At 49.3% G+C, this 113,343-nt stretch overlaps 8 protein-coding genes and 1 long non-coding RNA gene across 13 annotated transcripts; 3 read left to right on the forward strand and 6 right to left on the reverse strand.

Moving 5' to 3' along the window:
- The first annotated feature begins 4,503 nt into the window (after positions 1 to 4,503).
- EMILIN1 (elastin microfibril interfacer 1) lies at positions 4,504 to 12,024 on the forward strand. Its single transcript, XM_045978934.1, has 8 exons — positions 4,504 to 5,188; positions 6,107 to 6,232; positions 6,687 to 6,907; positions 7,963 to 9,879; positions 10,235 to 10,351; positions 10,570 to 10,587; positions 10,748 to 10,885; positions 11,276 to 12,024. Exons 1-8 carry the CDS (start codon positions 5,019 to 5,021, stop codon positions 11,611 to 11,613), a joined length of 3,045 nt encoding a protein of 1,014 aa, XP_045834890.1. The 5' UTR covers positions 4,504 to 5,018; the 3' UTR covers positions 11,614 to 12,024.
- A 358-nt stretch (positions 12,025 to 12,382) lies between these two features.
- On the forward strand, positions 12,383 to 23,894 carry KHK (ketohexokinase). 3 transcript variants are annotated; one of them, XM_045979425.1, is made up of 8 exons: positions 12,383 to 12,913; positions 16,358 to 16,474; positions 18,509 to 18,643; positions 20,694 to 20,766; positions 21,329 to 21,475; positions 23,120 to 23,208; positions 23,356 to 23,513; positions 23,594 to 23,894. In XM_045979425.1, the coding sequence occupies exons 1-8, from the start codon at positions 12,822 to 12,824 to the stop codon at positions 23,677 to 23,679; spliced, it is 897 nt and encodes a 298-aa protein (XP_045835381.1). In that variant the 5' UTR covers positions 12,383 to 12,821; the 3' UTR covers positions 23,680 to 23,894. The 3 variants fall into 3 exon arrangements, with proteins under 3 accessions (XP_045835381.1, XP_045835382.1, XP_045835380.1); XM_045979424.1 differs by lacking the exon at positions 18,509 to 18,643 and adding an exon at positions 18,833 to 18,967 and having other exon boundaries at positions 12,410 to 12,913; XM_045979426.1 differs by lacking the exon at positions 18,509 to 18,643 and having other exon boundaries at positions 12,391 to 12,913.
- Positions 23,895 to 25,280: 1,386 nt separating this feature from the next.
- Positions 25,281 to 41,856, reverse strand: CGREF1 (cell growth regulator with EF-hand domain 1). 2 transcript variants are annotated; one of them, XM_045979628.1, is made up of 8 exons: positions 41,704 to 41,840; positions 40,685 to 40,863; positions 38,270 to 38,380; positions 27,714 to 27,810; positions 26,543 to 26,608; positions 26,400 to 26,470; positions 26,140 to 26,264; positions 25,281 to 25,918 (listed from the first exon to the last, which is right to left on the reverse strand). In XM_045979628.1, exons 4-8 carry the CDS (start codon positions 27,791 to 27,793, stop codon positions 25,475 to 25,477), a joined length of 786 nt encoding a protein of 261 aa, XP_045835584.1. In that variant the 5' UTR covers positions 27,794 to 27,810; positions 38,270 to 38,380; positions 40,685 to 40,863; positions 41,704 to 41,840; the 3' UTR covers positions 25,281 to 25,474. The 2 variants fall into 2 exon arrangements, with proteins under 2 accessions (XP_045835584.1, XP_045835582.1); XM_045979626.1 differs by lacking the exon at positions 40,685 to 40,863 and having other exon boundaries at positions 41,704 to 41,856.
- Positions 37,215 to 51,863, forward strand: ABHD1 (abhydrolase domain containing 1). The gene is given in 15 exon segments (XM_045979022.1): positions 37,215 to 37,261; positions 38,314 to 38,470; positions 41,480 to 41,962; positions 45,620 to 45,925; positions 46,224 to 46,314; positions 49,344 to 49,518; positions 50,082 to 50,255; positions 50,442 to 50,487; positions 50,645 to 50,757; positions 50,884 to 51,002; positions 51,005 to 51,050; positions 51,211 to 51,259; positions 51,368 to 51,533; positions 51,650 to 51,741; positions 51,744 to 51,863. Coding segments are annotated over 15 exon segments (2,184 nt in total).
- Positions 51,864 to 51,882: 19 nt separating this feature from the next.
- Positions 51,883 to 56,015, reverse strand: PREB (prolactin regulatory element binding). Of its 2 annotated transcripts, XM_045979988.1 has the most exons (9): positions 55,656 to 56,015; positions 54,862 to 55,054; positions 54,237 to 54,457; positions 53,973 to 54,053; positions 53,749 to 53,873; positions 53,378 to 53,551; positions 53,162 to 53,234; positions 52,809 to 52,968; positions 51,883 to 52,584 (listed from the first exon to the last, which is right to left on the reverse strand). In XM_045979988.1, the coding sequence occupies exons 1-9, from the start codon at positions 55,788 to 55,790 to the stop codon at positions 52,490 to 52,492; spliced, it is 1,257 nt and encodes a 418-aa protein (XP_045835944.1). In that variant the 5' UTR covers positions 55,791 to 56,015; the 3' UTR covers positions 51,883 to 52,489. The 2 variants fall into 2 exon arrangements, with proteins under 2 accessions (XP_045835944.1, XP_045835945.1); XM_045979989.1 differs by lacking the exon at positions 52,809 to 52,968 and having other exon boundaries at positions 52,531 to 52,584.
- Positions 56,016 to 58,853: 2,838 nt separating this feature from the next.
- On the reverse strand, positions 58,854 to 60,969 carry PRR30 (proline rich 30). The gene is made up of 2 exons (XM_045979634.1): positions 60,789 to 60,969; positions 58,854 to 60,532 (listed from the first exon to the last, which is right to left on the reverse strand). The coding sequence occupies exon 2, from the start codon at positions 60,214 to 60,216 to the stop codon at positions 59,011 to 59,013; it is 1,206 nt and encodes a 401-aa protein (XP_045835590.1). The 5' UTR covers positions 60,217 to 60,532; positions 60,789 to 60,969; the 3' UTR covers positions 58,854 to 59,010.
- Positions 60,970 to 72,111: 11,142 nt separating this feature from the next.
- Positions 72,112 to 74,547, reverse strand: LOC123925836. Its single transcript, XM_045979391.1, has 3 exons — positions 74,542 to 74,547; positions 74,234 to 74,329; positions 72,112 to 73,708 (listed from the first exon to the last, which is right to left on the reverse strand). The coding sequence occupies exons 2-3, from the start codon at positions 74,311 to 74,313 to the stop codon at positions 72,541 to 72,543; spliced, it is 1,248 nt and encodes a 415-aa protein (XP_045835347.1). The 5' UTR covers positions 74,314 to 74,329; positions 74,542 to 74,547; the 3' UTR covers positions 72,112 to 72,540.
- Positions 74,548 to 74,549: 2 nt separating this feature from the next.
- LOC123925837 lies at positions 74,550 to 86,066 on the reverse strand. The gene is made up of 3 exons (XR_006815092.1): positions 86,030 to 86,066; positions 75,256 to 75,298; positions 74,550 to 74,596 (listed from the first exon to the last, which is right to left on the reverse strand). It is a non-coding gene; the product is annotated as an uncharacterized LOC123925837 (long non-coding RNA).
- Positions 86,067 to 89,576: 3,510 nt separating this feature from the next.
- LOC123925634 (glucokinase regulatory protein-like) lies at positions 89,577 to 109,230 on the reverse strand. The gene is made up of 10 exons (XM_045979024.1): positions 109,109 to 109,230; positions 106,662 to 106,767; positions 105,359 to 105,477; positions 104,604 to 104,702; positions 104,087 to 104,232; positions 103,806 to 103,903; positions 103,622 to 103,705; positions 92,452 to 92,601; positions 90,266 to 90,400; positions 89,577 to 89,928 (listed from the first exon to the last, which is right to left on the reverse strand). The coding sequence occupies exons 1-10, from the start codon at positions 109,228 to 109,230 to the stop codon at positions 89,815 to 89,817; spliced, it is 1,173 nt and encodes a 390-aa protein (XP_045834980.1). The 3' UTR covers positions 89,577 to 89,814.
- Between the last annotated feature and the right edge of the window lie 4,113 nt (positions 109,231 to 113,343).

Below are 113,343 nucleotides of genomic sequence, written 5' to 3' on the forward strand. Positions count from 1 at the left end.
CTATGGGACTGGAACAGCTGGGGCAGGGGACCGTCTTACTGCCTGTGTGCACCATGAGCCAGGGGTGCACTAGCGCAGAGTTGGCTTCCCTGGCCTGGGACCATCAGTTCTTCCTCCGTGCTCCAGCCCAGTGACCCCTAAGCTCAGTCTCTGCCTTTAGCAGTCTGTAATTCCCCTGGCCTCCCCCATGTAACCCCCGAGCCTCCAGCCAGTATTTCCCAGAAGTTTCCTATTTAAAATCCCAAACCCATGTTCCCTCCACATAATAGTGAAACCCCAGGCGTGTACTTCCTCCTACGTCCCTCAGAGAGTGGTCTGTTCCCAGCTCTGCTCTGGGAGAATGAGGGTCTAGGTCTTAAAGGATTACACACATTATGCTTTGTGGCTCCTGGAAATTTGAAGCAGATCCAAGTCCAACCAGACACTTAGATCTACTGTTAAGACAGAACTAGACCCTGGAAAGTCAACTTATTAGACTGCAAATGGCATGAGGAAAGGCCTTGGAAGTGCTTCAGATTTCCAAGGCTGTCCTGAAACAACTGACCGTAGACTTTCAGAGCTGAAGGGGGCCTTCAAGAACATTTTACAAGAAGGAAACTGAGGCCCAGGATTCTACAAATGGTTTGAAACTGTGACCTTGATCCACTTTCCTCTATTCCACACTCTATATCCCACTATGGGACTCAATGGGTTGGTTATCCTAGGGTCAGGGACAGGAGGAAAAGGACTTGTTTTAGAACCATCCAGAAATATCCTTCACCTCCCAGAACACGCTGTGCCTAGGTCAGCGACTCTTTATCAGCCTTGGATAGGTCATTTGGCCTACTGCCTGGAGGAACTGAAATTAAAAATGGTCCCCAGGACTAAACTAGACTCAGCTAAGAATTAACAAAGCTTGAAAAGAGCTTGGGTGGAAAATTATGTGTGGGAAGTGAGACCGGCGAAGACTCACCCTTGGGGGAATTGGAGGAGGGAGAGAATGTGGGGGAGGGGCACATGTGGAGCTTAATCTCTGCAATTAGTACGACATTTTCAAGGAGAAGACATGAGTTTAGGATTAGGCTGGGGAGTGAAAAATCAACAAGACCCAGGAAAGGGGTCTTTCAGAGGGCGACTCTGAAAATATTAAACCTGTGGGAAGGGTTGGAAGGAAAAGGAAAATTCACAGTTGAGCAGGAGTGGACTTTGCTCCGGAGTCCCCACAAGCTTGAATTCCCATCTACATCTACGTTTGCATAAACCAAGGCTGGATTCCCATTGCTCTCCGTTTTTTCCTCCCAATATTCAGTCCTCTGACAGAAGGCGTTAGACATGAAATGCTCCTTGCCGTCGGCACCCCCGGCTCTCCCAGCCTCCACGGGTGAGCTTGTTGCTCAGCCACTGCTGGCTGACTGAAGGTGTCAGTTGCCCCGTAGAGCCAAGATTTCCCACTGGGACTAGACCCTTGAAAATCCCTTATCTTGGAAAGGTTATAAAATACATCTTGTCCTAGTGCCCCTAAGGAATTGGCCATTTTTTTTAAAGATTTTATTTATTTATTTGACAGAGAGAGATCACAAGTGGGCAGAGAGGCAGGCAGAGAGAGAGGAGGAAGCAGGCTCCCCGTGGAGCAGAGAGCCCGATGTGGGGCTCGATGCGGGGCTCGATGTGGGGCTCGATCCCAGGACCCTGAGATCATGTCCTGAGCTGAAGGCAGAGGCTTAACCCACTGAGCCACCCAGGCACCTCAAACTTGGCCATTTTTGATCTCAGGAATTCTCTTGCCAGTTGCTTTGGAAACCTGTAGCTGCTCGCCAATACCGCCACCGCCACCGCCGGTGCATTTTCTCTAACCTTCGTCTCCAGTTGGGGCCTGCTTGCCCAACACCTCAGGCCTCCCCAGTGAACCCAGAGCCGCTGATTTATTTGAGGTATCACAAACATTCATGTTAGCCCCTAGGTCTTGGCTCCTAATTACAGGCCTGAATGAAATGTAACCTACAACAGTGGTATTTCAAAGCCAACATTTTTGGCTCGACCCACTTAAAATACAACAGATTTTTAAACTGAAGGGAGGCACCCATTTAAACTTCAGGAATGAGTGACAACCAGGCAGTGACAAGATGGCTGGGATGACCTTTCAGGTTGTCAGAGGCCCCCTGAAGGGAGAGAGGGGGGCAAGAACTGAGAAAGAAAACTCAACAGCAGCAGCGAAGGCAACCTGAAGCAGGTCGGCTTCCTCTCGGTATCAGGGCCAGGGCCAGGGCCTAGAGCCAATGCAGAGACCGGGGACAACACTGCAACCTTCCACTGACCACAGCTCTCGAATCAGGATCTCCTGGGTCTGTTTCTTTCAAGCCTCCCTGTGTGCCAATCCCTCCACTCCTAAGGGGCAGCCACAAATTACCATTTCCGTGGATTCCAGCATTCACTTTCACCATCCTTTCTTTTTGCCAACATGTCTCCCAGTCACCAAGATCACATACAGGACCATCGGACCTCAGAGACAGCTCACACAGAGTCACACTGAAGATTCGGTGGCCTCCTTTCTCGTGGCTTCCAACTATTGCCCTGCAGATGGTTCCCAGAAGCAAGATCCACATCTCTGACCGTCTCCTGGACACTTACTGTCATCCAACTACGTTATTCTCATCTTAAAACTCTGTATGTCCAGACTAAGGTCACCTTTTTTCCAAAGCTGCTCATCGTCTCAACTTCCCCATCCTGGCTCAAAACCCAGAATCCTCTGTGATGTCTCCCTTCCTCTGGCCCCTCATTCCCCAGGCAGTCCCCAAGCAACCACAGCCTTCTGTTTCCAGGCTGCATCCCTCTGCCGCTGTAGGATGGCGAAGGCACCTTAGACAGTAGCCGGCAGACCTGTGGAGTGGAGTCATGGCCTTGGTTCCCAGGGATAACACTTCTCAAAGGAGGAGCTGAAACCAGCGTCCTTGTGCCCAAAACCCTGCCCATTGCTCTTGCCTGCCATGTTTTCTTTCTGAAGGCCTGTCAGGCTCCTACTCAAACACTTGTAATCCAAGCTCTTAACCAGTCATCTGGGCCTCTCCCCAATTTTTCCACAACTGACTTCTCTGACTTTCTGTCCCACTTCTTCCTGACACAAATAAGAGGTCTTACTAAGCATTTACCATGTACCAGGCACTGTTCTAAATGCTTTACCTGTATTAACTCTATCCTCAAAAACTTAGGAAGGAGGGCGCTGTTAGGATTCCTGTGTTGAGGAACGAGGAAACTGAGGCGGGCCTCATTCCCCCAGCCTGCAGTCTCTCCCCTCCCCCATCTCTGGGCTTCACTTTTTTACCCCAGCACTGCTCAGCCTCTTTCTTTCTTCCAGCGGCTCTGCTCTGACTCCCCCGGAGTAACCAGCTGTCTTTCCCCTCCCCCTATGCAGCTTGGCACGATGTCTGTCCTGCTTTGTGTTGCTTGTTTTGGTGCCTGTGTCCCATCCCCATGGTCCCAGGTGCTCCTTCCGGAGTGTTCCCCATGCCTTTGCTCCCTGGGGGCGTCCGCACAGCACGCTCACCTCCCTTCTGTCTGGTACTTCTGCTTGGAGCCTGTAAGCAATCACCCCACAGCACAGGGACTCTTGGGCCTGAGCACGGAGCTGAGGCCAGATGGTGACGGGGAGCGCGGGGGCAGCTGACGGATTCAGACTGCTCTGAAGAGGAGCTTTCGGGTCCGGCTGATGGTTGAGTGTGACTGAGTCCCTTGCCTGCTACAAAGGGTCTCAGGCTTGCCTCCAGGCTGGGGAAGGACTTCCTCTGGGCTCCATGGATATAGGCACCCCCAGTCGGCCTCTCTCCTTCCCCTCCCCCACTTAGGCTTGACCTTCACCGAGACAAGCCTGAGATCCATATTCATTTGATTTTTTGAGAATGAGTCTTCCTCCTCCCGCCTATGTCCTCTCCATGCCTGACAGAAGGTTGCATCCTCATTTCCAGATTCCTTTCTTCCTCTTCTAGCTTCTCTGAGTTTCCTGCTTGCCTCCGTGGAGACCCCTTCCTCCTCCTCCCTGGCCCAGTAGCCCTCTCTCCTCTTGTCCCCAGTTGCCGACCTAGATGTGTAGATTCTGATCAGGGGCCTGCTCCTGGCTTGCCTGGACAGGTTACCTTTCAGCTCTGGGCCTCGTTGTTCACATCTGTAAAAGGACGCAGCTGGACTAGACGATGAGTGGTGTCCCGCTGAGCCTTCCAAGTCCATTCTCCCTTTCACAGTCCTCCCCTCCTCCTCTCAGTTTTCTCTCTCAGGGGAGGCTTGCCCTAGCCCCAGGGGAGCTGTGGCTCCTGTTCTCTGTCTAAGCGACCAGCCCTGGGCCTCCTCCCCAGGCCTGGCCCAGGCTCCACTCCATGTGGCCCGTCTGAGAGGCTGGCCCCAAGCCTGGCGGCAACTCCACATTTCTCTGTTTTTCCTTTTTTTTCCCCCTCTCTTTCCCGGAGTTAACAAGAAGCAGATGTGGCGCACGATGGTTGGAGAGGTGGGGGGGGGGGGGGAGGAGGGGGGAGGCTGGACCGCCAGCCAGACAGGGGGGAAGGGAGTGAGCAAGAGAGGGAGGCGGGAGGCCAGGGCCCGCCCCACAGCCACTCTTGCGCCTCTGAACAGCCACAGGGGCAAAGCCCTGTCACCTCCAGGATCCGGTCACTGGGGAAAACAGATAGGGAGACCAGAGGAGGGCCAGCTAGGGCGAGGGGGTGGAGGCCCAGGAAGCAGCATCTGAGAGGGGCAGGGACCAGGCACAGGAGGCCAGGAGGCACAGAGAACACACTCCCCTCAGAAGTGGAGAAGAGGAGAGCGGAAGGAACCGAGGGAGGGACGGACAGGAGCCTGAGGAGGAAAGAGGAGGGGGAGAGGGGTCAGGCCAGGCGGTCAAGAAGGAGGTGTGTGGCTGGGGGCTGCCACAGGAAGCTGGGGACAGGACCCGGCCAGCGCTGTCCCGCGGAGCAGCGGCATCCCCTGCTCCAGACAGAGGCGCCAGCGGTCGGGCCGGGATGTGCCTCTGAGGGCCACCGCGGAGCCCCCCCACCATGGCCCCCAGCACCCTCTGGAACTGCTACCTCTGCTGCCTGCTGACCACAGTCGTGGGGGCCGCCAGCTACTCCCCTCGCGGTTACAGCCTCTACACAGGGGGCGGAGGGGCCCTCAGCCCTGGGGATCCCCAGGCCCAGAGCGCCCCCCGGCCTGCCAGCCGCCACAGGTAAGAGTCTGGGTCCCAGCCCCAGGCTGGACGCGTATGGGAGGATGGGTCAGAAAGTGGGTGTCCCGGCCCCCGCCTTGGCTAATGCGGGGAAGAGGGGGAGAGGAAGCCCAGCCATCAGGCAGCTCTGCTCAAGCCCACCTTCCCGCAGAGCATTTCTAGGGCCCCCTACATAGAGAGTTCCCCCTCTCACCTCAGGGGCCTGCAGTTAGGTGCCCAGGGAAACCACCATGAGCGGCCTGGGCCAGGCCTCCCTTCACGCTGCCAGCTCTGTACCAGCCTGCTATCCTCCAACAGACCTTTATCCCTTCCTCGGGCTCCATGGGCCCATCCAGTCGATCTGTGACTCTTTTGGACACCGCTCCCGCTCTGTTCCTTTGGGCTCTCCAGCCAGACCCAGATCAAAGGCCAGCTTGAATGGTGCAGAGAGTGTAGAACACAAGCCCCAAGGGGGGCAGGGCTCATCAATGGCTTATTCTTTACTTAACCCTGAGCTGGACCCTTGCCTGCCCTGTCCTCTCCCCTGAGGGGTGGGTGGAAGCCAGCATCCAGGGGATCACCAGAGGGACCCAGCCAGCTGGCTCTGACAGGCCACTCCGAGCTAGGGATTGACACAGAAAGGGACGTGAATGAATGTGTAAATTCAGAGGCTCCCCACGACCCCCAGCCATAGAGGATCAACTTCGTGTAGCTGTGGTTTTCCATTCTGTGCCTCCTCTCGCTGTCTTGAAAAGTCTTCATCAACTCCTACTGCTCAGGAAAGCGTGGGGGCAGCTGCCGCTGCCAAAGTCCTGGCTCCCCCTGGACCCCAGGGGCCCTTGGTCTTTTGACCCTCCCTCAGCCCCTCTGGTAGCCCCTGGGTCCTCCTCTGGGGCTCGTGTCTCTGGCCCTTGGGCCCAGGTGGGGTTGTGCCTACAGGAACTGGTGTGCCTATGTGGTGACCCGGACAGTGAGCTGTGTCCTTGAGGATGGAGTGGAGACCTTCGTCAAGCCGGACTACCAGCCCTGTGGCTGGGGCCAGCCCCAGTGTCCCCGCAGCATCATGTGAGCTCCAGCGCTGGGGGCTGGGTACTTGGTGGGCGCTCGGCTAGGGCAGAAGGAGGGCAGCCGGCTCGGGGAATTTGTACAAAGCAGGTAGCCAGAGGCAGGACTGGGGGCTTCAGTCAGAGCCATTTTGAGAAGACCCAGAGGCAACAGTTTGGGGCGGATAGAGAGGAAAAAGTCACCCGGACCACCCTGCTGGGCCCCGGACGCCTCTCTGGGCTGAGTCAGGCTCAAGATGAGGAGTTTGAGGTTCCAGCATAGGACAGGGGGAGGACGAGCAGGATTTGGCCATGCGCCAGCAAGCTGACAGCTGTCAACTGAGGGCAGCCACATGCTGGACAGTAAGGGGGACTAGGCCTGAGGGACTAGCAGCAGCTGCCCATCTCTGAGGACAGGACCCAGGGTCACTGACAGTACAGGGAGGAGTAACCAGGCCTCCCTCTGCCTCTCCCAGGTACCGCAGCTTCCTCCGCCCTCGCTACCGAGTGGCCTACAAGACGGTGACGGATATGGAGTGGAGATGCTGCCAGGGGTATGGGGGTGACGACTGCGCTGAGGGTCCCGCCCCAGCACTGGGTCCTGCACTCGCCACGCCCCGGCCCCGGCTGCGGCCCGCCCGCCCCAACCTCTCTGGCTCTAGCGCAGGAAGCCACCTGAGTGGACTCGGTGGGGAAGGTGAGGATGGGAGCCCCTGGGGAGAGAAGTGGGGGCTGGTGCTGGCTGGAAAATGTGGGGCCAGGCTGCGGAGGGCAACGGAGTAAGTGAGATCCCGGAGATTCTCTGCCTGCGTGTGCACTGTGTGTGTAGCACGCGCGTGCGTGTGTGTGTGTATGTTAGTCACAGAAACTGAGGATGGGAGAGATCAAGAGAAAAAGAAGGCAGAGAAAGAGAACGTACTCACGCACACCCACATGTGGCCTAGTTGGGAATGGCAGTGGGAGGAAAGGGGAATTCCTTCGCGAAGCTTGGGCACCCAGGGGATAGACCGTTCAGACTACAAGTCCTAGAATGCACTGCACCCGACTACAGGTCCCAGGCCCCTCGGTGGCCTCTGGAGACTGCAGGTCCCAGAATGCAGCAGTCCTCCAGCCTTCCCGCATGTGCGTGCCATGCACTGCGGATGTACTGTGCTCGCCTTCCTGCCCGGGAGATAGTCATGCTGTAAGGATGGAAACAGGAACTGCTGGCTGGCGGTCCCACCTTCCAGCCGGAGCCCCCCGCAGGCTTCCCGTGGAACCTCGTCTGTCCCTGTGCTGTTGTGGAGAGATGTTGCTCAGAATAGCATCGTGGTGGGGCCCACAGTGCCTCCCCGCGCTCCCATTTCACAGACGAGGAAGCAATGTCTCAGACACCCTCTGAACTGTAGACTTGGTGGTCAGATGGGTGAGCTGGGTTTGAAACTTGGCTCTGCCACTTATTAAACTTGTAATCCATGGCCCTGCTCCGTCCTCTCTTTCTCACGGTATACAAAGTGGGAGAAGGTACGGTGTCTGTCCAGTGGAGTCTGTTGGAAGGGGGCAAAGCCACGGTGCCATTTTGGCCCACAGGCATTCAGTAAATGGAGTTTCCTTCCTCTTTTTCTTGCCCAGAGTACCCAGCCAAATCAGCGAGGCCCTCTCGCTGGAGCTGGGGAAACCAGGGTCCAGGAGGTTAGAGGCTCTGAGCTCTGAGGCCCGGCCCCCCTGCCTGATGCCTGGCCCCCCTGCCTGATGCCATCCCCTCTCTGCCAGGTCCTGGGGACTCAGAGAAGGTGCAGCAGCTGGAGGAGCAGGTGCAGAGCCTGACCAAGGAGCTGCAGGGCCTTCGAGGCGTCTTACAGGGACTGAGCGGGCGCCTGGCAGAAGACGTCCAGAGGGCCGTGGAGACGGCCTTTAACGGGAGGCAGCAGCCTGCAGATGCGGCGGCCCGCCCTGGCGTGCACGAGACCCTCAGTGAGATCCAGCAGCATCTGCAGCTCCTGGACAACCGCGTCTCCACCCACGACCAGGAGCTCGGCCATCTCAACAACCATCACGCCGGAGGAAGCGGCGGCAGGGCCCTGGAGCCCACCCCGGCCCCTCCTGGCCACAGCGAGGAGCCGCTGCGGGAACTGGAGCGACGGCTGCAGGAGTCCTGCTCCGTGTGCCTGGCGGGGCTTGATGGCTTCCGTCGGCAGCAGCAGGAGGACAGGGAGCGGCTGCGGGCCCTGGAGAAGCTACTGGCCTCCGTGGAAGAGCGGCAGCGGCAGCTCCCCGGGCACGGGATCCGCAGGCCCCTTCAGGAGTGCTGCCCTCCCGAGCTGGGCCGGCGGCTGGCGGAGCTGGAGCGGAGGCTGGATGTAGTGGCCGGCTCGGTGACCGTGCTGAGTGGGCGGCGAGGCGCCGAGCTGGGAGGAGCGGCCGGGCAGGGGGGCCACCCCCCAGGCTACACCAGCTTAGCATCCCGCCTCTCTCGCCTGGAGGACCAATTCAACTCCACTTTGGGTCCCTCAGAGGACCAGGAGGCGGGCTGGCCTGGGCGTCCTGGGGGCCTGAGCCACTGGCTGCCTGCCGCCCGGGGCCGACTGGAAAAGCTGGAGGGACAGTTGGCCAACGTGAGCGGGGTGCTGGGTGGGCGCTTGGATCTGCTGGAAGAGCAGGTGGCAGGGGCCGTGCAAGCGTGCGGACAGCTCTGCCCCGGGGCCCCTGGGGAGCAGGACTCCCAGGTCAGCGAGATCCTCAGCGCCTTGGAGCGCAGGGTGCTAGACAGCGAGGGGCAGCTGCGTCTGGTGGGCTCTGACCTGCACAAGGTGGGAGCAGCCGGGGAGGCCCAACAGGCTGCCCTGGAGGAACTGCAAGGGGTGGTGAGCCAACTCCAGGGGCGTGTGGATGCGCAGGATGAGACAATCGCGGACTTGGCGCTGCAGCTGAATCTGACGGCCACACGGCTGGGCCAACTGGAGGGACTGCTGCAGGCCCGCGGGGATGAGGGCTGTGGGGCCTGCGGCGGCGTCCAAGAGGAGCTGGGCCGCCTTCGGGATGGTGTGGAACGCTGCTCATGTCCCCTGTTGCCCCCACGGGGCCCTGGGGCTGGCCCAGGTGTTGGGGGACCTAGCCGAGGGCCTCTGGATGGCTTCAGTGTGTTTGGCGGGAGCTCAGGCTCAGCACTGCAGGCCCTGCAAGGAGAGCTCTCCGAGGTCATTCTCACCTTCAGCTCTCTCAACGACTCACTGCATGAGCTCCAGACCACCGTGGAGGGCCAGGGTGCTGATCTGGCTGACCTAGGAGCCACCAAGGACCGCATCATCTCAGAGATTAACAGGCTGCAGCAGGAGGCCACGGAACATGCTACGGAGAGTGAGGAGCGCTTCCGAGGCCTGGAAGAGGGACAGGCACAGGCTGGCCAGTGCCCCAGCCTAGAGGGGCGATTGGGCCGCCTTGAGGGAGTCTGTGAGCGGTTGGACACGGTGGCCGGGGGACTGCAGGGCCTGCGTGAGGGCCTTTCCAGACACGTGGCTGGGCTCTGGGCTGGGCTACGGGAAACCAACAGCACCAGCCAGACACAGGCAGCCTTGCTAGAGAAGCTGCTGGGGGGACAGGCGAGCCTGGGCAGGCGGCTTGGAGCCCTTAACAGCTCGGTGCTGCTTGTGGAGGACCAGCTTCACCAGCTCAGTCTGAAGGACCTCACTGGTGAGAGGGTAAAAGGAAGCATGCAGTGGGAGGTGGGGGGGGGAGCCCCTTTTAAGTCCTTTCTCCTTCCTTCCTCCACAACAGCTCCTCTTAACCTTATATACTTTCTCCCTGCTCTGCCCAGCATAATTACAGACCAACCACTGTCCTGGGGGTTGGTTTGTCCACAAGAGATAAGCTCCCCACTCTCCCCTGGCAGCTCAGACAGGCCGGTGGGTTGGGGCACAGCTCTGCCCGCCAGGTAGCCAGCATGAGCGGCGGGGGGCCTCACCAACCTGCCCATGGAGTCATGACTTTCCTTGTCCTTTGGAAACTCCTTTTATAGCTTTCCTTCAATTTAATTTTGTTGCCATAGGGCCTGCGGGTGAGGCAGGGCCCCCTGGGCCTCCTGGGATACAGGGACCCCCAGGCCCTGCTGGACCACCAGGACCTCCAGGCAAGGATGGACAAATGGGGCCCATCGGGCCACCAGGTATGTGAGCTTGAGATCCCTACCACAGCTCGGGCTCCCCACACGTCTAGCAGCCTAGGCTTGACATTCATTCCATTCTGAACTTGACAGAGAAAGGAGGAAAGGGGCTGTGGCGTCTGCGTGACACCTACCACAGCGAGAGAGACTCAGCAGATGTTTGCTGAGGGACTTAGTGAGAGCTCCCCCACTTCTCACTGCTCCCTCTCCTCTTCCCACAGGTCCCCGGGGAGAGCAGGGTAAGTTCCTCTCATCTGGTGCTGGAGGGAGGGGAACAGACCTGGGGGTTGGAGGATGCAAGGCCTCAGGCGCCCATGGAGGGAGAGACCCAGGAGGGGAAGGGGGCCAGGAGGCTCCGCACTGAGCATCCACTCTGACCCCGACCTTACCCCTACCCAGGAGTGGAGGGGGCACCGGCAGCCCCTGTCCCCCGGGTGGCCTTTTCAGCTGCCCTGAGTTTGCCACGGTCTGAACCAGGCACAGTGCCCTTCGACAGAGTCCTGCTCAACGATGGGGGTTACTACGATCCAGAGACTGGTAAGCCTGGAGGCAGGCTGGCTGGGCAATGGGGCAGGCCCGGGAGGCGGTGCAGTGGTATGTTCTCATCCTTGCCTCCTTGGGCAAGGGGGATATTTTCATGCTCTGGTTTGGGGAGACCCCTATTTACTTCATTTATTCATTCTCACCACAGCTTGGTTGAAGGGTCGGGGGAAGGAGCGCTTATTTGGGGGGGGGGGGCGGGGGATAGGGCTGCTGTAATGAACAAAACACCAAATTCCCTGGCCTGGTGGAACTTACATTCTAGTGCAAGTCACATGACAAGACCCAGCAGGTGTCTCCGTGGTCCAGGAGTTCTGGGTGGGCTCCCCAACACCTCCTTGGCCCCTGCCACCTGTCTCCCCTCCTGACTGCCATCCTTGTCCCCAGGCGTGTTCACAGCACCTCTGGCCGGCCGCTACTTGCTGAGTGCGGTACTGACAGGGCACCGGCACGAGAAAGTGGAGGCTGTGCTGTCTCGCTCCAACTTGGGCGTGGCCCGCATAGACTCTGGTGGCTATGAGCCCGAGGGCCTGGAGAATAAGCCAGTAGCCGAGAGCCAACCCAGCCCTGGCGCCCTGGGCGTCTTCAGCCTCATCCTGCCTCTGCAGGCTGGAGACACAGTCTGCATCGACCTGGTCATGGGGCAGCTGGCGCACTCAGAGGAGCCGCTCACCATCTTCAGCGGAGCCCTGCTCTACGGGGACCTGGAGCTAGAACACGTGTAGACAGAGGGCTGAAGTGTCTACGCGGGCCAAAGAGCCAGCGGGGGTGACGAGGCTCCCCGGGCTCTCCGCCCGGGATGGGGCTCTGTTCTGGCCCTCCAGCCCAAGGCGAGCCGCCGTCCCGGCACCCTCTGTGGCACAGGCGCCCAGAGCACTCCTCTCCATGGCCTGAGCGCGCCGGGTCGGGGACTCGGGGGTCCTCTCGTCCAGACTTTTGTCAGCTCACCGTCGGCTGCAGGGTCCAGACTGCGGAGGAGGCAATCAATCCTCGCACCCTCGCAGCTCCTCCAGCTGGTCTCTGGGCCGATGCAGGGCTCTCCCGAAGGGCTCCGGCCCCACCGCCATACTAAACTATTCAGGAATAAAGACACTTGGTTTTTCTAAAAAACAAAACAAAACAAAACAAACTGTCTGCTCCAGTATGTGTTCAAGGGTAGAGAGAAGTACAAAAGCGACGGGGTGAGGGGGGAGCCCTGGGTTCCCTGCCCTGGTCGCCCCATCTCCCGGCTCCGCGAGCACTTGCTGTGCACCCGCCCGCGCAGACAGGCGCAGTGCGCGACCCTCCTCCGCCGAATGCCGGTTCCGCCGGCGTCCGCCAGGGGGCCCTCAGAGCCGACTCCCGTCACGTGACCTCCGCCCCTCACCTAGCAACCCCAGCGGCTCCGCGACGGAGGCGGGGCCTCGAGCTGGGATTGGCTAGGCCTCGGGGGCGGGGCGCAGACGGCGCGAGCGAGGCTGAAGCTGAAAGGGTCGGGCCGCGGCTGCGAGGCCCGGCTCAGGTCTGTGGGTCCAGGACCTGGAGCGCGAGCCACCCGTGCAGGAGAGGGAGGGGCAGGGGGTGCCTTAGTACTGCCCTTTTTTTTTTTTTTCATTCAAAAGATGGCCTAGCCTGTCTGACAAGTGAGGAAACTGAGGCCGAGAAGTGGGAGGCGTTGCCATCTGCTGGGCCACGCCACCTGCTAAGGAGAAGCCGGGGACCAAGACCTCGGGGTCTGCGCTCCCAGGCCTGCTTGAATCCGTGGCCTTGAGGAGCAAGGGCCCTGCTCCATTCCCTGCAGGAGGCTGCAGGAGGCTCCCTGGGGGAGGAGCTCGGAACGCAGAGGAGGAGCCAAGTCAGCCCCAGGAGCAGGGACACAATCCTCTGGGATAAGAGGCAGAGCCCGGGAGGAACCCCGTCAGCCAGGCGGGCAGAAAGCTCCGGGAGCAGCCTCATGGAAGACAAGCAAATCCTGTGCGTGGGGCTGGTGGTGCTGGACGTCATCAATGTAGTGGACAAGTACCCGGAGGAGGACACGGACAGCAGGTAGGGGCGCCCGGGCCCCTCGGAGACCCCTGGGGCCGCTGCAGCCCCGCGTTTGAGCCCTGCAGCCAAGACCCCAACCCCAGGTCTGCGGGGCCGAGGCCAGCCTCGGGAGCTGGTATCCCGTGCCCTCCGCCTCAGAGGACCTGGGGAAAGAATTGAGGCCGTTATAGTAAGACCTAGGCTTTGGATAGCACTGTGCTGGCCAGTTCCCGTCTCAGGAATCATTATCCGCGTTTAGAAGCTCCTTTGAGTTGACGTGATTTATCCAAGGGCATGTAACTAATAAGGGGCAGGACCAGCTTCTTTCTTTTTAATCAAAAGACCAACGCACTTGTCTCTCACAAGCGGTCACTTCTAATTTATCTACTACCTATATCTCATCTGTTTCTTTCTTTTTTTTTTAAGATTTTTATTTATTTACTTGACAGAGATCACAAGTAGGCAGAGAGGCAGGCAGAGAGAGAGAGAGAGAGAGAGGAGGAAGCAGGCTCCCCGCTGAGCAGAGAGCCCGATGCGGGGCTGGATCCCAGGACCCTGAGATCATGACCTGAGCTGAAGGCAGAAGCTTTAACCCACTGAGCCACCCAGGCGCCCTTCACCTGGTTCTTAAATAAATTTTGAGGTAGCTTACAATGAGTATGCGCAGATAGAGTGCAAGGACACCTCAGACCGTGGTGCTGAACTTCACTCTAGCTTCAGGGCTTGCTGGCACTAGAGGCAAATTTAGAACTTCTGTGGGTTATGGATAGAGCTGGTTCATGCGCCATGACCAACGTTTCCCTGGTGCTAAATTCCAAGGGTTTACCAGAAGTCGTTTTTACAAAATCAATGAACAACATCCTTTTGGGTTGTCTGGTAGAAGTTGAAGAGTCACTCGTTGGCCCTTATATTTACTCTTGATAAGAACCTCACCATTACACTGTAATCCCAGAAGGGCATTTCTCTGGGGCGGAATCCGGGTCTTTCTCTTGGTGCTGTCTAGTGCTTAGAATCCCGACAATTGCTGCTTGGCTCTCAGTTTTCTCCACCGAGAACTGGATAAAAGGCTAGTTCAAGGCTGAACTCAGGACACTGTAGCACTCGTAGCCATGAATATCCAGTTCTCCCTCTTCTGAGGAGAGAGACCCGGGTAGTCTGCAAGCTCTGGGTCCACCCAGCACGGTCCCATACTTTCCTTACAGCAGCCCATGGGAAATGTGTAAGTACACTCAAATCGTCTTCTTACAGATGAGGAAGCAGCTACCTCTGTGGAGAAATTAAATAATTATTGTAAGTCCACATAGTTAATGAGTGGCAGAGCAGTAATTACAATTTATAGGAATCTAGTGCTCCAGCCGTCTGTCAGCTCCTGAGCTCCCTCTCCCCTTGCTGCTGCCCATCTCATGGAATTGACCCTTTGCTTTGGGCTGCTCTGTTTGCCAGAGGTTAGAGCCCTTGCCAGGGGGGCAGGAACAGTGGGGGAGGGGTACAGGGGTAGGCTGCTTTGCAGATCTAGGTAGGCCAAGCCAGCCGGCCGCAGGATGCAGGCACAGTGAGGAGTTCGGCCTCCTCTCAAGAGAACGGTGTGGGTTCCAGGGCCACAGGTCCTCCCAAGGACTGTTGGGCCCTGGGAAGACCCAGCGTGGAGTGCCACTTTCAACGACTGCTGCAGTCCCCTTCCCTTTGAGCTCACTTACCTGGAGAGGCTAGGATAAGGAGATCCTGCTAGCTCCCACCAGGATGGGCTCATTCTGAAGGCAGCCACTGGGGCATCTCTAAAGAGACCTCCCACCGTATTCTCCATGCCCCCTGCTCTCAGGGTGTACCTCCCCCTCCCCCAGACCCATGGCTCTGCTCCTCTGCAGAATGGTGTGGTTGTCCTTAGGGCACCTCTCTCTCTCTCTCCCTCTCTCTCTCTCTCTCTCTCATGCCCAGCCCACCTGGCCCACCTCCTGGACTCCTGTACTTCCCAGAAGAGCAAGCCCAGGTGAACCAGTCCTGCCCAGGCATTTCAGCCCCACCTGTCCCAGGGTCCTGGGTTCCCCAGGATCTGGGGACTCTCTGGAGCCACCACCTGGAACTCAGCCAGACCCCCGAGTTATGGCCCTTCCTCCCAGAGTCCAGGCTGAGAAGAGCTTTCCAGAAAGTGTCTTCATGCTCAGCAGGGCATTTCTGCACAGGAAGTTGGGTATCAGTGCGACGCGGAAGGCTTTCCACAAAGTAAAATTGCAGCCCCTTTCTCCGAAACCTCATCCAAGCTGGGGGCTAACGACGTTCCATTCACAACTACACGACACAGTGCGTGGCTGTGGTTGTGGAGTCAGGCCACCGGGTTCGGATGGCCGCTCTGTCACTGACTATGGATGTGATCCCGAGTCAGTCACGTCCCACGAAGCTCCCCTGTTCTAATCTGCGTGAAAATTTCCCTAAAGCTCCTAGCTCGTGAAATGTTTGTCCCTTTACAAATTAGTATCCTTCCCAGTGAGGTCACAGACCCCTTTTCCCAAGACCGAAGGGAGCTTCAGGATTAAGTCTTTATGTCAGGATACCTTAGCCTAAAAATTCTGCTTTGTGCATTTCTCTTGATTAGTGGTTCTATGGGAACTGGCCACAGGTATTCTCTTTGGAAGAACAGAACTGGCAGCCGGGCGCTGTTGACCCCACAGGATTGTGGGCGCGCAGGGAGGCGCCATGATAGAGCTTTGATGTGCCAGAGTCGTAGTTGTATTGTTGGTAACCTCAACGTCCTGCGGGTGCAGCCTCCCAGCAGTGTCAGCGTACATCTTGAGTTAGATTTTCAGTCAAGACAGAAACACTAAAGGAGAAAAGGCAACCATGTGATGGGATGGCGTGTTAACAAACCTTACTGTGGTGATCATTTTGCAAGATCCCCGTTGCACATCACGCTGTGTGTCTTAAATTTACAGAATGTTATATCCCGACTGCAGTTCAATAAAGCCGAAAGAAAGGAGAAACCAAAAAAATGGAGAAAAACTGGTCTTCGTCCAATAATCTCTTTAACTTTTGACATTCTTACATAAGCCAGCTTCCCCCTTCCCTCCCCGCCCCCCACTTAAATCATCTCAACGTCCACTTTTGCTCCTGGTCTTACTTATTTTAACCTGAGTTTTTGAAGCGGGCGCCCCTGAGACGGGAGCAGGGAGCCGACCTGACAGCTGTGAGAGGAGGCACATGGAGCTCTCCAGCAGTTGGGAGCTGAAGGTGCGGCAGCTCTGTGCCTCTGGGAGAGGCCGGTCATCGAAAGGGAGAACGGGGTCACCCTAGTGGAGCCCTCCTTTGTGATGGACCTGAGTGCATGAAAATGAGAAGGCTGCGCGAGATGCTTTCTGAGGGAGAGCTCCCAGCTCACGCATGACATGGGCCCTACCCAGGGCGCTGTGGCCGGCCTTGTTTCACCCGGCCGCAGCCTACGGGAGCTGCAGGGACCCTCTGCGTGTTTTGCAGGTGCTTGTCCCAAAGATGGCAGCGCGGAGGGAATGCATCCAATTCCTGCACTGTCCTGTCCCTGCTCGGAGCCCCCTGTGCCTTCATGGGCTCGCTGGCCCCAGGCCACGTTGCCGAGTGAGTGGAGGAGGGAGCAGGAAGGCCTGCCTGCAGGGTGGGGGGCAAAGAAGGGAGTCTTGTCCCCGGGGAAAGGGGGTTTGGGGGGGAGGGCAGGCTGTAAGAAATGGGGCGTGGGGTAACTCTGGATCCAGAGTGGGAGGGGCAGAGTAGAGTACCAGCATCCTAGACCGGCGTGGCTTATCTGCGGCACAGGTGTTAATGCTCTCTGTTAAAGCTGTTTCCACAGCGTGTTGCCTCCGCCCCTCTCCAGAGCCTGCTCAGCTTCCCATCTCTTCCTTCCTTGCTTCCAACAGACTCTGCGCTGGATATGACTTTGCCCTTCTCCATCCCCCGTGGTCCTGGCTATGCTTGCGGCAGAAGGCAGTCAGGGATGTGCCGTACCCATCCTCCCCTGGGGATGTCCAGCCTCCGTGGTCCTAGGGTTCAGGCCCACGGTTCTTTTCCCCGTTGAGGGGGCAGGGCGAGTGCTCATGTCCTTGTTGTTCACTGAAGCCACAAGAGCACCCTGCCCGAGGACACCCTGAAGCCATGTGCTAACAGTGGGCCCAGACCCAGGCCTCGGCTCACTAGCTGTGAGGCCCCCACACTTTCTCTGTGTTGGCTGCTGCCAGGACCCAAGAGCCCTTTGACCCCTGGCACTGCCAGTTCAGCAAATGCTTATCAGGAGGTGAGGCCCACACTTTGCCCACTGTGGGCACTAGGGCAGGCTGCCAGCTTGCTGGCCTGTGAAGCTCAGCCCTTTGAACCCTGGTTTCAGGGGGGCTGCTGCCCAAGCCTAGCCCCCTGAGCTGCAGCCAGATTCCCTATTTTGGTGAACGGGCACGAAAGAGATCAGGGGACAGGGACCTTTCCTGTGAGGTGGGACAGAGGGATCTGGAGCCAAGGGCTGGTCACTTGTTAACTTTCTTCAGTGGCTGTCTTCCTTCCCAGCAAGAGGCAAGACCATTGCTCTCGCTCAGGGTAGTGGACTCCCCTTTATGGAACAATAATGCTGGGAGGTGGGCCACTCCGGATTCTCAAACATTTAACGAGCCCCTACCATGTGCCAGGCACTGTGTGTGCAAAAAGGCATTTGGCAAACCAAACTGTAGTTGGTGCGCTTTGGGGAAGTTCCTATTTAAAGGATCCTTGAGGGGTGAGACGAGGAGTGACGCCCCGAGCTGGTCCCAATTTGGTCTGTATCGTCCAGCTTCGGTGTTGCCGAAGTGGGGTCTGGCCATAGTGAGAACGGTCAGGATGGTGGCTGGACTAGTGGTCCCAGGATACTGTGTCCAGAGAGGGCCAGGAAACGTGGGTCTGGCCCCCTTGTTCTGTGGGTGCAGTCTCCCCGAAGGGCCACCTCCTGCTCCCTCTGATCGGAGGAGATCCCGGGGTGAGAGTCCCGGACCAGGGGCTCCACTATGCGGAGCATTAGGCCCTGGGAGCCAGCTCTCTGCCTGGAGGGCTCACCGCGCAGCGGGAGGAGAGGGCTGTGGATGGGCTCCCCAAGGCAGCACCGCTTCCTGGCTGGGCATCACGGAAGCGGGCGTGGAGTCACAGCACGGCGGGGGCCTTCGGAGAAGAGAACGGAGAGGATGAGTGTGTAGAGGGCAGCTGGGGGGCAAAGTACCACCTTGGTAATTATTAATTCTGCCTAGGCTTTGCATGAATCTGGCCACGATGCCGTCGCCTGCTTTGTTCAAACAGGGCGTACATGCTCTAGGCCCCAGATCTACCCCATCCAGTTCCATGGACTTCAGCACATCCTTTCTGGCTTGAGTCAGACCAAAGGGACAGGTGCGGGGTTGGAGTTTACTTCAATCAGGCTCTAAAAGAACGTCCCTAGGTGTTTTTCTCACTGAGTTCCAGGCTATGCGCCCCTGCCTTTCCTGTCCCCTTGCACAGCCTGGGGCGGCATGGTGGTTTCCAGTTCCCTCCTGGCCTCCTCCGCTTGCCTCCAGGGTCCCCAGTGGCCCTGCCACCGACCCTCCAGTCCCCAAACCTTTGTCGAGCCGCACCTCCCCCCCACCCCGGGTTGCTCCATCCCGGCAGTTTTGTCCTGGATGACCTCCGCCGCTATTCCGTGGACCTCCGCTACACAGTCTCTCAGACCACGGGCTCTGTCCCCATCTCCACGGTCATCATCAGCGAGGCCACTGGTAGCCGCACCATCCTGCATGCCTACAGGTTTGTATGCCGGTCTGCGCCTTGCCAGCTGCCGCTGTCGCCGTCACTAACTCTCAGAACAGGACCTTCTTCTCTCAGAGGCCCACGTGCTCCGGCACCCCCCTCCCCATCCCTGCAGGAGGTCCAGGCCACTTATAGGCTCTAATCGGTGTCTCCTTGCCCTTCCCCTGACTCGGGCTCCACCCCAAGCTTCCTGGTGGCTGACTTCAGGCAGCGGGGCGTGGATGTGTCCCAGGTGGCCTGGCAGAGCAGAGGGGAAACCCCGTGCTCTTGCTGCATCGTCAACAACTCCAATGGCTCCCGCACCATTGTGCTCTACGACACGTAAGGCCCCCTGGCCTCGCCCCGGCACAGCCCACCAATCAGTTCCCTCACTTGCCACCGGGGCATCCCGGCAAGCTGCCTCTCTGTACCAGAAATTGTCCCCGTGCCAACCTGTTCAGTGATTTCTCAATTGTTTTCAATTAGGGGAGAAGTGAGGTGGGGAGAGATGTGCTTTGCCCCCAATGACTTGGCCTTGGCCAACACCAAGGATGGGCAGGCAAGCCTGTGCAAAACATGATTCATGATGTGATTCCTCCGTAATTGGTCAATCAGCAGCCCGGGAGTGGGTGTGGGGGAAATTGTTCTGAGGAGAGAGGGAAGGATGGGAGATGGGATTCCACCCATCTTAAGCCCTGATGGGGACCCACTGGAATTTCCGGGGTTCAGCCCCCAGAGTTGCCAGCCTGCAGCATGGCACCAGGGAGATGGGTTTGGGTGTTCAGAAGAGAGCCCACCACAAAGTTCCCTGCATAAGGAAGCCAGGCCAAAAGCCACACACAATTCACAGCCATCGCTGAAACAGAGGGAAGGGCATCATTGGGTCGGCAGACCAGGGCCATCAGATGCCATGTTAACTAGGGGGGAGGGATCCCCTTTAAAGTCCCAAGCTACCAGGGAGAGGCCCTGTGGACCCAGACCCTTCTCATCTGTCCCGGATTCTCTCCTGAAGAATCCCACACGTTTAGTTTCCTAAGAACCTAGTGTGTGCCAGATACTATGTTAGGGCTCAGAGGGTCCACACCCAGCAGTCCTGGGGTTCAGGGTGTCCCTACATGCCTAACATGACCCCTGGAGCTGGGGGAAAGGGGGCAACTATGCTAGAACAAGCTTTATGGCCAGTGGCCTCTGGGCTCCCTGTGTCCCAGTGAATAAGTGAGTGGGCATATGTTTTGGCAATGCCCTTCTCCTTGGCAGTCTCAGTCATCTGCCCATTAAGCAACGATCTGCAGCTTTGGTCAAGGACACCACATGGGTATTCACAGAAGAGGAGAGGAGCTCAGAGGAGAAACATTTGTTGCCCACTGGCCTCGGTGCAGGGATATCCACACACATTACCTCCAACTGCAGCAGGCTGGAGGGTTTGGACCACTTACCAATGGGCAAGCAGCCTCCAAAAGGCCCAGGTACACACCTAGTTAATTAGATGGATTCAGCCGCAGAATGTAGAGGGGAGGACATAGGTTGGGGTAGGTCTCTGGTCAAGACTGACCCTTCCCGGGGCTCCAAACCTAAGTTAGCCAAACATAGACTCGTCCTCAAGCGCCAGCCTTGACCTCAGGGTTGCAACATGGAGCTGCCAAACCTAGAACCCTGGTGCTGCCACTGCTGGGAGCTGGACTGTGCCGCTGGCAAGGGGGAATTCTGGGAATTGTAGTTCCTGGTGCTCTTAGAGTATTCTGGGAGATGTGGTCTCCAAAGCTCGCTCGACTGAATCTTGACCCATGCTGCATTTGCGTTCACAACTTAGTTAATACCCAAAGGGCACCCTGGCAAACTGCCTCCAGCCCCCCGTCTGGATGGAGCTGAGTAGGGCAAGGAGTGGTCAGGAGGTTAGCCTAGAAAGGGCCTGTCCTGGAGTTGAGCCTCAGAAGACTTTGTGGGAGATCCGGCTTCCGGCCATGCTGCAGGCGGCACGAGGCATGGGGGCCCCTGCGGCCAGTTAGAGATCCTGGCCTTGGCCGACCTCACCATGTTTTTTCTCTCTCCTTCTTGTCCTGTGACTTAGGAACCTGCCAGATGTGTCCGCTACAGACTTTGAAAAGGTTGACCTGACCCGGTTCAAGTGGATCCACATTGAGGCAAGTCCTGCCCTACCTGTGTTTTTGAGGGACTCAGCCCGCCAGTCCTTCACGGATTCTACCTTCTTCTTAGTTTTTTTTGACCCATGAAGTCCCCTCAAGATCAATGACTCCGAGCCCCCTCATCCTCTCTCCATCTTGCTCTATGTTTTAAGGCCTAGAAAGCACCGTACTCGGGTTCATGCAGCAGAATGTAGGCACCAGAAGCAGGAAGCTGGCTCCAGGCCAAGATCTGTGCTTTCTGCCTTAGGGGCTGCCCACCTCTTCCACACTGGGAGAAATCCCGAGTTCGAGTCCTAGCCTTGTCATTTAATTCACCATGCGTCCTTAGGAAGGTCTTTTATTCCTTTATCTCCTCCTCAGTGAAATCAGGGGACTGGTCAATAAGGTCTCCAAGGTCAATGACTGTTCTAGAATTTTGAAACTTAGGATGCAGCACCTGCCCAGCTTCCCGGCGCCCCATATCCAGCCTGACCCAGAGTCCCAGCAGGCAGGGAGGGAGAACCCAGAGGCCTGGCCCTGCCTTGCTTGTCCTGAGCCAACCCGCCCCGCCCTGCCCCAGGGCCGGAACGCATCAGAGCAGGTGAAGATGCTGAGGCGGATAGAACAGCACAACGCCTCGCAGCCTCTGGGCCAGAAGATCCGCGTGTCTGTGGAGGTGGAGAAGCCCCGGGAGGAGCTGTTCCAACTGTTTGGCTATGGAGATGTGGTGAGTGGCCCACGCAGCTTCCCCTTGCCACATCCAGCTCATTTGGGTGGTTTTTTATATTTTTTTAAGATTAAAAAAAAATGTGAGAGTGAGAGAGAGCACAGAGGGAGAGAGAGAAGCCAACTCCCCGCTGAGCAGCGAGTCTGGCCTAGGGCTCAACCCCAAGACCCTGGGATCAAGACCTGAGCTGAGGGGCGCCTGGGTGGCTCAGTGGGTTAAAGCCTCTGCCTTCAGCTTAGGTCATGATCCCAGGGTCCTGGGATCGAGCCTCACATCGGGCTCTCTGCTCTGCAGGGAGCCTGCTTCCTCCTCTCTCTCTGCCTGCCTCTCTGCCTAGTTGTGATTTCTCTCTGTCAAATAAATAAAATATTAAAAAAAAAAAAAAAGACCTGAGCTGAAGGCAGACGCTCAACCACCTGAGCCGCCCAGGCGCCTCTCATTTAGGTCTTAAAGGAACCAGCCATTCCTTTGGTTACTGGGAATGTCTACCACACCTGGAATGGCTTGGTGTCATTGGCAGGTGGAGGTCAAAGAGGAAGGTCCCCAGCTTTGGACTCCCTTGCAGGCCTCAGTGGTGGCCAGGGAGCAAAATTTCTGCATCCCAGTGGGTGCGTAGGCGTGAGAGTGGCCGGAGGGCTACTAGCTAGCCACGGAGCACCCCGCATGGGAGCGTCTCCTCTCCGGGCCTCCTCAGCCCTTTCCTCTGTCAAATGAGGGACTAGGACAGTTCTCCGGGGTGTCCTCTGACTCTGGGGTGGGTGGCAGGCTGTGGGAGCCACTCAGGGTTGAGGGAGGATGGGAAGGGGAATTGCATAAGGTAAATTTGAGTAATGCCGGGATGCAAGTGAATTCTGCAGGACCATCCTCGCATCATTGCCCAAGCTGGTTGGGCCTCCCCGGTGGCTTGGATGCCTGAGCCATACCCCAGGTTTTTAGCTGAGTGGGAGGCTGAAGTATCTTTCAGCAAAACTCTCTCTGGCGAGTCTAACGTGTAGCTGGTGTGGAGGGAGCTCTAGCCCCTGCCCCTTTATTTTAGACCGGGAGGGAATCGTTTTTGTTTGTTTGTTCGTTTCTGAAGATTTATTTATTTATTTGACAGACAGACAGAGACAGAGAGGCAGGCAGAGAAAGGGGGAAGCAGGCTCCCTGCTGAGCAGAGAGCCCGATGCAGGGCTCTATCCCAGAACCCTGAGACCATGACCCGAGACCACGACCCGAGCCGAAGGCAGAGGCTTAACCCACTGAGCCACCCAGGCGCCCCCAGGGGAATAGTTTTATCAGGAAAACAAAACAAAACAAAACAAACCGCTCCTGAGAGCCGGAGGTGTAACTCGGCAGTGCTGGATTTCACCGCAAGATGGCGCTCAAGTCTCGCTCTGGGTTTCCAGCTGCAGGGAAATTCGTAGGTCTTAGACCAAATGAACCCCAGGGGCTTTTGTGCCCGGTTACAGGGCTGTGTTCCAGTACATCTTGAGTGAGTATGAACACGCATTCCTGTGGGCCAGGGAGCTGCTACGTTGGGGATTTAGGCGACCGTATTGGAGGAGCGGCATATAATACGGGGGCAACGCTGGGCCACTGGTGGTGAGTGACTGAGCCGGGCTAGGGTAGAGTGACCATCAGCCTCTCGTCCACTGCCTGCAGGTGTTTGTCAGCAAAGATGTGGCCAAGCACCTGGGGTTCCGGTCAGCGGGGGAGGCCCTGAGGGGCTTGTACGGGCGTGTGAGGAAAGGGTGAGTAGGGGGAAGCCAGGAAGGGGCCCTAGGTGTGCAGAGTGAGGGAGTCTGGACCGGGGCCAGGGGCGGCACTGCCCTGAGGAGGGACTCGAGGCTGGGCCCCAGGGCGGGGCTGCCCACCCAGCTGAGTGGAGGGTCTTGCAGGGCGGTGCTTGTCTGCGCCTGGGCTGAGGAGGGCGCCGATGCCCTGGGCCCCGATGGACAGCTGCTGCACTCGGACGCCTTCCCTCCACCCCGGGTGGTGGATACTCTGGGGGCCGGAGACACCTTCAACGCCTCGGTCATTTTCAGCCTGTCCCAGGGTGAGTCCGCTGCAGGAGGCCCCGGGTGAGGCCCGCCCCTGCGGGAAGGACCAGGCTGAGCCAGCTCTCTGTCCCTCCAGGGCACAGTATGCAGGAGGCGCTGAGGTTCGGCTGCCAGGTGGCTGGCAAGAAGTGCGGCCTGCAGGGCTTTGACGGCATCGTGTGACCGCCCTGGGGCGGGGGGCCTTGGCTCAGAGCACCCCCTCCCTGGAGGCTGGCGCCTTCTCAGCCACCACAGCCTTCTTCCCTGTTCCCTGCAGCCCAGCGTCTGCGCTGCCCGCGCCCTGGGCAGATGCAGGCTGGGGGTTCTCCACCTGTGCCCTGGTGTCTCCTCTGAGCTGCAGAGCAAATAAACCTCCCGCCCCAGGGCCGGCTTCCTTCGGCCAGTCTGTCTGTCCTTGATGTCCAAACTGCTCAGCTAGGGATGCCAGACGCTTTGATGCTATAGCCCTTCACCCTCTTTTTCTCTGTCCTCCAATGAACCTCCCTGTGGAGGCCCAGAGCGGGGTGGCCTGCACCGGAGCACCGGGAAGCACTCCCGACTTGCCACCAGACACACCCTCGGTGGAGACCCAGCCGGTTCTGGGGAAGAGGAGCTACCGGGGATGGGTAGAGACCCTGGGCCTTCCTGGCTGGGGAGGACACTTATCTCCTTGTACCCGGGGAACCTTCCAAATTAACAAGCCATGAGAAAATCATCTCTGGGGGCGCCTGGGTGGCTCAGTGGTTTAAAGCCTCTGCCTTCCGCTCAGGTCATGATCTCAGGGTGCTGGGATCGAGCCCCGCATCAGGCTCTCTGTTCAGCGGTGAGCCTGCTTCCTCCTCTCTCCCTCTCTGCCTGCCTCTCTGCCTACTACTTGTGATCTCTGTCTGTCAAATAAATAAATAAATAAATAAATCTTTAAAAAAAAAAAAAAAGAAAAGAAAATCTCCTCTGGACCCGTGGGCTGTCACAAGACCACAGTCTGATGGCTCTGGGACTGTCACACGGCTGAGCCAACCTGACAGGTCAGTGGGCAGGGAGCCTGCTCTGTGGTTTGGTGGCGGCTTCATGGTCCAAAAATATCTCCGTTGTGACTGTCCTGGAGCCTGAAGCCCCACCCTTGGGGCCACCTTGTCCTTAAGGACCCTTAAGGTGTCCACGTCCACAGATGTGCCCCTAGGACCCAGGCCAGGCCTGAGGGCATATTGGGAATGAGCCAAGTTTCGTAAGGGAGCTGGGGCAGGGTGAGGCCCCAGACTGTGCTAAATACCATGGGCTTTGCAGTCTGACACACCTGAATTCAAATCTGCCACTTAATTGATGCTGTCTCCTTGGGTACGTTACTGACTCAGTCTTCCTCAATTTTCCTCATCTGCCAAATGGAGCTACTTCTGCCTGGTTATAGAATTATTGTGAGGATACAGTCAATGTAGAAAATGCCCAGCATGATGCCTGGTGTGTGCTGGGCTCTCAGTAACTGGCAGATCCTGTTGATACTCTGGGGAGGGCTCCTACAGGGTGGTGGGGGCACCAGCGTGGGGCTGCAGAAGGGTCCCGGTGTCTGAACCACAGAGGAAGGGGAAGAGGAGCCTTTGGGCCCCCGGGGAGAGGTGGTGCCCTCTTCCCTGGCTTGTCTGGAGCTGGCTGGACCCTCCTGCTGTGTCTCAGCACTCTCTGGGACCACTGGGGAAGCCGAAGCCCCTTCCAGAGGTCTGTCCAGTCCCCAACCCCTTGTGTCCCTGAGGCCAGGCCAGCCAGGCCAGGAAGTAGATGGCCCAAGCAGATGAGTTCATCAGTTCTTTATTGGTTGTCTGGGCCCCAAAGCTGTCCCCCTCAACTTCGGGTCTCCCTGAGCTGCCCCTCTGGGGGCCAGGAAGTGGACAGATTGGGGGTCCTGGTCCCAGCTACATGCCCCACTCTTCGGGGCTCAAGTTCTGGTACTGAGACTTCTGCGGGTGCAGGTCTCTATCGTCAAGGTTCATATCTCATCATTCTCCAGTTGAATAACATGAACTTCAAACTCATTTGGGGTGTTCTTAGACTCCAGTGTTTGCCCTGGAAGTTCCTCTGCGTCCTTTCCAGTGTCCCTGGCCTCTGCCTGTCCTGTAGCCTCTGCTGCAGGGCCTGGGGCTTCTCTTTCAGTCTCTGCCTGTCCCCCAGCCTCCTGCACAGGCTCTGAGGTCTCCCTTCCGGCCTCTACCTGTCCCCCATCTTCTCTGGGACCCAGGGCTCCCTGCAGCTCCTGTCCTGGCAGGCTGTTCGCTAATGGGGACTGCCTCCCAGTGTCTTGTGGCTCCGGGGGCTCTTCGGGCTGTGTGTGCCTTGGGGCCTCTGCTGGGAAGTTGATGAGCTCTGCCGGGGACATGAGCCCATCCCCGTTCAGGTCCTGGGTCTCGAGCACCTTGTCCACTACCAGGATCACCTGTGGAAGCACACAGTTGCCGTACAGGCTACAGTGAACAGACATGTTCCCAGGAGCCCTGACCCTCCCCACACCTCCCCACCTCCCTGCCAGGCAGGCTCAGAGCACTTCTTTCCTAGTGGATTCCCCAAAACAGTCATGATGAAAAAGACTGAAGCTCCAAGCAGCTGAGTCTCCTTCGTGGGAGAAGCCCTCCCCCTCCACCAGCCAGCAGGGCTTACAGGGTTGGCGATGGGAAAATCAGCAGCTCCAGGTGCCAGAGCTGAGGTCAACATGGACAACAGCTCCAGGCCATCCAGCTGTCCACTCTGGTCGTAGTCGTGGAGGGCAAAGAGGTAGAGGAGAACTAAGGAGGAGAAGCCGGATCAGAAGAGGCATCAGGAACAGGTGGAGGAGGCAGGGGTGACCGACGGCCCAGGGTCAGTCTTGGGTGTGCTGCCCCGGAGCCCCTGCCCACTGGCCCCAGTGCCCAGCCCCTCACCCTGCTCCCGGCTCATGTGTTCGGGCTCCGTTTCCATCCTCTCCAGTCCCTGCAGGTAGTTCTGCAGAAGCCTGCCAGAAAAGGGGAAAGTCAGCCCCAGAGGCCAGTGTGCAGACCCCCACCCCCCGACCCAGGCCACTCACCGAAGCTGCTCCTGGCCTGGCTGGAAGGGGTTGGACAGGGGCTGCTGTTGCACCTCAGGGTCCGGCCTGGAGGAGAGAGAGAAGGGCCAGGCTTGCAAAGAGCCTCCCTGAGGATCCGGCCTACCAGCCGCCCACCCTCAAGCTCCTGGCAGAATTCTCTCCCCAGACCCAAAGGGCGTTGTTCTCTCAAATTCCACAAAAACCTTGTGGGGCCGAGGCCCTTCTGGTCTCAGAAGCAGAACCTCACTCCCTCGGACTATTTTTACAGATTCCTAACTTAGACGTTAAGGGAAAACCCAAATAAAGTGTCTGGTTAGAGGCCAGATGAGGACACACCTAGTAGATACAAGTTGGAAACCCAAGAAAACAGTGAGTGGGTGTCTGGATAGCGGGGATCGTGGTCACCCTTCAGCTCTGGGGCTGGGGCCAAGGGGCAGGCCTGTGACTTGGCCCGGAGGCACTGCCCTGGTTTCCACAGACCGGATCTGCTCCACGACACATGCTGAGGGCATGCATGATGGTTCTGGAGTTTCCATCTGCTCAGGCTCTTTCTCAGTCCTTAAAGCCCAAGGTTTGCTCCAGTTCTGGACGGGGCTGCCTGGTTGACCCGAATCAGTCCAGACCTGCGAGGCTAGATTGCAGGAGCCGCTGCGGCAGCTTCTGTCCCTGCTGCCAGCCTTGCTGCTCTGTCTCTGTCCCTCCCCCCGCACCCCACATACCCAGTGTGGTCTTCACACCGGAGCCTTGAGGCAGATGAGCACACAAAGCAGAAGAGATCTGCTAATGATCTCGAAGGCTCTGGTATCCTCACAGAAGGTCTGGAGAAGAGGAGCATAGCCCCTTCCCGGGCCACAGCTGCTTCCCCAAGCCTCATACCCTGTCAGAACTGAAGCCCCAGATCCCAGACAACCCACAGCTTCTTCCCCAAGCCTCACACCCCGTCAGAACTGAGGCCCGGGATCCCAGAGAAACTGATCCCAGCAAAGATGTCCCGTTGCCCGCTCTCCTACAGGCAGAGGCAGAGGTGGCAGAGGTCAGGGGAAGGTGGGGGATACAGAGCTCCAGGAGCATACACCCCAGGCTCCTGCCTCCCAGAGGGGCCCACCGCACCCTCAGACTCTCCAGACTCCCTGTATCCCAGCCTATGGCCCTGCCCTCTGGAGCCCATTACCTCACGGTTCCGTCCTTGGGAGCAGCCTGACTCAGGGGCAGCAGCAGCACTAACATTCTCGTTGCCAAAAGTAACAACATCCTTGCAGGAACTGGAACTAGGAACAGCGTTAGAGAGTCAAGGGGAAGGGATGTCTGCCACAGAGGGGACAGGAGGGTTAGACAGGAGCTCCTTCTCTCCTTCTCTCCCTGCCTCCACCTGCAGCAGGTGACAGGACTCCTTCCTGCTCAGGGAGGAGGCCCACACAGACATCAGCCATCCCCTGTGGAATCTGCCGGAAACAAATCTTACTCCAGACCCAGTGTGTAAAGCACGGAAAGCAGATCCACTGTGGCAGAAGCAGCTCTGGAGGCAGGAGTCCCTCCCCACGCCCATCCCCCACTCTGAGGTGCCCTGCCCATCCCCCAACCCCATCCTCCCACCCACCCCTCAGCCAGAGGTGCTCAGAGAAGTACAATTCAAGTACATCTACTCCAGTCCAGTTCCTCACTTTGCAGATGGAAACTAGATCAGAGACATTAAGAAAAAGGCCAGATCATAAATGCAGAGGGTCACAAAAAGACCAAGACTTATGCAGAGGCAGATTATTAGCCTGTATTTATTAAAACTCACCCAAGAACAAATAAGTAAAGGCTCAGACTCCTTGAAAGAGATCTAAACTCAGGTAAGGGTTGAAACAAACCAGAGTCAAGCCAACAGTGGCCCCAAGACCTATCCTTTTCTCTTAGGAAATCCCAATAGAAAAGAAAAAACAAAAGCTTCCCCTTAGACCTTCACTGTGCAGGCCCACTGGCAACACAAGCTCTTGGTTATATGAAAAGAGTCAAAGAAAGGATCAGTCAGAAGCACAGAGCATGAAGCTTACTGACTAGTCCCAGGTAGGTGTATGGATCCTGCCGATTCCCAAGGAAGCACACACCTGCCATAGCTGAGGAAGACCTCTCTAGGAAGACAAATCCTCAGGTGGAGAGGATCAGGAACCACTGTCAGGGTCCCTGATATTCTGGCTGGCATGGAATTCTCCTGGAGAAAGTCTGTCGGTTTCATCCGATTCTCAAAGAGCTCCTAGCTCTAACAAGGTGCAGTAGCACAGCGAGGCTGGATTCCAGTGCCTCAGAAAGGTGGGGAAGGGCAGGGACATGGCCTTGCCCATGGGAAGACGCATGTGGGAGGCTGCCTGTAGCTATGCAGAGCACAGAAGAAACAACCAAACATGGAAGTCTACAAGAAGGTGAAGCTACCAAGAGGCACAGAAACTGTCTTTAGTTTTCTCTGCATTTACGTAGACCCAATAGATATCATGAGTCTATATAGTTGATCAGTGTCCATAATCCACAGTGGCCAAATGGGTGCTGAAACCACAGTTCCCCTAAAGGTGTCCATGAACATTGGTTGCAAAACAGATCCTTGAGCTCCAGTTGTCGCACCCAAGAGAGAAAACAAGTCTTGGGCCCATCAGGCATGGCACTGAGATCTCCATATCATCAGCTGGGGGCCCTCAGGGTTAGGGTTAGGGTTAGGTTAATCCTAACCCTAGCTTTAGATTTTCTTTTTTTTTTTTTTTAATATTTTATTTATTTATTTGACACAGAGAGAGAGAGATCACAAGTAGAGCAGCAGACAGAGAGAGAGGGGGAAGCAGGCTCCCTGTGGAGCAGAGAGCCTGATGCGGGACTCGATCCCAGGACGCTGAGACCATGACCTGAGCCGAAGGCAGCGGCTTAACCCACTGAGCCACCCAGGCGCCCCTAGCTTTAGATTTTCTAAAATAAAAATTGCCATGGGCACCTGGCATGGGCTTAGTTGGTTAGGCCTCTGCCTTTGGCTCAGTTCATGATCTGGGAGTCCTGGTATCGAGTCCCATAACAGGCTTCCCCTGCTCTGCAGGGAGCCTGCAGGTTAGGTTAGGATTAGACTAGGGTTAGGGTAACCCTAACCCTAACTGCCGTAGACACATTTCAGTGAAAGGGTCATCTAGAAAAATATCCAACCCTCCATGTCTGGGAGTATGATAGGAACTGCCCCAATGAAAGTCATTCCAAAGCTGGCTAAAAATAGAAAGTATCTTTACAAATGCATTGAGTTGGCAAGAAAGTAAGAAATTCTGAGTACAGTGAAACAGAAAGCACAGGGCAATGGTAATCCTGGGGGGATGAGCTTGAAGTAGGCTTTGGCTGTCCAACCAAACCCTGGTCAATTTGCACTATCAGTTGGAGTGGCTGGTGCAATAGAGGAGCCCAGAGATAAAGGTTGGACCCACCCAGTGGGAGGAGACTAATAGGAGATTCCCTACCTAGAGCTGGGATTCAAACAGCCCTACTCAATCCATACTTCTTTGTGGACAAAAAGCAAATGTGCCACAAAGAAGGGAAGGCAGCATGAATCTTGTCTGTCTTGACCTTGGTGCTGGGTAGAAGGGATAAAGTCTTCCCTGAGAATTTGTAACAAGCCTGCTCTAATGTGGGTCCAAGGCTTGAACTAAGCTACCACTGTGCTTCAAAAGCCAAAGCACATTGCTTGCATTTTAAGTGGTACCTGGTTGAGAGTACCTCCAGTCAACTAGTAAAGGAAAATACACATCTTGTGTATTTTTGTGTATCTTGTGTATATATTGTGAATTCCAATTCAGGCCCCAAAGAAATTCCATTGGTAAAGGGTCATGGAGCATGACCTCACAGCCAGAAAGTCATAAACATACAGGGAAATAAGACACTGTGAGTGAGAGCCAGCTAACCAATAGAGGGTGAAACCAGATTTGCAAAAGAAGGACACTGGAATTATCATACCAAGAACATGAAGTATATTTAATATGTTTCAAGAAATTAAAGAGAAGCTTGAAACTATGGGAAAAGAGTATGAGCATAAAAATGACCAAGAAGGGGCGCCTGGGTGGCTCAGTGGATTAAGCCGCTGCCTTCGGCTCAGGTCATGATCTCAGGGTCCTGGGATCGAGCTCTACATTACGCTCTCTGCCCCGCAGGGAGCCTGCTTCCTCCTCTCTCTCTGCCTGCCTCTCTGCCTACTTGTGATCTCTCTGTTAAATAAATAAAATCTTTAAAAAAAAAATGACCAAGAAGATTTGAAGAAGAGCCAAATATAACTTCCACAAATATAATAAAAAGATTAATTTTAAAATGCAATGAGTAAGTTAGACAATGTGAGAATTATTGGACAAATTATCCAGGAAGTAGCTCATTGAGCCAAAGAAAGAAAATATAAAACACAGGTTAAGTGGCATGGAAAGTGAAGGAGAAATGGGATCGAAGCAGTGTTCTAAGATGTAACAGCTGAGATTTCCCCCAATCTATTGCAAAACACTAATACTCGAATCCAGGAAACCCAACAATCCAAGGAAAGCTAAATAAATAGGATACACACCCAGAGCTATTCTGAAACTATATGATACCAAGAAAAAGAGGTCTTAAAGGCAGTCAGAAGGAAAAGACAAATCCCCAAGAGGACGATTAGACTGATAGTTGATTTCTCAACAGCAACAGTGATACCAGATTACAGTAGTACAGTATTTTAACACATTGAGAAGGGGGAGTGTGGGGGGCGCAGGGGAGAACTGTCATTCTAGAATTCTTGTCTCAGCAAAATTATCTTCCTAGAATGAGGTGAAAAAAAAACCAGTTTTAATAACAACAAATTAGAGAATTTGCCACCAACATTCCTCCATTAAAGGAAATTCTAAGGGATTTATTGCAGGAAAAAGGAAAATGATCCCAGAAGGGTTTGAAATGCAAGGAAAAATGGTGAGCAGAAAAAAAATCAGAAAGTATTTGGGAAAAAAGAAACAAACGTAGACTGATAATTACATTAATATAGGGAGCAAAAAAAGGTGAACTAAACTACAATATTGGACAACATTAAGATGTAAGGTAAGGGGGCGCCTGAGTGGCTCAGTGGGTTAAAGCCTCTGCCTTTGGCTTAGGTCTTGGTCCCAGGGTCCTGGGATCAAGTCCCACATTGGGCTCTCTGCTCCGCGGAGAGCCGGCTTCCTCCTCTCTCTCTGCCTGCCTCTCTGCCTACTTGTGATCTCTCTCTATATATATCAAATAAATAAATTTTTAAAAAAAGATGTAAGGTGAGGATGGTTGTTTGGGAAGAGAGTAGACATATTGAGCAACTTTGTTAAATATGCATGGAAAGGTCTTAAGGAGAACCACTAAAAAACCAGAAATGGAAGAAATGGAATGTATGACCTCAAACCAGCAGAGAATGAAATGAATGGAATTTCTAATTTTTTATTAAAGCAGGGTTATTTTTTTAAGATTTTATTTATTTATTTGACAGAGAGACGATAAAGAGAGGGAATACAAGCAGGGGGAGTTGGAGAGGGAGAAGCAGGCTTCCTGTTGAGCAGGGAGCCCAATGTAAGGCTCCGTCCCAGGACCTCAGGATCATGACCTGAGCCGAAGGCAGATGCTTAATGACTGAGCCACCCAGGTGCCCCATGAATGGAATTTTTTTAAAAAAATCATTTCAAAGGAAGACAGTAAAAGAGAATAGAGAAACTTAAAAAAAGGAAAAAGTAAGGCAAAAAAAGTATAAAATAAGATGGTAAAAATATATCTAAGTTTATCAGTGGTCATAACTATAAATTCTTTAAATTCATCAGTTAAGAAATAGAAATTACCAGGGTTCCTGGGTGGCTCAGGGGGTTAAGCCTCTGCCTTCGGCTCAGATCATGATCTCAGGGTCCTGGGATTGAGCCCCGCATCAGGCTTTCTGCTCAGATGGAGCCTGCTTCCCCCCCCCGCCCCCCCGCCTGCCTCTCTGCCTATTTGTGATCTCTGTCTGTCAAATAAATAAATAAAATCTTAAAAAAAAAGAAAAGAAATAGGGGCGCCTAGGTGACTCAGTGGGTTAAAGCCTCTGCCTTCGGCTCAGGTCATGATCCCAGGGTCCTGGGATTGAGCCCCGCATCGGGCTCTCTGCTTGGCAGGGAGCCTGCTTCCTCCTCTCTCTCTGCCTGCCTCTCTGCCTGCTTGTGATTTCTGTCTGTCAAATAAATAAATAAAATATTAATGAAAAAAGAAATAGAAATTACCAAAATGCATACAAAACAAGATCCAGTTATATGTAATTTTCAGGAGATGAACCTAAAAAGTAGAGACACAGGTTGAAAGCAAAAGGATGGGAGGATATATAAAACAATAAAAAAGCAATAATAGACAAAAGAAAGCTAGTGCAGCTTTATTGACATTAGACTAGACTTTAAGATGAAAGGCATTATCATAGATAAAAGAATGTCATTACAAAATTCATAAAAATTTAATTCCCTGGGAAGATATCATAGTTCTGAACTTGTATATATCTAATCACATAGCCTCAAAACATCTAAAATAAAAACTGCCATGGGCGCCTGAGTGGCTCAATTTGTTAGGTCACTGCCTTCGGCTCAGGTCGTGATCCTGGAGTCCTGGGATGGAGCCCCATAAGAGGCTTTCCCTGCTCTGCAGAAGCCTGCTTCTGCCTCTCCCTCTGCTTCTTCCCCCGCTTGTGCTCTCTCTGTCAAATAAATAAAAAAAATATTTTAAAAAAACTGCTATAACACTACACACCTATTAGAATGGCCAAAATCCAGGACACTGACAATACCAAACACTGGACAGGATAGGAAGCAGCAAGAACTCTCATTGCTGGTAGGAATGCAAAATGGCGCGGCCACTTTGGAAGACACTTAGGCAGTTTTGTATGACATTAAACGCATTCTTACCATACAACCCAGCAAATTCAGCAATTGCACTCCTTCATGTTTATTGAAAGGAGCTAAAAAATCATGTCCACACAAAAACTTACACATAGATATTTACAGCAGCTTTATGCATAATTGCCAAAACTGGAAAGCAACCAAGATGTCCTTCAATAGTGGATGGAGAAATAAACTGTGGTAGGGTGCCTGGGGGGCTCAGTCATTAAGCGTCTGCCTTTGGCTCAGGTCATGGTCCCAGGGTCCTGGGATCGAGCCCCACACTGGGCTCCCTGCTCAGCGGGAAGTCTGCTTCTCCCTCTCCCAGTCCCCCTGTTTGTGTTCCCTCTCTTGCTGTCTCTCTCTGTCAAATAAATAAATAAAATCTTAAGAAAGAGAGAGAGGAAAGAAGGAAGGAAGGAAGGAAGGAAGGAAGGAAGGAAGGAAATGTGGTATACCCACACAATGAAATATTAGTTAGTGCTAAAAAGAAATGAGCTATGTGGGTGCTGGGTGGCTCAGTCAGTTAAAGCGCCTGCCTTCGGCTCAGGTTACGATCTCCAGGTCCTGGGATCGAGCCCCACATCAGGCTTCCTGATCAGCGGGGAGTCTGCTTCTCCCTCTACCTCTGCCCCTCCTGCCTACTCATGCTCTCTCTCTCTCAAATAAATAGACTCTTTAAAAAACAAAACAAAACATGAGCTATCAAGCAATGAAAAGCCCTAAAGGAATTTAAATCAATATTACTAAGTGAAAGAAGCCAATCTGAAAAGGCTATGCACTGTATGGTTTCGACGGTAAGACATTCTGGAAAAGGCAAAACTGTGGAGACAGTCAAAATATCAGTGGTTGCTATGGGTTGGGGTGGAAGGATGAAGAGGTGGAGCACAGAAGATTTTAGGGTAGTGAAACTACTCTCTATGATACTACAATGACAAGACATGTCATTATACAATTGTCCAAACCTACAGAATGTTCTAGAATGAACCCTGACGTAAACTATGGACTTTGAGTGATGATGTGTCAGTGTGGTTTCCTCCAGTTGTCCGAATGCACAGTCTGGCCTGGGATGTTGATCGTGGGGGACCAGTGCATGTAGGGGGGAGCACAGAGGTATACAGGAAATCTCTGTACCTCCCTCTCAACTTTGCTGTGAACCTAAAACTGCTCTAAAAAAATAAAATCTTAAAAAAAAAAAACGACCTAGCAGAACTACAAGGAGAAAAGTCTAATCTGCCATCGTGGTGGGAGAATTTAATAGACATCATCCAATATTTGAGAGATTAACCAGACTAAAAATGAGTAAGAATGTAGAAGGTTGAATAAAAAACTTAATATGCCTGAGCTAATGAACAAATGAGAGACCAATCCCCTAGCAAGTACATATTCTTCTCAATACATGTGGAATATTTATAAAAACTGACAATAGGCCAGAGCACATGGCTCAGTGAATGACAAAGAATCTGTCTCGCACTATATTATATGACTAACATAGAAACCAACAACGAAAGTGATGCAAAAAATCTCACATACATGGAAATTTAAAAGGCATACTTACATGTGGATCAGAGAAGAAAATCATAATGGAAACTGTTAAATACTTAGAGTTGGATAATACTGGGAAAATATGCCTGAAAACAAGATAGGTAGCCAGAGCAGATCAGAGGGAAAGTGGATTGACTTAAAAGCATCTAATAGAAGAAAGAGCTAAAAGTTCGTGAGTTAAGCTTCCAATTCAATAAGCTAGTAAAACAGAATAAACTTAAAGAAATGAGGAGCACCTGGGTGGCTCAGTTAAAGCCTCTGCCTTCAGCTCAGGTCATGATCCCAGAGTCCTGGGATCGAGCTCTGAATCGGGCTCTCTGCTTGACAGGAGCCTGCTTCCACCTCTCTCTCTGCCTGCTTCTCTGCCTACTTGTGATCTCTCTGTCACATAAATAAATAAAATCTTTAAAAAAATAAAGAAATGAAAAAACAAAAGATGGTAGAGATTAGGAATACGACAGAGAAGAGCGAGAAAAGCCAGGCACTGGTGTTTCTTTAAAAGGACTAATAGGGGCGCCTGGGTGGCTCAGTGGGTTAAAGCCTCTGCCTTCAGCTCAGGTCATGATCCCAGGGTCCTGGGATCGAGCCCCATATCGGGCTCTCTGCTCAGCGGGGAGCCTGCTTCTCCCTTTCTCTCTCTCTCTGCCTGCCTCTTTGCCTGCTTGTGATCTCAGTCTGTCAAATAAATAAATAAAATCTTTAAAAAAAAATAAAATAAAAGGACTAATAAAATAGACAAACCTCTGACACAGTAAGAACAAGGAGAAACGGCACAAAGAAAGAACATTGGCAATGAACATGAGGACATAACTACAGAAATAGCAGAAACTTGAAAACCTAGAGGTCAGAGCTAATTTCCTAGAAAAGCTTGATAGCAAAACTGATGGAGGAAGAAATAGCAAATTTTAATAGTCCTATAACCATTAAAGAAATTGAATCAGGGGCGCCTGGGTGGCTCAGTGGGTTAAAGCCTCTGCCTTCGGCTCAGGTCATGGTCTCAGGGTCCTGGGATCGAGCCCCGCATCGGGTTCTCTGCTCAGCAGGGAGCCTGCTTCCTCCTCTCTCTCTGCCTGCCTCTCTGACTACTTGTGATCTGTCTGTCAAATATATAAATAAAAATCTTTAAAAAAAAAAAAAAAGAAATTGAATCAGTGAGGATGAGCCTCTGTTGTTTGAGGGACTACAAACCTGAAACTTTCTAGAGAGCAACCTGGAAATGTGTGGTGATTGCCATGAAACTGACCCAGTGATACCATCCTGAGGATTACAGAGGGAGGAACTCAAATGGAAAAAGAATTATAAAGATATTTATAACCATGCCATTCATATTAGTGAAAGAAACATAATCAGCCTGAATGGCTAACATTTAGGCAATGGCTAAGCAAAGCATATCAAAGGACGGAGCAATTAAAAATGATAAATATTGGGCGCCTGGGTGGCTCAGTGAGTTAAGCCTCTGCCTTCGGCTCAGGTCATGACCTCAGGGTCCTGGGATCGAGTCCCACATCGGGCTCTCTGCTCAGCGGGGAGCCTGCTTCCCCACCCCACCACCTGCCTCTCTGCCTACTTGTGATCTTTCTGTCAAATAAATAAATAAAATCTTTTTAAAAAATGATAAATATTGCAGAGCGCCTGGGTGTCTCAGTAGGTTGTGCACCTAACTCTTGGTTTCAGTTCAGGCCATGGTCTCAGGACCTGGGATTGGGGGGAGGGCCTGCCCCACCCCCCTGAGCTCTGAGCTCTGTGGGGAGTCTGCTTCTCTCTCTCTCACATAAATAACTTTTTTAAAAATGATATTGAAAACCTGTAAGTTTTATAGGAAAAAATAGATGTGAATATATCAAAGGCTTAAACTTCTGTATCATGAAAGACACCGTAAGTCAGGTACAACAGGACAAGTGAGAGAGGCCCAGGGGAGTGTAAGTAGGGTTCAAAACTACCTCGATTCTTGGGAGGGGGAGCTCACCGCAGCCTGCCTCAAGGAGGTGAAAAACAGAAATCTCAAGAGAGAGCCCATGGGGACTGAAAGGAGATGCAAGACTGAGACGCCTGAGCCTGAGCCAGGAGGATCAGCGAGAAGGTCCTGCCCACGGGGTCCCCGAGCATTCTGGAAGCAGTGGCTGTAGGAGGGTACAGGTCAGTGGGGCAGAGGGCCTTGGTTCTTTACGTGCAGAGTGCTGCTGGGTTTCTTGGGAGGCGGGGCAGTGGGGGCTGGGCTCAGCTGAGGGTTCCGGTATCTAAGATAGAAAAAGAGGCACGTAATGGCTGAGAAGGCCAGCTGGCCAGAAGCAGCCAGAAGGAGATGCTGGCAAGTAGAGACCCTGGGACTAGATACCGCAGAAGACCTCGTGGGTCGCAACAGATGTCAAAGACCTTTGTGGCCGAAGACCAAGAGGGTGAGCATCCCCAGGGAAGGCAAATAGAAATATAAGTTTGTAGAACGAAGATAAAGTTTATTTACTGCTTTACTATTTATTAAGCACCCACTGTGTGTGAGGCACTATCTTACAAGTGAGATGATAAAGTAGAATTACTTCTCCTTTTTTTCTTAAAGCTTGCAAATATATAAGAAAAGATACAGATGTTAGACAGTGATTGAGGGAAAGACAGGGAAACAGAGTTACTGAGGAAGAGGTCGCACAGCCTAGAGAGGAAGGGTATGGGCCCGAACCTCAGGCGGCCTGAACCCCAGGCCTGGCTCTGGAACCGCGAGGCTTGTGTGTTTTAGGCTGTTCATCTACAACGTGAGGCAGACGAGAGCACGCCTCACAGGGCGCGGAAAGGGTTCAGTGACACCTGATTGTACACATCCTCCACATTTTGCACAGTGCCTGCTTGTACACAAACACCTGTTTCCCTCCAGAAGTTTCCCTGGCTGGCTCTGCAGGGGCTTCACACACACGCTCCTGGTCTCCCCACCTGGATGCCCTCAGATTGTTTCCTGCACCCCCGCCCCATCTGTTTACTGCCAGGACCTGGGCCTACAGGAGGATTTGGAGTAATTTAAATCCCTCAGAGCTGTCAAAACCTATTATCCGGGCTTCTCGGGCACTAGCAGTTGCCTTTTAAGAGAGGACCGTCTGGTGGGAGCAATTCAGGCATAAAGGAGAAGCACCCCTCAGATTCCACTAATCTACTCCCTCCTTAGGCCAAATGTTCTGGTTTGCAAAACAGGGCTACAAATTCTTTGACCCGCCTTCCCACAAAGGACCAAGTCTAATTTGCCTTTCCTTGTATACAATCTGAACTTAGCCACTCAGTTCAAACGAACAGCTGAAATAAAGGTGTGGGTCATAAAAGGTGCCATAGCTCTTACCTGGTTCTGCTTCGCTCTCCCTCTGTCTCCTCACACGCACATAGGCCCCTGTGGAGCCCTGAGCCGCCACGGAAGAAGTCTGGTGTCCCCGAAGCTGCCACGCTGGAAAGACTGTGTGGGGAAACCGCCGACGGAGGCCTGAGGAGGGGCAGCCAATCTGGCCTTCGGCTGCTCTCGTCTCCCCAGCCCGAGACCACCCAGGTGAGAGGGCAAACCTTCAGGTGATTCCAACTCCCAGCTTTCAAGGTGCCCCAGTCCACCGGAATGAGCAGACATATGTTGGTTTCCACAGCCAGGCCCAGACTGCACGCTCATGAGCAAGGTCAACGTTATGGCTTCCCGCCACTAAGTTGTAGGGTGTTTGTTAAGTTGTCTTAGTAATCAGGACTGTGTGTGACCTGGGCAGCGGTCACACGGGGCCCACCTCTCAGAGGGGCCCTTGGCTTTAACGTAATGCTCTGCTGACTCCATATTGAAATTATTATTTTTAAAATAAGTACGCTCCACCCACACTGTGGGGCTTGAACTTATGACCTTGATATCCAAAATCACCAGCCAGGTGCCTACCATCCTGAAATTCTTACTCTTGTTTTTGCCCTGGGCCCTGAAAGTACGTACCTGGTCCTGAACCCTGCCCACATGAATTACTATTATCCCCCTCCTCTTAGTCCTATGCATCTATTTCATGTATGTAACCACGCAGGGGACGCCTGGGTGGCTCAGTGGGTTAAGCCTCTGCCTTCAGCCCAGGTCACGATCTCAGGATCCTAGGATGGAGCCCCAAATTGGGCTCTCTGCTCAGCAGGGAGCCTGAGAACCCCCCCTACCACTCTCTGCCTGCCTCTCTGCCTACTTGTGATCTCTCTCTCTGTCAAATAAAAAAAAATCTTAAAAAAAAAAAAAGATTTTTTTGTGTAGTGGACCGAGGACAGAACTTTGGGACCAGCCCCCACCACAGGCTGTCCCTGCGACCTTGGGTAAATTAATTATCCTCACTGAACTTCAGTTACCTTATCTGCACAATGAGATAATAACAGTACTCACCTCTCCCGGTTACAATGGGTAGTGAGTGCGTAACGAATTACTTGCACAAATTAATGTAGTAGCCTCTCTTTTGTCCTTGTCTCAGGTATCTTCTCCATTTAAGGAACCCTCCAGGGGTGCCTGGGTAGCTCAGTGAGTTAAGCATCTGACTCTTGATTTTGGCTCAGGGTGGTGAGACCAAGCCCCATGTCCCGAGCAAGGAGCCTGGTTGAGATTCTCTTTTTCCCTCTTCCTCTGATCTTCCCCCTGTTCACGCTCTCTCTCTCTCTCTCTCAAATAAATACATAAATCTAAAAAAAAGGGGGGGCACATGGGTGGCTCAGTGGGTTAAAGCCTCTGCTTTTGGCTCAGGTCATGATCTCAGGGTCCTGGGATCGAGCCCCTCATCGGGCTCTCTGCTCAGCGGGGAGCCTGTTTCCCCTCTCTCTCTCCCTGCCTCTCTGCCTACTTGTGATCTCTCTCTGTCACATAAATAAATAAAATCTTAAAAAAAAAGAACCCTCCATATCCACATCACATTAATCTTCCTTAGCTAGAACGCCACTGCTCCAAAATCTTCAAAGTCTCCCTATTTCTGTTACAGTCCACAGTCCTCACCTCTTGGCATTCAAGGCCTTCTGCAATCAGCTGTCAGGTCAGCATTTTATATTCATCTTCCAGTGCTCCATTACACCAACACTCGGCTTCAAACAGAAGGGCTACTGGAGCCCCCCACCCTCCCCCCAACACACAAGTGCTTCTCGATTTCACTTTGCAGTGCTTTTGCCCAAGCTCTTCCACCCTCTACCTGGAACGCCCTGGGCCCTCCTGACAACCCAGGCATTCTGGTTATAGCTCATGTCACAAGCTTAAATAGCTGTATGGCCCACCTCTATTGTTTAAAGGAAGTCAAGCTAAGTCACCTCAAGTAACATGTCATGAGGTTGGTGTAATGTGATTTGTTCATGCTGAAGACATTTCTCAGCACTTTTTTAAAAAGATTTTTATTTATTTATTTGACAGAGCTCACAAGTAGGCAGAGAGGCAGGGAGAGAGGGGAAACAGGCTCCCCGCTGAGTAGAGAGCCCGATGAGGGGCTCCATCCCAGGACCCTGAGATCATGACCTGAGCCGAAGGCAGAGGCTTTAACCCACTGAGTCACCCAGGCACCCCATTTCTCAGCATTTACAAAAGCTTCTGTAAGCAACAGAAAAAACGCATTCTTGAACCACCACCCGTCAAAGGTGTTCCTAATCATTCCCTACAACTATAGAGCAAATAAATGTGATTTACCCTCATGACCACCTGAAAGTCACAGCTCTTAGTTAACGGTTGGGATGTAGCTCCGTAGTTATTCATGTCCTTCACACACACGCACGTGCACACACTCACATTCACAATGACTCTCAGGCTTCACATTTCTTCAGGCCTTTGCACCAGCACAGGTGAGGAGAGCCCAGCCTTGGCGTCAGACCTGAGATCAAATCCTGCCTCTGGGTCCTGACAGAGTGATCCAGGCGAGTGTCTTAACCTCTCTGAGCCTGGGATAACGGTACCTGCCTTGTAACAGCCTGGGGAAGAAGCAATGGGATAATGCAGGGTAAATGACCGGCACCTGTATTTCCAGAGAATCTAGATTGTGGCAGGAGCCTTTGATCTTGGGTAGCTTCCATCCAGGGCAAAACTTTCTTCCACAGCATCCCTGTCAATGGCCATCAGCCCTCGCTTGACTTCCAGGTCAGGAGTCCAGCCCCTCATAGGGCATCCTTTCCGTTTCTGGCTGAGTCTAACTGTCCGAAAGTTATTTTGAACTGAATCCTAACACTTGACTTGTCCCTCTGGTGCCCCTCTCCCTCCCAGGGCACGCCCCCCGCCAAAAGAACACAGAGCGGTTCTACAGTCAAAAAGGTCCCACACCTGAGAGCCGGTCTTCACCTTGCCACTTCCAGATGGGCGCTAACCTGGGGCCCCTCTCCAGCCCCCCCCCCACTTTTCTTCATCTGCCAAGTGACGATGAAACTCCTACCAGCCGCCCCCCCCCCCCCCCGGATGTCAGAGCGACAAAGGAGACACCGGAGGGAACCGCGGGTGGGGAACTGTGGAACCCCATCATCACACCTAGGGAGCTCCGGATTCGCTTTCCAGTGAATCTTCCTCTACCTGCTCTCCGGACCTCCTCCCGGGAAGTGCGCCGAGGCGGGAGCCGCCGCTCCAACCCCGTCCGCGCCGCAGGGGGGACGCAGAAGGGCTGCGCCTGCAGCCTGGGGACCCAGAGGCTGGGAGGGCGCCCCAGCCCCGCGGTCCCGCCCCGCGACCCGCGCGTCCCCCGCCGGCTTTGGTAGCGGCGGCGGCGGCCCCCAGCCGGCCCAGCCCGGTGTCCCGCAGCCCGGGGGCGCGGAGCGCAGACCCACCTGCGGCGAGCGCGGCGAGGGCTGGGCTCCGGCTTCGCGGCGGCTCGAGGCTGTGCGGCCGCCGCTCCTCGGCTCCCCGCCGGGCCCTCCCCCGGGCCGCTCCACGTGGCCGCTCCACGTCGCCCTCCGGCCGGCCGCCGCCCTGGCCCGGGCAGAGTCCGCAGCGCCCGCGGCGGGGGGCAGGGCCGCCGCCCTCCGCAGCCCCCCGCGAGCCCCGCCGGGCTTCCTCCCCGCGGTCCCCACGCGTGTGCGAGCGAGCGTGCGTGTGTGCGTGTGTTTTTGTGTGTGTGTGTGCGCGCGCGTGTGTCTGTGTCTCCGTGATCTGAGAGACAGAGACGGACATTTACAGACCCACAGACGAAGAGGCAGATGGTGAGGCTGGTGTTCATGAGAAGCAGGTCTAACTGTGCGGGTGCCCCCGTGCCCCTGCCTGCTGGCCCCCAGATGTGCAGGCCAAGACAAAGCGTGGCTGTTAGTGCGACCGTGACTCTTGGCTGTGGCCTTGTGTATGAGGCGCCTGTGACAGTAGGCCTATGGGACACTGTATCCAGAGAGACAAGATGGCCCTGAGAGGGTATGGCCAGTGTGTGAAGGACTGGTGTGTGACAGGAGGGGATATTCCTAGGACACGGGTCAGGGTATCTGGTGGAACCCTTCCTGAGTTGTCTGTGATGCTCAAGTGACAGCTGTGACTGCTGGTTTCCAGAGGAGGTGTCCTCGTGTGGCTGTGACCCTGTGCATCACTGAGAAGTGCTTCCATGTGAAACTCGATTGGGGAGGGGCTGGGAAAAGGATCATCTTAAGGGCGTTGGTGGCAGTCATGTGCCAGGACAGAGTGTATGTAGCTTTGCGGTCAAAATGGTGTCACCTACTTTTGTCACAGTGACCAGTTCCACCACACTTCAGACTACATCCTCACCCACTGGCCCAAGGTCTTAGTTCTTTAAAAGAATCACTTCTTTTCTCTCCAGAATCTTCCACTTCTCCCTCTCCATCAGCTCCTTCCCATCAGCATCTATCACCACAGACCCTCATCAAGGTCACCCTGTCCTCCTTCCTGTGGTGAACACTGCTGGACACTACCTCCTGGAATGATGGTATCCGCTGGCTTCAGCAACACCATTCTTTCTCTCGGCATTTTCTTCGTTTTCTTTCTGTGCCCGAGTTCCTCTGGGCGGTCTCTTCACTCCCCATCTGCTCACGTGCTCATCTGTTCATGTAGCTTCCATCACTATCTGTTATGGGTGGAACAGAGTCCCTCAAAAAGTCCTATGTTGTCGGGGTGCCTGGGTGGCTCAGTGGGTTAAAGCCTCTGTCTTCAGTTCAGGTCATGATCCCAGGGTCCCAGGGTCCTGGGATCGAGTCCCACATCAGGCTCTCTGCTCAGCAGGGAGCCTGCTTCCCAACCCCCCTGCCTACCTCTCTGCATACTTGTGATCTCTCTGTCAAATAAGTAAAATCTTAAAAAAAAAAAAAAAGTCCTATGTTATCATCCTCACCCCCAATACCTCAGAATGTGACTTCATGTGGAAATAATTAGTGAAAATGAGGTCATGTTGGCTCACGCTACTCCAATATAACTGGGGTCCATAGACACACACAGGGAGACCAGCATGTGAAGACACAGGCAGAGACTGGAATGAAGCTTCTACACGCCAAGGAAGGCCAGAGATGGCCAGCAAACACAGGAAGCTAGAGAAGATGCATGGAACAGAGCCTTCCTCCCAGCACTCAGAAGGAACCAATCTTTCTGAACCTTGGACTTCTAGTCTCCAGAACTGTAAGACAATAAACTTCTGTTGTCTAAGACAGCCAGTGTATAGTACTTTGTTATGGCAACTCTGCAAACTAATGTATCATTTAAATGCTGATCCCTATCGAATCTCAATTCCAATCTCCAAGCCCCAGACCACTTTGGGAATTGAACATCCTCTAATTTGTGCCTAGATTTTAATTTATAAAGGTGACTGAGTGAGGACACGGAGAGGTCAATGCCACCGAAACATTTAATGTTACAGTTGCCCTAGAAACTAGGGGCACAGCTCACCACACAGGACGGCAGGGAGAGGCACCAGTGTAGAGGGCAGAAAGGAGCAAGGAGGAAGGCCTAGGCCACAGCCTTTGCTAAATGGGAAAGGCAAGGCAAGGCAGACAGTTTAGGATTGCCTAGTTGGAGTCATTCAGGCAGGCTTTGGGACATAGGAACTATTCCTAGTTATCAGATACCTGACCCTGGGTTGATTTTGGACAGGGGAAATATTAGTTTATTGAGTGAGAATTAGATTAAAGAAGCAGGTCAGAGTATGGGCTCTGGATTGCAGGTGAGATGCCAATTTTGACTGTCTGGCCCTGGGATTCACGGATGCCAAGTAGACAAATACAGAATCTAAGAAAACACAATTAGAACATCTACCAGCACACTAACCTCTATGTGTCTAGTCAGAACGAATCCTCTTCCTCCTCAAACCTCCTTCCTCTTGCCCAGTTCCCCTGTTGCAGGGACTGGCATGGCATTGCACCCCTGGGTCATGTGGTCAGAAACCCGGGAGTCCTTCATGATTTCTCCTTCTCCCCCAGCCTCCAGTCTACCACCAGGTCCTACCAATTCTCTTCCTGTCTTAAAGATCTTCACTCCTCTTAGGAGCTTCCTCAAGGCTACGCAGCCACCGGCCATTCCAAAGTTCTCTTAACAGCCTAACTGGCCTGTTTCCTTTCTCAGCCTCCTCTAATCCATTCTCCAAACTGCCTGAAGGAATTCTGCTAAAACACAGCTCTAGTCATGTCTCCCACCCCTTAGTAAAACTCTTTGATGGCTTTCCTCCACCCTTAGTTTAAACTCTAACGTCCTTTGTGTAGCTGCTCACATTCTGATTGTTGACCATCTCATATGCCCCAGACGCACCAGACTTCTTTTGGTTCCTTTAAGAAGTCTCTCACATCCGAGCTTTTGCTTATGCTGGAACTGTTCTCTCCCCAGCTCTCCTTTGCCTGGGAAACTCCTACTCGGTTTTTTTTTTTTTTTTTTTTAAGATTTTATTTATTTGACAGAGATCACAAGTAGGCAGAGAGTCAGGCAGAGAGAGAGAGGAAGGGAAGCAGGCTCCCGCTGAGCAGAGAGTCTGACATGGGGCTCGATCCCAGGACTCTGGGATTATGACCTGAGCCGAAAGCAGTGGCTTTAACCCACTGAGCCACCCAGGTGCCCCCTCCTACTCGTTTTTTGGTTTCGCTTTAAATGTATCATCATTTAACATCTGGGTACACTTTCTCTGACCCAGGGAGTTGGGCCCCTCCTCAGTGCTCTCACGGCAGCTCCACTTCCCATAGCAGCCCCGTGCCCGATGGCAGGGGTTCAACCCCCACTATACCTTTGAATCTTCCAGAGAACAAGTTACATCAACACCGAGGCTTCTCTCCAGACCAACTACATAGCAGGGGGCGATGCCTGGGCCCTGGCAGTTTTTAAAACTCCCAGATGAATCTCATCTTCAGTCAAGGTTGAGAACCACTGCTCTGTTAGATGACATACTTGTTTCCACATTCCAGTAATGACAGGGAACCGTATCCGGGGTTTCCCAAGTGCCTGGTACAAAGTGGGTGGTGAGTATATATCCATTGCCCTTCCTTGATGGGGATTAGATGAGACAGCGCAGAGTGACACGGTGTGACTGTAACCTGTGTGTGTGTGTGACTCTGTGTAGAACGCCATGCACTCAATAGCTGAGACCTAGGTGACAGCGGGGGTGTCACAGCGTGAATGGCTGTGTCCAGTATGGGAAGGCCACTGTGAACGGCCAAACGTATGCGACGGCAGTGTTGTCACAAGGTGAGAGGCCATGCCCTGAGTGTGAAGGTCACAGGATGTCACCGCAGGAGTGGCCGTGTCCTGGGTGCCAGTGACTGGGGGTCTGGGCAGGCTCGGGAGCAGGCGCAGGAGGAATCTCTCACCAAGATGGCGGCTGTGGGGAGGCCGCGGGTGCTCGCAAGGGGCGGCACCGCTGGTGACCGCGAGGCGGAAGCAGGAGGCGTCCAGGCGTGCTCCCCCCCGGGCGACGGGGCGGGGAGGCCACTTGCAGGTGACTCGGCTCAGCTCGGCGTCCCGCCAGGTCCCGGCGCCGGCCCTCACCACGCCTGCCGCGGGGTCCAGAGGCGGGGGCCGGGCTCCGGACCCCCGCACCGCCGGGTCGCGGAGGCCGACCCTGCCGTAGCCGGGCCACGGCGTGTAACGGGCGGGGCCGGGTGCTGGACCCCCCCGTCAGGGACTTGGGGATCGGAGCCCAGCACCCAAGAGCTGAGCTCCTCCCCAGGGCCCGCAGAATGGCACCTGGGCAGAGCCCTTCTCCCTGCTTTTAGGTCTTGGCGCCACCCTCTGCCTGGGCTGCTACTGGAGATCCGTGCCCCAGATGGGTGCGGGCCCAGACTCTGGCCAACGGGTTTAGGATCCTCGGCCTAAGGGGCAGCTTCCTGCCAGAGACTAGAGCTCTTTGTGGGAGGTGGCACGATCGGGCCTCCCCCAACAGGTGAAATTTGATGCCTCCACGCCACCAGCAGCCCTGCCACACGCTGCAGCAGCGCCCTGCTTTGCTGCGATCATGGATCATCTAACGGAGAGTGGGTTGGTTCCTTGCCCGCCTAGATTCTCTGCATTCCTTATGCTCCCTGTACCAGTTGGGCCTTGCAGGCAGCGGAGGGGTGCTGCTCCCTGAGGATGTGGGCGAACATTTGGGGAAGGGCGGGGTAGAACGCATCTTGAAGTGTCAGGGAGATGCTCTCCTCTTCTAAAAAGCCAGTCTAGGGCGCCTGGGTGGCTCAGTGGGTTAAAGCCTCTGCCTTCAGCTCAGGTCATGATCCCAGAGTCCTGGGATCGAGCCCCGCATCGGGCTCTCTGCTCCGTAGGGAGCCTGCTTCCTCCTCTCTCTCTGCCTGCCTCTCTGCCTAGTTGTGATTTCTCTCTGTCAAATAAATAAAATATTAAAAAAAAAAAAAAGCCAGTCTATGGACGCCTGGGTGGCTCAGTGACTTAAGCCTCTGCCTTCGGCTGGGGTCATGATCTCAGGGTCTTGGGATCAAGCCCCGCATCAGGCTATCTGCTCAGCAGGGAGCCTGCTTCCTCCTCTCTCTCTCTGCCTGCCTCTCTGTCTACTTGTGATCTGTCTGTCAAATAAATAAATAAAATCTTTAAAAATAAATAAATAAATAATAAAAAGAGTGTCTAGTTCAGTTTCTCACTAGCCTCACCGAATAAAGGAACTGGAGGCCTATATGCTCTGCCTGATTCCCACCGCCGCACCAGCTTAGTAAGGCCTTGCTTCTCCTATAGGCTGGTGGAGGTTCCCCACCTGGCTCAGGACTAATGGATAACCCTGTCGTTCATTCTGCCCTGTTTTAACTTCTAGGCTCTCCATGTATACACGGTGCAATGGGAAATTCTGAAGAGATTTTTCTCACTGAAATTTAGATAAGATACAAAATTTACATATCCAGAAAAATCTAAATCTTTTTAATCTTCATTAAACTGTTCTAGGTAAAAAACAAAACAACAACAAAAAAAAACTGTTCTAGGTAATTGAGTCTAATATAAAACCCACTGATTCAAGCCCTTAAAAAAGATATACAGGGAATTTAAATGTTACCTAGCTTTTCAGAGCTTTTTACATTTGCATGTATTGTCTGCCTTAATTAAAGAACCAAACCCCAGTACCCTATCTATCTTACCTTCTATGCTTAATTTCAAAAGTCAGTCATTTCAGGGATGCCTGGGTGGCTCAGTGGGTTAAAGCCTCTGCCTTTGGCTCAGGTCATGATAGTAGGGTCCTGGTATTGAGTCCCGCATTGGTTTCTCTGCTCAGCAGGGCCTGCTCCCCACCAACCCCCGCCTGCATTTCTGCCTACTTGTGATCTCTGTCTGTCAAACAAATAAATAAATCTTAAAAAAAAGTCATTTCAGACCAGAACTCTCCTTAACTAACCATTTTCCTGTTTGGAACCAGCCACAGAGAAGTCAGAGACCTCTGCCTCTTTATATTCCAGATCCTTGACTTCCATATACTAGTTAAAGAGCAAGAAAAGTGCATTCTGGAAGTCCTAAGGAATATGGATTGTCCAGCATGGTAATGGACTAGTATCGATTCATCCACAGAGACCAATGGCATCTTACTAATTAATTCTCAAGAATGAGTCAAGAAACACTCCAGTAGAGCTAAGATTAAATTTATCTGTGACCTAATTTGTCCTCCACTGCTGAGCTGTTTGATCAAGGATTCCATAAATTGATAACTCAGAATCCTGGCAATGAGGAGGTAATAGAGCACAGTGACTAAGAGCATGAGCTCTAAAGTCAGACCTGGGTCGAATCCCAGCTCTGCCACCAGCTGTCTCTGGCAAGCTAACTTACTCAACATTCAACCCTCTTCCCAGGGGGGGTTCACAGGATTATGCCAAAGAACTGTTGTGAAAATCACAGGATATAATCATGTAAAGTGCCTAGCACAATGCTTGAAACATACGCACTCAACAATTTTTACTTACTGGTATTGGTGGTAATACTATAATTGCGAGTTCCATCCACTTTGTCTCTTGCTTGCTGTGTGACTTTGGGCAAACGACTTCATCGGACATAGTTTCCTCATTTATAAATATCCTAGCCCATGAGGTTGGGCTTAGCCTAGTACCTGCACATAACCCACAACAAATCACAAGCACCATTATTCCAGGGCTTCAAGAGCAGCGTAAAAGTCACATCTTGAGATGGCCTCTCCAGTTCATAATTTTACCTAGCCTTTTTTGAGTACTGCTCCTGCAAAGACCTACTAGAAATCTGATCATAGGGTTCCTTAGGGCTCACAACAGAAATGCAATTTCTATTTCTTGAGCCTGAGGCCTTTCGACTTTCTATAGCATACCTTTCTCGTAAGCCTTCTACGTGGCTAGGCCCTCTCACTCACTTGATTTGTGTCCAGAAGAACCAGCAGAGGCGGTGAAAAGTCAGGGTCAACTCCCCACTGATCTATCCCTGTCATACTACCTCTGTTACCTTTGCTTTGGCTGGCTTGAAAGAAGAGGAAAAATCTGTCCCTCCTTGGGAGTATGTTCTAACAGCAGGCCCCATGAGTAAGACAATGAGGCGCTGTGGTCAAAGTCTTTGAGCGTGAGCACATGCCGTAGGGAGCGTATGTGGCAGTGCGGTGCAAAGCCAGGAAACGGAATGGCCAGAGCTGGTTTTCGGAAGATGCCAGTGTGGATAATTCAACTGCAGGGCAAAAGTCACAGACTGAATGGTGCTGTACTTCAGCCTCTGACCAGGATGCTAACCCAACCCAACCCAACTTTCCAAAGGAGTCAGCTGGGCCATGTATCTTACCTGTTCTCTCCAAGATAGGGCTGGGCCACACACAGGCTGAGTGGGAGAGTTAGCACTTGGTCAGCCGCCGCGGCTCCTAGCCCTGGCAAGGAGTCAGTTCAGAGTCAGGCCGGGGGGACTAGGGTCCTTGTGTGCTCTCTCTGGACTATATTCACAGTAATGACTTGGCCATTCCGGGCCAAGGTGTGCTCGATTTCTCATTGCCACAGGCCGGCCTCTGGAGAGGGGTCACGCTGGTGTTGGACACCTCACTGGCCTTACAAACCAGCTGGGGGGTGAGGCCGACTGTTTTGGTTTCAGGGGCCTCAGCTGGTGACTGGGTCCTGGTTTCTGGCCTTCCTGGAGCAACACTGTCCAGTCACTCTGAGACTTTCTACGCTACGGTGTTTTGAGAGGCGGCTACAAACCATCTTCCAAGTCCTACTGCAATCCCGGCCTCCAGTCCCTTACTGGAGGTAAGAAGGGACAGAGGGGGTAAACGAGAGGCTGCAACTACAGGGGAATCCCCTGCCTTCTTGAACCTGAAGGTAATCTTTGCCCCATCTACCCCGGTGTGTGGGGATAACAATCAGAGAGGTTATATGGAAGGGCTATTTAATTGCTCAACCATGAGGTAATATTTAATATTATATGTCCCATTACAGCTTCTTTTTTTTTTTTTTTTTAAGATTTTACTTGAGAGAGAAAGCATTATGAAAAGAGACAGAGAGAATACGAGCAGGGTGGCGGGGCAGAGGGAGCAGCAGACTCCCCGCTGAGCAGGGACCCTGACATCGGGCTTGATCCCAGGACTCTGGGATCATGACCTGAGCCAAAGGCAGAGGCTTAACTGACTGAGCCACCCGGGCACCCCACACTTTGTTAGGATCCTAATGTCTTGCATAACGTATGCCCCGAAATGATGCTAATGGGAAGGTTTGGGAGTTGTTTGTTGGGGAAGAAAGGTAAACCTTCCCAAGTATATGGAGATCCTAGATCCTAATAGTTTCTTTGTGTGCCCTTTTCTTCAAAACCACAGTGAAGTCCTCCAAACCCCAGATAGAGGCCAATTCCTGCTAGACTGGGCTGGCCTGCGCGGCAGCAGTCACTCTACTACCCAGCCCATTGCGTTATTACTTCCCGGCATCACGGGCAGTAGCCAGGACTCCTGTATCTCCCAACTGGCTAGCCAAGCTCTGAGGGATGGTTACAGGTAAGGATGGGTCAAGTCCAGAGGAAGTGGGTGGTGGCTGAGAACTTGTCATAGGGAAGGCAGTAAAGACCGTGACACCTCTGGGGAGAAGGCACTATATTTTATGAAGGGCACCTTCTGACTGGGGTCTGAAGACCCCAGTCAGAAGGGGAGGCTCTGGCTGAGATGTACCTGTGTGTGCCACAGAGCTGTTGTATTTAGTAACCGGGGCTGCCGTGGGGAAGAACTGCTGGTGAGAACCCGCCTCACTCATGGTAGCCCTTCTCCCTACTACCTTAAGACATCCTTGGCCCTGGGGTTCTACCTACCTTCCTCCTCCCATGTCCCTGCCATCCTTCGGCCTTCTGGCCAGGGTCTCCCTCCCTACCCAATGATCTGGCTTGCCTCAGACCCACAGGGCCTTTTCTGCCAGCAACACTGAAGGTCTGGAGATAGTCGTGAATCACATAAAGCACCGCTACTCCCAAGCTCCGCTGCTGGCCGTGGGCAGCTCTCTTGGAGGGTAAAGGTTGTCTGGACTTGCCCCAAAGTCCCAGTCTTCGTTTCCTCCTCTGTGTCCTCTTCCCCTCTCCTGTGTCCCCGCTCACTAATGCCAGCCCTTCTTTCGGGCCCCTCGTCCTTCCTTCAGGATATCAGTGCTGAACCACCTAGCCCAAACAGGGCAGGCTTCAGGGCTGGGGGCGGCACTGACTCTGTCTGCAGGCCGGGATTCCTCTGAGACCACCCACCCCCTAGAGACCCCACTCAACTCTTCAGTCAGCACCTCACTGCTGAGCTCTGCCACACTGTGAACCGGTAGGGTCTTGGGAAGTGGGAGGAGGCAGGAGACAGGGTGGGGTGGCGGACAGACCAGGTTCTCCCCGCGCTCAGGTCAGTTCTCTGTCTGGGTTTGCTCACTCATGAGACAGACAGGGTCAGATTCAGCAGAGGCAAACCTCTATGAACTCTCTTGCAGAAACAGAAAGGTGATGGAAAAGGCGGTGAATGCAGACTTCGTGCTACAGGTACAGTCTTTCAACCAGCACCCCCCGCCCAAAGTTGTCGGTATCTTCTTATTCCCTAGCCTCATCCTAGCCTATCCCACCCCCCACCCCGCCCCCTACCACAGGCAGGCCTGCACAATCCACCAGTTTGATGAGCACTACACCACTGTGGCCTTGGGCTATCAAGACTGTGTTACCTACGACCGAGCAGCTAGCCCAAGAACCAAGGTAGATGCCATCCAGACCCCTGTGCCCTGCCTCAATGCAGCGGACGACCCCTTCTCCACCATCTGTGGTGAGCACCCTGAATCTGGATGCTTTAGAGGCCCTAGGGCAAAATGGGCCATGAGGTCCAAGTGGAAAGAGCCTGGACTCTCAGGGAAGGCCTGGGTTCCTGACCTCCTCTCCAAGCCCTTCCCGTACAGGCTGCCCGACGCGCTCCCCACGTCGCACTGGTCTTCACGGCCTGGGGCGGCCACATCGGCTTCCTGGAAGGGCTGTTACTGCACTGCAGCACTGCTACAGGACCCGCCTCTTGCATCAGCTCGCCAGAGCCGTCTTCCAGCGCCCAGCGGACCTGCTCAACCTCGGGGACCCCTCACCTTCCAACAGAGGCAAGAGCTGACAGGAGTACCACCAGGGTCTTAACTCTGTCTTCGCTTATTTATTAAATACCAGCTTTTCCTGAAAAATGGGTAGAGGTTCGTTTTCCCTTTCCTCAAGGTTAGGGTAGACCATCCAGGGACTTACTGTATATTTAGCCGAGCTGGCTTGGAGCTACCAGTTGGACCCAGAGACGACAGCTTGGGTCTTCCTTCCGCCCCTTCCTTCCCTCACTACAAGTCCCAGGCCAGTGCTTGGCCCAGCAAACACCAGGGGCTCACATGAAGAGCCGCTGATGGACAGCAGTACCTCCGGGGTCTTGGGCATCCTCACATGTTTCTGGAGAGAGGACAAGCTCAACTCTGGAGCCTCTGTTAGGCAGACAAAAGGATGCAGGTGGCATGGCCTGGGCTGCAGATACCACTGTCCTGGACGGCCTCACGGATGGAGAAGGAAGGGCTCCCAGGACTCAGAGTCACCCAGGGCCGCAGCCAAGCTTTCGCTGGGCGGGACAGGCAGTGCGCATCAGTGTCCTGAGAAGCAACCCCCAACCGTGGATGCAGCTGGGGTGAGCAACGGGGTCCAGACCTCCACTCTGGTGTAGAAGATGGCAGTGTCCAGGCCCCCGACTCCCCAGGAGCAGGAGGGCTAAAGAAAACCTGGAAAGACAGTCTGGAGCAGCACGATGGTCATAACGATAAGCCCGACACACAGCAGGAGCAGCAGCCACACAGGAACACTCCCTGCACGAGGGAAAGGAAAGAAGTCAGAAGGCAAAGGGACTTCACAGTCCTAAGAACAGAAGCGTTCAAGAAGGGGGCAGATGGCTACAAACAATGCCCACAGCAGAACGGGCTGCTTGTTTGGGGGCAAGTTTCTGCTACAGTTTCTGCTACAGCTACAAGTTTTGGGGCGAGTTTCCGCTACAGCTAGAGGCAGGGTGGAACCGCCCACCCCAAGGACTCACTCCGCGATGGAAGCAGATGCAGCTGGCAACGACTATCCACAGCCACAGAGAACAGGGCAGTTTCATGGAACCCAAGCAGCTCTGGGCCACGACCCTTCTCAGGCAGAAAGGCCACATCCGTCACGACAATGCCATGAGCCTCCCTCACATAGTAGAGGCGCTGGAGACAAAAGAACTAGTGAGGGAAGGCCCAGGTGGAGATACTCCTTCTGGAAAACATGCTGCCTGTCCCCAGATGGCCTTCCCTCTTATGGGCTGGGCCAGACTCCTTCCCGCACCCTTAGACCGAAGCAGGCCTAGATGCTCCCCTGCCCCCCGCCCCGCTGAAGAGCACTCCGGGCTCTACACCTTACCTGGAGAGAGAAAGCTATGTAGATGGCAACAGAGCCAGTGACTGTGCCCAGACCTAGGAAGGTGCCCGATTCACTGCAACAAACCATCAAGTGGTCACTGCTCTGGAGGCCTGTGCAGCAACACTCACTAACAGTGGTCTTCAGAGCCTCAGACCCGACCCCCTCCCGAGCTCGCCCACACATCCCGCAACCAGTCAAGCCACCACCGCCTCACACCTGACACTAAGGCAAGAGATGACTTCATGGCCACAGGGCTTGGTCCGAAGGGGCAGGAAGGTGGAGCCATCCCAGGCTGTGAGGTAGCACGGTGGGGGCTGGCGCAGACGCTTGTGGGGTATCTGCACCGTGAAGAGTCGCAGCCTGGTGGGTTGGTCTGGAACCTGCCCAAACCTGGGGGGCCAGGCGAGAGGCCGTTCAGCTCCTGGGGCCTGCTCAGCCCTTCTCAGAGGTCTGTGCCCTCCTCTACCCTGGTCAGGCCTGGGGTAAAGCCCACCAAGACGGCAATCCTCCCCTGCTTCCCCCCAGTCTTTTCCCACTCCCCCACATCTAGGCTGTGCCTCTTTTAGCTACCCTCTGGGGTCTCACACCTGCAGGCCTGGTAGCGGTAAGGCGTGTTAGAAAAGGTGGGTCCGTTCTCTTGCCAGTGCAGCTGTGTCACCAGCTGATCCTTCTGCCACACGGAGGCCTTAAGGTCCCAGCCCACAGTTACCAACTAGTCAGGAATCAAGATTCCAAGGATGGACAGTTAGGGGATCCACTTACTGGACAAGCAGCATAATCACCTACTTTCTCCACCCTCTCACTTCCTCACCTTGCCATCAGGCCCCAGAGCCAGGTCCTCAATCTCTCCTTCGTGGGCTCTGAACTCCAGAACTTTCTCTAGGCTGGGTACCTGCGGCCAAACCACCAGCATGGTTACCCCCAAGTACCTGACCAGCCGCCATGATCCCCACCCATCTACTTTTCTGCCACCCAGTGCAGGCTTCACTCACAAGTTTCCCAGAACCCATGTTTGGTTTCTCACAATTCTGGCCTTGTTGGTATAGACACGGATCCTCTAAGCCCAAAACCACACCTTCCAGATACGAACGTAGCCATCTGTCCCTCCAGTGGCAAGCAGGGTGTTATCGTGGTTGAAGCATACAACTTTCTGAAACGGATCAGGGCTGAAGTCTGTCTGCACCGCTTGCAAATTCTCTACAGTGAGTTCTATCCCCTCCTGGTGGGTTTCAGCTCCAGACTTCTTCTCTACTGGAGCTGCCCCCTTCCTCTGTCGAGGCCCCTGCTCCTTGGAACCTGCAACACAAAGAGCCTGCCAGATTCCGGGCTTCTATAGTAAGTAGTACTGGTCTCCTCCCTAGTAGTGAACATCTGGCTTCTTGCCGGCTACCATAACCCACACTTCCAGCCCCACTTTTTTTTAGAAGCCAACATAAGTGATCTTTTTTTTTTTTAAAGGTTTTATTTATTTATTTGACAGAGAGAGATCACGAGTAGGCAGAGAGGCAGGCAGAGAGAGAGGGGCAAGCAGGCTCCCCACCGAGCAGAGAGACCGATATGGGGCTCAATCCCAGGACTCTGAGATCATGATCTGAGCCAAAGGCAGAGGCCTAACCCACTGAGCCACCCAGGCGCCCCCCCAACATAAGCGACCTTACTCATTTAACCCTTTCCCCAAAGCTAAAGAGGGAGCTTCTCACCTGCCTTCTCTGTCTTGGTTTTGCCCTTCTGCTGATGGGTCTGGAAGCGCAGGAGCTGACAGTGGGCATCCTGCCCTGCGGCAAGGATGTTACCAGCCAGCGCCAAGTTCATGGTAGCCCGTGTCTCTGTGTCATGCGAGTGTAGCAAAGAGGCACCCAGGCGCCCATTAATCTGCTCTAGCTGTAGAAAATGCTGTAGAAGAGAGAACCAAGATGAGCAAGATTTAGGGGGACCCAGGGAACACCTCAAGGGCAAACTTACATCCTATAGTCTAAAGCCCTACCTTTTTGGTTATTGCACTTTCTACTTTAAAAGGTTTTTTCCCAGCCTGCCTGCTTCTCTCCCTTTCTTTGTTTCTTTCAAACAACAGAAATCTGTACAGCAAGCAGGGTTGGGATTAATACCTCCAGTTTACAAAATAGTAGGGTGACTCTCAGAGGAGTGAAGAAACCTAGCCTAAAGGCCAAACGCAGCACTCCTGCCGCTGCTGGAGAGCAGTGGGAAAAGTCCTGTGGCCTCCCCAGAAAGACCACGATAAGACCCCCGGAGCTGCCCTTGAGGTCAAGCTGAAGCTTAAGTTCCTGCCTAAAGGGCACTGTGTATTGGTTTTACTCTACCTTGGGAGTTCCTGGTCAGTAAGTTCTTAGCTGAAACTCGCGCCCGGGCGCCGGAAAAGCCCAGCTTCCCACCGGGGGGAGAGGAAAGGTCTGAAGCCTGAGGTGCGGCCCTCCCCCAGACCCCCTACCCCCATCACCCCTGGCGTGACCCTGCCCCAGTGGCCCTGAGCTCTCACCACGCCATTCTTTATGCCCGTCTTGGCAGCGCCTCCTCCGCCTGCAGCGATAAGGAGCCCCGTGCTGGGGTCGACCTGAAGCGCATACAACGGGAACGGGGCCCGGTACAGCTCTGGCGCCCGACGCCGGCCCATCCTGCTCCCGGCGCGCTTCACTGTAAGTACCGCAGCACCCGGGACATGCCGCGCCCGCTTTCGACCCTTGTCTCGGCCGCTATTTAACTAGGTCCCGTGGCCGTCAGGAGACTTCCCGACTCCTCTCTCACACCCTCCGAGCTGCCAAAACTCTAACCCACAGATTCGCCAAAACGACACTCAAGGATCCGGACCTCAGCCCCACCCCCGTCCTAACCCGGTCCGGTTGTCGCGCAGCGCGCACGCGCACCTAGCTCGCGGCTCTCCTTGCGCAGGCGCAAGACCGCCAATACGCGTCAGCATTAGCCGGCCGGTGACCCGACACCCGCCCCAAGATTCCGTCCCCCTTGTGACGTCAGCCTCCACCATGTTTGTGGAGGTTGGGAAGACAGTCTCGGCGTCCAGGGTCTTGGTTGGTGTTTCCGGAGGAGGGGAGCTAATAAAAGCTAAGAAATGTTGGGATCCCTGGATGGCTCAGTGGTTAAGCATGTACCTTTGGTTCAGGTCATGATCTCGGGGTCGTAGGATCCAGCCCCGGGAAGCCTTCTTCTCCCTCTTCCCTGGCTTGTGCTTCCTCTCTTGCTGTCTCTATGTTAGATAGATAAATAAAATCTTTTAAAATAATTAAATAAATGAAGATTTTATTTAAAAAAAAATCTTTGGTTAGGCCTGTCCCCATTTCACGAGTGATACACAAGCCCAGCCCAGCCCTTTTATCACAGAGTGGAAGTGATTTGTTCCAGGTCACACACCTTGGAAAGTCAACATTTGGGAACACGAACGTGTCTTTGCCTTTTGATGAAGGCAGCGTGGACTTTAAAATAAAACTGGCTTTAAATCCTCAATCCACCACTTTCTGGTTTGAAGAAACTGCTATTTCACGGTTGAGAATTGGCCATTCTTGCAGCCCTGCACACTAGTCCTGCATTCAAGGGTTTGGAAGGGGCTGCACCCAGCTGACACCCTCAGACGGAGGCAACTTAGTTCCCAGGCAGGGCAGGTCTCTTTTCTGCCTGGCATTTCCATCTTTCTGAGGGGGCCCCTTGGGTTTCGGATCTTCAACATTAGATCCTTAATGTTTCTCTGCAAGTGAACCCTAGGAATGTCCGTCCCTTCAAGGAGACACCACCTGCTGCTCCCCTGGCTGCCTAAGTAAACAACCTTGTTAACCTAAGGCGCACCCAGAGGAAGGAGCCCAGTGGCTTCATCTTTGGGAATGCCATTATCTGTCCCACCAAATTAAATTAAATGTGTGAAGGGCCTCCCAGAGCCCTCTGCACATGTCAGGTGCTCAGGCCTTATGGATCCCATGCCCTCCTCAGATACATGGCACCTACTCTCCTAGCCACCCTGTTTCCTTTGACTGTCCCTCTCTCTTTGCTTAATTGTGGTCCCCAATAGGTTCAGCTACCCCCTGTGTCTGCTCAGCAGAACACTGAGGTGGTGGCAGGATTTTTCCTTTAGTGCCCACAGTTCTTGGTCACACCGTGTCTTCGAAGAATGAAGAGGTAGGCCAGACGAAGAGTGGTGGGCAGCAAAGCAAAGTTTATTGACTGATATTATAGAGATCCCGAAGAGGGAGGGGACCCGAGAGGGTTGCTGATTTGGCGGTTAAATCTAGGGGTTTTTGTGGGTGCGTTGGTGTGGGCTCTTTTAATCTAACACTCCATACGCCTGTCACACAATCAAGTTTTTTCCACACGCTCATCTACCTATCAGGTAACTGTTCGCGTGGGAAAGGGTGGAAGGCTCCTTCCAGGGTGGTGTTTCATCGTAGCCTCAGGGATCAAGAAGCGATGCGGCCGCTGCCTTAAGGCACGCTGTCCAGGAACAGGCTATTGGATCGAGCTCTTAGCTTAGATATCCCACTGGCTGTTGAGCTCTCCCCCCACCCCCCACTATAGGTCTGGGTTATGACACTCAAGGCCATTCCTTTACTTTCTGTCACATACAAGTTTTAAATCCTCCCAGTGGGAAGACTTAAAGCTGGGCCACTGAGTAAAGCCTAGAATAACAGGATGGGGTCTTTTTCCTTTTAAGGGTAGTTTTCTCTTAGGAGGACGGACAGGGAGTGAGGGAGCGCTTACCCTGCCTGCCTTTCTTCTAACTATCCTCCATCAATGTGGGAAACAAAGGCGAAAGAAAAATTATATTTCTTTAGAATTTAGCCCTTTGACAACTCCTTGAGACAGGCGGTGACCTTCCTCTAGACACTCAACTGCCTCAATGTTAATACTTAGCTAGAGGCAAAAGGCAACATTAGCTTAACATTATGTCAACCTCTAGAATCCTGTAAGTCTCCTTCAACATATAAAAATTCCTTTGGCAACGTCTTTCATCTCTACCCCCAAGATACATGTTAGCAATCACCCCCCAAGCATTTGGCCCACTGATATACATCTGAAGGGTCTCATGACTAACGTTTTATTATACAGTAAGAAACGACCTTTTCCCAACAATAGCTAGCCCCTTCGAGGTCCTGGAAACCTTGCTTCCAAAATTCCTTAGAGACTCACACTTTATCTAACCTCCTCCCAACTTGAAAGTATATATAACCAGCCACTCCTCACAACTCTAGTGCAGCTTTTTCTGCCCTTGGGTCCTGCCCCCCCCTTTAAAGATTTTATTTATCTGACAGAATGGGAACACAAGTAGGGGTGTGGGAGAGGGAGAAGCAGGCTTCCCGCCGAGCAGGGAGCCTGATGCGGGCGGGACTGGATCCCAGGACCCTGGGATAATGACCTGAGCCCAAGGCAGCCGCCTAACTGACTGAGCCGCCCAGGCAGCCCTCTGTCCCCATGCTTTAATGAAACCACCTTCTGGGGCGCTCTCTCTGTTAAATATTTTTTAAAAAATCACTTCTTTAAAAAAACAAACACCTTTTTGCGCCAAAGACGACTCAAATTCTTTCTTGACTGTTCTCTCCAAACCCCGACATTTCCTCATCAGACACTAACACACGTTTGCAGGGTCAGGCTTTTATTGACACGCTAGAGGCTGAATGGGGTCTAAGATGCCCTTCATCCTCTTCAGCCAGGAGAGAGCAGACTCCATAAAGGGCTCCCAGGGTTCAAGGTTGGAGAACACACCTGACCTCCTGCCAGCCAGCCCTTCAGGGTATCTCGGGGACCCCCCAACATCTGGGGCCTGGTGGGGACAGCGGGGTTCAGAGGAGATACTCCAGAGCGCCTCCTCGGCTCTGGAACTAGGCTGGTGACTTTCAGAGAATGGGTTCTGGAGAGACTGGCCTCTTGGGCGCAGAGGAAGGCCTGGGTTTCGGGCAGACGGTGGCCTGTTTGGGTGCCTGACGTAGAGGCCCCGAAAAGCACGTAGAGTTTGGTGACTGAAGGCCTGAAGATCTGAGGCTGGCGGTCTGGGAGGGTGTGCCCCGGGCTGGACCTGCCTGCGCCTGAGCCACCGGTGCTTGAGGGGCCGGAGCCGGGGACGCCTGGGTTTGATGTCCATGGGCCTGAGCAGCCTTGCCCTGAGGCCCTGCTGCCTTTGGCCTTCTTTCGGGCAACAGGTGCAGGGCCCTGGCCTCGCCCTGAGTCAGGCGGAGGGCAAAACCAATGCCTAGGCGGAGTGGTCCGGATTCCTGGCCTTGCGCACAGGGCTGTAGCTGGAGGAAGGCAAGGAGCCGGGGGCCAGTCCTGTACCTGGGGATGGGGCATGAGGGGCTGCGGGGCTTGAGGCACACCAGGCATATGGGATAGTGTACGACAGGGGCCTGGCCACTTCTGCCCAGCCACATACGCTGCAAAAGCAGTATCTCCAGGTCGCGAGCAATGCGGCGGCGCCCCAGACGGGCCACCAGGACCTCGGCCAGGGCTCCTGCATCCCTGAACTCCGCAGGGTCCTTTTCGCTTGGCACACATTCCCCCACCAGCCCAGGGGACCTGGTGTCCCCGTACTGATCACAGGGCCACGTCTGCCTGTTTGAGCGGACCCCGCCAGAAGGTAGGCTGGGGGACGGGGAAGTGACAGGGGAGCCAGGGCTGCCTCCTGGGGGTGAGGGAGACTGACAATGAGTGTGGGGGAGAGAGGCGCTCTGGGGCTGAGAGGGAGAGGAGGAATGGATGTGAGCCTGGGACTGGGATAGCCTCTGGTGGGAGGCAGAAGAAGAGGGTCGGGGGGAGGGAGAGGGGTGACTCTGATGGAAGAAGCTAAGGGAACCTGGGACAGAGGAAGACCAAGGGTGTAGGATAAAGTCAGAATTTGCGTAAGAAGAGTAGAAACGGAAACCAGGATTGTGGGACTGTGGGGTCCCCTGGGAGCAAGAGGAGGAGGAGAGAGGGGGCCTTAGCTGGGGAGGCAGAGGCTGCGGGTGGCTGGGTGGGGAGTCCACAAGTTGCGAGGGGCCCAGCGGGGGGCGCGCAGGGGCCTCTGAGTTCCCTAGCAGCACCTGGTCCTTATTTTGAGGCACCATTGCCTTGAGTTCAGAAGGGATGGTGGGGGGGTGCCTCAAGACCAGAGAGGAGAGACCTGGCAGAGTCAGGGCCGGTGTCTCTGAGGCCAGAGCTGGCTGAGAAGTCAGGGCCTTCTGTGTGCAAGTGTGGCTCCAGCCCGGTGTTGGTGCAGCTGAGTGTGCGGGCCGGAGCTTGGGTCTGAACTTGGCCTCTCACTTTGCAGTCAGCCATCGGTGAGGGATATGGAGGGATGCAGAGCCAGAGCTGCCTCTTGTTCGCTGAGGATCTGCAGCAGTCATCTGGGTGGGCCAGGGAAGAAGACACAGCCCATCGGACCTGTAGAGAAAGAAACAGAATCGAAGATATTGGGAGAATCGGTCCACTTCTGGCTCTGAAGAAAATGATTTACCAAGACTCTAAATCCGCGTCACCTTTGGGGTCAGAAGAGCTGGCAAAATGCTCCGGGGAAGGTGAGAGATGAGGAGGAAAAGGATGGGGGTGGGGAGGTAGAATGGAGTTGGAGGAGCGGGCTCGAGGATGGCGGCGGAGACAGGACTAGAAATTGGGGTGTTCTGGTGCTACGAGCTCTTACCAGCGAGGGTTCCTCTGAGCTGGGTTTCACAAAGCACTTCAGCAATGAGGAACCTGGGAGAGAAGAAGCGTCACCAAATGGTGGATACACGCCCTCTGTCCACAGCATGTCATCCTAAACTCACTCTGACCCGGGTTTCTGTCTGAACCTTGCCCTCGCTGGTCCTGCAGCCAGGAGCAGGTCTTCCGTCACCGATTTTTGCTCCCCTAACTCTGAGTCAGCGATTCTGCCGGCATCCTCATTTCCTGCCCCTCCGGTTTCCCTGACTCCTTGTCACCCCTGATGCTGATGTCCTCTGGCCCTGCCGGGCCCTCAGCACGCCCAGCAGGAGAAGCAGAAGCAGCAGGAGCAACAGTGCGCCTGGCGGCTGAAAACTTCTGGGAGACTGAACTTTGTCTAAGGGACGGCGTTGCCGCCCCCCTTGGGCGTTATGAGCCCCATTCCCTGGGGGCAGCTCTCCCTGGCACCTAGTGCCGATGTCATAAAGGTCAGGTGCTGACATAATGCGCTCTCCGCCTCAAGGCTCTAGAACCTTCTTTCAGAGATCATCCGAAGGCTGGCCCTTGACAAAACTAAAGCAGACCTAATTCCTTGGGGCACTCAGTCTCCCCGTCAGGGCCTAATCTTCCCCTCCTCCCTGCCCCTATATTTCACAGTTCCCACCGCCTCCTACATCGGGGGTTCCCGCCAACCATACGGCCTCTCTCAGCTGGCCTTTCTCTTCAAGGTCCTCTTTCCTTTCGCTTTCTGAGCAGTGGCTCACGTTCTATACCATTTCCACCCTTGGGCTGCACTTCTAGGTTTTAATATTTTATTTATTTGATAGAGAGAGATATCACAAGTAGGCAGAGAGGCAGGCAGAGAGACAGGGAAGAAGCAGGCTCCCCGCTGAACAGAGAGCCCGATGCGGGGCTTGATCCCAGGACCCTGAGATCATGACCTGAGCTGAAGGCAGAGGCTTTAACCCACTGAGCCACCCAGGCGCCCTGCACTTCTAGGTTTTAATAACTATTTTCTCAACAGCTTTAGGGAGTAAAATTCACATACCATACCGTACCATCCACCCATTTAAAGTGTAAATTCACTGCTTTCCAGTTTACTCACAGGTTAAGTGCAACTATTATATCTAAGCATGTTCTTCTTTATGATGGCGTCTATAGACAGATAAATGATATAGCTATATCCTATTGGTGTCTTTCCAAAAACGTGTCCATTTCATTTAAGTTGTCTATTCTTAGTGACATACGGTTGTGTTTATTTATGTATAGTGATCGATAAATAGATAGAGATTGATTACAAGAAATTGGATCCTGGGGCACCTGGGTGGCTCAGTGGGTTAAGCCTCAGCCTTTGCCTCAGGTTATGATCTCAGGGTCCTGGGATTGAGCCCTGCATCAGGCTCTCTGCTCAGCCGGGAGCCTCCTCCCTCCTCCTCTGCCTGCCTCTCTGCCTACTTCTGATCTCTCTCTCTGTCAAATAAATAAATAAAATCCTTAAACAAATTTTTTAAAAAATTAAAAAACAAACAAAAAAAGAAATTGGATCCTGTGTGTATGGGGCTGCCAAGTCCGAAGGTCTGCAGTTAGCACGCTAGATACCTGGAGAGCTAAGGGCATCGTTCCGGCCCAAGTCCAAAGGCCCGAGAACCAGGAGAGTCGATGGTGTCAGTTCCAGTGCAAATCTGAGTCCAAAGGCAAGAGAAAACTGGTGCCCCAGCTTGAAGATAATCAGGCAGCGAGAGTGAAGTCTCCCTTACTCTGCCTTTTTGGTTCTATTCAGGCCTTCCATGACTGGATGAGGCTTGCCCACGTTAGGGAGGCAAGTTGCTTCACTCAGTTTACCAATTCAGATATTAATCTCCTCCAGAAACACCCTCACAGACACACCCAAAATAATGTTTAACTAAATATATGACCCCCCCATGGCCCAGTCAAGTTAACTTAAAATTAGCCATCACAATATGTGACTGAAAGATGAGATGCCTTTCCAAGGAGCTATGATTCCTATATTAAAGGAGGCGGTGCCCATTATCGACATTTCTGTCGGGGCGCCTGGGTGGCTCAGTCAGTTAAGTGTCTGCCTTCAGCTCAGGTCGTGATCTCAGGGTCCTGGGACTGAGCCCCACATCGGGCTCTCTGCTCAATGGGAGTCTGCTTGTCCCTCTGCCTCTCCTCCCGGTACCCCCTTGTGCTCTCTCTCTCTCAAATAAATGAATTCTTAAAAATACATATTTCTAATTGTCTTTTGTTTTTCTTCAGGTGCCCTGGAGGTTTTTTCACTCCAGGGCAAGTCGTAATAAACTTAGGAATGAGTAAGAGTCATGGTTTGTATAAAGTGAGAGAAGGGCACTTATGAAAATGTAGGTGGTGGGAAAGGAAAACCAGGCAAAATCTCGGGCACATCAGCTTTAGGGAGGAGGAAATAGGTAAGTTGAGATAAAGCCATAGGGACTGATGGGTTTCCTGGGACATGAGACTTTTAGTACTAAAACCAATACAGAGGATGCCTGGGTGGCTCAGTGGGCTAAAACCTCTGCCTTCAGCTCAGGTCATGATCTCAGGGTCCTGGGATTGAGCCTTCAGCTCAGGTCATGATCTCATGGTCCTGGGATCCAACCCTGCATCGGACTCTCTGCTCATCAAGGAGCCTGCTTCCTCCTCTCTCTCTCTTCCTGCCTCTCTGCCTACTTGTGATCTCCATCTGTTAAATAAATAAATAAATATTTTTTAAAAAATTAATTAAAAAATTAAAAAAAAAAAAAACCCAAGGCAGTTCTGGATAAACTGGGACAGTTGGTCACTCTAGAACTTGGGTCCTCTTAGAAAATACTCATGTTCCCCTAGGGGTATGAGGACCCCAACTGGAAGATTGCTGTTCAAACAAAAATTTCTATAATAACTTCAATTTACACTACCAATCTCTCCCTTAGTTTGTGTTAATTACTCTATGCTTAGTAAAATTTTAGGGACCAGGTGAGTAGAGGTTCTCTAGGCCCTTGGCGTCCAAGTTGGAAATGTGCGATCCTAATGAACTTGTTTCAGTTGGCCAGTTGTTTCCCGTTACAGATATTATCTACCACACTCTTCCCACGTCCACTTCTCCAATCCTAGGCGAGAGCACTCTGTTTTCTTTCCTTCAAATGCTATACAGCATGCTCTTTCCAGAAATCTGCACGTGTTTCTTAAGAGGGTAGATGAATGAATGGGTAAATTGAAAATTACCCCGGAAAATCTGACCTTGGCACTTTTTTCTTTTCTTTTCTATTTGAGTTGTACCTATGATACAGTCGGAAGGGACTGTTTGCGGAAGTACCTTGAGCATTCATGGAGAAATCATCCTTATAAGAGAGGTGTCAGATACCTGCAGATTGGTAAGTATTTAAAAAGGGGGAAAGAGAGCACCTGGGTGACTCAGTCAATAAGCGTCTGCCTTAGGCTCAGGTCATGGTCCCAGCTCTGCAGGATCCAGCCCGCATGGGTCTCTCTGCTCAGCGGGAAGCCTGCTTCTCCCTCTCCCACTCCCCCTGATTGTGTTCCCTCTCTCGCTGTCTCTCTCTTTCTCTGTGTCAAATAAGTAAAATCTTTAAAAACAAACAAACAAACAAAACAAAACAAAACAAAAAACAAAGGAGGGAAGGAAAAACAAATTCTAGGATCTCCAATCAGTTTCCAGTTGCTTGCTAGGACAATTTTCAACTGGATTATTTAACAGAATGCAAGTGAGCTCTTAGAAAGGAAACTGATGATCACAAGGGCCAGAGTTGGTCCAAGGAAAGTAAATTGTAAAGTACTTGGTTCAAGTAAATTCAAGGCCATCTGGAAGGGGCATGTCAGCTATGTCACTGGGGAAAACAATTACATCGGACTTTTACTTTCCAGGGTGACCAATGTACTCCTGACCATGCCAACTAAAACACAACAGCCTAAACTAAGTGCTAGGATGCGAATTTTTAAAAAGTAGCTCACCCAAACAGGAAATAATTTACATATTCTCTCTCTATAGTCTAGGTATTCGGGAAGACAAACATGTGATCAGAATCCCCATCATTGATTTACCTTGAGAAACCAGAGTCGCAGGGACTGGCTTACTGCTTTCAATATCATCAGTATTCCCAAATCATGGAGCTAGACCTGCCGGGGAGTCGGGACGCTGTTTGATGCTTGGTCTCAGAAGAAGGGGAGTTGAGTGAATTAATGAATTAATTGCCTAATGGAACCAAGCTAAGAAAGTTAGCTTTTCTATCTTTTCTATACAGTGCAGGGGTGAGTATGACTGGATTTGCTTCTATGACCCTTCTTTTCTTACTCTTCCAAAATGGACTGACACATTCTTGCAAACCAGCTACTAAGGAGACTTGCTAGATAGGCACTGAAATCTATATGCCTATGCTCAGACTCGCTGTGCGCTGCCTTTGCAGTTCCTCAATGCAGTGTGCCTTATCTCCAAGTGCTTGTAGGGACCTAAATAGAGTCCTTAAGTACTTACTTACCACATGGATTTTCCCACATCACTTTTATTTCCTACTTTGTAAATGACTTTTATACCTTGGGAATTGTAATAATCCCTATGTATTTTTTTTAAGTTTATTTAATCGGGGCGCCTGGAGGGCTCAGTCGGTTGAGCGTCAGACTCCTAATCTTGGCTCTGGTTCTCATCTCAGGGTCGTGGGATCCAGCTCCACACTGAGCATGGAGTCTGTTGGAGATTATCTCTCTCTCTCTCCCTCTCCTTCTGCCCTTCCTCTGCTCTCTCTCTCTAATAAATAAATAAAATTTTAAAAATAAAAAATAAAAATTTATTTATTTAAGTAATCTCTACACCCCACATGGGGCTCGAACTCACATCCCCGAGATTAAGAGCTGCATGCTCTTCTGACTGTGCCAGCCAGGTGCCCCTCCCTGTGGATTTTGATTTCATCAAGTCTTTGACTAAGTATGGTGGTGGAAAAATGTGAGTCAACCATTTGAACCTCTAGTGCTTTTTGTCTTTTATCTCTTAGTGTTCTTTGAAGTATACAAATAATACACAATAAATTCCACTGTACAAATCCAAACAGAGGCGCTTTGGTGGCTATAGGTTAAGTGTCTGCCTTCAGCTTGGGTCATGATCCCGGGGTCCTGGAACCAAGCTCTGCCTCAGTCTCCCTGCTCAGCTGGGGTCGGGCTTGTTCCTCTCCCTCTGCCCTTGTTCCTCACTCGTGCTCTCTCTTGCTCTCTCGCATGTGCTCTCTCCCTCGCAAATAAATAAAACCTTTATTTAAAAATCCAAACAAGGGGCGCCTGGGTGGCTCAGTGGGTTGAAGCCTCTGCCTTCGGCTCGGGTCATGATCTCAGGGTCCTGGGATGGAGCCCCGCATCAGGCTCTCTGCTCTGCAGGGAGCCTGCTTCCCCCCCTCTCTCTGCCTGCCTCTCTGCCTACTTGTGATCTCTGTCTGTCAAATAAATAAATAAATATTTTTTAAAGATAAAAATCCAGACAATATAGAAGTATAGAGGTAAAATTTTAAAATTAGCCTTGACAGTCTTCCTATTTTTACTCTTTCCTGTTTGTCCTGTATTTTGCATATATCCAGTATCTTGAGTTTATTGACCATCATTCAGTATTTTGGCTTAGGTATCTCTATGTGATCTATCAGTTACTAAAAGGGGTGTGTAAAGATCGACTCTAATTGGTTCATCTGTTCCTGCATTTCTGTGTGTTGTCACTTGATATATTTTTGAGGCTGTGTTACTAGATGCAATAATATGCTTATGATGATTGTCTTCTTGTTCCATTGTTCCTCTTATGTTTAGTAAAACCCAATGAACTGTAAGTTCAACCAATCCAGCCAAGCGCTCTTCTCAAGAAGTTGGAAGAATGAACACTGGGGGAGAAGTGAAGAATGAGAAGGAAGAATATAAAAATGAGGTTAAAAATAAATGAAATCGACACTTAAAAAAATACTAAAGAGTCACACTCATCCGGATGCAACCACAAAGCAGAGACTAGAAAATAACAAGTGTTGGCAAGGATGTGGAGAAACTGGAACCCCTGTGCACTGCTGGCGGGAATGTACAACGGTAGAGCCACTATGGGAAACAGTGCAGCAGTTCCTCGAAAAATTACAAATAGAATTATCACGAGACGCAGCAATTCCACTTCCGGGTAGGTCCCCAAAAGAACCGAAAGCAGGGTTTTGAAGAGATACCTGTATCCCTGTGTTCACAGCAGCATTATTCACAGTAGCTAAAAGGTAGGAACAACCAAAATGTCCATTGACCAATGAAGGGACAAACAAAATGTGTATATATTTACAATGGAGTATTATTCAGCCTTAAAAAGGAGGGAAATTCTGACACAGGCTGCAACATGGATGAACCTTGTGGCTGCACTAAGTGAATAAACCAGTCCCGAGGTACCTGGGTGGACTCAATGGGTTAAAGCCTCTGCCTTCAGCTCAGGTCATGATCCCAGAGTCCTGGGATTGAGCCCCACATCGGGCTATCTGCTCAGTGGGGAGCCTGCCTCCCCTTCTCTGTCTGCCTGCGTCTCTGCTTACTTGTGTCCTCTGTCTGTCAAATAAATAAATAAAATGTATTTAAAAAAGAGAAATAAACCAGTCCCAAAGGACAAATACTGTAAGAGTCTACTCATATGAGGTGCTTAGAATAGTCAAATTCATAGAGGCAGACAGTTGAACAGTGGTTGCCAGGTGCAGGGGTTGGTTAGGGAGAATTGGAAGTTATTGTTTAATGAGTAAAGATTTTCAATTTGGGGGCACCTCGGTGCCTCAGTTAGTTAAGCATCTGCCTTTGGCTCAGGTCATGATCCCGGGGTCTTGGGATCAAGCCCCACGTCAGGCTCCCTGCTCAGCGGGGAGTCTACTTCTCTCTCTGCCTCTCCCCTGACCCTCGCTCATGCTCTCTCTTTCTCTTACTTTCTCTCTCTAATTTAAATAACTAAATCTAAAAAAAATTTCAGTTTTGCGGGATGACAAATGTTCTGTGAATGGATGACAGTCATGTATGCACAACAGTGTGAAGGTACTTAATACCACTGAACTGTATACTTGAAATGCTTAAAATGGCACACATGTCACAATTTCTCATAAATAATTTTTTTTAAATATAGAGAGTATTGAAAAAAAGACAGTCTGGTCCTTGAAAAGATAGATAAGCTAAGCATAGGTCTGGGAACACTTATTAAGAACAAAAAGAGAAGGGTGCCTGGGTGGCTCAGTGGGTTAAGCCTCTGCCTTTAGCTCAGGTCATGATCTCAGGGTCATGATCGCAGGGTCCTGGGATGGAGCCCGGCATCGGGCTCTCTGCTCAGCGGGGAGCCTTCTTTCCCTTCTCTCTCTCTCTGCCTACTTGTGATCTCTGTCAAATAAATAAATAAAATATTTTTTAAAAAAAAGAACAGAAAGAGAATTGGGTGCAAATAAAATACAGAACAAAAATTTTAAAAAGAAAGTATCTAGAGATATAATGGAGAATTAAAAATGAAAAATGAGGGATCCCATAGCAGTAGTGAAACTTCTAGGGCGCTTCTGTACCACTAGAGGGACTAGGAGAGGTGTGAGTGAAGAAGGCTGCTCTCGCTCCCTCCCACTGGCCTCACTGCCTGGCAGAAGGATCTTGAGCTTGCCAAGCACTTCTTTTTCAAAAGGACTCCAATCGGTATCCAAGAGGTCATTGTTCCAAGTGTAAATTATAGCTCCTGGGAGATGGGGCTCAGGTTTTGAGGGGAAGGTGATCCTCCTGTACAGCCACTCCTCTCTATACCTTCCTGAGAGCCAGTCCCACCCAAACAAGACTGTGCCTGGGCTCCTGCACAGCCTGCGATAGAGGGGGCTGATGGCACTGTGCTGAAACAAGTCCCAGGAAGAGGAGAACCTGTCATCAGCACTAGAGGCCAAGGGAGAACCCATGAGGCCCAACTTTCATGAATTAGGCTAGATCCCCGGACTGTGCCTGTGTTCAACCCGAGAACTAGAGGTCCCAGACCAACTTCAAAAACCAATACATGGGAGCGCCTGGGTGGCTCAGTGGATTGAGGCCTCTGCCTTCGGCTCGGGTCACGATCTCAGGGTCCTGGGATCGAGCCCCATATTGGGCTCTCTGCTCAACAGGGAGCCTGCTTCCCCCTTTCTCTCTGCCTGCCTCTCTGCCTACTTGTGCTCTCTCTCTCTGTCAAATAAATAAAAATTTAAAAAAATACATGGTAGAGAAGCTGGGCCTTCACCCATGTGCTGCCCGCGTGCTCCATGAAGCCCACTCAGACCAGTGTGCCAGGACCCGCCCTGCTGTGTCCATGGCCCGGCCGCTGGAGATGAAGCATGCAGCAGCGACAAAGTTCTAAGTCACAGAGCCGCCCACACACCTGCATCTAGGTAGTGCCGTGCCGCAGAGATAGCCCCGCATGGCATGGACCTGAGCCGTGCCCTGGAGACGAGCTTTGCCATGCAGAAACCCATTGCCCTGAAGATCAGCTTGAAGATGACAGAGTGCTAGAAATGGCCTCTGCACCTTCTGGTCTGGGAAGCGTCTGCCCACCTTGTACACCAGTCTCACTCTCTCCTGGTTCACCACTTGGGGCTTTGTGGACACTGTTTTTCACTGTGTACGTTTTCCTTCATAGATCACATCCCTGCTGTGGACGCAACACCGATGTGATAGCCTGAGAGTCCCCAGTTCATCTGACCATGACCTTGCGGTCCGTCTGAGGACTGAGCTCCCTGAGTGTGTCCTAGTCACCTAACTCTGAAAAGGCTCTTGCTAAAAGAAGATGTCTTTCCACATGGCTGTGAGTGTGGCTTTAATACTTTCTTCCTTCCTACGCTGTGTCCTACCAAGGCTCAGAAAAGTTGGAGTCAGATCTCCCTCTTTCTCTGATAGGTAAGTGCCTCCGGAAGGAAAGTGATGATGCCCGTTTACCATCTGGCAAGGGTTTCCTTGGATTCCCCTAGAAGTCTGACTTTGGCTCTGACCTGATTGAGTTTCAGATGGAAGCTTCTGGGAGAGGTCTGCCTTAGCAACAACTTAATGAACTCTGAGAAAGAATATTGAACTGAAAGCCTGGGAATACCCACCATTCATTCCATGGGCCACCCTTCATCTCACAGATGGTCAGAATGCAAGAAACTCTGGACTGCCCAATGAGCTCCCTAGAGTTTTCTTGGGTAACTCTTTGAACTTGGTCTGAGGATCTTGGGATGGGAGCCCCAGCTGACTTTTAACTCATCACTGAAATTTTGGCATCTAATACCATCAGGGTAGCTATATACACATATATGGGAGGACAAAAGACAGTCCTGTTATGTCTGAAAAACACCTTTTTGCTCTATCCTTCAAAATGCCATTCTTCTGTCCTAAGGTCCTGATGGGCAGTTCTCTCAAGATTAGAATGATGTCGGCCCCCAAATGGACTGTGTTTCCCATAAACATGTTTGTTCTTCTTCTCCTCCTTCTCCTTCTTCCCTGCATCGTCTTTTGAGAGAGAGAGAGAGAGAGAACACGTGAGCAGGGGTGGGGATTGGGCAGGGAGAGAGGGAGAAGAAGAATCTTAACTGGTTCCATGCTCAGCAGGAAGCCCAGCTTGGGGTTAAATCTCATGACTCTGAAATCATGACCTGAGCCAAAATCGAGAGTTGGACACTAGGGATGCCTGGGTGGCTCAGTGGGTTAAAGCCTCTGCCTTCGGCGCAGGTCATGATCCCAAGGTCCTGGGATTGAGCCCCTCATCTGGCTTTCTGCTCAGCGGGGAGCCTGCTTCCCCCGCTCTCTCTCTGCCTCTCCCTCTGCCTACTTGTGATCTCTGTCTGTCAAATAAATAGATAAAATCTTAAAAAAAAAAAGAGTCAGAACTCAACTGACTGAGCCACCCAGGTGCCCCCAAATCAGTCTTCATCTTGCCAGTCCAGCCACAGAACTGCTGGCCTGTTAGAGTTACTGGAACTTTGGGCTTTTACCAGAGATCCAAGGCCATACCCCTTTTGTGGGCCAAGTTTTGTTCCTGGGCAAACTGCCTGGCCATTCTCAGAGTTCTACACTCTTTTTCTCAAGGCTGAGAAATGCCTAGGTGTTTGACAGAAAATTTCTGCAGGATAGGACTTCTGCTTTTTCTCATTTCTTTGGAGATACATTACTTTTTTAAAAAAGATTTTATTTATTTATCTGACAGACAGAGATCACAATTGTGTGGAGAGGCAGGCAGAGAGAGAGGAGGAAACAGGCTCCCCGCTGAGCAGAGACCCTGATGCGATGCGGGGCTCGATCCCAGGACCCTGAAATCATGACCTGAGCCAAAGGCAGAAGCTTAACCCACTGAGCCACCCAGGCATCCCTGGAAAATATTCCTTTTTTTTTAAAGACTTTTTTTTAAAGATCATATTTATTTATTTATTTATTTGTCAGAGAGAAAGAGAGAGCACAAGCAGGCAGAGTGGCCCAGAGAGGCAGAGAGAGAAGCAGGCTCCCCGCTGAGCAAGGAGCCCAATGTGGGACTGATCCTAGGACCCTAGGATCATGTCCTGAGCCGAAGGCAGCAGCTTAACTGACTGAGCCACCCAGGCATCCCTGGAAACATATTTCTAAGATCATTTTCTATACTAAAGTATTGGAATTCCTGAATGAAATTGCTAAATTCATGGAAAATATAAAATTCTAAGTATTGATAAGAAGAAACAAGGCATTACAATACATCAATAGGAAGCCAAAGAAATTGAAGGGAAAGTTAACATTTCTTCCCCTCTTCACCAAAGGAAAACTAGGCCTGGTGGTTTTATAATTAAGTCTCACCAGACTTCAAAGAAGGGTTGATTTCTATCTTATGTAAAAGGTTCTTTCAGAAAGTAGAAGAGTGAGAGCTCCCTAGCTCATTTTATGAGGTTAGTGTAACCTTGATCCCAAAACCAAATAATGACAATTAAAGGGAAGAAAATTAGAGGGCGCCTGGGTGGCTCAGTGGGTTAAGCCTCTGCCTTTGGCTCAGGTCATGATTTCAGGTCCTCTCTGCTCAGCAGGCAGCCTGCTTCCCCTCTCTCTCTGCCTGCTCCTCTGCCTTGTGATCTCTTTCTCTGTGTCAAATAAATAAATAAAATTTTTTTAAAAGAGAAGAAAATTAGAATTCATTTCACTTATGAGATGGTTATAAAATCCTAAACAACATATTAACTATATGAATCAGAGTGTATTTTATTTTATTTTTTTTAAAGATTTTATTTATTTACTTGAAAGACACAGATCACAAGTAGGGAGAGAGGCAGGCAGAGAGAGAGGAGGAAACAGGCTCCCGACGTGGGGCTCGATCCCAGGACTCTGGGATTATGACCTGAGCTGAAGGCATAGGCTTTAACTCACTGAGCCACCCAGGTGCCCTGCCAACCCCATTTTTTAATGCAACTCCTTTAAAATGCAGTTGAAGTTCTGGGGCCAATTCTGTAGGGCTCACAGTTCGGATCGGCTGTTCATATTTTACCATCCGTGGGACCGAACCTGGAGTTATGTCTCTAGATTTTACATTTTGCAATCCTGGGGATAACTTCATAGAATCCACAGTCTTAAGTTGTGGCATTGGCTTCACCCCCAGATATTCTGCACCTGGAAGTAGAGATGTAGTGGTCATTACTGCAGATTCTGTGACTTGATGCAGTGGCTTTGGGCTCATTTCCTTAGATGCTGTTCTTTGACCCAGTGATCTTGGGACTGCCCCTAAATGTTCCATTATTTGACGCTGTGACTGTTTTGACTCAGTCAGATTTCTGATTATGGGGTCAGAAGCCAACCCCATAGTTTTCATCATTTGATGGCTTTGCCTTGGACTCATCTCTGAAGATTCTAAGATTTGATGCCTTGGGGTCAAACTTGGAGATTCCATGACCTGATGAGGTAGCCCTGGGGTTAATGCTGTAGTTTTTGTGCCGTGAACATATGCTCGTGACCCTCTGCTCTATATTAAGTTCTAGGACATGTTTTGGCTCCTTCTGCAGTCCAGTGGTTTTCTCTGGAATTAGGTCAGCTCCTGAACTTTTGGGAAGTGGAGTGCCCAATGATGTAACTAAGGGCCTGGATTTAAGGATTTGCGGGCCATCCCCAAGTTGTGACTGCTTCCCTGGGATAAGTGACTGTGAAATTTTTGTTTCTGTTCTATTTAATCCAGATTCCACTCCAATATTCACATGGAGCTGAAATGATGGACAGTTTGGGAATTTATTGTAGAGACTTTGTTCAGTGCTTTGATGAAGGGGCATAGATACCTGGACTTGAGGTTTCTCTGGTTCAGGAACTCCTCCTTGTGCCTCAGTTAAATAATTCAGCATTGCCCGTGACTCCCTCACAGGCAGAGGCACTGTTTGTTCCCTCAAAGTATCAACCTTCCAAGCCATATGTCCCTCTAACTCCCACCTAGCCAAAGGAGAGAGCCGGATTGGAGCCCACCCCGAGAATCGTGGTCTTGCCTTGGTGAAAATAAAATCTGGCCCATGATCCAATGTCAAATGACTCTTGCTCTCTCCCCCATTCTTTGTTTTTTCTTGTTGGCAGAGATCTGGGGATTCAAACACAGAGTCGATAAAAGAGCTTTGGGACCTTAAGGGTGAAAGAGCTGCCAAATTCTGTAAAAGTCTTGATTTCCCAAACTCTGAGAGCTGAAAAGGAGGCAGGGGTGTGCCTTTGCTCCTGAACAGGGAAGACTGGTTTTTGGGTAAAATAGGTAAACCATGGCTCCGGAGTTGCCAGGTTGTTCCTTCAGAAAAGACGGGAAGGTGGGACAGGCTGGAGTTGTTGCATAATGATCCAGAGGAGCTGCTGTCCTTAGTAGAATGTTTTGCCTTCTTACAGCCACAACAGGGTAGAACAGGCTCCTGAGCCACAAGCACAGAGGAGGTGGAGGAAGAAATCACATCCTGTGATTCAGGCAAACACATTTCCATAAGACTTGATCTAAGAAATAAAGAAAAGTTTCCATTTGCTTTGAGGCCGGAAAAAGTAGGAAAAGGGAAAGGTAATGGCTATTTCAAATGTGAAATATTTTGGCCTGAGGGAGAACAATAACAACAAAAGAGGTTGTTTTCCCCAATATCAATTACTCATGTAAAGAATTCCTCTACCAGGAGGAGAGGAAGGTATGGGTCTCCATTCCAGTCAGAAATGATCCATGGACAAAACCTTTGGACCCAGAATTTATCCCCACTGCCAAAACTAAGTAAATAAGCAACCAACTAACAATCTCTCTTTTCCCTCTCTTTTTCCCTCCCTCTTTCCCTCTCTACTACCTCCCTTCTTCGGTCTCTTCCTCCCTCCCTCTTAAAAGTTCTACCACCTTTGGGGCATCTGGCTAGCTCGGCTGGTAGAGCATGCAATTCTTGATCTCAAGAATTCAACCCCCACATTGTGGGTAGAGTTTACCTAAGACAAAAACAAAAACTCCCACCATCCAACCTCCTCCCAGAAACGACCTTCCCTGACCTTGCACATTCCAGATGTTGGAAGATCTGATGAAGACTTCTGTCCATGGACCAGAGTACATACTCCTGGGCCCATCCCATAGGGAGACCTGAAAAGCTGGACACAAGAGTAGGTCAATGTCACTGAAGTGATATTAAAGTACTAGTAAGGAAACCAATAAGAATAGTGACTTCACTTAGAAAAGGAACAGCTATCACTGTGAGGGAAGTAAAACAGTACTAGGTTCCTTTCTCCTAACTCATACAAAGTTTATCAGTAGAGTAAGCTGAAGAGAGGAGGAATAGACAGTGAAGGTCAACTCTACTCACTGTGTCTGATTAGATTCAGAGCAGCTCATCCTAAGATTTTCTTCCCACTGGGAAGCTGGGAGCAGAGGTAAAGAAGCTTTTAGCACCCTAATTGTTGATACCACCTCTACCCTGTTCCGCCCCTTGTTTTACAGATAAGACAACAAAAGTGAAATTGTGCCTAGGATCATTAAGTTAATTAGTGGTAGAACTCAGACTTAACCCAGGTCTCAAGTTTTCATGTTTTGAACTCTACTATGCTGCCTTCACCATGTAGTAGATTAAGCTGTTGGAAAGAGCAGGAACAATCATGCGAGTAGGGAGTTGGAGTAGGGGAACCAAAGTTCATAACACATATTTTTTCCCCCAAAGGAGTCTATCCAGTGCCTATGACAGGGGAAAAAGTTATCAGCACTTCCTACACCAAACATTAATCTCACCAAATTTCTTTCCTGATACTCTGAGTTCTACACAAAAGGAAAATTAGGCAAGTAAGCATGGGGAAAGGAATCATAGGAAGAATTATCAATCTGTTTACATCTCTCTGGAAGTTGCTAAAAAGAATCTAGCATCTTTGGAGATGCTAGAAAGAATAAGCACATTTCTTTCATTTATATAATCTTTCTCAAATTCCCTCCCTCAACCTGTTTATTAAAGTCTGGAGTTTTAAAGCAGACCCACAGTTGATTTGTCATTAGCCTTGAGCTGAAGAATAAAGGATAGGATCTTTCTGACCTGTGAGTTTCTGGATCTTTTTCAATTTACGCTGCTTTGAAGTCTAGAGAAGCACAAAGAGAAAAAAATAAAATCAGAAAATGTTCTAGGTTAGAGAATCAAGAGCACATTTCCTCTCACAGACACAAATATTGATACAGTTGGTGTCCATAACCACAGCACAACTGGCACCCCATCATGTATTCATAGATCATTTAATGAGTGCTTACTAAGTTCTAGGCATTAAGTTGGGGGCTAGGACTACAAAGATAAATATGACCCCTGTATTCTGGGAATTCACATTCATAGGGAAAACAGATGTCTAAACAGCTAAGTTATAATACAGTGTGGTAAATATATAACACATAAATAATATATAAATAAATATATAACAGAAACATGTAAATATATCAATAAATACATTTATTAAAATTTATAGATATATTAATATATATGTAACAGAAATAGAAGTGTTAGAGAATAAAATGACAGTGATTAACTGCCTGGGAGAGATGGGAAAAATTACTCAAGAAGTAGCCATTTGTACTGGAGTCTGAAGAATCAGCAGAAAGTTTTGAGGTGAAAAAAGAGCATTCCAGGCAAGTCAAAAGCAACATCACCAAGAAGATTATAAAGTCATGACTGTCAGGTGCACATTTGCTAAGACAAAAGCTGAAAATAGAAGTGGAAGCCAGATTTCGCCAAATGATGGAATTTTAATTTTATCCTTTAGGTCAGAATTTCCCAATCAGTAACGTGATCTCCTGAGTTTTTTGCAAGCATGCTCCAAGTCACGTTAAAGGCAGAAATTATGTTTGTTACCATTTCAAATAAAACAATTTTTATTTCTCCCTTTTGAATCATGACATCAGTCTCAGAGAGTGTATTATAAGAGCCTACATAATACTATTCATAATATTGCCAAATGTTTTAGGTAAACAGTGTTGAATAAAAGTGTTAAAAGCAGAAATTCTCCCAAGAATGGTGGTTCAACATAAGAAAGTAAATCAGTGTGATACACCACATTAATAACACAAAGGGGAAAAAAGCTGGAGAATTATCTCAACTGGTAGAGTAAAAAGATTGCCAAAATCCAACACCTATTCATGATTTAATAAAAAAAATAAAGACACTCCACAAACTAGGGATAGAAGGGAATTTCCTCAATATAGTAAGGGGTATTAATGAAAAACCCATAGCTAATACCATTCTCCATAGCGAAAGCCTGAGAGCTTTTCTTTTAAGGTAGTGAACAGACAAGGATGCTCCATTTCACTACTTTTCTTTAACATTGTGCTAGAAACTCCAACCAGAGCAATTAGGTAAGAAAAATAAAAGCCATCCTTTCCTTTGGAAAGGAAAAGTTAAACAATCTCTATCTCTGTTCATAAATGACATAATCTTATTTACAGAAAATCATAAAGAATACACACACACACACACACAAAACCCAATTAGAACTAATAAATGAATTTAGCAAAGTTACAGAATGCACTATCAACACACAAAAATCAGTTGTAATTTTTTTTTAAGTTGGCTCCATACTGGGCCCAATGGAGAGCTTGACCTCATGACCCTAAGATCAAGATAAAGATCAATATCAAGACCTAAGCTGAGATCAGGAGTTGGATGCTTAGGGGTACCTAGGTGGTTCAGTCGTCAAGCATCTGCCTTCTGCTTGGGTCATGATCCCAGGGTCCTGGGATCAAGCCCCAAATCTGGCTCCATGCTCAGTTGGAAGCCTGCTTCTCCCTCTCCCACTCCCCTTGCTTGTGTTCACTCTCTCACTGTATCTCTCTCTCTCTGTCAAATAAATAAATAAAATACTTTTTAAAATAAATAATTATTTAATTTAATTTTTCAAAAAATGATTGAAAATAGAAACCCTGCCTAAGTTTCCAGCCTGCCTCAAGAAGTTGGGATTTATCAGCCTCCACAAATATATTAATATCAGCCAATTTTTCAATATCTCTCTCCCCGCCCCCACTTCCCGCTGTGTGTGTGTGTGTGTGCGTGTGTGTGTGTCTATATGTGTGTGTGTGTGGTGTTATAATAAAGAACACATCTGGTGTTTGTCCCAGACTCCTGACACAGAGCTTCAAAAACACTGGGAATTTCCTGAGTGATAGGAATGCCTTGGTTATGCTAATGAGGTAGAAAAGAAATGTTACTTCTCCCTTTACTTTAGGAGGCTGAATTAACCTTGATTCTAGAATCTTATCAAGATGTTATTAGAAAGGAAAACCCACAGGTCGTCTCTTTCATGGAAACAGATGCAAAATTCCTAAACTTAATATCGGCAAACTTGATCCAACAATATATAAAAAGGATCATGAACAGTATCGCAAACATGTTATATTTGTTTCAGGAATTTACAGTTGGTTTAATATTTTAAAAATTCATTGTAATTCAGCACTTTAATAGAATAAACAGGAAAAATTGTATGAACATCTAAATACAGGCAGAAAAAGTGCTTGATAAAATTCAACACCCATTCATGCTAAAATTCTTAGCAAACCAGAAGTAAAAGGGAGCTTTCTTCATCTGCTAAACGATATTTACAAAAACCACACAGCAAACATTACACACAAATGGTGAATTAAAGAAAACCTTCCTCTAAAGGTTTAAAGAAAATCTTCCTCTAAAAAAAGAAGATAAAAATCCCCACTATCTACTGAACATAGTACTGGGAATCCTACTCCATGCAATAAAGCAAGGAGAAGAAATAGAAGTGATAGGATTAGAAAGGAAGAGATAAAGTTATCATATGCAGACAATGTGACTATGTAGGGAATCACAATATGCTTTTCAAAAGGCATCTACCGATAAATTTTCAGGATTGACAAGCAAATTTAGCAAGATTTTTAGTTAAAAGGTCAATATAGAAAAACCTTTTTTTTGAAAAGTCCATTTTATTTTGAGGTATTTATTATTATTTTTTAAAGATTTTATTTATGGGTGCCTGGGTGGCTCAGTGGGTAAAGCCTCTGTCTTTGGCTCAGGTCATGATCTCAGGATCCTGGGATTGAGGCCCGCATCGGGCTCTCTGCTTGGTAGGGAGCCTGCTTCTCCTTTCTCTCCCTCTGCCTGCCTCTCTGCGTACTTGTGATCTCTGTCTGTCAAATAAATGAATAAAAAAAAATCTTTAAAGATTTTATTTTTAAAATTAAAATTAAAATTAAATTAAAAAAATTTAAAATAAATCTTTAAAGATTTTATTTATTTATTTATTTATTTATTTATTTATTTTTATTTATTTGAGATAGAGACAGTGAGAGAGAGCATGAGAGGGAAGAAGATCAGAGGGAGAAGCAGACTCCCTGTGGAGCTGGGAGCCTGATGCGGGACTCGAATCTGGAACTCCAGGATTATGACCTGAGCCAAAGGCAGTTGCTTAACCAGCTGAGCCACCCAGGCACCCTATTTTGAAGTATTGATATAATTTAGAAAATGATCTTTTTTTGAAGATTTTATTTTTAAATAATCTCTACACCCAGTGTGGAGCTCAAACTTACGATCCCAAGATCAAGAGTCACATGCTCTACTGACTGAGCCAGGCAGGTGCCCCTAGAAAATGGCATTTAAAATACCAGATGTTGGGGCACCTGGGTGGCCCTGTGGGTTAAAGCCTCTGCCTTCGGTTCAGGTAATGATCCCAGGGTCCTGGGATCGAGCCCCACATTAGGCTCTCTGCTCAGCGGGGCAGAGAGCTGAGCAGAGAGCCTGCTTCCCCCTCTCTCTCTGTCTGCTTCTCTGCCTACTTGTGATCTCTGTCTGCCAAATAAATAAATAATATCTTTTAAAAAAATAATAATAAAAAAAATAAAATAAAATGCCAGACATTGTGTCCCTCCTAATAATCATCATGACCTTTGAAATTGTCTTCCCTCCCTCCAAAGAAGTAATTCTGATAAGTCTTAGACCCAACTTCCCCATTTAAAGAAATAGAGAAGAAGAATGGAACATATTAAATAACAACATGGTTATTTAATCAGTAAAATCTTGCCTGCAAAACTCTAGAGGACAAATGATCCATTTAACATATAAATGGAAAGAATAAAAGAAAGATATGGAGGTAGGGAATCTCAACCAATCTCAATATGTGAACCTTATTTAGATCTTGAGTCAAACGGACTATAAAAAATAATTTATATCATTTATGATACATTTGTTATTTGAATACTGATGGATATTTGATGGTACTCAAAGATTTTTGTTAAATTTTTAGGCATAATAACGACACTGTGATAAGTATTTTCTCTTAAAAGAGTCTTTACCTTTTAGACACACATATTTAATTATGAATTAAATTTTGTTACCCGACATTTGATTCAAAACAATGCAGAGTTGAAGCTGGGTTATGAAATCATGAAGATTCATTATGCACTTTTTTTTAAAAGATGTATTTATTTATTTATTTGACAGACAGAGATCACAAGTAGGCAGAGAGGCAGGCAGAGAGGGAGGAAGGGAAGCAGGCTCCCCACTGAGCAGAGAGCCCAACTCAGGGCTCTGCTGGATCCCAGGACCCCCTGGGATCATGACCTGAGCAAAGGCAGAGGTTTTAACCCACGGGGCCACCCAGGTGCCCCTTATTATGCACTTCTATGTGATTTTGATTTGTTTAAAAATTTCCATAAAATGACAAGAAAAATATTTACTATAGCTCCAAAAATCCCTCTTTATTGAAAGTTAAATATTATTAAAAGAAATTAAAAAGGCCTAAATAAATGGAAAGACAAACACATTCAAGGATCAGAAGACTCATTATTTTTACTATATTAATTATCCTTAAACTGACCTATAAATTCAGTGCAATTCCCATAAAAATCCTGCATATTTTTGTGTGACAATTAACAGGATAATTAAAAAATTAATTGATGCGGGACTACATACAGAAATGCCAATGACCTGGGATGCCTGCGTGGCTCTGTCAGTTGAGTGTCCACTCTTGGTTTTGGCTTGGGTTGTGATCCTGCACTGGGCATTGCACTTAGTAGGAAGTTGCTTTAGATTCTCTCTCTCCCTCTCCCTCTGCTCACACGTGGGCACGTGCTCTCTCTCTAAAATAAATAAAGTAAATCTTAAGAAAAAAAGAAAGAAATGCCAATGACCTAGAATAACTAGACAGTGTTGAAGAAGATCAAAGTTGTAAGAGACAACCAAACTTCAAGACTTACTACAAAGTCACATTAATAAAGACAGTGAAGTACAAGGATAGACAGACCAACGTAACAAAATAAAGAGCCCTGAAACTGACCCACACATGGGTACATTTATATGATTTATGACAGGGTCATCAATGCAATTGAAAGAGAAAAAGTGATGGTCTTTTCAATAAATGGTGCTGGGAGAAATGACTGGAGTTTAGAGTGTGATGATGAGGTAGTCATGTAAGTGTAGGGTCGGATTTAAAATTTTGATATTTTGTTCATCATAAATTTTCCACATTAATTTTTATTATTAAATAATATTGTATGAAATATTACCTTGTTTACTAAGCTTTTTGATGCCCCTTAAATTTTGTGCCCAAGGTGAATGGTTCTCTAATTTCACCCAGTCCCTGCCTTCCTGGAGGGATTGGAAGAAAGAACTTTGATCCCTACCTTATACCATACACAAAAATGTGCTTTGAGATGGATCATAGGCCTTAATGTAAACGAAAAAAAAAAAGGTGGGGGGGGCTTCTAGAAAAAACATAGAAGACTATTATCATAGCCCGGGGGCAGGCAAAAATTTCTTACATTGGAAATGACAAAAAAACCCTGAGCATAAAAGCAAAAATGGATACATTGGATTTCATTAAAATTAAGAACTTCTGTTCATTAGCACACCACTGTGAGTGAAAAGATAAGCCACAGTGGGAAGATTTATTTTCAATACCTATATCTGACAAACAATTCACGTCTATAATATTTAAAGAGTTCCTACAAATTAGTAAGTAAAAGATTGACAATCCAACCGTTAAAAATGGGCCAAAAAATTGAACAGGGAGGTCATAAAAGAGGATTTTCAAGTGACCAATAAACATAAGAAGTTTCTCAAAATCATTAATAAACATGGAAATGCACATTATAAACCACAACACAATGCCAAACACACTACCTAGAGTGGCTAAAATTAAAAAGATGGTCAATGTCAAGTGTTAACAAGAATGTGGAGAAACTAGAACTCTCATACTCTACTAATGGAAGTATAAATCAGTATAATTATTTTAGAGAACTGTTTGGTATCATCTACTAAAATTGAACATACATAGCACATGGCCAGGCATATTTCCAATGGAAATAGGGTTCCACATCAACAATGTATCATTTACAATTAACATCTTGAAACTTTATCTTACAGTTTATAGACACTTTATATACATTTTAACTATAAAAAAAACTGACTTTGAAATGCAATATGCAAGAAGGAAATTTTTTTTTATTTTTTAAATTTTAACTCTTGCATAGTTAACATACAGTGTTATGTTCAGTTTCAGGTATATAATACAGTGACTCAACAGTTCTATATATTACTCAGAGCTCATCAAGATACTCTTATGGTGCCTGGCTGGCTCAGTTGGTAGAGTGTGCCACCCTTGATCTTGGGATTGTAGGTTTGACCCTCCTATTGAGTATAAAGATCACTTAAAAAAAATCTTAAAAAGAATAAAGACAGTATACTTTTTTTTTTAAGATTTTATTTCTTTATTTGACAGAAAGAGATCACAAGTAGGCAGAGAGGCAGGCAGAGAGAGAGGAGTAAGCAGGCTCCCTGCTGAGCAGAGAGCCCGATATGGGGCTCAATCCCAGGACACTGGGACCATGACCCAAGCCGAAGGCAGAGGCATTAACCCACTGAGCCACCCAGGCACCCAAAGACACTATACTCTTAATCTCCTTCACCTGTTTCATTCATCCTCCCACCCACCACCCCTCTGGTAACCATCTGTTTGTTTTCTATAGATAAGAGTCTGTATTATGGTTTGTCTTTCTCATTTTTCTCTTTTGTTCATTTGTTTTATTTCTTAAATGGCACATCTGAGTGAAATCACATGGAATTTGTCTTTCTCTGACTGGCTTATTTTGCTTAGCATTATACTCTCCTGATCCACCTGTGTTGTTGCAAATGGCAGGATTTCAGTCTTTTTTATGGCCGAATAATATTCCATTGTATATGTATATCACATCATCTTTTTCCATTCATCTCCCAATGGATGTATAATTCTATTTTTATAAGGCTCAACGAGGCAAAATTAATCCATGACTGTAGACATTAGAATAGAGATTGCCTCTGGGTGGGAGGAGAACAGACTGGAAAGGACCATGAAGGAACTCTCTAGGATTATGCCAGTATTGTAAACTTGATTGGGGGTGCTAGTTAATAGGTCTATAAATTTATCAAAACTCATCAAACTGTACACTTAAGATCTATGCATTTTGCTGTTTATAATTATGCCTGAATGAAAAGTGTATTTGACAAAAAAGCTTTTTTTACATATATCTGTACTAAGAAATTTTATTAATTACGTAGCAAGGTGACATTGAGGAATTTACACTATACATCCTTCTGGGAAAGGAACGAATGTTTGCCCTCCCCAAAGAGGGTAGCCAGGCCTTTGTTCTTAAGGACTTAGTTTTTCTAATCCATGGCAAGGAGTTAAGTTTCGCCTGCTGAAAAAATGGGCAAGAACCTTAAAGACAACCCTCATATAAGACTAGACCTATGGAGGATTTTAAGCTGAATCGTGCTGGAGGCTTAGTATTTGGTGTTTCCAAGGTTGAGAAGAACAGGAAGCTGGCTTCCTGATATGGAAACAATGCTGAAGCTGCAGTTACACTGGAATAATGAGACCCTGAGCCTGGTGGGATTTAGGTCCTCCTGGTCCTAGGATCTCAGAGATAGTAGACTGGGAGTCTTGACAAAGGTCTCTGTGACCAAGCTTGGCACATTGGAATTGAGTCACAGTTTTTTCCTTCAGATAGCAAAGATGAAAAGCAACAGTTACTCCCATGGGTTAAGGACCTAACCCTCTGGGCACCTGGGTGGGTCAGTTGGTTGAGTGTCTCCTGATTTGGGCTCATGTCCTGATTTGAAGTCATGGGATCAAGTCCCACATTGGGCTCCATGCTCAGTGGGAAACCTGCTTGAGGTTTCTCTCTCTCTCTCTCCCCCTCACTGTCCCTCCCCACTGCTTGCACACATGCTCTCTCTAAATAAATAAAAATAAAATCTTTGTTTTTAACAAAAGTACCTGACCTTCTGCCATTTGGGATAAACTGCAAAAGCTTCAGAATTCCCATACTACACAAAGGTTGGGGGAGGAAAAACTGACCCTGGGCTTTTTAGCCAACCTAGGTGATAGGAGGCTTAAAGCAGATTATACTCAGTGTAGACAAGGAACTATATTTGCCCTTTCTTAAGTGTTCTGGGACAATTCACACCTGTTAAAGTCAATTAACTTTCATGCCTCACCTGTTACATGGGGAAAAGTGGGCATTTGTCTTTTCTCTTCCTCTTAAAGATGTTAAAATGAACTTTGCAACTTTAAAAAACATGATGCTTTAAAATGAAAATATTATATGCCTAATGTCATGTATCATGTATTATGAAAAAGAGATAAAGCGATGTATAAATTCCAAAGGGGTTGACAAATTTTGACAACGAAAGTTTTGAGGGTCAAAACAGGCTGGGAAAAGCCGCTGCATGTGGTGGGATGCTGAGAGATTTTGTTTGTTTGTTTAGTCAATTTTGGCGGAGTGACACAGTCAGCCATGGGAAGCTCTGTGTATGTGGTTTCTCTTTCATAAAGCCAGGGCTATGTTCTATGCTCTAGGCTGGAACAAGTTTGTAGGAGACCAGCTAGCATAGCATAAATAGATGAAGTCCTAGTTAAGACAGTAATAAATACTCAAGTGGGATTGCTGTGTTTGAGAGATGTTTCTGAGAAAAAAAAAATTGAAAGGAACTTTGTGGCCAAATATATTGATAACTAGATCTACCTCCAAGATCTAGAGCATAAGCTAATGCTGTCCAATAGAATTTTCTATGATGATGGAAATATCCAAGATCTGCTCTGTCCAATGTGATCGCCTCTAGCCACATGTGATACTTGAAATGTCTACAATGTGATTAAGGAACTGAATTTTAAATTTTATGTAATTTTGATTAATTTAAATTTGAATGGCCTCACGTGGCCAGTGGATACCGGACTGGATAGCACAGGTCTAGACAATTAATTTGAGTGGAAAGGTGAATATCGCCACATAAATTTTACAAGCACTTCAAATGGCATAGTCAATTTTCAGCCTCCTACCACACAACTTCTGTCTAAGGCATCCTATGTTGTTCAAAATGCCATCATCTTGGGGCTCCTGGGTGGCTCAGTGGGTTAAAGCCTCTGCCTTCAGCTCAGGTCATGATCTCCAGGTCCTGGGATCAAGCCCCGCATCGGGCTCCCTGCTCACTGGGGAGCCTGCTTCCTCCACTCTCTCTGCCTGCCTCACTGCCTACTTGTGATCTTTCTCTGTCAAATAAATAAATAAGATCTTTTTTAAAAAATGCCATCATCTTGTCAGTCATCCAGGGTTAAAATTGAAAAGTCATTTATTCATTTCACAAACATCCAGGGAGCACTTACTAAATGCCAGGCAGGATACTAGGCATAGGGAATACAAAGATGAATATAGTCCTTGTAGGGAAACAGTGACAATATTTATAATTAACTCTTGTATTTGAGGTCCGATCAGGAAAAAAACCAGACTCAGTCCTTTCTCTCTCTTTCTGCTTTACTTTTCACATCCAAACTTTTGTCACAACAGCCCCCTGGAGGCAAAGATTTTTGTCCCTTCCATTTACCGCTGTATCCACAGAGCCTAAAGGAGTGCCTTGGACAGGGTGGTGGTGGTGGCTGGTCACCATTTGAGGAATGAATCCATGCCTCTCCTACCATCCTGCTTTAGTTCCCTTTCCCTCCTTCCCACTACCTCGTTCACAGTCTCCAACTGGCTTAGACAACTGCCATAGACACTTACTGGAGATATTTTAAAGTTTCACTTTCAAAGTGTGGTCCTGGGTCAGTAAGGTAACAGTATATAAAATCAATATACAGAAATTCATTGCATTTCTATATACTAATAATGAAGCCATAGAAAGAGAAATTAAGAAAACAATTCCATGTACAACTTCGCCAAAAATAATAAAAGACCTAGAAATAAACTTCGCCTAGAAGCAAACAAGGAGGGAGAAGCCCTGTACTCAGAAAACTAGAAAAGATTGATGGAAAAAACTGAAGACGGCACAAGTGGAAAGATATTCCATGCTCCTGGCTTGGAACAACAAATATTGTTAAAATACCCATGTTACCCAAAGCAATCTACAGATTTCATGTGATCCCTTTCAAAAAAAAATCATCAGCATTTTTCACAGAGCTAGAACAATCGTAAAATTTGTACAGAACCACAAAAGATCCCAAACTGCCAGAACAATCTTGGGGGAGGACACAAACACACCTGGAGGTGTCACAATTCCAGGTTTCAAGGTGAACTACTACAAAGCTGTAACGATCAAAATAGTATGGTCCTGGCACCAACACAGAACCACAGATCAATGGAACAGAATAGAAAGTTCAGAAAGAAACCCACAATTATGTGGTCAATTAATCTTTGACAAAGGAGGAAAGAATATGTGATGGGAAAAAGTCTCTTCAACAAATGGTGTTGAGAAAACTCAAATAGCGACATGCAAAAGAATGAGATGGGACCATTTTCTTACAACATACACAAAAATAAACTCAAAACGGGTACAGGACCTGTATGGGAGACATGAAGCCATAAAAATCCTGGAAGAGAGCACAGGGAGTAAGATCTTGACATTGGCCACAGCAACATTTTTCTAGATATGTCTCCTGAGGCAAGGGAAAGAAAAGCAGAAATAAACTATTAGGACTACACCAAAACAAAAAGCTTCTGCACGGTACAGGAAGCAATCAACAAAACTGAACAACAACTTACTGAATGGGAGAAGATATTTGCAAATGACATAACCGATAAAGGGTTAGTATCCAAAATATAGAGAGAAATTACACAATTCAACACCCCCCAAACCAAATAATCCAGTTAAAAATGGGCAGAAGAGAGGTGCCTGGGTGGCTCAGTCAGCTAAGTGTCCAACTCTTTATTTCAGCTCAGGTCATGCTCTGAGAGTCATGAGATCAAACCCCATGTTGGGCTCGACACTCAGGGCTGAGTCTTCTTGAGATTCTCTCCCTCTCCTTCTGCCCCTCCCCCACACTCATGTTCTCTCTCTATATATATAATAAGTAAGTAAAATATTTTTTAAAATTTAAAATAGAATTATATTATCCAGTAATTGCATTATTGGGTATTTACCAGAAACTTTGAAAACACTAATTCAAAAGGATATATGTAGGGGCGCCTGGGTGGCTCAGTGGGTTAAAGCCTCTGCCTTCGGCTTCTCTGCCTGCTTCCCCCTCTCCCTCTGCCTGCCTCTCTGCCTACTTGTGATCTCTGTCTGTCAAATAAATAAATAAAATCTTTTTAAAAAATGGGGTTGGCTAGATAGTAAATATTTTAGTCATTGCAAACCCCCTAAGGTTGTCATTGTAACTGCCTCCTGTTGTAGCACGAAAGCAGAGACAATATGTAAAATGAGTGTGGCTGTGTTCCAGTAAATCTTTATTTACAAAAACAGGCACAGGCTAGTCTTGACCCACAGAACACAGTTTGTCAACCCTTGTACCAAAAGAACAAAAACAGAATTTAAATTCCACATAGTAAAGGAAAAAATGGAGTAATTAATCAAAAATACTTAGTTATCCAACTAATAGGAAGGAAATGAGAGAAAAAGAAATACAAAACAGGATGAAATAGAAAGTGCCTTGTAAAAGGGTAATTTTGATCCTAATGTTTTAGTAAGTGCATTAAATACAATGGGATGTGTAATGGAATTGGAAATGGAGGGCGTGCCGTTTGAGGTGGGACGGTCGTGCTGTGTGAGTGGAGGTCTTGGTTCTTGGATTCCGGATGAAAGATTTCTGTGAGGATCCGTGTTCTAATAAAGACAGTTGGGGTTGGGGTTTGGGGGGGATGGGCATTAAGGAGGGCACGTGATATAATGAGCACTGGGTGTTATATGTGACTGATGAATCAGTAAACACTACCCTGAAACTAATAATACAGTGTATGTTAACTAACTTGAATTTAAATAAGGAGAGAAGAAAGTAGCAAGCACAAAGCACTTTATTAAGGCCGGTACACTCTCAAGGTGGGAGAAGGGGGACCACCCAGAGGAGGCAACTGCCCTGAGGCTACAGGAGTCTTTTCTTCCATCCTGTCTGTGTGTGTGTGTGTGTGTCTGTGTGTGTGTGTGTGTGTGTGTGTGTTGGGTGGGGGGTGGAGGGGGTCTTGCCTAATACATTGGTCAGCCTCTAATGGAGACTGCGTCCAATCCTTTGAGGGAGTCCTCCCACAGGCTGAGAGAGGTTAGTTTGTTTTTTTTTTTTTAAAGATTTTTTTTTTAATTTTTTATTTATTTATTTGACAGAGAGAGATCACAAGTAGACAGAGAGGCAGGCAGAGAGAGAGGGAGGGAAGCAGGCTCACTGCCGAGCAGAGAGCCCGATGCGGGACTCGATCCCAGGACCCTGAGATCATGACCTGAGCCGAAGGCAGCGGCTTAACCCACTGAGCCACCCAGGCGCCCTTAAGATTTTTATTTATTTATTTATTTGACAGAGAGAGAGAGAGCACAAGCAGGCAGAGAGGCAGGCAGAGAGAGAGGAGGAAGCAGGCTCCCTGCTGAGCAGAGAGATGTGGGGCTTGATCCCAGGACCCTGGGATAATGACCTGAGCCGAAGGCAGGGACTTTAACCCACTGAGCCGCCCAGGTGCCCCGTCACATTTTCTTTTTTTTTAAGAAAGGAAATTTTTATATTATTTTAAAATTTTAATTGCAGTATAGTTAACATACAGTGTTATATTAGTTTCAGGTGTACAATATCATAATTCAACAATTCTGTACATCACTTAGTGCTTATCAAGATAAGTGTACTCTTGATCCCTTTAACCCATCCCCTGCCACCCACCTCTGGTAACCATGTTTGTTCTCTGTAGTTAAGAGTTTCTCTCTTAACTTTTCCTTTGTTCATTTGTTTTGTTTCTTAAATTCCACATGTGAGTGAAATCACATGGAATTTGTCTTTCTCCAACTAGCTTATTTCACCTAGCATTGTACTCTCTAGATCCATCCCTGTTGTTGCAAATGACAATGTTTCATTCATTTTTATGACAGAGTAATATTCCATTGTGTGTGTACATATATATGTGTATATATACCACATATTCCTTATTTATTCATCTATCAATGGACACTTGGAGTCCTTCCCTAATTTGGCTACTGTAAATAATGCTACTCTAGGGACACCTGGGTGGCTTAGTTGGTTAAGTGTCTGTCTTCGGCTCAGGTTCTGAATCCAGGGTCGTGGATCAAGCCCCATGTCAGGCTCCCTGCTCAGGGGGAGCCTGTTTCTCTCTCTCCCTCTGTACCTCCCCCTCATGCATGCATACTCTCTCTCTCAAATGAATAAATAAAATCTGTAAAAAAAAAATGCTGCTATATACATAGTGGTACATATATCCTTTTTTTTCTTTATAAATTATTTATTTATTTATTTATTTTATTTGACAGAGAGAAATCGCTTCTAGGCAGAGAAGCAGGCAGAGAGAGAGGAGGAAGCAGGCTCCCTGCGTAGCAAAGAGCCCGATGCGGGGCTCGATCCCAGGACCCTGGGATCACGACCTGAGCTGAAGGCAGAGGCTTTAACCCACTGAGCCACCCAGGTGCCCTGCCAACCCCATTTTTTAATGCAACCCCTTTAAAATGCAATATACACACTTAACCTATCAAATTCTTAAAACCTCTGTCAAGGCCCTCTGAATATTTTAATTATATTTACCCCTTTCCACATATAGGTTACTATGGTCAGGAATTTTATTTTCTTAATAAACTCTATTTTGGAATAATTTTAGATTACAGAAAAGTTGCAAAGGGAGACCAGTGAGTTCCCATACGCCCTTCACCCAGTTTCACCCAATGTTAACATCTTACAGAACTTTGGTATACGTGTCAAATCTACGTGATTAACATGATTAATTAACGTGATTAATTTACTGACTCTGATCTACTGAGATTGGAAGGTTAACTTTCCAAAACAAGGCATTTCATTTTATTTCTGAAATCAGAATGTGCCAGTAGGTCAAGTGCAAGAACCACGCCCCCCCCCCCCCCCACCAAAGTACAGAGGCTCTTTCCCCCCACCCTGGGCTGCGGGTGGCCCCGGGAACTGGGCCTCTCCTCCTACCCCCGTGCTGCGAGTCCACCATGCCTCCAAGGGCTTCATGCGCCCAGAAATACCAGTTCACACCTGTGTATGCTCTGGGGCTTCCAGGGGGTCCGTATTGCGCTTCTGACCTGGCCCAGAGAGGGCGCTCCAGACAGCCTCACAGAGGGACAGAGAGGCAGCCAGCTGCGCCTGAGCCTTGGGGATGGAGCACCGAAATAGGAGGCTCAGGAGGGCTACCGGGAATCACCTGTGGGGAAGAGGCAGGGACAACTGAAGCCAGAGAGAGTGAGGCCATCTGCGAAGAGCCCCGGAAGAGCCAGAGCATTCGGTGTGGGAGTCCGAAGCCACTAGGTTGGATGCAAGCACAGAAGGGAGTTATCAACCAGAAATTGTATTGAGGTGGGTTAAGAACAGAAAGATGCCTTCTCCCGGACCCAGAAAACTCCTATTCATCCTTTAAGACCCAGTTCAAAGGCCCTTCCCCCTCTTTCCTGGCTCCCCTCCTAAACAGACCCCTTTTCTGCACCCCTGCAGCAGCCTTTCTGCACCTCTGTGCCTCCGGAGAAGCAGGGAGTTCGTTTGCAGAACGTCTCTAACTTTGTAAACCCAGTACCAAGCAAGATTGCTGATACACTGCAAGGACTCAGTAAATGTTTGCTGAATGACTAGCTGCGGTCAGGATACCTGCTCCTTCTCGTGTGCGAGCTGGATGTGGAAGGAGATGGGAGCAGCCCGAATGTCATCCGACAGTGGCTGGGGGTAGTGTATGGCCTGCAGGAGGGTCTCGATGCACCGAGCCTTGGGCTGTCCAGAGAACCGCTGTGGAAGAAGCAGTAAGGTCAGTGTCCGGCTAGAAGGCAAAGGGGGGGTGGGGCTGGAGAAAAGAGTGGAGGAGGAGAAAGAAGTGGGAGAGTGGGAGGCAGGTGCCTGGGATCCTGAAGACTGGCCACAGAGGCTGCAGAGAAGTGGTCCCCATAGGCGATCCCAAACTCACAACCCCCAGGTGTAAAGAAAAAAAGGTTAGTGGTGGGCTTTGATTGGCTGGGTTAAACTGGAGGATTAATGGCAAACTGGTCACACTTTCAGCCGTGGGCCTCCAACCCCAGAGGCTGGTCATCTTAACTGAACTCACTCCTTCTGGTTTCCTCCTTAACCCTATCCTTCTTTTATACCCTGCCAAGATGGCTCATTGGCAAAAGCTGTTCCTTTTTGTCACCCTCCCCTCCCCTCCCCTCCGCTAGCTCCACACTGCCCAAGAGTAATATAATGTGAGCCACAAATGTAATTTAGGATTTTCTAGTACTGCATTCAAAAAGAAACATGTGGAATGCAAAAGAAACAGAAAATTAATTTTAATCATGTTTTATCTCATCCAATATATGTAAAATATTATTTCAACATGTAAATGATATTAAAATTATTGTAGGATATTCTACAATATTTTTGTATCATGCCTTTGAAATCCAGTATCTAGTTTATAATCCCAGCTCATCTCAGTTCAGGTACTGAATTTCTATGTAAAAGTAAAATGTAGTTCTACCAAAACAATAAAGTTGCATTTAATGAAGACAATTACCCTGCTTCAGTGTTTAAGCAAAACTTCAAGTTCAGCTCCTCGGACACACTGGCCACATTTCGAGGGCTCAGTAGCCACATATGGGTGGTTATTGCCATTTTGAGTGGCTTGGGTCTAGCTGTATTTGGCAAGCTCGAATTCTGGTCTGGCTTTCAGTCTTCCACGTAATCCTCAGATGGGCCACTCTGCGATGGCCAGGCCTGGATCAGACAGATCTCTGATTCCCCCTACCCACCCCAACCCCAGGGGCTTAAAGAGCATAACACACTTTTCTTTTTCTGGTTGGTTGGTTCTATTGATTGGAGAAGGTTTTAGGGACCCGGTCGGTCCTCACTAAACCTCTTTGATTGATTCCCTTTACACAGGGTTGTCAGATTTAGCAAATAAAAATACAGGATACCCAGGAATAGGAATTTCAAATGAATAATGAAAATACTATAAGTATGCCTCAAATATTGTATGAAATACTTATACCCAAAAAATCCTTTATTTATCTGAAATTCAAATTTGTCCTGTGTTTCTATTTGCTAAACCTAGCAGCACTCCTTTCATGACCAGCTGTTGTGCTATGGGCTCAGCAGCCATTCCTCCTCCTCCTAGTACCAGCGCCTTGACCTTCCTCCAGAAAACCATTGTCCCTCCGTTCTCAGGCCAGGCCATTTGACTGAGACTCACTTCCCACCCTTTCCTCCAGTGCCGTCCCACAGGGAGAGTGCATGAGCCAGGCCTGGGCAAGGGCTGCTTTCCCCTGGAGAACAGTGACCAGCTCAGGGATGGCATGTGACCCAAGACAAGCCACCAAGAGCCCTTCCTCCCAGACGTGCATGGGAATCACAGGCACAGATAAACTCTCCTTCCATCCGGGTTGCTAAATTGGTAGGAGGCAGGGCCGGCGCTGCTGGGGCCCGGTTTGCCACCTGTTGGAGAAAAGCTGCCTGAGAAGGAGAGCAACATAGAAGCAAGTTCGAGGCTGACATTCTGGAGGACATTGTTTAGAGTACTGGGATGTGATTATCCTGGGACCCCAGTTCCGTGAACCAGTCATGTGCCTTGTTTAGCTTAAACCAGAATGAATTAGGTGTCTGTCCCATACTTGTAACTGAAAGAATTGTCTGATAGTTATAATCTCACAGGCATGCCCCAAGCATGCACATGCGTTCCCTAGAGGAGAAGGATGAGCACGATAAGATGACGCAGGAGGAAAGTCAGCCCTTAGCCCCACATGCGTCCATAGCTCCGTGGCAGCCCAGGCAGGAGGCCAGGCCCCAGCCAGCCACGTCCCATCACCGCCTACCTGCAGCATGGCCAGCGCCCTCCAGAAGAGCTTGGAGTTGCGAATGTGCAGGTCTAACATGTGGTTTTGGAGGATCTTCCCAAGAAGCACGTGGGCTCCTGTACTCACGGTATTCAGCACCCACTTGGTGCTCAGCTCATGCTGGAACTTCTAAACAGGGCACACACACACGGGGGTTTGGGAAATGAGAGGATGGGAGAGCAACAGGGTGCATAGGGCCCTACTGTCAGACAGGAATCCAGGGATCAAAAACCAGGGACCTAAATACAGATGGAATTTGTTTGACCAGCCCTGAGTTTCGATGTTAGGACAGTAGTTGTAAACCAGGACTGTCCCCCGCAAAACTGCCGGTGTCGCACATTTGTGGTTTTGACCCCCCAGGACACACATCTCTTCTCTGAGTTCTTGCACAGAAAGGCTTTGCACTATTCAGAACAGTTCCTTTTGCCCCCCAGGTGCCCGACAGGGAGGAGTGAAGGTCCTGGGATTCATTCCACTAAACCAAAGGCTCCTGGAGCAGAGGTGGGGTCTTATTCTGCTCCAGAGCCCCAATCTTTCTGATAATGGCTGATACATGGTTATTGATCAATACACATTTGTTGAAAATTAGTTCAATTTAACCCCTATAACAGCCCAATGAACTAGGCTTTTTTAATCCCCATTTCTACATCTGTGGAAACTAGAGGTCAAAAGTAAAGTAACTTGAGGGGCACCTGGGTGGCTCAGCCGGGTAAGCCGACTCTTGAGTTTGGCTCAGGTGATGATCTCAGGGTCAAGAGATCGAGCCCTGCGTTGGGAGCCCACAAGCCCTCCCACCGCTTGTACTCTCTCTTTCTCTCTCAAATAAATAAATAAATCTTAAAAAATAAAAAGTGATTTGAGGGGTGCCTGGGTGGCTCATTCATTAAGCGTCTGCCTTCATTTCAGCTCAGGTCATGATCCCAGGGTCCTGGGATCAAGCCCTGCATCGGGCTCCCTGCTCCGCGGGAAGCCTGCTTCTCCCTCTCCCACTCCCCCTGCTTGTGTTCCCTCTCTCGCTGTCTCTCTCTGTCAAACAAATAAATAAAATCTTAAAAAAAAAAAAGAAGCCACTTGAATAAGTTTATATGATAGTGACATGTAGAATCAGGACCTAAATCCAGGTCTTCTGATCTGTGATGAAGGCATTTCCTACTTGGCCACAATCATCTCCTTGGGGGAATAAGATAAGGTATATGAACGCACACTGAACCCTAAAACACTGTACAAACACACAGTACTGCGAGTAGAAAGCCCACCTGTCCTTGGCCCTCATCTCTTGCCCTTATATAACCTTCTATTACTGCACTTTGCATCTATTACTGTAACAGGAGTCCAGAAAACGAATTGAGGGGGTCAATTCCCGGGTCCTTGCCAGGCTAGGGAACAAGCTACCACGACTTCTGCCACCTTATGCTGGCATTCTAGAAGGAGCAGCTCACACACACCCCTTGCAGAGGGTATACTGAAAATACTTAACAGGTGATTGACAAGGACATGAGTACTGTGTAGGAACATTTGCAAGGATGTGGTTGGAGCTAGAGACTATGAGGATAAGTGAAATAAGTCAGTCTGAGAACGATGAACACCATAGGATTTCACTCGTATGTGGAATTTAAGAAACAAAACAAACAAAGGGGGAAATGAGAGAGACAGAGAGGCAAACCAAGAAACAGACTGTTAGCTACAGAGAACAATGGTTACCAGAGGGGAGGTAGGTGGGGGCAGGGTTGGGTGGGTGGGTGAAGCAGGTGGTGGGGATTAAGGAGTGCGCCTGTGATGAGCACCGGGGGTTGTATGGAAGTGTTGAATCATTACACTATACACCTGAAACTAACATTACACTGTATGTTAACTCACAGGAATTTAGATAAAAACTGAAAAAACAAAAACAAAAACAAAAAAAGATGCTGTGGCTCATTTGGCAAAAAAAAAAAAAAAAAAAAAAGAGTGCAGCAGAAATCTGACCAATCAGAATGAAGCTAGCTAGTATGCGGTACACAGGCTGTCCTGTGGGAAAAAGAGATCAGTCAAATCTGGGTTATATCATTCATGTCACTGACCATCAAATAACCATTTCTACCATGAACTATCATTAACACAAAAATATTTTAAAGTGTACATAATCTGAATCCAGACACATTCATTTTAAAGTCCATATAGAAAAAAGGCAGCAACTGTACCTAGAAAAATCCTTAAAAAGAAGAGTGAGAGAAGCATTAACCTTTCAAATATTAAGCCCACAAGAAGCCTCTATACTTCAACTGAATGGCATCATCACATCAATAGACAGACTGGTAGAACAGAACACAAAGTCCAGAAATAAACCAGTGCACATGGGAACTAAGTATCTGAGAGAGGTTGCATCTCACTCAGGAAAAGATGAATTTAAAAAATGTATTGAGATGGGACGTTTGGGGGGCTCAGTTGGTTAACGTCTGCCTTCAGCTCAGGTCCAGGGATGGAGCTCCCCATGGGGCTCCCTGCTCAACAGGGAGCCTGCTTCTGCCCCTTCCCCAGCTCCTTCTCTCTCTCGGTGTCTCTCTCTCTCAAATAAATTATATATATATGAAAAGAGACAATCAGATAGCCACATAGAAAAAAATTAAATTGGGTTCATACCTTAACCCATAGACAAGAATAAACTAATGAATTGCAGGTCTAAGTGTTGAAAAAAAAAGAAGGGAAGAAAAAAAGAAACCATTTTTACTAGAAGAAACATGCATTAGAAGAAAACACGGGTGGAGTCCCTTTACAACCTGGGGGTAGCAGAAAGCGTTTTGTGCCTCATGGTCCAGATTCAACAAAAAATGGATTAATAAGTTCTACCCCAGTAGAATTAAAACAAAGAAACTTTCATGGTTAAAACCCAAATGAAATATTTACAATGCATATCAGAAAGAAAGAACTAATGCCCCTGATTTATAAAGTACTAAAAGTCAGAGGCTCAGTCAGTTAAGCCTCTGCCTTCGGCTCAGGTCATGATCAAGGCCAGCATCCAAGTCATTGCTTAGCGGGGAGCCTGCTTCTCTCTCTCTCCCTCTGCATGTTGCTTCCCCTGCTTGTGCTCTCTCACTCTCTCTCTCTCAAATAAATAGATCTTTAAATGGAAATAAAGTACTAAAAATCAAGGGAGCAGACAGACCCCAATACCATTAGAAAATGAGTATATTTCATGTATTTACGTGAACACACAGTTCACAAAGAAAAAGATTTACTAAAGACCTTTAAGCATGTGAAAAGATGCTCAACCAAACACATAATAAGTAAAATAGAAATGAAAACCACACAGAAATACAATTTCTCACCTACCAGATTGGCAAAAATTCAAAAGCTTTTGAATGCTTTTAAAGAGGCTATGGGGAAGGGGTGCCTCGGTGGCTCAGTCGGTTAAGCATCCAACTCTTGGTTTTGGCTCAGGTCCCGATCTCAGGGTCATGGGATTGAGCCCCATGCTGGGCTCCACACTCAGTGCAGAGTCCGCATAAGACTCCCTCCCTCCGCCCTCCCCTCCCTCAAATCAATCAATAAATCTGTTTTTAGAAAAGGAACTATAGGAAACGGGCATTCTCCTATATTGCTGGGACAAGAAGCAAAATGGGACAATCCTTCTGAGGGGAAATGTGGCAGTATCTAATGGAATTACATATGCATTTATCCTTTGATGCAGCTCTCGTTCTCTAGGAACTTACCCAAAGATACACTTCTACATTACAGAAACACATGCATATTCATTGCATCATTATTGGTAATAGCAAAACACTGGAAACAACCCAGTGCCCTACGTCAGAGACTGCCCAAACAATTCTTGCACATGTCCAATTTACACACAAATGTAAAAAATAATGAGGAAGGGTTTTATAAACCCAAGTGGAGTTATTTTCAGGATATCTCATTAAAGCACAAAAGAATATACATAGCACGGTGCCTCTTGTAAAAGAAAAAATTGCAAAGTACATACAAATATGCTTTTCTTGCAAAAAGAAACATAGGAAGGCAAGTCAGTAACTAGTGAAAATGTTTACCTGCAGGGATGAGTGGAAACAGGTGGAAGGAAGAGTGAAGGGGATGGGACATCTCCTTATGATACAGTTTGACTTTAAATCACACTTTGTTTTACACATTCAAAAGATAAAGTGATATCAAAAACAAAAACCTCAGGGACACCTGGGTGGCTCAGTTGGTTAAGTGTCTGCCTTTGGCTCAGGTCATGATCCCAAGTTCCCGGGATCCTGTCCTGCAATTGGGCCTCCTGCTCAGTGGGGAGCCTGCTTCTCCCTCTGCCTGCTGCTCCCCCTGGATGCGCTCTCCCTGTCTCTCTCTCTGACAAATAAATAAATAAAATCCTAAAAAAAACCAAACCTTCTAAAATGAAAAAAATAAATAAAGGAAATGAAACTCACTATATATCATATGGATAACATAACTACAGAGAGCAGAAAAAATTTAATCCTAGTGATTTTTTTTTTAAGATTTTCTTTCTTTATTTGACAGAGAGATCACAAGTAGGCAGAGAGGCAGGCAGAGAGAGGGGGGAAGCAGGCTCCCTGCTGAGCATAGAGCCCGGATTCGGGGTTCGATCCCAGGACCCTGGGATCATGACTCGAGCCAAAGGCAGAGGCTTCAACCCACTGAGCCACCCATGCACCCTAATCCTAGTGACTTTTGAACACTTTATGTATCTTTTGTGGAATATGGTCAGAAGACAAAAAGAACTGCAAAGAAATCTTGACCATTTCTTTCTTGTTTGTTTGTTGATAATAGTGGTATCCAGGTGGCAATTTCAAAATGGGTATTTATTGTAGGACTAAGGAAATGGATAAATAAATTGATGATGTTGGGAATCAACATTCTCACTAAGGGAAAACAGGAAGGATAACATATATACATTCATCAATGTGTGTGTGTGTGTATATATATATAGATAGATATACACACATATATATATATATACTTATGTGAAAAAACATATACAGTTGACCCTTGGACAACAAAGAGTTGAACTACACAGGTCCACTTATATGCACATTTTTTCCAAAAAATACAGGGTGGTGTACTATAAATGAATTTTCTGTATGGTTTTTCTTTTTTTTTTTTAAGATTTTATTTATTTGTTTGACAGAGAGAGACACAGCAAGAGAGGGTCACAGCAGGGGGACTGGGAGAGGGAGAAGCAGGCTTCCCACAGAGCAGGGAGCCAATTCGGGGCTCGATCCCAGGACCCTGGGATCATGACCTGAGCAGAAGACAGATGCTTGACGAATGAACCACGCAGGCACCCCTCTGTATTATTTTTCTTAACATTTTCTTTTCTCTAGCTTATTTTATTGTAAGGATACAGCATCTAATACATGTAACTTTAAAAATATGTGTTAATTGAGTGTTTATGTTATTGGAAAGGCTTCTGGTCTAGAGTATGCTATTAGTTAAGTTTGGGGAAGTCAAAAGTTATACAGGGATTTTCAACCGTGTGGGGTGCCAATGCTTCTAACCCCTGTGTTGTTCAAGATCAACTGTATTTTCTTGTTCATTCGTTCTTTCTTTCTTTTTTTGAGACAGAGGAGAAAGAGAGAGTGCACGCACACACATGCAAGCAGGGAGAGGGGCAGAGGGGGAGAGAGGATCTCAAGCAGACTCCACGCTGAGCTTGGAACCAGATGTGGGGCCAATCTCATGACCCTGAGGTCATCACCTGAACCAAAATCAAGAGTCCAATATTTAAACGACTGTGCCACCCAGATGTCCCTGTATTTCCTGTTCTTTCTACCAAAGAATTCTGCTTAGAGGCAAAGTCAGCAGTAGCAGTGAGTGTACCTAGCACCAGGTTTCTAAATACGGCAGCCCCCACTCACCCCAGGGGTTAAGTTCCAGATCCCCATAGATGTCTGCTACTGCAAACAGTACGGAGCCATATACATACCATTTTTTCCTCTACATGCATACCAACGATCAAGATTAGTTCACGCATTAGGCACAGTAAGAGATGAACACCACCAATAACATAATAGAACAAGAAAATAAAGTAAAATAGATCAATTATAACAGCATACTATGATAAAAGTTATGTGACTGGGGTCTCTCTCACAAATATCTTATTGTACTGTATTCACCCTTCGCCTTCTGGTGACAATATGAGATGACAAAATGGTTGTTCCATGAGATGGAGGGACGGGAATGACGTAGGCATCATGACATAGTGCTAGACTACTACTGACCCTTTGATGATCCGTAAGGGGGTCATCTGCTTCTGGACTACCAGTAGATTAGGGTAAATGAAGCTGTGGAAAGCACAACCGTGAGAAGGCGGGACTACTATACCACTCCCCACAGACAACCACCAGCACTCCTTGAAAATTACGGATTCCAGCCAGGACCGGAACTAGGAAAGTACAAGGTGAACCTGGGACAACATTTCTGTTCTCCTACATAGATGGCTGGGGACACTACTGTACAGACACACATCTATATACACACACACAGGTAAGTAATAATTAAGAGAGTTAGAAACTGAAATGGAGTGATTTCTAAGATACCTTGTTAAGAAAAAAACGCAAGGCACAAAAGACTATCATATGCTTCTTCTGCATTAGAGAAAAGGAGCTTTTTTTTCTTTTTCCAAAAAGAAATGCAGCAAAGTGTGTTCCAACACTAATGTGACTATGTCACAAGGACAAAGGGGCCAGCTTGAATAAGCTCTCATTTTGAGTATTAAAATCAGTAATGGGGGCGCCTGGGTGGCTCAGTGGGTTAAAGCCTCTACCTTCCGTGCAGGTCATGATCCCAGGGTCCTGGGCATCGGGCTCTCTGCTCAGTGGGGAGCCTGCTTCCCTTCTTCTCTGTCTGCCTGCCTCTCTGCCTACTTGTGATCTCTGTCTGTCAAATAAATAAATAAAGTCTTTAAAAAATAAAAAAAATAAAGTCAGTAATGACAGGAATGGATTAAAACACACTTAACCACAAAAAATTCATGACTTAACACTGAGTCTAAATAAATGTAGACGGGGTGTGCAGAGAAGGGAGAGATTTTCTTTACAGAAGAATCCCAACTAGTAAATGTGGACAGAAAGATAGAAAAATCACCCTTTAAAAACCACCATAGTAGTAAATTGATTTGACCAAGAATGATCTGTGGATGCTAAAACCATTGGGTGAAAGATCACTAAGGAACAGGATGCAAAGAAATCCGACACAACCAGGGCACCTGGGTGCCTCAGTTGGTTAAGCTTCTGCCTTCAGCTCGGGTCATGATCTTGGGCTTCTGCGATCGAGTCCCACACTGGGCTCCCTGCTCAGTGGGGAGTCTGCTGCCCCTCCCTCTCCCGCTGCCCCTCCCCTGCCACTCATATTCTCTCTCTGCCTCTCCCAAATAAATAAATAAAAGCTTAAAAAAGAAAAAGAAAAGAAATCTGACACGACTTTGAGTAAGTGATAAAACATAACATCACCAGTAAAGGAGTGAGCTGACATCAGGCATCTCCCGACGTGACACACTCATCTACGAGCCTCATCTCTGCGGCACTCCTGCCAAAACGCTTCACCTGAATATAATGAAGAAACAATCGGGCAAATCCAAGGTGAAGCACATGCTGGAAAATAACTGGTCAGACTCCTGTACTATCAATGTCATAAAAGACACAGAAAACAGCTAAAGAATCTATCTAGACTAAAGAAAACTAAGGAGACCTAATAACTAAGTGCAACGCATTATCTCTGATTGGATCCTGGACCTGGAAATAAAAATAATGCAGAGATAACTGGGGAAATTTGAATACGGTCTGCATATTCAATAATCGTACTCACGGTCCTTTTTCCTGAGTGTGAAAATTATATTGTGGTTATGTAGACAAATGTCCTTGTTCTTAGGGGACACAGTAATTTGTGTCAAATGTCATCTTATCTCCAAGTATCTTTCAAATAATTCAGAGGAAAAGAGGGATGAAGCAGATGGTGGCAAAATGTTAAATATTGGTGAATTTAGGGGCGCCTGGGTGGCTCAGTCGGTTGGGCATCTGCCTTCAGCTCAGGTCTCAATCCCGGGATCCTGAGAGCAAGCCCCATGTCAGGTACCCTGCTCAGTGGGAAGCCTGCTTCTCCTTCTTCCTCTCCCTCTGCCTGCCACTACCCCTGCTTATGTGCTCTTTTTCTCTGTTAAATACATAAATAAAATCTTAAAAAAAAAAGGATTGGTGAATCTAGGGAAAATTGTATGGGTGTTCACTGTTCTGGCAATTTTTCTGTAGGGTGGAAAATTTTTCAAAATAAAAGTGTGGGAGGAGTTTACATCAACGATATTTCTGCAACTAAAGATTTACTAATGGAAGCCTTTTTATTTCAAACAATCGCAATATATTTGGAAAGATACAAACCAGAACCAAGCAAAAGACAGAAGCTATACACACCAAAAAAAAGACTGATAGATGTGACTATGTAAAAATGTAAAGAAAACATCTCTCCATCAAAAATGGAGAAATAAAAAATTGTAATAAACTAGGGAAAAACATAGAACAGGAATAAAAAAAGGCTACCGTCCTTGCTATACACACTCCCTCTTATAAATTAGTAAGAAAAATTAAATATGCCCAAAAGAATGGGTGAATATGCCCAGAAGGTATAAAGAAGTAACATAATGAAGAAAAAAAAATAGCCAATATATATCTTTTAAGCGGCCAATCTCCATAATCATCAAAGGAATTTGAATTAGGGGCACCTGGGTGGCCCACTTACCTTAGTGTCTGACTTCAGCTCAGGTCATGACGTCAGGTCCTGCGTTGGGCTCTGCCCTCAGCGGGGAGTCCACTTCTCCCTCTGCCCCTCTTCCCCTCCCCCTAGTCCTTCTTTCTCTCAAATACATAAATAAAAATCTTTTTAAAAATGATGATATGGATATATTTGTACAGAAAGGTGTTCATAATTTTCAGTGAAGAGAAGCAAGTTAAAAACAGCATGGCAAATATGGTCCTATTTTTGTATAAAGATATTTACATACTTACATATGCATAAAAAAGTCTAGAGGGAAATTCTCCAAAATTTGTCTAAGTGGTTTTTTGGAAGAAAGTTGGGTTTTTTTTGTTTTTGTTTTTTTTTAACAGATTTTATTTATTTATTTGACAGAGAGATCACAAGTAGGCAGGGAGGCAGGCAGAGAGAGAGAGGAGGAAGCAGGCTCCCTGTGGAGCAGAGAGCCAGATGTGGGACTCGATCCCAGGGCCCTGAGATCATGACCCGAGCCAAAGGCAGAGGCTTTAACCCACTGAGCCACCCAGGCACACCATTCTAAGGATATGTTTTAAAAATGGGAAACTGGGTGTTTTGTTTACATAACATTAAAAAAAAAAGCATTTGTATCTGAGATTTATTCTTTTCCTTGGCACTGTCAAGGTTGAATTTAAGGAATATAAGGGATCCCTTAGATCCTCTAGTCTCCTGAGAACACTGGGGCTCAGTGAGCCCACTGAGCCACCCAGGCGTCCCTGGAAGAAGGTTATTATGGATGCTTTTCTCCTTTTGATTTCTGTATTTTCCAAAGTGTTTACAATAAAAAATATTGCTACTATAATTATAATTTTCTTTAGAAACCCAGATCTTTTTAAAAAAATCACAGGTTAACATTCCCTACTATATCCCCTCTCCCTGGAATAGGACCTGGCAGTGATAGGTGCATAATGAATGAATGAGTAAAAGAATCTGGTTCAATTCATGGTTGTGGTTGAAATTTATACTGTAAAGTGAAATAAACCATGGACTTAGAGTCATAAGGCCAGGGCTCGAGTCCTGGCTCCTGCTTTAGCCATGTGGCTGTGATTACAATGCCTTAATCTCCTAGTTTCAGCTTCCTTATCTGAGATGGGGGGAAAAACCTACATCCCTTAGGAACCCGTTATGAGGAATGAAATAGTTTGTAAAGTACAGAGTCCTGTGTGTATTAGGTATGATGACGGCACAGTGGAATCTGGAAGAGGTATCTCACATCAAGGAGGGTTCTAGACAATGTGGGTTTCATTGGAGAAGACTTCTTAGAGGATATGAGATGTCAAAGGAGACAACAAATGTGGAAAGTATGCCACAAAAGTAGAGCTGTGACCAATGAACACCATTTGGAAGGGAAGACAAAGGTACGCATTGGAAGGAGCATGGACCCCCTGGCTTAGGGGGAAAGGCTTCCTTTGAGTGTCGAGTGCAGGTAAGAAAACATGGCAGCTGTTTGGTCAAGTCAGGAAGCTTCCTGGAAGAGGTGATCTGAATAACGGATGAGACCACATCTCTCCAGCGCAACCCTTCAGGGCCCTGGTTGTGCCCTGTGGATGGTGGGCAGGTGTCAGGTGAGAAAACCGAGGAACCACAGATGCAAAACTGCCTTCTTTCTTGGGACACTCAGATGTCCCAATGCTGTCTCCAAACCAAACTGCAAAGTGTACCCAAACTGATAATTATTCCTATGATTATTGTCAGTGCTTGTACTGATAATGTCTTGTTAAAGCATTATCAGTGCTTCAGTAATGAAATTATAATGAGTAAAATTATAATAACAAAAATTATAATAAATTATAATTAGTGAAAAGTAGTGAAATGATAATTTCATTATATTACAGACATCAGTAATATTGTCTGCAGTGAATTCAGCATAGTGAACTTGCAAGGATGTACCTTAAAGACTTTTGTATAGTGAGGATGACTATAACATCAACAATGAACCTGAAACAAGGGACAAATGAGAATCTGTCAGGTGACTGGTGGCCTGGCCTGTCTTTTTCATATATTCCTGGAGAGAACTGAGCCATTGCCTTGGAAACACTGACCAGTGACCCGGTAACACAAGAACTTGCCCAGCTGGCTTTCTGGGAGTCCAGCAAAGCTTTCCACCCTCCAGCCTTGACGGTTTTTGTTGTTTTTTTTTTTAAGATTTTATTTATTTATTTGCCAGACAGAGATCACAAGTAGGTAAGCAGGGAGGGGGAGGGGGGAAAAGGCTCCCTGCTAAGCAGAGAGCCCGATACAGAACTCAATCCCAGGACCCTAAGATCATGACCTGAGCCGAAGGCAGAGGCTTAACCTACTGAGCCACCCAGGCTCCCCAGCCTTGAGTTTTCTAATTTTTGGAACCCTTCCCCCTCTGAATCCTTCAGCGCAGATAATACCCTCTCACTCCCCATACCTGGATGAAATTCCCTTCGTATTCGAAGAACAGCAGTGGCCACGTGATGCTGATGATGGAGGGGAAGAGCTTCTTCAGAGGGGTCTGGAGAAACAGAGAGAGAGAATGGAGCCAGAGCAGCATTCCCAGGAAGGCCTTGCTGTAACTGCCACCCCAGGTTCCGTCCTCACGGCTGGACCCTCACCGGCAGGGTCTGCCCCACGGTGCTGTGCGCCAGGGCCTGGATGTTGGCAGTCTTCTCCTTCACCCGCTCCACCAGTGTCTGCACCTCTGTGAGGTTGTCTAGGAGAGGGAAGGGCACCAGAGATGAAAGCTGTTCTTCCTGTTCCCTGTGGTCCACTCAGGACACGCGCCCCTCTCCCTCCCTCGGAGCAGGTGCTTTAAGACCCAGAAAAATGACAGCTCCCCCGAGTCACTCCCCTGCCTCCATCTGCTCACCACCCCCGCTGCTGCCTTCCCGCTCACCATCCAGGGTGAAAATGAAGACCACAGTGTCGATTTCTGTGAGGGACAGCAAGATGGAAGACAGGAAGTCCTCTTGGGAGAAGGAGAACTGGGGACCCTGGGCACGAGAAGATGGGGGCCCCCATGAAAAACTCCCGCACACAGACCTGGAGACCACAGAGGGCCTCACAGGACCTCTCACACGGCGTGTTTGTATACAGATAAAAGAACTGAGGTTCAATGAGGTAAAGTGTTTGGCCCAAGATGATGCAGCAAGTTGAGGGAGGAGCCCTGGACTAGCGCCAGCTTTAGAGGGCGAATCCAGAGCCTTCCACCCTCCCTGTGCTACGCCAAAGCCTCCCGACCTCTAACCCATATTCCCTTCCCTGGACTGTCTGCCCTGCTCTACTCCCCCACCTGTCCCCACCTCCCCTCACCTCCCACTCTCTGCACACCAGTCCTGTAGAGTCTCCGCTGTTCTCAGGACAGTCCCCCATCCACGCCACCCGCCCCCCACTCCTAACACGTTTCCACACACCTGGTGCTGGCTTGCTTCATCAGGGCAGTGATCTTCGGGCTTTGACTATAGGTCACCTGACGAGCCCGCTCAAATGTCCGCAGCATTTCCAGAAGGCACCTGGGAGAAAGGCCACCAACTCCCGGGGTGGGCCCAGGGCCCCCTCTAGATAGCATGGGTACCCACCCCTGCCCAGGGGAAGGCACAATTCCCTGAAAACTTAGCTCTGCCGGTCCCTAGGGGAGGTGCGGTGAGTACTGTCAGAACGCATGACAGAGGACAGAAAGGACTTCAAAGAGCAGAACACAAGGATCCAACAGAGGGCAAAGGACATGAAGAGAGCAGTGAGAGGACGATGGGATTGGAGTGGACGAGGAGGTTAGTGGGGATTCTAGGAGCCAGGCCAGAGACCCCATAAGGGACACAGACCCCCCAGCAGAAGGAGTTCTTCCTGCACGACCTGGAACATTCCTAAGCCAAAAACTCTCTGAAACTAGGTGAGCTTTTGGTGTCCCAGATGGGCTCAGGGAATAGGTGTCCCAGGTGGGCACAGAGATCAGTGGGACCTGAGGAGCCCAGGGTCCACTGGAAACAAGTGAGACTTTGTGTGCTGAGAAACCCAGGCCAGCTCTTTTCCTGCAGCCCAGGGTGGCGTGGGGTGGTGGTACTGGGCCTCCGTCTTGCTGCCATTAACCCGTCTGGCTCTGCATCTGCACTTGCCATCCCCCAGCCCGTACCGACCCCCTCCCTGCCCGACTCTGATCCCGCTCTCCTACCTCTGAGAGGCTGCGATGCCGCAGTCCACAGTCTTATGGGCAGCCAGTAGCAAGGTTTCCAGCAGGATCTTGGTCGCGCTTCCACCTTTCATCCGGGAGGAGCCACTGAGGCCCTCGGGCTAAGGAGGTGATGACACGGGGGGAGAGGTTGGGAGAGGAAGGAGGATCCTGCAGTTCACAAACGAGTGGCTGCTGGGCATGCGCTCTGGTTAGACACCCCTGGCACAGAGTCTGGTTAGTGATTCCTGGGCATGTGCTCTGGTTAGAGGCCACTGGGCCTGCATTCAGCAGGACTGGGGGGTGCCCAGTGCGCTTTGAGGAGGGCTGGGTTGTGGGCTTCACTGAGACAAGCAGAAAGAGGGTAAGGGCCACCTCTGGTCATTTCCATGGCACGTTCAGGACTCTAAGGAGGAAGCCACAGGACTGAGTGTCCCGTTAGCAGGAAATAAATGTTTTTTGGAGAGGGTTTTGTTTTGTTTTTTCAAGAAGTTTCTTCCAACCCAACCCTCCACTTTTTTAATAGCGGTTTGTCAATGCAAACACCACATTTCAGGTCCTTTGGACAGACCAATGAAGGAGCCATTGTAATGGACAGGGATGTAACCCTGTATGACACACCAAGCATAAAGAGATTATTGCAAAGAGAATGATCAAACTGGTGACTGAGAAAGGAGATTAAAAGGAAACAACTGCAGATAGGAGGTGAGATGAGCCCCGGAGAGCTAAAAGATACGGACCTCACACCCGGCGGCTGCCTTCCCATCTCACAGAAGGAAGAGCAAGGAAAATGTCACACATGGGTCCATCCCTGGCCCAGGGGCCCAGGGGCAGGGACTTGTCAAGTCAAAGTGAAGGTAGACCACACTCGAGAGAAAGAGGAGCACGGAGACTTGGAAGGTCCACCCAGTTTTGGAGAGGATTAGAAAGGCAGAAGAATGAAACTGCATCTCACTGTTTTAAAGCCCGTCTTTGAAACTAAAATGTAAGAGAAACAGAAAGCAATTCATCGTTCCATTCAATCCTCTCTACTCACAGATGAAAAAGAGGTTCTTCAAATGGGAAACCTGCCCTAGATGGGTTAGCTATTTAATGATTAGGGATTTAGCAGACAGGGTCAGGAAGGAAATACAACATCTTAAGGTGAACGAGGAAATGGGAAAATAGGATTTGCTTTAGGACATTTTAGTTGACACACAATGCCAGGAATTCAGACAAGATGTAACAAGATCAGAGGCATCCAGGAAGCGGCAAGCATTCCCTAGGTGCGGTGGAGGGGGGGGGAGGGAGGGGGGGAGGATCCTACCCCAACGGCAGGATTGAGCACGAAAGCTTCCTGTTTCTCTTGCAGCTTCTGCATGCGCTCTGCTATTCGTCGGAATGTGGAATTCCAGTCTTCTATGGGGTCATTTCTGGGGAGAGAGACGTGGGGAGCAGGTGAGACTCTAAAGGAAAGGCCTCAGATGAGAGTCGGGATCAAAGACCACACTGGGATTGGGTCTAATGCCAACATTCTCCTAGAGATGTGCTTTGGAGCTCATAGGGGCACCGTGTCCCTGAACCCCAAGGAAAAGGGTTAGTAAAATATTCAGCAATTTAATCCCAGAGCATAGCCAACACTCAAGTTTAAAGCTCCAGCCTGAGATCAGAACTTTCTTATGTCCCGGTCCTTGCCCATGTCCCACTGCCATGGCCACAATACCCACAACTCTCTGTAGGCCCCTGGAGGAATGCCTGTCATCAGAATGTCAAAACTGCCACTTTATTTTCAGTCTTAAGGTCCATCAGAAGCCCTTCCCATTCCTGGAAATATATTCTGGCCATCTCACCAAAGAGCGAACCCCTCACTACCTGAGGGAGGGACAACCGCTCCTACCGAAGGATCACAGCTACAAGGCATGAAGCGTAGCATCCAACAGTTGGCAAACGTTTCTCGAATATATTAACCACGAACAAAACAATGTGCTAAGAGGACAAGAGAACATCAGGCTTGTTACCTGCAGAGGTGCAACCATGGATTCTCGAAGAACGGGGATCTTCTGTAGTTGACCTCTACTGGTCAACCCTGCTAGGAGATACCCGGCCAATGACGCACCGTGGCAGGAGCTCAGAGAATTCCCTCTGTATAAGGCCTCCCTAACCTCCCCTTATCATCCCATCCCTGCCAAATGTCTACCCCTTCTTTAACTATTTTTGTCTTTTTTCATTTGTATTTCCTCGAGGGCAAGCAAATGTCACATACTGCACGCCCATTTGTAAAAGTGTTTCCTGTCATTTGTCCTCAAACTACTTCGGAAAGTCCCTAGAGACCTAAGCAGAGCCCGGAGCCAGGGTTCATTGTGCGGTTTGACACTGAGATCCCCAAACTTGGCTAGTCATCAACATCACCTGGGGAGTTTAGGTTGGTGTTTTTCTTATTTTTTGTTTTTTTTTAAACTACCCATTTCTGGATACCACGCCCACCCTGAGAGTCAGTTTCAGGAGTTCTGGAGTAGAGCCCCCAAAAATCTGTATTTTTAAAATGCTTCCCAGACGACTCTGAAGATCAGCCAAGTTTGGGAGCCACTGATTTAAGGAACAACTGGAAGATCTCCACGCCCACGTTGTTTGAAATCCTTCATTTCACTTAGTCACAGGACCCGAAATTAGCATCCACTGCAGCACGTACATTTTTGGTGAAGGAGAGTCCTCCATTAAAAGGAGCAGGGTTAAAAGTATCTCAGACTCATTTATATTTTCACATGAATTACGCTACAAGCCTGGAATCTGGGAGTTGAGAAAAGGACCTCAGAAAGCACCCGGCCGCCCCTCCCCCCAGGACCACCACTGCATGGGCAGAGCTGCTCTTGAGGAATCCACAAGCCTTCCCTGGAACATTCCAGCGACAGGAAGCCTTCAGCTTCATCAAGAGGCCCACTCCAATGGTTAAGTCAGCAGAGCTCCCCGCACATGGCTGGGCACGAGCATCTCCACGGATGGTCTCAAAATAAGGTATTTCAGGGCCTCACCCCAAAGCGACAACATCAGAGCTCTTGCACAAGGGTCTACGAATCTACTTTCTTCTTGCTTTAACACTCCCGAGGCTGGACACCCAGAGAACCACACCTGAGCACTATCAGTTTCACATGCTGACCTCTGGGATCAAAGCGGCCATCTACACAGAGAATTAGGCAGAGGTGATTGGGTGGCACAGAGTTCTCAGGAAAGGGGGAGAGGGTGGGGGTTTGAGTAGCCAGAGTGGGACCCCAGGGTAGCCTAGGATGACAGAGGAGAATGGTTGCTAAAATAAGGGAGCTGGGCAAAGGGGAGTCAGAGGCCACTCAGCACCACAGCTCCCTTGAAAAGATGCTTGTCTTTGGAGTACGCATCTTCCCGGCCATATTCTATCTTAGGGCTCTCGTTTTCCTTGTCTCTTCACTTCCTGTTTTGAATGTCTGCTTTCTGGTATTTTATGTGGCCTTTGTAAGCTGCCTTCAATCCTTTCTGAAACGAGACTAAATGAACCAACGGACCAAAAAAAAAAAAAAAAAAAGAAAGAACCAAAACCAAAATAAAACAAAACAAAAACCCACCCAAAACAAAAACCTCATAAGCTCAGAGACAGTCAGTATTTACTTTAATGTTCTGAGATGTGGTGAATAAGACCATAGCCACCATGCCCTCTTTGTGGCTGTACTGTAGGTTTTGACAGGTTTCCTCTCAGCCTCCCCCAGGGGCCTGGCCAGTCACCGCCTTTCATTACAGTGGGCTCCCCTGGCCATGTTCACGGGGTTGAAACCAACCAGGACTAGCAAGAGGGTGGCTGGGTTGTCCATGCAGTAGTCCATCTGGCCTGCCACAAACGGAGCCTGATGGTAGGGGGAGAAGAAGGGCATGATGAGAGGGGAGGGGTTTCTCTAGTGTTTCCTGAGGCCCAGGAGCATCAGAATCCCCCTGAGTGCTTGTTAGAAATGCACATTCCCAGGCCCAGGTAAGATCTCCTGGATCTGCCTTGCAAGGGGAAAGCCCCAGGCCTGTATTTTTAACAAGTCCTCCCAAAAAATCCTCTGCATGGTAAAGTTTAAAAACTACTGAACTAAATTGTATGCTCCTTCAGGTCGGTGTCCTGCCCTCCTTGTGCGCCTCCTTCCGCATCTAGCATTGCTGGACCTGTTTCTGCTTAGTGAATTGTTAGAATCAGTATATACTGCAGTGGTGAGAGGAAACTGGAGTCACCAAATCCAGGGCTTGGAATCGTGTTAAAATGCAGATTCAGACTCAGTAGGTCTTGGTGGGGGGCGAGATTCTGCATTACTAGAAAATCCTAGGAGATACTGATGTTGCTAAGCAAGGACCGTGCTTAAGTAGCAAAGGACAGGTCCAGGGGTCAGCTTCTTCTGTAAAGAGCAAGAGAGTAAATACTTTAGGCTTTGGGGCCCCTATGAACTCTGTGCAATACTCAACCCTATCGTTGTAGCATGAAGAGGCCATACATCTTATATAAACACAAATGACTGTGTCTCAATAAAACTTTATTTACAAAAACAGTCAGTGGCATGATTGGCCAGTGTGGTTTGCTGACCCTGGGACTAGTCCATCTACCTAAAAGGATGACTTAATTCATCATACTGCCAAGAAACGAAGGAAAAACGTTGGCGGGGACTGGGTATAAACAGGCTGATAATGAATCATTTGGGAGAAGGGCTTTTAAGCTTCCTTTTCCCCACCCTCTGTTCCCAGCCGCCGCAGTCTGCCTGAATACTTGCCCGCAACGGTCCTGCTTTTTTGGTCTCTAACTACCTGTCCACCAACAGCTTCCTAGAGCAGGGCTCTCAGGGGCAACCCTGGCCCCGGACTCTCCATCCTTACGGGTCTGCATAGAAGAGCTCTGTGGCCGCTCCCCATAACCTGGAGTCTATCTCTTTCTTCTCAGGTGACATCACAGTGGAGGGTCTGGATGGAGAGCGACCACTGCAGACAGGGGAAGTGGTTATCATTGTGGTGGTGTTGCTCATGTGGGCCGGTGAGTGAGCAGCTGCACGGGGGACCACAGATTGGGGCAGTGGGGGCTCAGTGAAGGTGGGAGGTGGTTAAGGCTGTCAGGAGAAAAGGCAAGGAGGGAAATGCAAGGGAGATGCTTAGTTGGGGGTGAGCAGAAGTTTGAGGAGAAGAAGGCTAAGAGGGTGGTGCTCGCGTATGAGCACCAGAAATTCAAGGGTTTTCTTCTCAGATTTTCTAGAAACCGTGTGGGTATCTCACTGCCCTTCAAGGCTGTGAGTGGGGAGGTCAAGATCAAGGTGCAGATTGTATTGTTGTGTTTCAGCTGTCATTGGGCTCTTCTGCCGTCAGTATGATATCATCAAGGACAACGACTCCAACAACAACCCCAAGGAGAAGGGGAAGGGGCCGGAACAGAGTCCTCAGGGAAGGCCAGTGGGGACGAGACAGGTGATGTGATGTGGGGCCGGTGAGGGAGGGAAGGGTGATTTTGCTTCTAGAAGCAGTCAGGGAAAGGGAGAAGGCCAAAGAGGGGCAGGAAGAGAAGGGAAATGGATATTTGGGATGGAGGAGGCTCTTACCTTCCTGACAGGAGACTCAAGCCATTTTTTTTTTAACAGAAAAAGTCACCATCCGTCAACACCATTGATGTATGAGTGAAGAAACCGAACTCGAAAACAGCTGCACTAACAACCTGGGGATGGGGATAGGGTCGGGGAGAGCCTCCGTTGGTGATCTGCCCAAGACTGAAGGATCCCATAATCTCCCAGAGGGTAATGACACTCCCACAATCTCAGGCCTGGTACCCATCCTCTTTCCACTGTGAGCAGGGCCAGAAGGTAGGTCTCTTAGTGTCTGTGCCCCTGGACCTGGGGAATGGCTATCAGATGGGATATGTCCTTCCAGCCCCCAGGTCCAGGGGAGAGACACTTGTTCAACTGTATCCCACTAGGTCCCAGATGGGGCCCCCATCGCACCTGCATCAGGACTCTCGGCATCCCCAGCTGCCCCCACATCTTGCCTCTGGGTCTCAGAGAGGGGTGTTTCTTTGGGTACTCCCTCTCCCCCAGCAACTCAAAGGAATTGTCTGGGTCTGGGGCAGATGCTGCACTGCACTACTCCAATGTCTTCCACGGAGCCTCAGGTGCTCCCCCTCCCACCTGGTAGCCCCCCAGCTGCTGGTGACCTCATCCCTTGGACATTTTTCCAATAAACGTTCTTGGACAAACTGAAGATGACTGTATGGGACACTGTATAATATGCTGAAGACACTTCCCCACTGTCTCTCCCCTGACCACAAGGGCCTCTCACACCACCACCAACTCGACAGGAGCACTCTTATTGTTTTAAGGTGTTTGTTTTTTTCTATAGCCTGGAATGGGTGGGGAGAGGACAGAAATGGGTGTAGAAAACTAGAGCCCTAGTTCCTTTTGTTTTGTTCAGTGAGGAGGGGGGAGAAGGAAAAGAAGGGGTGGAATATAAATTCTCCTGCATCCGTGGAAATGAAGGTTATACCACATGAGAGGGGCCGATAACCTTCTTAAGTTCACTGCCCACATTGACACCCAAGCCTTTCACCATTTATTCCTCTGACTCCTCCATCAACCTCGAGCTAATTTCCAGAAAAGGACTGAGCGGTGTTTGGGGACACATGAAAGAGCAGCTCCAGGGGCGCCTGGGTGGCTCAGTGGGTTAAGCCGCTGCCTTCGGCTCAGGTCATGAGCTCAGGGTCCTGGGATCGAGTCCCGCATCGGGCTCTCTGCTCAACAGGGGGCCTGCTTCCCTCTCTCTCTCTCTGCCTGCCTCTCTGCCTACTTGTGATCTCTTTCTGTCAAGTAAATAAATAAAATCTTTAAAAAAAAAAAAAGAAAGAAAGAGCAGCTCCACTAATGGATCCTTCACTGCCACGTGCTCCTACCCTGTGCCTCCTGTTCTGACAGTCTTCCCCGCCCTCACTCTTCCTTTTGGTTCTGTCTGCCTCTGTCTCTGCTGATTCCGTCAAAGTCAATAATAACTGTAAAGTGTAAGTGAGTTTATATTCACTCTCTGCCACTACATCTGGAGGAGTATTATGGAAATAAAACTGAGGGGTTGGAACTCCCCTGTCAAAAGACTTATATTTTGGGCTCTGGGGCTACTTCCTTCCTGTGAAAATAGAGGCTTTCCTCTACTGTTTCCCTAAATTCCAAGGTTGGGGAGATGCTGCCAGTGCGAGAAATACCTGTTGACCTTTGCAACCACTGTGGGGGAAAAGCTGCAGAACCCAGAATCTGGACATCGCATGCTATACTCTCTGGAGAATTAAAGGTCTTCTCAACTTCGGATCTTTCCAGAGGAGGTATATGAATAACTTTCCTTTCCTGCATCTCAGTCTCTCTGGCATGTTACAAGAATTTAGACCAGTAATTCTGAAAGGGACCCCAATCCAAACAGATCAAGAAGTCATTATCCTTTCTACTTAACCAAGCTCCAACCCCAGGTATCACAAGACTTAACTTCACCCTATCAGATAAGTCAGTTCTCATTTGCCCTCTGCCTTGAACCACAAAAGCATCCAGATCTAGGCAGCAGTCTTTGATCCACTGCTACCCAGTTCTTAAGTAGTACCTCTCACTGGCCACTGGCGCGGAAACACTCACATCTCGGAATCTGGACACCTCATTTCTTGGGATGGAAGTGGCGCGGGGTATAGAAGCATGGCATAGATATAGGGAGCTAGAAGTTCAGAATACAAAGACTGTTTAAATGCATCAGCTCTGGGTTGAATCTCAGTTACATCATTTACTATTGACCCCTCTAATTCTGAGTCTCCTGGCATCTGAAATGGAACTAATAATGCCATCCCCTTCAAAAGGTGTCTTTAAGATTAAATGAGATAATGCATCTACAACCTTTTGCACAGTACCTGGTAGACGCATACTGAGTATTCCGTTAGCTATCATGATTAGCCTTGTGATACCCCGCGCAAATCATACAGCCTATTTGGGTTCAATCCAGTCCGCTGCAAAACG

The sequence above is a fragment of the Meles meles genome, chromosome 15 (assembly GCF_922984935.1).
Source record: "Meles meles chromosome 15, mMelMel3.1 paternal haplotype, whole genome shotgun sequence".
Taxonomy (NCBI): domain Eukaryota; kingdom Metazoa; phylum Chordata; class Mammalia; order Carnivora; family Mustelidae; genus Meles; species Meles meles.

Bases quoted from the DNA above. Each gene is read 5' to 3' on its own strand.
- PREB (XM_045979988.1), bottom strand. From the start codon at position 55,790: ATGGGCCGGCGTCGGGCGCCAGAGCTGTACCGGGCCCCGTTCCCGTTG. The intron at 54,458-54,861 runs GTGAGAAGCTCC...TTTGTGTTGCAG, and splicing joins AACCAAGACAGAGAAGGCAG to GTTCCAAGGAGCAGGGGCCT. The intron at 53,552-53,748 runs GTGTGAGACCCC...CTGGCCCCCCAG, and splicing joins TACCGCTACCAGGCCTGCAG to GTTTGGGCAGGTTCCAGACC.
- LOC123925836 (XM_045979391.1), bottom strand. From the start codon at position 74,313: ATGGGATGGGCCCAGGAGTATGTACTCTGGTCCATGGACAGAAGTCTT. The intron at 73,709-74,233 runs GTCAGGGAAGGT...TTTATTTCTTAG, and splicing joins CAACATCTGGAATGTGCAAG to ATCAAGTCTTATGGAAATGT.
- LOC123925634 (XM_045979024.1), bottom strand. From the start codon at position 109,230: ATGCCCTTCTTCTCCCCCTACCATCAGGCTCCGTTTGTGGCAGGCCAG. The intron at 104,703-105,358 runs GTAGGAGAGCGG...CCTTTCTCCCAG, and splicing joins GGCATCGCAGCCTCTCAGAG to GTGCCTTCTGGAAATGCTGC. The intron at 89,929-90,265 runs GTATCCTGACCG...CATCCAACCTAG, and splicing joins TCGCACACGAGAAGGAGCAG to TGGCTTCGGACTCCCACACC.
- PRR30 (XM_045979634.1), bottom strand. From the start codon at position 60,216: ATGGTGCCTCAAAATAAGGACCAGGTGCTGCTAGGGAACTCAGAGGCC.
- CGREF1 (XM_045979626.1), bottom strand. From the start codon at position 27,793: ATGTTGTTACTTTTGGCAACGAGAATGTTAGTGCTGCTGCTGCCCCTG. The intron at 26,609-27,713 runs GTAATGGGCTCC...TCTCTCCTCCAG, and splicing joins CCCAAGGACGGAACCGTGAG to GCCGGACCCTGAGGTGCAAC. The intron at 26,471-26,542 runs GTGAGTGGCCTG...CTTTTCTGGCAG, and splicing joins CCAGGCCAGGAGCAGCTTCG to GCTTCTGCAGAACTACCTGC.
- KHK (XM_045979425.1), top strand. From the start codon at position 12,822: ATGGAAGACAAGCAAATCCTGTGCGTGGGGCTGGTGGTGCTGGACGTC. The intron at 16,475-18,508 runs GTGAGTGGAGGA...CCATCCCGGCAG, and splicing joins GCCCCAGGCCACGTTGCCGA to TTTTGTCCTGGATGACCTCC. The intron at 23,209-23,355 runs GTGAGTAGGGGG...AGGGTCTTGCAG, and splicing joins TACGGGCGTGTGAGGAAAGG to GGCGGTGCTTGTCTGCGCCT.
- EMILIN1 (XM_045978934.1), top strand. From the start codon at position 5,019: ATGGCCCCCAGCACCCTCTGGAACTGCTACCTCTGCTGCCTGCTGACC. The intron at 9,880-10,234 runs GTGAGAGGGTAA...TTGTTGCCATAG, and splicing joins CAGTCTGAAGGACCTCACTG to GGCCTGCGGGTGAGGCAGGG. The intron at 10,886-11,275 runs GTAAGCCTGGAG...CCTTGTCCCCAG, and splicing joins TTACTACGATCCAGAGACTG to GCGTGTTCACAGCACCTCTG.